Source organism: Gopherus flavomarginatus, chromosome 11, assembly GCF_025201925.1.
Source record: "Gopherus flavomarginatus isolate rGopFla2 chromosome 11, rGopFla2.mat.asm, whole genome shotgun sequence".
In the NCBI taxonomy this organism is placed as follows: Eukaryota; Metazoa; Chordata; order Testudines; family Testudinidae; genus Gopherus; species Gopherus flavomarginatus.
Window position 1 is genome coordinate 48,392,538 of NC_066627.1, and position 116,883 is coordinate 48,509,420.

Below are 116,883 nucleotides of genomic sequence, written 5' to 3' on the forward strand. Positions count from 1 at the left end.
ATTGAGCGGAGGGGAAGGCACAGCAGAATTGAGGCATCTAGGAGCTGGATCTGGGTGATGAGGCCACAAAGCGAACTGATAAGGCAGATCTGGGATGTTGGAAGAGTTGTCTGAGTCCCCTTGAGCTGGACTAACAGAGATGCTGCGTACCAGGATTGGAGTGCATTGGACGAGCCTGCATGACATATGCACACACTGTGCCCAGCACTGGGCACCAGTTCTGCCTGGACACTCATTAGCATCAAATTCATCCCCCTCCCTGGCCAAAAAACCCAGCACACTCACTTGCTCCAGTGAGCTAAAATGAAGTCTGTGCAGAGATGACCAAAGTGGTGGGCGACCTAGGGCAGTAAAAACTAGGCAGTGCCATTGTGACTCTTGGGGATTAGTTCACCCACATAAGGGCCACATAGCCCAAAAACTGGCCCTGACACAGAACACAGGAGCCAGAAAATTCCAAGTTACAGCCTGCTACCAAAGCAGGAGTGAAATCCTGAGGCGTCCTTTACTCACACCTCTGTGCTAGGGTCTTGGTCATGGCATATGATAGCTCTGCTCACCACCCTGAACTTTGCAGGATCATTCCAATTTCTCCAGCGAAGTCCCACATCCTATAAGCCCATCATGGTATGCTGGGAAAATGTTTCAGTGCAATCTTGCAATGCCACACGTTTGTCCTGATGGAAAAAGTTGAAAAAGCTGAAGCCTTGTCCTATAGCCCATGTGCTGCAGAATCTCTCGGTGCAGTGAGGGAGAGAGAGCCAGTTTCATTCTCAATGCTTGGCCTTTGGTTGGTTAAATTTCCCTGCATTTCCATTCCTTGAGTGGCACTTCTGTGCATGGCCCCAGACATGCTGCTGAAATAAAATTCACCATGGAAAAAACTTTGCATCCCCCGCTACAGTTTGGTTCATAACAAAGATTAAAAAGAAAAATAAATATTTTAAACTAGAACTGAGCCTGTACCAAAGGCCCACACCCAAGAAGTCCCAAACTCTCGGGAATTTGGGATCTGGATCCAAACTTGGTGATTTACACCAACTCTGTAAAGGACTGGATGAAAACCCTGGATCTAAGTGCCCTGAAATACTAAGAATTTTCATACCACAGCCCAAACTTTGTACCCATCATTCTATGAACCCCATTAGAGCAGGTCATAGAGTCAGCAGCATGGGAACCCTCTTCCAATTCTCCTACCACAACACAGAGAAACCCCTTGAAGAATCCCTTTTCTTTTGTCTCGCTCCAGCTTCGCTCAGTTTCCCCCTTCCCGCACTGTTTCCAAACACTTGCATTTGTTCCATTGACAACCTTTAGGAATTTCTTGTTATGTTACCAAGTGGCAGGATTTTGTATCCAAGCCGCTTCCTGGCTGCTCGGACTGGTGTCTTTTCCTTGGCTCTGTCCCGCTCAGGGATCACCTGCGGTTCGTTTGATTTATGAACGGAGAATTTTTTGAAACACCGTTTCCTTTTCATTGTTGTTTCAGTTGCTGCTTTCGCTTCCTCCTCACTTTGAATAACTCCAACCCTGCTGCAAATGATGAGAATCATTGGGAATAAACACTCACACTCCAGCAGGGGATTCTTGGCCTGCCGGCTGAGGCACTGAATAGAGAGACCACCCTGGCCCACCCGCCCCAGCCCCAAAACATCGAATCAGCCTGGCTTGACATTCAGGTGAGGAGCCTGACGGGAAGCTGCTGGGAAGAGGGCTGCCTGCACTTGTTGCTTGGTGCGTGGGCTGATCCTGGGAATGGGGTGTCCGTCAGGAGGGGAGCTAGCTCAATATCACCCCACCTGATCTGCCTCAAAGTCCTTTCAAGGCAGACCTCTGAGCTCTTCCCAGCAGCCTGTAAGGACGACCCAGTTCCTAAAAGCATCTCCCAGTTTGCACCAACGTTGCTTCTTCCTTGGGATCAGGAGTGGGTCTCCTGGCCTGTTTTGGGCTTTGTAGGAGTCAGTCACTGATGCCCCCTGGATGCAGCGAGGCTGTGTCTGTCCTGGGCAGCCCAGCCCCACCAGGTAGTCACTGTTCAGGAGAAGCACAGACTGCCCTGCATTGCTTGGACAAGATCACCGCTCAGGTCAATGCTGGAGGGCTTTGAAGAGGGGATGAGGGAAGGGGGGGAAAGACAGATACCTGGAGGCCTGGACTCTAGCTAACATACCCCAGTACAGCAGGCCATTCATTCTGACCTTTTGCAAAAGGTACCACTGGAAGCTGATATCCTCCATTTACCCCCACACACAGCCCAGGCCACAGCAAGGCAAGATTCCCCACCAGGTCGTGTCACCCTGTCTCACCCCTAACCTGAAAGGCTCCCATCTAGAGGGAGGGGCCTAGCTCATTTTTGTACTGGGAACCAGAGAAGGCTGGGAAGCCCGGAATCAGATGACCGAGCAGGCAGCATGCCCCAAGCTCTGTCTTTGGTCAGGGGCTAGCTCAGTGGTCAGAATGTGTCCCATTAGTGTCCCTCTCAGCCCCCGGCTGCAATGAAAACACAGCAGGTTCTTGGTGCAGATCTGCAGGGGCGATTGCCCTCAATACGGAGGCTCATGGAGAAAATTCAGTCCTGACAGTTAGCATTGACATTGCAGGAACTCAAATACATGATTTGTGCTCCTCCTACCTAGCTCCTCCTACTCAGCTTTGAGTGTGCAGGGGTAGGGGGAACGACCCCCTAAACTGGTTTTCTCTGTCCATCCCCAGTAGCTGCCTCAGGTCCCATGTCTGTCCATGAGCAAGTCTGATTTCCCCTGAGTTTGGTGTGGCATCAGGACCCAGGGGATGCCAGGATGAGTTCTCTAATCTCTATCTACTGATGGCAGAAAAGGAAAATGCAGGGGTAAGCAATTGCCTCTGCTTTCTTGTGGGACCTGGAACTCTGTGCTGGAACCCATCTGTTCAAAGGGACGTGCAGCTCTCTCTTGGGATTTTCTAGAGGGAGGAGGGATCTCCAGTAGGGCTCTCCCAAATCCCCCACTGTTCTTGAGACACCTTCCTAGGATATCCTCCACCAATTGCCAGGCCCTTCTGGAAGGACTTTAGTCCACTCCCCTCTCTCCCCCTCCTCTAGGCTGAGTCTGCTGGAAGGTTATAGGAACGAGGTTCAGATGCATGGTTTCTGCACCACCGCTGAGAACAGAACACAGCCAGCAAGGATCACTCTTGCCTGTCTCCAGAGAAACAACCTCTCTTCCTTCTCTCTTCAAGAGAGTGATGTTCTAGACTCTCTGGTGCAGATAGGAAACCCTGGAGAGACAATGATTAGATTTATAGCATCCCTCCCCAGGACCACCTCCTATCAGCCCTCAATCCTCCACCACTTGCTCCTCAAAATGTTTCATTCTGCCAGCCAAAGGAAGAGCTGCATAGACCCTTGATTATCCAGGGACCGTAGTCTAAAATCCACCAACCTAGGGATTCAGGCTGGCTTACATCAGCAACAGCACCACAATTACCTGGCTGTCCTGCTATAACACACCCATGACCACCAAAGGACATCCCAGCATCATTCTGCTGCACACTCATGGTGTCTCAGTAGCTGCAGAGACAGGCCCAGGATCTTCCTGCTCCGAAAGGGCAAACATCTGCCTCCAGTGCTAAAGGGAAACCTCTGATAGCATTAGAGGGCATATGGCACACAGTTGAGCAGTTCCGATTCCACCCAGTAGAGGGCAGAGGTCTCACATTCGCGGTGGTCAGTTAATTACAATGCTTTGCGCTCCCTGGGAAGTCAGAGTGGATTTGGCTCTCTGTGAAACTTGCGGCGGGCTCTCGCAGGGAAGTGCCAGCTCAAGCCAGTCTCCTCAGGTTCAAGGCTGCTTGCCTCCCCAGCTCTCACAGGGGGCAAGCCGCCCCCATTCTTCTCCACGCCCTATTGTCTTCCATCACCCATCCTCCGCCTCCCCCCCCTCCCCCCGCTCACTCCTCAAGCGAGGCTCCTTCAGGCCCCTGCTGTGGCCGCTCCGGGGGCTGGCTAGAAAACAGGAAGCTCTCCCCAGCGTGATGCAGCGGAAATGAGACAAATGAAATGCAGCGGCAGCAAGGAAGCAGGCGGAAGCTGACAGGATATTTGGAACGGCCTGTGAATTCTTGAGCTTATCTCTGTGCAGCAGAGGCCCAGAATTCCTTAAAAAACAGAGCGCAGCTGGAGGGAGGCCCGTGGCAGAGCTGGGATGTGGCAGCTCGTGGTGTGTCAGGCCAGGCTTTTCCCTCCGACAAGTCCAGGCCCCGTCGTGGTAGAGGGCTCTTGTTCCGAGATGGAATCTGGGCTCATGTTTTTGGTGAGACTCCGTGTGACTGTCAAGGCACCAGCTGGGGCTGGGATTTCTAGGGCGGGTCCTGGAGCAGCAGGTCCTGAGACTAGCTCCTTTGCCAGCATTCGAAGGGAGCATGTCCTCAAGCAACGCTCGGCCATGGCACAGGACATGATCCAATGCCCAGCAAAGTCAGTAGAGGTCTTTCCACTGGCTTCCATGGGCACAAAGTCAGGCCCAGAATGAGTTAGGGCTCCAGCCTGGTAAATCCACAAGGGGAAGTGAGTTTGAGGCTCTATCCAAATTTTCATTTGCCAACATCCCTAAATCACCAGGCAACCAGGCCTGGTCTGCTCAGAAGGCCCAGAATGGGACTGAGGCATATGTGCAGCGTGGTGCGGCCATCTTGTGCAGTGCCTGCCCACGCTCTTCCTGGATCTAGCTAGGACATTAAGTCCGTCTCTTTCGGGAGCGCTCCCTTTGCTCACACTAACCATCCAGAGCCCGCCAGCCCCTGACTCCATGGGAATCAGCAGAGAGGAGCTCTCAGGCTAGCAGGGAACTGAATCAGCACCGAGTTTAATGGAAGGGGGAAGTGGGGCCTGGTGGTTCCTTTTAGACAGTGATGAGACTTGACACAGAGGAACCTCACGAACCAAACATGGAAACTTCTGCAATTGCAAAACGAACCCCAGCGAGCACAAAGGAAATGCCAGCATTTCTATGGCAGAAACATGGCGTGCTCTGTCTATAGGTTGGGGTCACCTTGCAGGGCCGATCACGATGGTCCTTCCGGTAATTCTCCTGTATGCTGCATTGCAAGGATAGAGGAGAATGGATGACTGTCAGTGCATTTTTTTTCCTCCAAGGGGGCTGGGTTGCAACCTCTGGCAGTAGAAGACAAGGCAAAACCTGTATATAGGAAAGGGAGATGAGTCTCCTTCCTACTGCAAAGGACTTGATCTCCAGCCTGGAAGATCGGAAAAGCAGCAGCCGAGAAAGAGCTCTCTTGGCATAAGGCCACTTGCTTCTGCTATCTTATTGCTGAGGAAAGTCCTCAAGAACTTTTTCTGTCCCTCTCCCAGAGAGTGGGACAGAGACTGCCTTGTACTAGGCAATGGGAAAGACAGAGATCCCTATCATATACCATACCCATAATGTCAATCTCAACATTTCATCAGATGAGCTAGTCTTTTTGAAGGACTTCAGTTTGATTTATATCTGACATTAAGTCGGTTTGAGAGACCTCCGCCTCCTTCATTCTCTGCCCAGCCCTACTTTTATCCAAACATTTTTACTCTACTTTCTCCCTTAAAGGTCATCTTTGGTTCATGTTCTCAAAGTTCAGCTTCCACGAGATCCACCATGGGATCAAACAACAAACAACAACAACAAAGCCAAACAAACAGGAGGAAATCAGAGCCAGAGCTTCCGTCCCAGGTTCTCTTTTTCTTGATGCCACCTGTACATAGGGACAAAACAAATCAAAATCTGTCCCGGACATGCAGACATATAAATATACACAGCACAGAGGCAGTCATGGCTCTCCCAGATGCAAAGATTCCCTAAGGAATGTCTCGCAGTGCAGGTCCCAAAGCATCACCCCTCTCCCCCCCGTAGTCTAACTTACCACAGGGAGTGTAAATAAGCCTCTCTCTCCCTTTATGTTATTGACCTGAGATTTAATTAGAGTCCAACTTCCTCTCTATATGAAAAATCACTTCCTGGAGCAGGTGGCTCTGCGACTGCAGGGATTGTAGGGGGTGGGGGGTAAATTGGGGGAAGAGTTTGTTGTTTATTTTTGTATTTACAAAGCACAGCTTTTTCCTGATCCCGGGCCTGGGAAGAGTGACAGGATATGAACTCCATCCGTCTCCTCTGAAATCAGACAATACCCGCAGCACAATAATGATTTACAGTAGAGAATAAAAAATGGCCCCTCCTGAAGCGCCGGTGCAAACACCTGGTGCCCTCACACACATGTCGTTAGTGTCGCAAGCGGAGGCGGACGCGTGCATGTATTCCCCCACCCCTCCCTCGTTCCCAGCTGTGTTGTATCCTCTCTCTCTCTCTCTCACACACACACACACACACGCATACACAAAAGCAAGGTTGCAGATTTCCTCTGTACAAAACAAACTCCAAGGCAGAGAAAGACGGAGGCATTGTGGGAATGGAGGGAGGGATTTAAACAGTCTTATTTTATTCTTCGCCGTTATCTCCAGTGCCTCCAGGGGTGTCTATATGACACAGAGGGTCTCTCTAGCCCCCAAAGTTGCCCAGGTGCAAAGGTGGCCTCTCCCATTAGGCTGGGAGTTCAGTGCTGCGTTTCTTAGAGGCACAATGCAGAATCTCAGCCCCTACCCCATGAGGTAAAGAGAATCTTGCTCAGCTGTAGCAGACTGGAATTCTTGCAAGGAAAAGCCAACCGTTGAAGATTTCCAGTCCAAATGAACCTGGATCCATTGAAGGAAGGCACAAAGCTTTAACAGGAAGGGTAATTACTTACTGGCTCATTTTACCAAGGATTATGGTGGAATCGCCAACAGCTGGAGTCTCTACATCAAGACTTGTCTTGATTAGATGCCATAAGACGTCTTTCCGAAAGCTACGGTCTAGCTCAACCACAAGATATTGAGCTCAATGCAGAAGTCACCGGGTTAAATTATGGCGTGTGTTATACAGGAGGTCAGGTTAGATGGTCATAAACGGACCTTCTGGCCTTAAAATCTCTGAAATTGACAAAATGGTGCTTCTGTGGAGTAGCTGTTCTGGGAACTGTTCTTGTTTTGTTCATACTGGGAATGTGGTAAAAGGAGCAGCTGTCATTTATCTATGAATCAAAAGATAAAGTGAATTCATGCTTTTACATTATTTTAATTAAATAAAAATAAGCTTTTTTAAAACAAGCCTTCCCCAACTCACCCTAGTGCTGTCTTTTTTTTCTTGCCGTTGTGTTTGCTCAGGTTTCAATCTACTCTGTGAGTGAGGTTCTGAGTCAAAGCTATAAAACGTTAGAATGACCAGGCTTGACTTGTAACCCTGCCCTTCACTGTATGGAATCAGAATGGTTCTGCATTGTGTCATAGGCCTTATAGTGTTAGCAGATACGAAGATTCTCTTTTAGCCCAAGTGGCGAAGACTTGTGCTTCCAGAGCACTAATGTTTGAGTTCTAACCTAGTTGCCATTAATAGCTCTTGTTTGTATGCCACATGGTGATAACAGTTAAGTCCTAAGTGACTAGGAATTTGGTACAATATTTTACATTTCTAGAGAGTCTTTCATCCAGAAAGAACTTCACAAGCTTTGACTGTTGTGTGTAAAACCCAAACCATGAAAAATGCAGCTAGTTTCAGGTTTCATTGCAACCTGAAATCCCAGTGCAGATGAATCAGGAGGTTTTGCTAAGGCACCACTCAAGTAACCCCGGGCCCAATCTGGACAAGCCTGTGATGATTTATGGCTTCACTTCAGCATTAAGCAAAGCTCACACGCTGGATTGATATTCAGTTTGAGTTTCCAGGTTTTTTTCAACCCCCAAAGCAAAACTAAAGGAGTGCAGCCCCCACATGCATCATAACCAAGGAGAATGTTTGCACAGTGTTCTGCATACACCAGCTGCCTGATTTCACACAGCTCTGCAAACTCTACACATAGATCACGACAGAAATGCAGCTACCTCTGGGGTAGAGGGCAGCAGCCACCTAGTGCACAGTACTCTGCACAGCGGTGGTGAATAGAGAGTGGAAAATGTTACCAATCCCGCTGCTGTTGTGGAAAGTGAGATGGGAGTCATTAATGCCCACCCAGAGCAGACTCTGGATATTTAGATTTCATCCGCAAAGAGAATTGCAAAGCAGGGATTGGAAACAGGTTTTGGAGGGGCAGCCGTATTAGTCTGTATCAGCAAAAACAACGAGGAATCCTTGTGGCATCTTAGAGACTAACAAATTTATTTAGGCATAAGCTTTTGTGGGCTAGAACCCACTTCATCGGATGCATGGAGTGGAAAATAGAGTAGGGAGGTATAAATACACAGCACATGAAAAGATGGGAGTTGCCTTACCAAGTGGGGGTCAGTGCTAACTAGCCAATTCAATTAAGGTGGAAGTGGGCTATTCTCAACAGTTGACAAGAAGGAGTGGAAATCACTTTTGTAGTGCTAATGAGGCCAATGTAATCAAGGTGGCCCATTTCAAACAGTTGACAAGAAGGTGAGAGTATCAGCGAGGGGAATTAGTTTTTGTAGTGACCCATCCACTCCCAGTCTTTACTCAGGCCTAGAAAGTTTGTCTTTAACCTGTTGGTGTCCCCCATGTTTCAAGAGAACACGTATTGGGCTCAATCCTGCTCCCTGCTCAAGTCAGTGGCTAAACTTCCATAGGAGCAGGTGCTAGCCAGCTGCAAAACACCGTACATCTCAGGGCGACAAGGAAAACTCCCATTGACCTCCCTGGGGGTGCTGGGTGTAATGGAGAGCAACATTAGGCTGGTCCTACACAGAGGACTTGTACCCTCTCCAATTATTAATTCTTAGTAGTATTACTATAATGCATAGGAAATATAGTCATAGACTAGACCCTATTTTGCTAAGTACTGTGCAAACAAAGAACAAAAAGCTGGTTCCTCCTCTGGCTTGAGCCTTACCCCGTGTATACTCCTGGGATGAACACGGTCATTCCCTGACATGGCTCTTCATGCTCACTCACACACCCACTCACACACACACTTCTGTGTACAGTTGGTTGTAGTTACAAGCATTTGGCGTAAGTCACTTCCATTTGCATTAACAGGAGGAGAGAGAGAGAAAGAGGAAAACCCAGCTCAAGGCGATTTAATAAGTTCAGCTTTATGAGTTGGGGAATGAGTGGAACACACAAGTGGTAACACAGGATTAATCTCTGCTTTAGCCCTGGGAATTATGTGTTCATTAATCCTAATTTTTCCAGATGCTTCACTCCTTATACCACGGGCTTCAAAGCGTCTGTGGCTGCAAGTTCCAATGAAGCCATGAGAACATTTTAAGAGAAAGATTCAAAGCTTGAATTGTTTCCTTTTCTCCTCCCCTCCCCCCCCCACGGGCTGTTTGTGAGTGTGTGTGTGCGGTCCTGCTGCCTCAACATGTTGTGTTACACAATGTGCTAACAAGATGGAGTGGGGCATTTGAACTGGGGAATGAGAATGTGACGTCTTTCTTTATTTCCTCCCCCAGGTTTTACAGGGTTTTGTTGGAGGTTTGGCCACCTGCCCATAATTTGTCAGTATTTTACGACTGTAATAACTCGAGAGACAAGGTTATTTGGGTCTGAAATATCGAGTTGTTTTTAAATATGTTTATTCACCATGCTGCCATTGACCACATTACCCATGAAGCATTAAAAAAAAGACAGCAACTGATACTGTTTATGTAGGACCTACAATGTCAAGGGATTTCACAGGTTTTCAAAGACGGCTGCATCTATTCTCCTGGATCTGCCATGAGAGCTGTGGCCGCACTTTATAAAGGCAACCTGGAAAGAGTTTAGAAAAGAGCTACAAGGCTGGTTTGAAGTCTGGAAAACCTACCTTACAACGAGACGCTGAGGAAGCTCCGTCTATTCAGCTTAAATGCAGATGTGGCTGGGCCAGTCTCTCAGCATGTATCTGCGGGAGAAGATTTCTAACAGCAGAGAGTCTCTAATCTTTCCTCAGTGCTGGCTGGTGAGTCTTGCCCACATGCTCAGGGTTTAGCTGATCGCCATATTTGGGGTCGGGAAGGAATTTTCCTCTGGAGCAGATTGGCAGAAGCCCTGGAGGTTTTTCGCCTTCCTCTGCAGCATGGGGCATGGGTCACTTGCTGGTGGATTCTCTGCAGCTTGAGGTCTTCAAACCACAATTTGAAGACTTCAATAACTCGGACATAGGTTAGGGGTTTGTTATAGAAGTGGATGGGTAGGGTTCTGTGGCCTGCTTTGTGCAGGAGGTCAGACTAGATGATCATATTGGTCCTTTCTGACCCTAAAGTCTATGATTGGCAAGGCAGCATAAGAGCCAGTGGCTGGAAACTGAAGCTAGACAAATGAAGACTAGAAACAAGGTGCAAACTTCGAATGGTGAGGGTCTGTCACCACTGCAACAACTTACCTAGAGACAGAGTCCTGTGGCACCTTATAGACTAACAGACGTATCGGAGCCAAAGTTTTCGTGGGTGAATACCCACTTCGTCAGATTCTCCATCACTTGAAGTCTTCAAATCAAGCCTGAGGATGAGCTCCTTACTCCCACGCCAGCCTCTTTACAGCACATAAAAGGCATGGAGCAGCATAAAAGACCCTAAAGACTCAGGTGGGAGGAGACAGCTGCCAGGCTGCCTGCCAAGGACCCCCTTGTATGCCCAAGCAAAGGGGGCATGCTGGGGAGGGGGGTGTCTCAAGGGCGGAGTTCTCACGTAGTCAGGTATTTTGAAGGACTCTGTATACTTGTGCTTAAGCACTTGAAATAAAATGTACTTAATAAAAGTACTAACATCCCTCCCCACTGACCCAGATCCTGGGTGGCCCCCAGAACCCACTGTTCCAGCTGAAGCTTTAAGCACCACGTTCCAGCTCCCAGGGCTTTTCTCTAGCAGACCTGCTGTCGCACCGGCCAGGTGGGTGGCAGCCCTGCACCCTTCCCGTCTGATTGGTCACAGGAGTAGCAGGGAGACTTGCTCCCAGCCCAGCAGACGGGTGACTCCCTAGCCAGGGGAGACAGACCAGGCAGACACCTACTTCTCGGTGTCCTGCAGTGATGGAGCAAGCCCAGTAACTGCGTCCCCTGCAGGGTGGGGAGGAAGCACCTGCCAGCCACTGGGCACGCATGGGCCAGGGCTACGGGGCTGTGGGGGCCTAAGCAATTGCTTAGCATGCCTCTTTCCTTCCCAGCATGGATGGTGCTGAGACGGTTCCCCAGCCCTTCCATCATAAAGCAACTGCCCACTGCAGTTAAAGGGAAATGGGGGAAATTCATGTCTCTTTTGCCTTGCCCTCAGCTCTCTCCAGATGCCTCCTTCATCTGGCTGGGACATCCCCAGCCTCAGCTGCCTGGGTGCCAAAGAAACACTGCTGCTAACAACAATACAGTCAACAGAGGGGACAAAGCCACCCTCCGCTCTCACCCCTTCACACACTACAATAGGGGGTGGAGGGAACAGAGGCACACACCTCCCTTCCAAGCCCAGATCTGCTGGGGGTGGGGGACCCCCACTCCTTGGACTGGGAATGGTGTGGCCAGAACATTGCTGGTAGCTGCTTGTGCTGGGACTTCAGACTTCATAGGGACTTTAACCCTTTTATAGATGCAATAAAGATTTTTTTTTCTTAAAACAGGTGTCTTGGGTTTGATCAGTGGCTCCCCATTCCCTTCCCACCATCGTGTGGGGACTTAGCCCCAAGGAGCAGGGATCACTTGGATTTCTTTTTGAATGGCTCACACAGGGGGCTCCTCCCTCGTTACTGTTTGGGTCACCCCTCTTGTCTGAGGCCCAGCTTTATGCCACAGGTGCTTAGTGCAGACTGGATGAGGGCAGCTGGCAGCTGTTGCTGATTGAACTCAGCAGACTGATCCCTTCCTGGTGTTACTGGTGATGGTTTTAACCCTTTACAGTCAAGCTGCACTCGTCACGCAGCCGGGCACGCTAGATTCTGTACAGCTCTGATTTCTAGGCATCTGTATTGGAACTGATTCACATTGACATTATGGAGAGAGACACAGGATCTACTGGACTGACCACAGGGCAAGGAACCCGGAGCTTCTGAACTCAGATCCTGACATGCCCGTGGCTTCCAAGCCACCAGTTTACTTTTGTGTGTCTCAGTTTCCCCATCGGTAAAATGGGGATAATAAAAACCGTCCCTCCCTCCCAGGGGAATTGTTTGGAGCGCTTCCTATGGCTGATTTATTATTATTATCGTTACTAGACCTCAGTAGGAGCACTAACGTGGGAGCAGACATCTGCCTGGTGCAGGGTTCTTACGCTTTCCTCTGGAACATCTGGTACTTGCTGCTGTCACAAACAGGATACTGGGCTAGAGGACCTTGGGGCTGCTCCAGGCTGGCAGTTCCTATGCTTCTACTGTACTGAGTACATCAGAATAACATGTGCAGATTGAATAATAGTTCCATGTCAAGGAGTCTTTGGGTCCAAGGGCATGTAGATATTATGATGGGTTTGCAGTGGCTACAAGGGGGTGGTGCAGGTGCTGAAAGGGCCCCTCCCCATACCATGCTGGCTGACTCACAAATGTTTGCCATGAGTGGGCCTGATTCACCGTTGCCTCGCGCCTTGGGTAGTCACTTTCGCAGAGTGAGTGTGTCCCGAGCTGGAAGCATTTGACACCTGCTTTGCACTAGCATAAGTAACTGCACAAGGCAGTGGTGAATCCGGTGTAGCTGCCAGCCGTCCTCGTCTGGCTGGGGACGTCCTGGGTTTTACAAACCTGTCCCAAGCCAGGTCAGGTTTTCTAAACCTCAAGAAGTCATCAGTTCCAAACCCCTGCGCTGAGGCAAGACCAACTAAGCCTGGACCATCCCTGACAGGTGTGTGCCCAACCTGTTCTTAAAAACCTCCAATGATGGAGAGTCTACAACCTCCCTAGTAATTTGTCCCCGAGTTTAACCTCATAGCTAGAAAATTTTTCCTAATTTCTAACCTAAATCTCCCTCGCTGCAGATTAAGCTCATGACTTCTTGTCCTCCCTTCAGTGGAGAGGGAAAACAATTGATCACCCTCCTCTTTATTACAGCCCTCACCACATTTGAAAACTGTTATCAGGTCACCTGTCAGTCTTCTTTTCTCAGGACTAACCGTGAGCAGGTTTTTTAGCCTTTCCTCACAGTCAGAAGTTGTTGTCTCTGCTGTTCTGTGCCACCCGGGGATGTGGCAGGAGCACCCCCCAAGAGATTCCTTCTTACCAGTCCAATCTCATGTCCCTGGTAGGATCCATGTTTCTCTGGATCTTCTGGCTGATCTTTGTGGCAGTCCTTGCCCAGCCAGGGGATGCCTAGCACCAGGCTGGGCTGTACAACTTCCTCACAGTCAGAGCCAGTCATCTGATCACATTTCCAGCTTCCCGCCCTCTTAAAGCAGGACAAGTTGAGTATGTGCCACCTGCAGAATGCTACATGGGGACATGGTCATTGGGGTGTTGGCCAACATGATGATCACACCGGCTGCTACCTTCACCCTGGGCAGCATCTCCTCTTTGGCATGCATCCTGGTCTCAAGTCTGCAACTCCCTTCTAGACTGGGAAACTCCATCTCCAGCAACAGTTTTGCATCAACAACCTCCATGATCTGTGTGGCATCATTGGCATCATGGGTGGGATGGTGGCCATCTGGGTTGCTTCTGCGGAGATCTATGGCCCCCACCTCTACCAGGTCTTCCCTTGGCATGCCCAGCCAGGTGGCAATGTCAGCTTGGATGCAGCCTCATTGGGGGAGAGATGGGGACAGAGCACCTCAAAGCAGGTTCTCTACCAGGCTGAAGGTTTTGGGGCATCCTTTGCAGTGTCCCTTTTTGGAGGGTACCTCCGTGGGCTGGTTCTGAAACGCCCCTTCCTGGTCTCACCATCTGATTACCTCTGTTTTGATGATGATCTTTATTTTAAGACTGAGATCGCGGACACTGTTAACCTCCATCAGGAAGTTCACCTGCCAATGAAGGACAAGGTTTAACTATCCTCTTCTGTCAGGGCCGCAGGCCTGACTTGATCGCCTCTCCAAGCACCAGCTAGATCAAAGCCCCACATCCTCTCCCAAACAGGCATCTGTGTGTGCATGGCACTTTGAATTATTCAGTGACTGTGGTCCCTGAAGAAAGATGGGCTAGAATCTTTCACTGTGTCCACTTGGCCTCTGATATCTCCAGGCATATCTCCCGTGGCTGTATCTAAATAATGCTGTGTCCTCGCATTGTGTCCATCCTATTCCCTTGTTCTGCTTTAGGTGGGAATGACCTAAATCCACGGAAAAGGCAACTTGGCTTTTCAAATCAAAACCGTGTCACATGTGGGCCTGGATTGGATTCTGTCTCATTCTTGCTTTCCAATGGGGAGGCTTTGGGCTGGCAGATTGGGTCCCACGCTGCAGTTGGGTCTCAACCAAGCCCCTTCCCCAAGCCTTGGGGAAAGCAGCCAGGTACCCAGGCCCATCTGCACCGAGCACACAGAGGCAGTAGATTTGCCACGTCAAGGGGTGGGGAGCAAGGGAAGAAAGCCAGAGGTATTAGGGCAGACCTGGGGGAACAATGCTGCTCACTGCTTCTGCACATCCTCCTTGCTTCTAGTCATCAGGTTATGAACCAATGGCTCATGTATTCTTAGGGCTGCCAGGCGAACAATCTCTCAAATCCTCTAGCAATGAATTGGTGAGATTCGCTTGTCTTCCTCCAAAACACCTCACAGTGCCCCTGCACCATGTTTCCTTTAGATTATGAAGTCTAAGTCCTCTACTTTTCTTGCCTACCAAGCTCCCCTCTTTTCTTTATGGGGGAAAGGACCCATCTCCATTGATTCCTAGGGAGGATAATCTACAAGGTTAATGAGACTAATCTAAGGTTTGGCTCATATATGTGCAATGACTCTCCCCTACTGCAGGCTTTAAACCTGGGACATTCTGCACCAGCGCATAGACCTCTACTGCTTATGCTAAAGGAGCAACTCCACTAGCTGGCAGCAGTAGCCAACTGTTATCTCTTTGTGGTCTGGCTGCTGGAGGGAGACAGGACCCACGCTGCGCAAATGTGTTACAAATATCTCTCCTCTGCCCAGTGTTGTTTTTAAATGTCCCCAGCCATGGATCCTCCAAAGACTTCCCTTGTGGAAGGCTCTCTGCCTATGAGCTCCTGCTATCCGGAAGCTTTTGTGCTGATGGCAAACTTTCATTTTCTGTCTTTCAATTTGCTGAGTCAAAGTATATTGCCTGGTAAACTCCTGGGTGGGCTGCTGGGATTTCACTGGAATCTGAATGTGTCAGGGAGGGCACAGCAGTGGCTAGCTCTCCACTGCAGATATCAAAGAGGGGTGTAGGGACTTCTTTATAGGGGCACAGGCACAGGCCTGTCCCCCTTCTCTCTGACAGGACTCTGCTGCGCCTAAATCTCTGCACTACTGTGTGGACCCAACTGCAGCCCCTTCTCAGCAGAGAGCAAGTTTCCTTCTTTATTCTGCTGGGGCTGTGGAGCAGCAGTTCAAAGTCTGGCCCAAGACAGAAAGAGGATGATGATTGCTGGACACAAAGCTAACCCTTGGCCCCAGAGAGAGCTGGAAACAGGCCAGTATGAGGTTAAACATCCCTTAGGGCGTGCAGAGGGGATTGCCCCCTCGTTGCAAGGGGAATCCCATACCTATTACCTGCCCATGACTGTGAAAAGTTAGGGGGGAGGAGACAAAAATGTCAGAAAAAAGACACCATTGCGGCAGAGATCCGTATGAACTGCAACCCCGTGCTTGGAGCAGGAGAGCTGGGAAAGCAGCGCAAACCTGGCTGCTTCTCTGCTGCTTCCTGGTTGCTCCCGGACTGCTCCTCCCGCTGTGGTGCACTTCGGTGTGTGCTGTCTTTGACACCCTGTGCATTGCAAGGGCAGGAGCCCAGGAAGAGGGGAGCTTGGAGAGCCCAGTGAGGAAATCGCCGTCTGGACTGTACTGGACTGGAGGGAAGGGAGCGGCTGCCCATTGGAAGGCGGAGCAGTGGCTCCATGAGTGGCCAACATCCACCCCAAAGGCTCCTGGGATTCAGGGAGCACCCCTCCCCCACCTCGCCCTTGCTTTAGGAGCTTGGTCTCTGCGTGACTGGAGGTCCGGAACCCAGGCCATCCGGCTGCCGGCCTGGAGCCAGCAGAGCTCACTTGATGGATTACACGCCCCTCCTCCTGGCGCAGCATCATGGAGTGGAAGTACCCAGAGCAAGGCTCAGGAGTCAGTCCTGAAATAATCAGAAACAGGCTCGAGTGCCCTGTGTTTGTTTTGTTAATTATTAGAATAAAAGTGTTAAACTCACCCCAAGGGATTGTCCCTCCGGATCCTCTTCTCCGAGAGCATTGGGTCCCTCCAAGGGGAGGCCGCAGGGTGGAGTGACTGACCCACGGGGGCTGGGAGAGGTGTAGCTCAGAGCACTGTGGGCTCCCTGCTTCCCATGGCCTGTCAACTCCATACGAGGCCCAGTGGCGCAAGCCTTTGTGTAAACATTCAAACTGCACCAGTTTAATCTAGATCCGGTTTGTCAATCTGGTGTGGGCACCCGAATGTCAGTGCAAGCGGCTTGTTGCGGTTTAGCTTGATCTGCTCCTAAGGATACGTCAACACACACACTGACACCCGATTAGTTAAATCGATGCAAACTCCTGTGTGTTTGAAACCGGTTACCTGGGTTTCCACTTGGCCTCAAGATAAACTACTCCAAGCCAGGTTCAATCAAATTCAGTGTCCACATACAACATTACATTGGGTTCACTCAGCAGATTCAGATAGAGTGACCAGATGTCCCGATTTTATATGGGCAGTCCTGATATTTCAGGCTTTGTCTTATGTAGGCGCCTATTACCCCGCACCACGTTCCGATTTTTCACGCTTGCTGTTTAGTCACCCTAGTTTCAAATCACACCTTTAGTTAAAACACTGTCACTCTGGGTGTAGAGGAGCCTCACTGACTCCGGGTCACCATTTCAAAAGTGACCCAGGCCAATCCTCAAAGGTTTTTAGGCTCCTAACTCCCATTGGAAGATCTGGGTCTAAGTGACTTAGAAGCCTAAGTCTCATTCGCTTGCAAAGAGACTTAAGAGCTTAAGTACCTAAGTCACTTTTGAAAATTTGACCCTCGCAAGTGGAGGCGACGTTGGGGGGAGTGTGGGATCATGTCCCCCCCTCCAATTTCCTGTTTGGTTTGTACTGAGCATGCTCTCACAGACTGAGGGACTGAGCATTCCCAATAACACTGGTGAAGCCAGTTACACTCACTCTCCCCCCTGACCCCCCCACGGCAGGCACAGGTCACCACTGCTCCAGAGAAATCAATGTATGCCAGGGTTAGATGGTGTATGCCAGGGTTAGATGGCGTTCTGCATCCTCATGGCCCTTTGATGACTAGAACTGGGCAACATTTTACAATTGAAACATTTTTCTTTGAGAAATGCAGATTCGACTGCTCCAAAACTTCACAAATTTGTGTCAACTTCTCCAAATTGTTTTGGTCAGAAAAAAAAAATCAAAAGGGGATGTTTCAATCATTTCAGAACAAAATGTTTCCATTTTTTGATTCAAAACAACCTTCTGTTTAGAAATGTCCTTTAATTATTTTTTTTAATTAAAAATGTAAAAAAAATACTCAAACTCTAAATGAAATGCTTTGTTCAGCCTGCAATGATTTTTTTTCAACTTTTTGAGCCACCCAAACTTTTGAAACACTTTGTTGTTGTTGTTTTAAAATGCCACCAAACTGAAAAAGCCGTTATTGGCTCAGGTCTACTTACGACATCCATTTTCAGTGGCACCATTAATGAATGCTGTGCAGCTCTGAAGACCCAGCCACCCACTCCCCACAGAGTGACAGGAGGAGTAGCTTAGGTGTTGGAGAAATTGTTATCCAGCAGAGCATGTACCCTCTGGCTCCTCTCCCATGGTGTCTGTCTCCAGGCAACCAGGTGTCCTGGGACCAGCCCACAGAGAATTTGGTGGGGCAGGAGAGATGGGGGTTGGAGCTGCAGAGACATTGGCATCACTTGATTTCTTTAGCAGCTGCTTGGGCTGGAATCCCCTCTCTGGTGGGGTTGGGAAAGGCTGGTCCCTTGAAAGGAGCATCCCCCACTGAGGACATCCTGCTAAAGGAGTCCCAGAGCAGGCATGCCGGGGAGGCCCCCATGCTTTGTGGCACTCAATCTGCTTGGCAGATGGCAGGACTATTTGTTGTCATGCAGGAGCCTGGAAACCCGGCAGCAGGACCATAGAAAGGGGGATGTTCTCCCCCACTCAGAGAGCCTCTTTATTATTATTTAGCCTGAGGCTTTTGGTGTATTTCTTGCTCATGGGCTCAGAGCGCAGCCTAAAGCCTGGCATGGAGCTAGCAGAAAGTATGAGCGTCTCCAGGCAGCTCTGCTCAGGCACCCCCCTCCTAAGCTGCAGCCCGCACCAGAGACAGCCAGACGCCCTGACATTGCTCTGCCAAGGCACCGCCATGCGGGCCAATGGGATCCCTGCTATTCTAGTGCGGCCCGGAGCTGTGAAGAGCACATATCAGCAGGGCGGGGCTGGTGGGGATGGACATATGTCCTCCAGGGTTTATGACCTGGCCCTTTGCATTGCGGATTTCCACAATTGCATTGGATGGGGACAGTCTGTGTCTTCCCACTGTTTTCCACTCCTGGGGGTTCCTGCCCCCAGAGGAATTCCTCTCCTCTAGCTGGAGCCAGGGAGGGCCTGCAGATGGGTGCATAGCAGAGCTCTCCAAAAACAACCGCTCTCCAAAGGATCAAGCCGTAAAATATTAACCAGAGCCCCTAGCGTTTATCACACTGTAAATCTGGGCTTTCAACAACTTTATGATGCTGCGCAGAGACAGGGAGAGAACAACACACTGTTCCCATTGTCATACACAGACTTAACATGCCAGGCCAATTCCCTTCTCCCTTAGTGCCCCTCGCTCAAGCTGGCATGGGGTGGAGGGTGCAGGAGGCCATGTTCCAGGTCTGGAACACCCATAGGTGCTCTGGAACTACAGGTACAAGTGCCAGGGTCAAGTCAACCAGCCGTCCTTCGGAGGCTGACAAAAGGAGCATTGTGTGGTTTACTCCAGGGAGGTCTTTTGAGTTAGACCTTTGAAACCAAGAGTCTGCCCCGTATGCAAATGTGCCTCCAAGGGCGTTTGCGCTCAGCCAAACCTCCACCCCAGAGGCAGCTGCATTTTTGTGGGGCAGAGTCCATGGCCATTGTGAAGCCCTTGGGGTGAACAGCACTGTAGAAATGTGAAAGATGTTATTAAATCACGTACTTGGAGGAGGAAATGCTGCAGCGCCGATCCGAGGGGTCCCTAGCTTGTCACCGGACATGGGCACATACAGGATCAGCTGGTCTGGACGCCATCAGACCCCAAACCCAAACCCCACCTTTTTGGCCATTAGAAACAGTTGTCTTAACTGCTGCTGTCACTCTCCCTCCCCAGCTCCAACACCCTCATGCTTTCCAGCTCCAGGAGCCCCTGAGCTGCCCTGAGATGTCCTCGGGGTGTTTTGGAGTCTCCAGGAATGGGTCTATAACAGGATGGCCAGGTTGTGCTCTTCCTGGCCTGACTCTGGTCTAAGAGTTTTGGGGACTAGCCATGCTGCTTGGGGCATCTCTGCTGTAACTCCCTGGCAGTTTAGCCACCAACAGGGCTGGGCTATTGCCCCAGGGCTCTGCAGAAGGAACAGATCACTGGACTTCTCCATCCTGGGGCACCTCACCCACGAGCTCCCACTCAATCCAGCCAGGCCTATATTTAGCAACATGGAAAGGGTGCCCCCCTTGAATTCTGTCCCCAATCCCCTTGGGAGCTGTGACTTCCCAGGCTGAGATGCTATGACCTACTCAACCACTCCCTGAACTACCCAGTTAGGAGACAGGCTCTGGGATAAATCCCCTGGAGCATCCGCGGGGAGTAGCTACACCACACTGGTCCCATCCCGCTGTAGCTGCTTCCTGGGTGCAGCCGAAGGACAGCGTAATGAGTGATAATTACACAAGAGCCCCAGAGAAGGAAGTTTGGATTCAGAGGTTCTCAAGTGCATGGAGCACATCTGGGATGGCCTCTGCAACACACATGTACCCCCCTGCACCCCATCACTTGCCAGCAGGCACACGATGGCCACACACCTGGACACAAACACCTGCTCTTACACAGGCATGGAATAGAAAAGACAGGTACCACTGCTCACTCCTGTCTGCACACAGACAGATAGAAAAACACTCTGTGGGCAATCCCAGACATTACACACACATACACACACTCTCTCTCTCTCTCGTTCCCCCACCCATGCATTTGCTTTTCACACTCAACAGCGAGCCGGCAGAGACTGCACAATCCTCCAAAGTGCCAGTGCCCCAGAACTGAGCACCATGCTGGGTGCCAACCAACCGCCTAGCCCTGCAAGGGGGAGGGCGAGGAGCTGCGAGGAACCGTCCGGGGGGCTGGGATTGGGGCCACTTGCCAGGAGCCACAGCCGCAGGGCAGGGAGTGCGCGCCCTCACTCCTGCACTTGGCCTTGCCTGCCGGCTATTTTTATTTTCCTTTTCAGGCCAGTTTCCTTTTTCCGGCTGTTTTGCTACAATTCCACCATCGCTCCAACCTCCCTTTTCCCCTCCCTCCCTTTAGCATTTTCCTTTCTTTCCATTCACTCATCCCTCCCTGATGGTCCGTAACACTCCGCCTGCCGGTGCTGGTTCTGACCCCCTCCCCCCCGGCTTGCTTCAGGCTCCACCCAGCCCTGCGCACCCTGCTCCCAGCCGGCAGGAGATGGCGTAACCACTGCCGCATGGCTTTGGGGAGCAGCGAGAGGACCGGGCCGGACTGGAGAGGCACAGGGCTTTGGTGGGGATTATTAGCTATTCTTTCTTGCAATCGTTTTAAAGCCCTAGTCACTGGTGGTGCCATGGTCTCAGGTAGCCACTGGAAGGAGACCTGCTCCCACACACCCATGGCCAGTACGTTCCACATCTCGCTTCCCACGTCCATGTAACTGTCCTGGCCTCTGTCGCGTTCCCCCTGGATAATGCAGCCTTCTGCTGCCAGCGTGAGCTGCTGCTGCTCCCACCCTGCTTCCTGATCGGTCTGCAGCTATCCCAAGTCTCTGAGGCAGGGCCTGAGTCGTGACAGCCAAGCGACACCCACATGCCTGGATCAGAGTTCAGGCCCGTCTAGGCAAAGCAAGGTCTGGCCTGCAGCTTCCAAGCCAGGCAGCAGCCTGAGAGTTTCACGGCAGCTCCATGTTATGCGCCCTGGGCCAAGAGAATGGCCCAGTCTGCCCAGTCCTTTCTCTGGGACTGTGCTGCCAGCTCGGGGGGGACTTTGCTCCATGGCTCCTGCGAAGAACCGAGCGAGACATTCGGACATTACATGCATCTGAGGAAGTGGGTATTCACCCATGAAAGCTCATGCTCCAAAACGTCTGTTAGTCTATAAGGTGCCACAGGATTCTTTGCTGCTTTTACAGATCCAGACTAACACGGCTACCCCTCTGATACTTGACATTCGGACAATGCAAGTCACAGTCCGGGACACATCACACTGGGAGCTGGCAGATGAAGGCCCCCCGGCCGCATCTGGACTCCTCGTAGAAGGTGGCAGGCTGTGGTCCAGAGCACTAATACCTCTCAGAGACTGGTGGGATTTGTGAAAAGGGAACATGCTGCTGTCCCCTGTACGTACAACCCCTAAGCAAACACTCCCCCCGCCAGGTCCTAGGCGACTCATCTGCCCCTGCAGCCCAAATGACAGACACTCAAACCAATGGCCAGCCAGTCCTACCAGCCCAAGCAGAGTCTCAGGCCTGGCCCTGCCTGCAGGCCGAAACCCAGCTAGCTGCAGCAATGCATGGGGCAGCACTGGCAAAGCACCTTGCCTAAAAGAGCTCCTGCAGGGCAGCCTTGAGCACGTCACTGGGCTGCTACGCAATCCCTTGGCTTTTCCACTGGCCCTGCAGCAGAGACGGGGACAGCACGGGTGTCCTGGGCACACTCTGCAGCAAACCTCATCCCACCCTCAGCCGACCACTGCTGAGAACAAACAGGGGAAACGTTAGCTCTGGGGGGCCTGCGTGACTCATGCTTCCCCTGGTGCACTGCAAAGGCTGACGGCGGAGACTGGGGGCAATTAAGGAGGGGGCGTCTCTCTTCCCACCCCTACCCTGATAGTTATAAAACCTGGATGCAAATTGGCGAAATCTTTGCTATTTTGGGACTCTCAGGGGGATGGTTGCTGGAGGGAGGCGTAGCTGGTCCCCCATTTAACAATTAAAATGCTCTTCATATTTGATCTTTTGTTTAGGGAAAAAAGCCCAAACCCAAACAATGGTTTCAATGCAAAGCCCCCTGCAGAGCTGATAGAATGAGGTGCAGCAAAACAAGCTGGTGTTTGTTCTCTGCACAAGCTACTGGCTCTGGGGAGCCAAGCTGCAAACTCTGCCCATCCCTGCCGCCTCCCAGCTGACTTTGGGATGGAGGGGGGCACAGGGTGAAGCGCTGCTCCCCGCTGAGATGCCAGGCCTGTCTGGGGGCACGTACAGGAGGGAGCTGTGCTGCTGAAGGAGGCTCTAGGAGTTACAGGGAGGGGCATGGGATCCCTGCATGGGATTCGCACACCAGTGGGCACAAACTCCACCCCAGCTCCAGGGCCCGAGTCTGACATCCTTGCACAGGCTGCAGCTTCCACCAGGTGGGAACCCCCGACTCTGAGGAAAGAAAACGGACCCAGCCGCCATAGACCGGGACAGGGAAAGCACAGGCAGGCAGAAGGGGCACAGTATGAGGAGCGGGGCTGGAGACAGAGGGTCAGGTGTCAAGAGGGAGCTAGTTTGGTGAGACATCTGGGGATCAGGACCACAGACCATTCCCCAGGCTGCTGCCAGCCAGTGGTTGCTGCTGTGCCAGTAAAGATCTCTTTCCTCCAGCAATGCCGCAGCACTTCCTGCTAATGCCACTGGGCCAGGGTGGGGAAGGGGCAACTCAGCAGTGCTGCCCTCTCATGCTTTTGTCACAAGCCTGGCGCTGATTTTCCTTAAAGCCCCAACTCCTGGAGGCAGGTGATTGTGGGCGACACTCACCTGCCTCTCTCTTTTTTTTTTTTAAAAGAGTCAGTTTCTAGCCATTGCCTGCAAACATGAGCCAAGGGCGCCCTAAAGGCTCAGGAACCAGAAGGCAAGACAAAAAGAAGCCCCCCTTTTTTTTAGGTCTCATGATTTTTAAGTCTTTCTGGGGCAGGGGTCAGGCTTTCGGAAGGCTCCCATCGGCAATGCCCCTCAGATTGGCGCAGGGACACTTCCTCTCCGGTTACAACGGCGCGGCAGCCTGTAGCCAGTGAAACAAGGAAGAGCTGGGTCTTGCTGGGGACTGAGCCTCGGGCAGCGAGGGCACGACGGGCCCACAAGGACCCTCCGTCCCCATCTCTGGTGAAATCGCACTGACTTCACTCCGAGTGATTTCCCCCGACCAAGAACATAAGGGGTGGGAAGGGTAGGGGTGGCAGGCTGGGATCCTCCCCAGGAATCCGAGTTCCACCCTCCAGCAATGCTTCTGGCAGCCCCACACCGCGGTCACCAGCCACGCTGCGTGGCATAGCTAACGTGGGTCAAGCCTCAAGGTCCCTGGCCGCTGGGCTCCACAGTCTTTCCAGGATGTCTCTAGCCCAGCCTTGCTGCACAGCCCTTTCCTGCCACCTAGCGTCATGCAAACGCCCGGGCCAGGTTCTGTGCTCCACCCCCGGTGTTGTCTTACGTTTGTTCTCAGGCTGAGCCTGGCCAAGGGCCTTGGCTGGGCTCGGGTCTCAAGCCCAAGTGCCCTTTGATGGACGGGTGCGCTGCAGAGGATGCGGATGGACCACGGCCGTCCCCCGGCCGACGCAGAGCCGGACAGGCCGTGGCTCTGGATGCCAGTTTCCTGCCTTGCTCCATGCACAGGCCTGGCCCCAGTGTGACGGCTGCAGAAAGCCCCCAGTGGGTAGCGGGCCTGGGAAGGAGAGTGACCAGCAGGATTAAGAGAAGCCAGTTCTGCCCTCTCTGCCCCCACGCTAGCTCACCAGCCTCAGTGGCGCTGAACAGGTTCAGCTGGGGGCAGCGTTTGGCTCCTGGTGCTGGGAGCTGGACTCAGGCCTCGGGAGGAAAAGTCCTCTCGCAGAGGGGCTGTGAGCACTTTGCAAACAGTTAGCTGGCTCAAGAGGAAGGGGAAGCTCTCTGGGGCACGGGCCAGGTCCTTCTGTGCTTGTGCGGCACCCAGCCCACGTGGGATCCTGAGCAGGGCCTCTGGGGACTCCTTGCCCCGAGTGTTAAATAGAGAGAGATTATCCCCATTTCACAGCTAGGAAAACCCAGGCAGGGAGCGAGGCAGGAATTTGCCCAGGGTTACAAAGAGGGCCAGTGGCAGGATTGGGGGGAGATGCCTTCCGGCCCTGTTCACTGCTTTAACCACTAGCCGATGCTCTCCCTGCTTGCTGGGGGCAGGGAAAGTGCATAGGAGGGAGATCGCAGTCTCTTGAAGGGGAGGGGTCATAAGGAGGAGCCCCTTCCCCAACAATTAGTTTGGGTACTAACCTTAGCCACTGAGGCAGCCTGCGGCTCGGGAGTGGGAGAGACGTGGGGTTGCACTGTACAGAGGCAGGGCAAAAGGAGGGGGCAGGAGTGCAGAGACAGAGAGGGGTTGGGGAAGCCAAGGAACATATGAGGGTAAAGTGAAGGGACAGGGCAGGGCCTGATGGACATGGCTGCCAGCTGAGCTCCTCTCCAGCCGGCCCTACTCACCTGCTCCCTGCTGAAGCCGCTCGGTGCACTGACTGCAGGGGTCTTGGGATCAGGCTCAGAGGGGCGAGCTGGAGCCATTGCCATCATGTTATCACACATCCTCCGGTGCATTGGCAGTGACTGGGGGCAGGAGAGGGCAGAGGCCAAGCCTGCCATGCCCATTAACCCCCTAGCAGCAGGTGGGTGGGCAGGTTTACATGGGGGCCGGTGAGGAAGGGGGCTTTGCTGGGTCGATGATGAGCAGCCCCGCGGGGTCCCTCAGCTGCTCGCGGCTGTCACTCCGGTGTGGGCTGGCTCGAGAGGATAGTCACAGCCCTTGCCTGAGCCAGTCTTCCTCACTTGGGCAGGGTGGTGTCCAGGAACAAGGGAGGCTGGCTCCATTCCAAGCGGACGAGCAGCAGCATGCTGGACATGGACCACCCATCCCTGGGTGCTGCTTCTGTGACCTGCCACTTCTCCAGGAACATCACGGGGGCTCCACGTTTATTCACCTGGTCTGGCTCCTGACAGGCTGGCTCAGGATACATGCCATCCTTGCTGGAAGAAAACCAGCAGAATCATTTGCATTTCTACAGTTCCCTCTGAGGCAGTTTGGGAGAGGTTCACTAAACACTGATCAAGGGATTTATTTCACCTGGGGTATAACTAGCCTGCGGACCCCCCGCCACAAGATAGCGCTGAGGCCAGATGCCTAGCAGGGTTCAGACCAGGATCAGGCATTGATAGGGAATGGACAGTAGGACTAAAAACCACCCAGGGTTTTGAAAGGGATCTAAACCTTCCTGCTTCAGTGCATGAGTCAGTCTCTAACAAACCGGGGTTAGGAGGAAACTTGCCCCATGGGCAGGTTTTCCCATTCCTGCCTGCTGCAGTGTTCTTTGCACCTTGCTCTGAAGCATCTGGTTCTGGCCAGAGTCAGAGACAGGATACCAGCCTAGAGCGGCCCCTGCTCCAAGTTCGTATGACAAGTCCTGCGATTAGTATCATACCTGCTTTACAGCAAGAGAAACTGAGCTTGACAGGCTGGGTGACTTGCCCAAGGCCAGCCAGCTGCAGAGTCAGGAACAGAATCCGGCAGAGTGATTCCGCCTAGCCCTCTGTTCTAACCACTAAGCCAGACTGCCACAGCTGTTCTAGGAACTCCAGTGTCAGTACCCGTTGAGGCTGTGTCAGCAGGGACAGGTGTGGGAGGTGTGAGAGGCATGGGATGCGGCTTGCTGTCCCGTAGTGATGGTGGCTCTGGAGTAGGGGGCTCATGGGCCTGTGAGGCACACAGAGCGCACAGGCCACTTCTCTGAATGCAGTGCCACTCACCTCTCCCTCATCATCCAGGAGTTCAAACAAGGACCGGGAGTCAGGAGATCTGGCTTCTCTTCCTGGACCTGCTACCAACTCTGCGAGTGACCTCGGGCCTGTCACTTCGGGGACATCTCCACTGTAAGAGAAACCCTGCAGCAGCAAGTCTCCAAGCTATGGTGCTAAAAATAGCTGTGTAGATGTTCCCACTGGGGCTCTGAAACCTGGGGAGTGGGGGGCTTTCAGACCCCGAGCTCCAGCCCAAGCAGGAACACCTGCACAGCTATAGTTAGTGCCTTAGCATTGGCCTGCGTCTGTAGGCTCGGGCTCTGAGACCCACTGCTGCAGGGTTTGGTTGGGTGTTTTTTTCAGTATAAACATACCCTGGTCTCTGCGCCTCAGTTCCCCATCTGTACTCCAGGGATAACAGCACTTCTCTGCTCCCAGGGGTGTTGTGAGGGTAAACTCCCTTATGCCTGTGAGACACTGTAGTGAAGCAGAGCCAGAGCTGTACTACACAGGTCGCGGCCGAAAGTTACTCTTGCAGCAGAGGAAGCGTGCCCGCAAGCAGCACCACAGAACAACTGGGAGTTGCATGGGATGCTCCGATGAGTCTGCACCACCTCCGTCAGCCAGCAGAGGGAATTCTAGTTTAGTGATAAAATCTGGTCCCCAGACTGAAGAGCCATTGATGGTATTTTTCAGCAAGGACGGGAAAAGATGGCAGTAAGGTGTGACTGCATCTCAGATAGGCCAGACCTACACTACCTTTAATTCAACCGGCATAGCTAAAAATAGCAGCCAAGGCATCGAAGCCCGGACTTCCACTCCAGCTGTACAAACTCTAGAAGAGAGGGGGGAATTTGTATTTTCTAGATAAAATATCCAGAATCAGTAAGAGAAGAAATTTTATTGTCAAGCTTCTGAGAAGCTGCAAACAATGGGGCGTTACACCCAAGAACTGAAAGCAGGCACAATGTGTTGGTAAGAGAAAATTTGTTATTCATGAAACAAACTATCCACTCCCCGACCACGTGGGCTTTTTTAATTATCACCATTATGGCATTTCAACATTGGCTACACTGGGATTTCCAAAGCTTATGGATCTGAAGGATTTTCACCGAGGTTTTGTTTTGGTGCGTGGAAAACGTGCTCCTTTCCGATGCTGCTCCTTCGGGGAGGCTCATGTTTAAATGTCAGGCAGCCAGTAAGTAAAAGGACGTTTCTTTCCGATCTCTGCTCACCGCCTGTGACGTTCACTTGTCTGCGCTAGGCTGGCTGGGCGCTGCTCGAAGAGCTGCAGGTGCTCAGTGAATCTCAGACCAGCTCCTCCTGAACTCATACTCACCACTGCTGTAAAAGGGCCCACTGACTGCAATGGAGTGGCACTTCCTAATTCCAGGGGAGAATTTGGCCCTTGGTGTTGTGTTTCTGACCTGTAGATACCTGGACCAACAGCCCCCTGTATACGTAAGGGCTTGGTTACCACCAGTTAGGATGAAGAGTACAGCAATGGCATTATCCCATGAAGAGCAGAGAGGAGATTCATAGGCCAAAAAGAATGAACTACTGTGATCAAACACTTCTTACTCCACTGGCCATGGACACAGAGTGATTTGAACCACTGCCCTCTAGCATCACAAGCAGGAGCCAAGCCCCAGTGCCACCTCACATACATACAAGACTTTGCTCAGCAGCCACTGGCGAGGGTGTCCCTGAATGTCCTGATGCACCACTAAGCATGAATCCACAGCAAGTTGTGTCCTCTGGTGAAGCTAATGGGAGCAGCTCTGCCTCCAGGGCTGGAGCCCTACCAGTAACAACTGGTTTTCTATAACTGATTAAAGGGCGAGCTCTGGTGCCTCTCTTCTAGAAGCAGGGGATTTGTTTTGCTGGTAGGAAGAGGACAGTAGTTTCAATAGCATAAAAGATGAGCAACTGAAGGCTGGTTTTACAACTAGGCAGCACAGCCTTCCCCTTAGCACCATGAGGCAACATCAGTTCAGCCCTGACCCAGAGGGAAGAGCACCACTTGCTGAATCATCAACCCCACCTCCTACAGCACTTTGGCTTTCCCTTGTCCTCTTGCCTCTTGCAAGTGTCCATCACAAAGAATGATGGGAAAAGAAACCCGGCCCTGGGAGGAGATACAAGTGGTTCTCAATTGTCTATTTGTCCTGGTTTTTCCAGGAGATGGTAGCAGCTGTAGAAAGTCCATTTCATTCTCCACACCAGCCTGTTGAGTGCAGGTTGGAAGAAGGAGGGAGAGAGAGCTAGTTCAAACTCATGGAATGTCAGGGGGATCTAAGATTGCCTAGACTACTTGCCACTATGGCTACCATGCCCAGCCTTTCCTGAAGCACCGGCCCTTCGGGAGCTAGATGGCTTTCTCCCAGCAACTTCTGGGGTATGAAGACAATCTTGCATGTCAATGAACAGCCCCAGGAAAGCAGCAGACATCATCTCAAGTGGTGCAGTTGTAACCCACACATCTCCTGGGTGTGGTGCTCTGTCCCATCTAGTGGCACTGAGACCACTTAAAGAGAGAGAGATAAAACGAGTCTGCTCTACTGCCTCAGCTAACAGGCAATTGGCTTTTAGCTCACGCGGTAGACGCTCAAGTGGTAAGCGCCAGAAGTCCCAGGTTCAATCCCACCCACCGACGACAAGTTTGTCAGTGCTACACAGTGCAAGAGGTTTCCTAGCAGACAAGAAGCATTTTCATAATCCGGGAGCCTCCTCTTACTCTATTGCTCTTCTTTCACTGCCTGCTTACTGCCCTGTCCTTCCAAATTCCTAACATACAGACTCGCTGGAGCCAAGGCCCCCACTGTGGAAATGTCCAACAAAGTTTTATTCAAAATGAAGGAGCAAATTCTGTTGATGCCACTCAGTTGATTTCAGGGCTGAATCTGACCCTCAGTATTTGCTACCTGGAACAGTAGCAGAACAGGCCATGAACAGAAGATGTGTCCCTCTCCAATCCCAACAGAGAAGAATGGGATACAATGGAATGCCTGCTTCACCCAACGGTAGAACCAAGAAATCAGAAGGCAAGGAGTTTCCATGAAATTGGTGTTGCTTACTGGCTAGTATGGAGGTGGTGGTACAATCCCAGGTGCTCAGCACCCATGGAGAGAGCACCATGCACTGCTTCCTACTGACCCTATGTGTCCCAGTCCTTTGAGTGGAGAGAGAACAACTTCTCCCAGCAGGTGACCAAGTTTTCCACTGTTCGCGCTATCATCTTCAGCTGCTTTCTCCTGTTGCCCTGGCTTCTGTGTTGCGGTTTCTCTGTAACTGTTGACAGACTCTTCTGTTAGCATGCAAAGAAAGAAAAACAGTCACTGCAATGAAAACCATGGCCTAGATACAGATGCTGAACAGGACAGAGACCAGTTCAGGGCTGTTCGTACCCCACGAGTACGTGGGGAAAAGCAACGGGGAGGGGGATAGCACTGGAAAATGAGGGTCCCCAAGCATGCGTGTAACCCACTGGCGAGGGTGTGGGACCTGTAACACACACTTCCCAGTGGGTTGCGTGTGCTCTGCTGGATACCAGGACACTCACCCCAATGGGCACATGCACATCTGGCAGTACAGGAGAGAAACCACCTGTGAGGTTGTACCATCAAGCATCACCCTCCAGAGAGGGTGGGTGCATTCCAACTTGGTGAAACATTCCAAGGTAAAACTTCCAACGGGGGGGATAGGGCATGGAGGGGTTTCTCCTATATATCTATATCTATCTATCTATTATATATATATTTCAACAACAGCCTAGAATCCTCATAAATAATCCCAGCATTAGATATTGGCTAATTAATGCAGACCACACACATCTAGTATGGATGAAAGTCACTTGGTAAGTGGAGAAGACACAAGATCTGTTCCCCAGATGACTTGAAATGGTTCCGTCCCCCAGGTATCAGTCTCCATTCATAGGCATTCCGATCAGCTATTCAGACCAGTCAGCCACATTCCCCAATGAGACAACACTAAATAAAATAGTTTCTCTGCCAAACTGGGTGGAGGAGGGGCGGAGCCAGGGATTTCCCGAGACTGTGCCAGGTAACCTGAGCTCATCGGCAGAGTCCTGCACAAGGGCATCAAACATCCGAATAGATTCCCTCAGCTTGGGCTTTCCCCCACGACTCTCCCAGGTGAAGAGTATCCATTAATGAACCCAGCACTAGTGCCAGATAGGGAGAGGGTGGCTATCAGCTTGGGGTTTCCCCAGGGCTCTCCCACGGGATAAGGCTAAGGGAATTCATTTCAGACAACAGAATAGCTCAGTGACAGTTCAAAGGTATCATTTCTGGGGAGACCCTGGATCTTGCCCCAGGCCTGCATGTGCTGCTCAACAAAGACAAGGCGGGTGAGGTAATATCTTTGATTGGATCAACGTCTGGTGGTGAAAGACACACACCTTTGAGCTTGCACAGACCTGAAGAACAGCTCAAAAACTTGTCTCTTTCACCACCAGAAGTTAGTCCCATTAAAGATATTACCTCACCCACCTTATCTCTCTAATATCCTGGGACCAACAAGGTTACAACACTTAAACTTCTTAACGAATGGCTGCTATTTTTTGCACCATGCCAGCTGCGTGGCAGAAGAGAAAAGCAAGCCCCGACCTTGTGGATTTTCTTGCAGTTCTGTTTGGTCACAGACTCTGTGTTGCTGACCACCTGCATCACAGCCACTACTTCAGGATTCCTCCAGGGGCCTCTGACCATGTCCCTGAGAGACATGCTCATGGTGGAGATAGACAGCAGGATTTTCTGCTCCTGAACAAAGAAGGATGCAAAATCCAGATGTGCAGAACCAACTGAAGCAGAAAACACTATGATTAAGTAGAGGAGCCAGTGCTTGCTTAATACAAGCTTGAGGGCCCAGCGTCTTAGATCACTGGAGTAAATAATGCCCTAAAATATAGTCGTCGCCCAACCCTGCCAAAAAAAAAAAAATCCCCTTCTCCCACTCTATACAGTAATGCCCACTAGAATATAGCTTAGGGAAGCTGTTCTGCTGACCGCTTGGGGAACAAGGCATGAGGCTGTGGCCACAGGCAGTGTCACCATGGAAGTGATACAAGTGTTACCTGCCGCCCATCCACCTGCACTGCCACGTTAGCACTGCTGCTGCCTAGCAGGCTCCACCCCAGCTACTAAAGAGACCTGCGGCCTTTCCCTCAAAGGGCAGGTCATGGGCACCCCTTTTTTGATGATTCCCCCCCACACACACACACACTTCCCCTTGTTTGAATACAAAAGAAAAAGCCCTCAGTTATTAGCTACAACAAACAGCAAATTGAGGATTTTGCTGTTTGCTCTGTTCTGAGTTCCTGCCTCACAGCATTTGTGTAGCTAATAACCGAGGGCTTTTTAGCTACACAAAAGCTACCGGGCAGGAACTCAGAACAGAGCAAACAGCAAAATCTTCAGGTGTTAGCAATAAAACGTGTGAAAGGTAGGGTGACCAGATGTCCCTATTTTATAGGGACAGTCTCGATATTTGGGGCTTTGTCTTATATAATAGGGGGCACCTATTACCCCCAACCCCCGTCCCGATTTTTCACACTTGCTGTCTGGTCACCCTAATGAAAGGAGCACATATCACAATGAACTGGTTAGTGTGTCTGTGCTCTACTGCCTCCTCCTGGATGGAACTGTAACTGCTCCAATAGCAATTTGCAGTTCGGAGTCCCCTGCTGTAGCCACGGAGCTCTGAGGTGCCCTGGTGTATAGCACAGTGACAACACTGGCTATGGAGTTGTCACACCAGGGTCAAGTGTGAAACTGGAACTTCTGTGAGTCTCACACACTTGCGTCTGGGCTTTGTCTAGCTAGGGGAGTGTGTCGAACTGGCTTGAGAGCAAGCGTCAGTCACAATTTGGCAGCATTTCTGCTGCCACGAAATGCTGAGTGGCCATGGCATGAAGGTTAGTAACTGCTGGGCAGTTTGGGTGGCCAGTCACGCTTTCCCACAACACCTAGCTTGCCGTTAGTTCTGGAATGGCGTGGGCCCACCCCACCAGCACAACCTTGCGCAGGTGGGGCATAGGAAGTCACGCTGCAGATGCCATTTTGAAGAGTGGCCTGCTCCACCCCTGCTTGGGGGACCTTGAACTCATGGTGTGCATGAGGTCACATTGCACAGATGACACCATTTTGAAGAGCGTGCCGTTCCAGCCTTGCCAAGTGACCTTGCATGCACCGGGCATGCGAGGTCACAGCAAGAGGGGTGGAGCAGTGCACTCTCCCAAATGTCATCCCCTTTCCAATACTGGACAAAACCACCTCTAGTTTTGTCTCAGTCCCCGACAGGGAACAAACCAACCAAGACGACGACTCTGCAGCTTAAAACCAGACAAATGGCCTGCCTACATGCATTGCAGGATGTCCTGATGTGTGACCCAATATTGTACAGACTCACGTCTCAGCCATCCACTCTCTTTCTCACACACAAACACACACATTCAATGGTCAAACCTGTGTGAAAACAGGAAGAAAACTCAGGTCACCCTGTTCCACATACACAGCCAGTGCTCATAGATTCACAGACTTTGGAGGTCAGAAGGGACCATTATGATCATCTAGTCTGACCTCTTGCACAATGCAGGCCACAGAATCTCACCCATCCACTTCTGTAACAAACCCCTAACCTATGTCTGAGTTATTCAAGTCCTCAAATTGTGGTTTGAAGACCTCAAGCTGCAGAGAATCCTCCAGCAAGTGACCCATGCCCCATGCTGCAGAGGAAGGCGAAAAACCTCCAGAGCCTCTGCCAATCTGCCCTGGAGCAAAATTCCTTCCTGACCCCAAATATGGCGATCAGTTAAACCCTGAGCATGTGGTCAAGACTCACTAGCCAGCACTCAGGGAAGAATTCTCTGTAGTAATTCAGATCCCAACCCATCTAACATGCCATCACAGACCACTGGACATACTTACCTGCTGATAATCAAAGATCAATTGCTAAATTAATTGCCAAAATTAGGATATCCCATCATACCATCCCTTTGAGCTAAAGGGAAGTACTGGCTGTAAGCTAGCAGTACAGGGCTGATGACACACAGTTGAGCAGTCCTGATTTTATCTAGTACAGGATGCTGGTGTACACTCTCCACCCCCACACAAAAGCACATTGCAGAGAAACCATTTACCTTGTTAGAGAGGCAGGCTGGGCCAGCTCTCCCCCTCCTTGGGGTTTCAGCAGATCGAGTCAAGTTTTTCTGTGTAAAATAAAAGGATAACAAGCTGCTCAGCTTTGGGCCTTTCTCCTCGGCTCCCCTGAAGTTACTATCCCGCGCTCTGTGCACAGCACAAGCTCTATGCACTGGGGAGAAGAGACCCACTGAACCGAGCACAGCACTCCATGAGGCTCTATGGCTGGCTTGATGGGGGGGAGAGTGCTCCTTACAAAAGTCTCCTGGAACTTTTCATGGGGGTGGGGAGTTTGCTGTTGCCTTGGCAGCTGAATTCCAGGGGCACTCTAGGCGCATGCTTCCCATTTGCAGGGAACACTGTTATACTCCACAATGCCTAAAGGCCCAGGTGGGAATGGACGCCCTATTCTGCTGGGTGCTGTACCCACATCAGCGAAGCCACAGTCCCTGCTCCAAAAGCCCGATGCCGTCTAAGACAACCTGTGCCACATGGCCAGATAGTGACATTTTTATACCCGCCTGCCTGCTGGGGATTGTCCGCTCCACTCACCAGGTTCTGGAGCTCATCAAAGATCACGGCTTGGTATTGCCGCAGGATTTCCACAATGCTGCACTTGGCCTTGCCCTTGCTCAGCACCGATACAAGGAGCAGCAGCAGTAGAACAGCACAGCGGAGAGTCCTGGGGAGAATCTAGATGGGAAAGAACAACTCAGCTTCAGCATTGTACACTAGTGCCAGGCACTGGAGACCTGTCTGCCCTTTGCCTTGTAGGCTGAAAGGAAGCTGGTTTCGCTTGTGTGGTTTAAAAGCAGAATGGTCAGCTGTACAGGGTGGGGTCAGCATGGACCCAGACTCCAGAAGTGCATATGGGGAGCTCCTATATAAGAAGTGGAAAGTATTAAGAGTGCACTGGACTGCAGCATAAAGAAGGTATCCTTCAGGAATACATGTCCCCGGGTCAGCTAACCAGGTTGTGCAGCATTCCCGACAGATTTGGGCTTTATCAGACCAGGGAAGAGGAAATTCCAAAGCTGAGAGGCCCACCTGGAGAACACGCTGCCAGCACTTCCTCTCCTTTTAGAGCAAAGGAGCTTCAGTTTCACCCCAGCTTGCTGCTCTGGCAGCATGGGAGAAATGCAGTCTTAGGTAGGATGGTCCCAGGCCATTTCAGGGTCAAATCCAAAGACTTCATTTAGAATTAATGGCAAGAGCATCGCTGTCCTTGGAGAGGTGATTTTGTGTGTCCAAACAAAACTGGGGGCAGCTGTCACGATGGTGCATAGGGACAGAGGATGCCTGAATAGGCAGAAGAATGGCTGCTGTGTGGGAAGCCTATTTTGTCACATCTTAAAAAGATGCTGAATATAAAATACAGGAGCAATAAAATCCAGGGAGACGTGGTCTCTTGTGCAGTTGTTCTGCACTGGGTAGTTCTGCACTTGCTCCAGCTTTTCAAAAAGTTCCTTTAATCCAGGTGCTCAGTGGTCTCACACAGGAACCAAACAGATGCTCTTGATGGCTAATGGGGGATGGGGGATGGAAATAGCCTACGCAGCTCTCTGCTTGCACTGGTGCAGCACGGATCCCTAGTCAAACCTTCAGGCTTCATGCTTTCCACGCAGTACTGAAGCCAGCCACGGCATAGCCCTGAAGCCAAAGCTTTGATATCTGAGACTGTTGAGTGGATGAAGTAAATAAATTTTATCTCAGTGCTTGTCCTGTCTTTGAAAAATCAATGATCCTCAGACGCGTCAAGGGATGGTGTAGGTTTACTTCCTTCTGCCCTAGCGAAGGGAGTGGAATTTCTCTTTGGGTGTGGCAGAATCTTCTCAGAGAGGCCAGTTGCACAGCTTTGTTTTCTCTGTACATTTCTCCAAGAGAGGGGAGATATTGCTCCAGAGCAAACTTCAAAACAGCACAGAAGATATAAATAATGCTCAAAACCATTCATCAAAATGCCAGCTTTGCTGCAAACAGAATATCCCTTTCCACACCGACACCGGCCAAAGTCTAAGGGTTGCTAATCAGGAAGGCTTCCCCACAGAGGACAGAAGGCCTGGCAATTTCACTTGAGCTATTAAGTAAAGGACTCATTCCATAAATATCAAATTCCGGAACAGAGCAACACTTGCACCATTTCCAAGCAGCTGGGTTGGGTACTACATTTTCAGTCCTTAATATGTGAAGAAACACAGTCTGCCCTTAACAAGACAGGCTGGCTACACTCTCACAGGCCGTGACCCGCGATTCTCACAACTCACGTGACCAGCCTGGTGGAGGGGTGCCCGCGAGAGATACACGTTCGTGGAAGGAAGACTTGAATGAACAAATCACAAGAACTGTTTTCTCTTAGTAATTGGCACTGTTCAGAGGTGGAAAAAGTTATTATAGTTAATCCACATGCCTGGGGATTACTAACTCTCTCCAAGACAGACTGAAGGCTTTGGCCCCTGCCCCCCTTACACACAAACCAAATGTCAAAAATTGGCATCACTTAATGTTTGTTAGTAGCATCCAGGAAACGCTCATTCTGGGTTTAGAAGTCACCTCCCTCCATGGAAGGACCAGGAGTTATTTGTAAGGTTAAGAACAGGTCTGTGAACTGTACAGGCAGCTGGGTACAAAAACTCAGGGTGTTAAAATGTGCTTTGCATGTGGGGAGGCCAGGGGCTAATCTTTTCTTTCCTGGCCTTAATCCTCTAGCAAACACTGACAGATAAGGGAAATCACCAGTATTGACAGAGCACTTCCTGGTGGCACATGCTCTAAACCCAGCGCTCACCGACTGAGGCACAGAATCTGCTCCAGCAGAAACCACTTTGGTCCCCACACACAGTGTCCTGGATTGCACTGCCCCGCTAAATCTGCCGCGGGGCGTGACCCCTGTGGCTTGGGGTAGCTTGGAGGGCAGAAGGGGTCTGGCTGGCTCTGCCTTACACCTCGCAGAGGCACATGCAGAGAAGCCCGAAGGAAATGGATTTCAACACACTGCTAATTAAGGCCAGAGCTTTCCCCCTCCGCCAATGCACCGATTTGTGTGCACTGCAGGGCTAGGATTTTCTCTCCCCTGCCAACGCGTCTCTCCCTGGCTCGGCTGCCCCCGATCACACCAGCCGGCTGCTGCACAGGGCTGGACGAGCCCCCAGTGGACCCCCACCCAGTATCTACACACGCCCACGCCGGCTCCGTGCAACGAACGGGCTCCAGCTATGAGCCCGCACCAGGACCGGGTCTGTGTGTGTGGGGGGGTCCCTCCCGGGGGGTCCCTCCCCTTTCCAGAAACAAGCAGCCGCTGTTGAAAAGCGGGAACATTTACAGGAAAGCCTGGCCCGGGGCGAGCGGGGTTTCTCACAGTCCCTGGGGGCCGGTGCTGAGTGGGACTTTCCAGTTCCTTCTCTTGGATCTAGCTGGAATCGGTGCTTCTTCTCTGGGGGGGACCCCACGTGGACCCCAAATAGCCTTTCAGCCCCCTTCCCCCAGCGTAAACTTCCAGCTGTCAGCTGCCGCTGGCTGGGATCAACCCCCTCCCCGGGGACTCTCACCATTTATCGCTCGCGGTGCCGATCCCCACATCTGCAAGTGCCCGCGGAGGGAGGCGAGGCGCCCAGCTGCATGGTCCCTTGCAGACCCTCCGAGCTCCAGGATGCCCGGTGCAGGGGACCCGTCTCAACCGGCGCCCCTATCGCTCCCTCTCCTGCGCTGGGCTCCCCTGCCCCAGCTGGGTCCCAGCGTTTGAACTTGGCTCCAGGATCTAATAGTAGGAGTGGGAGGGGATAAAGCGCTCGCGGCTCTAGTCCCACCCCCCCGCCCCCAAATCCTGCCTGACTGGGTTATCCCAGCCGGAGACCTGCACCTGCCCTCCCACAGCTGGAGGAAGGGAAAGGGGGCGGGAGTGAAGCAGCCTCTTAAAGCCTTGAGAGGGGGGTAGGATTATGTCAGGAGATGATAACTTGTTTATAGAGGAGATGGAGAAGAGTCTCTCTGCCTGGGAGTGGAGAGTCAGGTCTGATTGCTCTGTTCTACAGCACAAAGTGCCTTTGGGCAGAGGGTGGGATTTTTGGGGTGCTCATGAAGTACCTGTCTGAAGAAGGTGCTTTTCGACCTGTCTATGGAGCAACAAGGGCAAGTGCCTTCTGGGTTTCAACTGAAATTTCACACCTTGTTCCATGTATGTACATTGCGGAGGCCAGGACAGGGCTACAGGTAATAAATAACCATCTCCCTTCCTAAATGTTTCAAACACCACAACCACCTCCAGAAGGTCTCCTGAAAGCCAGTCTCAAAGTGAAGCACACAGTGCCTGCTCCATCAGGCATGCACAGGTCAGGTAAGGCTTCCAAAACACTATGGAGCTACTACTGCTGAAGACAGCCTTGCCCAGGCCAAGCTGCCAGAGGTCTGAAGATGCTGAAACAAAAGCAAGAACACACACTTGGGAGTTCTGCTTTGGAAATAAGGTATTGGCTCCATCCTTCCTCTCACAGAACCACCTTTTGGGGCTGCGAATTATTGCTGTGGGGCTAACTGCTGTAAACTAGCAACATGTTTTAATTATTAGCAATTTCTGAAAGTGGATCAAAAATGGAATTAACCTACTTTAGTGCTCATAACTGCACTTTGTACTATAAAATCATGTTGCTAGACATCAATTTATAGAACTCAGTGTGAGTAGCCAGTGTGAAAGGGTTAAGACACTTGAGCACTATATACACACACAAATAAAGAGAGGTTAAAAAGGTACCTTTGGTGGTCTCAGATGAATGAGCTCAATCTTATTTGGAGTGTGATGTCAGCTAAACCTAATTTCAATTATTTCACCGTGATTTTTACAGAACAAATTCTAATCTAAAGATTTGACAGCAACCAAAAGCATGCGAGGCATCGAGGTATTAATAAGACACAGCCCATGCCCCAAGTTTACAATCTAAGTTGATACATGATGTAACAAACATTAATGGAACAACAAACAAGGAATGAGTTAACAGCAATAAAGAGTTACTTGGCAAAGGAGAGGGCACAGAACCATGAAGCAAAAATGTGTGGCTTTTAGTAGGGTACCTGAATAACCCAATTTAATTCTTAGACATCTTGGCAGAACTGAGCCTTCCAGAGGGATCTGAGAGGGGAATAGTCTGCTGGATCATTGGTTGAAGCAGGAGGAACTATGTATACTCAAGGACACCCCACTGAAGGCTGGATCCGGACATGTTTATTGTGCTCTATGTGCATATAAATAAAATTTACAGGTTCAAAAATCCATTTGCAAAATGTTAAAGATATCTAAAAACATTAAGCTGGTAAAGGGAAGGGTCCATAAAAAAAAATTATGAGATTTTGAAAGATAAGGTGAAAGGTAGAAATACTGGGTGGCAAGAGGAATTTCATGCTCTAAAGGAAACAAATCCACTTGCTGGTACATAGCCCTCACATCCTGATGCTTTCAATACCCCATTCTGTGCCTCAGAGAGTACATTTACCCTGACGGTGAATTTTTGCATTAGTATGTTGCTACATTTTAAGCTCTTTAAATAAAGTTCACTCCAATCTCATACAAAGCCTGAATGAATGGACTTTGTGTTGGGAACAAAGCAAGTGCAGGGGAGGACGGAATTCAGCCCTCAACCAATGGGCAGCATCCCAACCCTCCAAACCCCTCTCCTCTATTTTGGATTTTCCCAGGCATTGGATCCAACAGCCCTTCCTCAGCCCATTCCAAAGCAGAGTGTAAAAACCCCACTGCGTTCCGTCCAACACAGCCTCACTGCAGGACTCGAGAGCCATAGAGGGCTTTACAGGCCCTCTGTACCTAGGTGAACCATGCCCTGAGTACTATTGTATGTAGATTGTCTAGCACATTTCCAGTACTGTGGCACTTCCCAACCAAGAGGAACAGTTCCCTCTCCAAAGATCTTACAATCTAAAGAGAGAAAGGACAGATGAAAAGACAGGGAAGGGACATCACCTGTAAGCAGAGGATAGGTCAGGATAGGCTCCATAGGTACTCAATACAGTATGTAAATGCCATTTGTTAATCTATGCAGTAGCCATATTGGTCCCAGGATATTAGAGACACACGGAGGGTGAGGTAGTATCTGTTATTGCACCAACTTCTGTTGCTTTAAGCTTCTCTCTCATCAACAAAAGTTGGTCCAATAAAAGATCTCACCCACCTTGTCTCATTTGTTAACACATTTTTTCAAGCTGATCCCATGCAGAACCATTATTAGTTTGACCCAACTCTGGGAATCCTAGTTAAACTATCCCCTTATCTATATCCTCCCCACCCCAACAAACTAGAACCCCTGTCCCCTCTCAGTACGGTTAACCCAGACTCAACCCTTGCATCCCCCATGCACAGAATCTTCATTCTCCCTCTGCATCAGTCCCCATTCTCCAGCAACAGAAAGAAAGTCACTGTTAGTGATGGAGAATCTCTTGGGATAGGGGAGGTCTTCCCTCCCCATGCTGCTTGCCCTAACAGCTGCAGGCCTGAGCCTTTGAAAGCTTACAAGCCCCCAGCACACTAATGAGATATACTTTTCTTAATGAGGGTGCAACTGCACATGTTCTCACCAGCTACCTGAGAGAGAACACCTGGCTTCATTTTGCATTTATAAATCAGGAAGAAAAACTTTCATCACAAGTGGCCATTCCTTAAACAATGTGGCACTTAAAGCAAAAGAATATGAGAAAGCTTGGCAGACAAGATACATTCCTCACACGGGCATCTTTGCAAGGAGTAGCTGGCCTTTCATAAGGTACCCACCCACTAGTCAGATCCAACCACCCTGCGTTTACTCTTTGACATGCAACAGTCACTGCAATGGAGGAGATGGAGGTCAAATAGAATTCAAAGCGAAACACAAGACAGTTGTATTTTATAGCATCCCATTACATCTGTACAGTTTTCCAGACAAGTGACGGGTTTTCTTCATACATTCTATGATGATACATACTTAAAAAAAAATTACTATATCCTAGTATACAAATGCTATTAAATGAAGTTGGAGACATTTGTATCTTTCAGTTGGTGAAGAATAAAATAGATACAATCTCTCTGGAGGAGATTTCTTTTCACTCAAAGGAGGATCAAGAGAATGAAAGTCACCCCTTTGGGTCAAAAAATGGCACGGCTCATAGCTTTAGACAACTTTACTCATGAACCTAAGACAAGGGGCTGCAGACACAGAGATATGCTCCAAGATCATCCCAGCAACACACTAATTTCTCCATCTGAGTTTGGAGAAGTTTTTCATATCCATCCATCCTGGAGATCAGCTTCAGTTGTTAAAACACATGGCTTCTTAATAGTTCTAAGAATAAGGATTTTTCCTTTGAAGAGCCTCGAGTTATTTTTACCATGTTGTTCTAACACTACTGCTGTAGTATTAAAATGAAATTATTCTATTAAAATAATATGCTTATATTATACATTTTAAAATTAGAGAAAATATCACTAAAAATAGGTTCTGGTTACTGGATTTCACAAAATGCTCAATTAAGAATAGTTTTCCACAAAAATCTGACCAGGATTCTATCCCAAAAGTTGAGGAAGCAGTTCCAGTCTAGCTTTGTCACATCAAACATACAGTTTTGCCTTCCGTTTCTGCCACCACGCCCTTCCTTCCACCCCAACATTCCAGGCATGTCTTTCAGTGATAATTGTTCTTTGGTTCCTCGTTCTTTAAGCCTTTGCATGCTTAAATATCAAGGAGACAGCTTTGTTGACAAAGAGTCATCATTAAAAGGGCCAAACACCAAGAAACTGAAGGCCTGGTTGACAGGAAGAGAACTCGTGCCAGGGAAGACACCAGAGAAGCTGCAAGTCATCAGAAAGCAATCAAGTAATAATTAAAGTTTGAATTTACAGAATGGGTTCAGACATCCAAATGAGAAGGCCCATCAAACCTACGCAAAATGACTCAGCACCAACACCTGCCAGCAATGTTCACAGAAGACATTACAACACAAACGCATCTGATTATGCCACACCACAGACTGCAACGTACAGTCTCAAGCACTACTGCAGGAGTGGAAGGGACTGTCTCCTCATCATAATATTTTTTTTGGAAAACCAGTGGTCCTCATTTGTTCCACCAACTTCCTTCGTTTGCTCTAAGCAATTGCGTCGCTGGCAGGGTTGAGGGTGTTGGAAACATGTATAGCAAAGGGGCCATGTCCTGCAGGGGTGACTGATGCAGCTGAACACAGCATATTCTAGAAGGCATTTTTAATTTTGGCTGCCACAACTACTAGGATCTCTCCAATTTTTTTCTGCCAGTTCTCTATGTCCTTGGACACTTCACACCACAACTCTCCATGGCGGGGCTCAGCATTCTCACAGCGCTTCTTCACCTCTTCCTGCTGCTCCTACAGAAGAAGAAAAAACAACAGGTTGGGACTATCTTAATCCCACAATTCTTTCCCCTAGCTGAGTAAGACAGTCTTCAGATTCTACCATTCCTTCTTATGCATTGGTACATTGTGCTGAAAGTTAAGCGCTTATACAGACCATTGAAAAAAAAGAAAGAAAATAAGGTGGAAATCAGGGTTCGGAATAAATGAAGGTTAAAGCTTGGCAGCAATGGCAACTGTTCTGCTTTGCAAAGCAGCCCAATGGGCTGCCAAATTATGTTTGGTTTTCCACCATCTACCTTTCCCCACATTCTTTACATAGTTGCTCTTCAACAGAATCTAAGATTTGTTTTGAAAGAACACAGAAAAATGGACATTTTGTAGTTATGAATCTAATATGGTGCTCTATAGCCTAGTCTTAGTACATTCTAGGCTGCCAGACAATGAAACTGTTTCCCTAGTCACAGTTCAGGCAGAATCAAGGCAACTGTGGTGGAGGCTTTCCTTGTGTTGCCTAGACACATCAAGCATATCGAGGGGGACTCATCTCACTGAAGTTAAGAAGTCTCACATCATCTCAGTACCAGGCTTCTCATGAGCATTATATAGGAACTGCCACACTGGATTAGAACAATGGTCCATCGGATCCGGTATGTTATTTCCAACTGCGACTCAGATAGATAGATCAGGGAATGGGATAAAAACCCTCATAAGGGGCAATTATCTAGCAACACCTACAGGGAAACTTCTTACTAACCCCAAGCAGTTAGCGGATGGCTTACGCCTTGAAGAATGAAGATTGATTTCATACATTTTTGTATTAGCTACTGTAACTGTGGATGGCAAAGACAGGCTGCCAACTGTGTTGAGTTCCTTGTGGTGGTGGTTTTTGTGAGATTCACTCCTGGTGGACTGAGTGGAAATACCATCTTTGGAAGACCACACAGAAAAGTTAGTGTGCTTGGGGTCAGTGCTCAACAGTGCACATTTTACTGCATCTGTTATTGGGGTAGCAGTTTCTAATTTTAAAAATCCATATTATTTTTCCATGCTGTGATATCGAGTGGAATTGATTAAGGAACACCAGAGCGTGCATGTAGAGAAAAGTGCACATTCTGCCTAAATGTACCAGAGCTGTGGCAAGCGTTACATGCACTGCTAACTGATCCTGAAGAGTCCTCCATCCTCTGCTTCAAAAACGGAAACTACACACTTCAGTTTAAGAATAGACATGCAATAGCAGTGGGTGTTCAATATGGCATTTGGCTTGACAATGACCATTTCCTGCAGAACCACAGAGAGAACACAGATGGGGTACACTAGGCTGACAGTTGCTCTGATCTATAATCAAACACTAGGATTGCACACAACTGTTTCCCAGCCACACAAAGCTGTCTGCTAAGATACAGAACCTTTTTTGTTTAGAGCTTTGAGACAGCAGCTCTGAAGGGTTCTGGATTCAGAAAGTGATTAAATCATTTGTAGGTTTACATTTTCCATTCGTTAAGGCAATCAGCTGGCAATTTCTGAAGCTGAAATCTAAAAGGCAATTCCATCTATTAACAATGCTGTTTTTAAAAACACCATGTTTTAAGTCACACTGCTCATAATTATCTAGTTAGCAAAAGCAGTCAGCCTCCCACTCCTCAGGTCCAGTGTACTGCAGAGGAAACATACTCTCTGCTAGGAACAGGGTGCTCTTAATGGCTGAGAAGTGATTTCTGCTGCTGATTAATGAATGGTGGTGATGGGCTTCAAAAACAGTCCTGTTAGCCAGCGGAAGGTGGGGTGGGGATGCTGGACCACTCCCCAGGAGGTCACGGCTTCTATCTATAGAGAGAGACACACTCCGTTACCTCAGTGCCATGCTGGAGCTCAAATTTGTAGAAGAAAGCCCAAGCATCCCCCAGGTCTGAATCTATCTTCACCGTTCGATGGAACCATTCTCGGGCCTTGGTTATTTTACGCTCGCTCCAGAACAACCTGTTGCGGGAAGGAAAGGGAGAAAAGCAGAAGTGAGCAGTTGGCAGATCACTCTCTACTTGCAGAGACAACGGGTCACCTGACACTGCTTGAAAAGTTCAGCTCTTGGCTCTCCCAGCACAGAGGGGGTAACTTTGCAAAAGAGATCCTTCTGCCTGGAAAGGTGCAAGAGGGACTACAGAGGTAAATGAAACATCCACTGTTTCCTTGCCGATTGCTGACTGAGCCTAAAAGGCTAAATTAGCCCCCAACCAAGGAAGGGAGCAGGGGGGAGAGTCAGATGTTCTGAAGAAAGAATGTTATTACACCTCCACCCCGATATAACACGACCCAACATAACACGAATTCGGATAGAACGCGGTAAAGCAGCGCTCCAGGAGGGCAGGGCTGTGCACTCCAGTGGATCAAAGCAAGTTCAATATAACGCAGTCTCACCTATAACGCAGTAAGATTTTTTGGCTCCCGAGGACAGCGCTATATCAGGGTACAGGTGTACTTCTTGAAACCCAGACAGAATCTTCCCCCCTCATTTGCTTACTGTCAGTCAACCATGCTGCACCAAATTCATAAAATGAGAGGATCATGCAGGCAATCTTATGTCCCACCCCCATGTTCTTAATGTTTTAAGATCTTGTAGCTATCTAACAAGCTGTTTACAATCTTTAGATATTTGGAGCTTATTTAAGTCCTGTACCTATAGAAATGTGTCCAGATTTACAGAGGCCAGGATCTGAATCAGAACTCATCGTACTGTGTAGCAGAGCCATCACTACAAGTGCACGTATATACTGAAATACGAAAACGTACTGAAACAGATGTACATTGAAAATCTGTTTCAATGCAAAAGGGTAGGAGTGGGATTTAGATGTTTAAACCCCAACTTTTGCACTCACATTGCCTGTCGCCATTTCTAAAATTTGCTCATGAATTTCAAAACTTCTCCCCCCAAGAACTAATCAACTGTGTCACATTTTATGGGTTTGGTTTCTGTACGTCAAATACAGTTCAATTAAAACTAGCGAGGTCTTTATGAATAGGAGGCTGTGTGACTGGCTAAGCTGTTCAGTTGTATAATTTTATGGTTTGATAACACGATTGTTTTTTAAGCCTTATGATACTCTTGATTGTTCGGTGTTAGATAAACTGTGATTTAAAGAGCATGAACATTGATAGGAAACAGACAAAACACCTGCAAAGTAACAATTTGCAGTAACATTTCCTTTTAAGGAAAGCTCTTCACAATCATGTTACAGCCCAAGGTATCGGAGACACATACAGAAGACTCATTATGGGAGGCAGAAGCAACTTGCGCTGGGTTTAGTTTAGCTACTAAATAGTCTGAGGCTGTACCAGAAGGGACCTGGAACCAGTTTCCCTAAAGCGAAAGTTAAAATTCTTCTCCTTTGCTGACAAAACTGAAGAAGTCAGCTGTCATTGTCTGGCAGACCTTAGTGCCATAGTAACTGGAGTGAATCCTGTATAATTTGCTTTGGCTTACAAGAAAAGTTGTGTAAGATTTGGGCACTGTTTTACACGCTTCCTCTGTTAAACTCTTCTGGTATTTACAAAAGAAAAAACAGCTGGTTCCAATCACTATAGCACTAAAGTCAGCCCTGCACTTGAATGGAGGCCCTTAACATAAAAGAACAGGAAAAAAGCCATGAAGCACAGTGGATTTAAGTACTCGCCCTTCAACATTAGATAACTTAAAATTTGGTCTAGGCAACAAGAGAAAATGACATTTTAGTCTTGTTTCAATTCCTAAATGGACATTTGGCTGCTTCACAGAAGAAAATTCAGCATGACCGGCAACTTATACTCAGGAAATCCCCAAAATGAAACAGCATGGGATGATGGAAGCAGCAGAACTGGAAATGCAGAGTATGCCGGGTCAAGATTATGGGCCACTGGCAGAATTTGGGGACTAAGAGGAAAGAGACAGGGAATTTAAATAGCACCTGTCCACATTAAACTGGCACAGCGGCCAGCACAAGCAGCCCCACGCTTCCATGGGCATGAACAACATATCCCCAAAAGGAAAAGCAATTACAGCTTGATTTCAAGTCTGTGTCAAAGTTATGTACCAAGGGATCCCATGCTAGTGATGTTTTCAGTGTACCTAAACCTAACACTAGAACAGATCTCAGCATGAATCCACAGTGTTCCCCATTGCTCTCCTACACTTCCCAGCTGACATTAGTACTCCGAGAAAAGGTAGACAGCTTGTGTTCAATCAAGAGAAAGAAGGTGATATGCGCTGATGCTCAGAGGCAACTATACAGATGCATCAGTTGTTCCTGGATTTGAGGCATATCAGTACTGTATTGAAGCAAGACCACGTGATACTGATCTGCAGCAATGTTTTCATGGTGTATTGACCTTAATTTGTGTTCAGAGACAAAATGTCTACCTTTACTTCATTAAAAATAGGAATAGCTACTCACTTGGCTACAGCCAACAGGACGTGAGGGTCGTGCTCACACTTCTTCAGGGCATCCACACTTTTGGTCTTTCGCTGTGGTCTTGCCTCAAGGAAAATTGCTTCTGACCATAGAATTCCTGAAAACCAAATAGGAAGATTCCAATTTTTGTTAAATCAGAGATTAAAAGGCCACATTACCAAGAATAATGAGCATGGTAGGTGCTTAAATCCAGAATGGAGTGCGTCATTACTGCCTCACACGTTCTGGCCAGAAGGGACCATCATGATGATCTAGTCTGACCTCCTGCATACTGCAGGTCACAGAACCTCACCCACCCACTCCTGTAGTATGACCACAACCTCTGGCTGAGTTACTGAAGTCCTCAAATCTTGATTTAAAGACTTCAAGCTACAGAGAATCCACCACTTGTTCAGAACAGGCCAATGACCCATGCCTCACTCTGAAGAGAAAAGCAAACTCCCTCAGAGTCTATGCCAATCTGACCTGGGGAAAAATTCTTTCCTGACCTCACATATGGCACTCAATGAAACACTGAGCATGTGGGCAAGAACCACCAGCCAGACACCTGGGAAAGAATTCTTTCTAACTCAGAGCCCTCCCCCTCTAATGTCTCATCTTTGGCCAGTAGAGATATTTGCTAATAGTAATCACGGATGGGCCAGAGACCATTGCAGGCAATCATACCGTCCCCTCCATAAACTTAGCAAGTTCAGTCTTAAAATAAGTTAGGTTTTTTTGCCCCCACTATTTCCTGTGGAAGGCTGTGCCAGAACTTCACTCTTCTGATGGTTAGAAATCTTCATCTAATTTCAAGCCTGAACTTATTGATGGCCACTTTATATTCATTTGTTCTAGTGCCAACGGTGGCCCTTAACTTAAATAGTTCCTCTCCTTTCCTGGTGTTTATCCCTCTGATGTATTGATAGAGATCAATCACATCTCCCCCTTTACTTCGTTTTGTTAGATAAACAAGCCAAGCTCCTTAAGTCTCCTCTTGTAAAATAGGTTATTCATTCCTCTGATCATTTTAGCAGCCCTTTTCTGCACCTGTTTCAGTTTAAATTAGTCTCTCTTAAAGATGGGAGACCAGAACTGCACACAGTAGTCCAGAAGAGATCTCACCAGTGCCTTGTATAATGGTAATAACGCTTCCCTATTTCTATTGGAAATACCTTGCCGGATGCATCCTAGGATTGCATTATCCTCTTTCACAGTCGCATAATATTTGTGCTTCATAATCATCCTGTGATGGACCAACCTAATGCTCAAATAGCTCTCAGTAACTTTGTACTGAATGTTTCTTTGTTTTGTGCTCTGCAGTATCAGCTGCTATTTCCTGAATCCTGAAACTCCAGCTATGAGGCGCTTCTACACTTGGTCTGAGCCATTCACACTCTTAACTTTCCTTTTTTTTTTTTGGTACTTCATACACTAGGTGTGTGCCAACCCAAAGACTTTCAACCAAGACCATCACACAATGGGAACAGTGCAGTATAGAACTATCCTCAAACCTCTTCTGGAGACTCTGCATCATGTAACACAAATGACTGGTGTTATGTGGTGGCTATCAATGGATGCATCTGGAAGCAATGTTTGAACACTGTTATCCCACAAGTGCAGGTAAATGTTTTAATTGTACAGACAAATATCACACATTGCCTACATATTAATTCAGTTCATTCTTGAGAGCCACAAGATGGGGTACACTCATCAACTCTCCAGTGGTTAGCATGAAGGGATAAATGGTCTAGTGAAACTTTCCACAGTTCTCTTCATGCACCCAGTATAGTTCCCAAGATCACTGCCAACAAATTATAGAAGCAAAGCTAAAATGCCTTGGAAATATATACATTTCTAGTAGCCTGCTACAAAGGGGGCACTTAGTATGAAAATAATAGACCACCCAAGGTCATTATTGACAGATAGGCGGTACCCAAACTTGAGCCTGGTCTATACCACAAAGTTTTACCAATGTAGTTGTTGGCTAGGAGTCCGGGGGAGGGCGGAAATCACACTCAGTAGCCAACATAGTTATGCCACCAAAACCCTGGTGTAGATGCAACTATGCTGACAAAAGAAAGAGATGGTGCAGCTATGCCTGCAGAAGAACTACTGTCAGCTTATACTGCACCTGCACTACAGGGCTCTGCCAGCATAGCTACGCTATAGCTAGCAAGCCCATAGAGAACGACCAGGACCAAAAAGGTAACCAAATCTCTCAGATAGTCAGGAGTGAAATTGTTCGGTGTGTAATTTTAATTGTACGGGACACACTACATCTATCTAAGAACTATCAATTCTCATCTCTTCAGAGCGAACACGCCAGGAAACTACTCTCAAGAGGAAAAACATTAAGAAGCTGTAAAACGTACCACCTGGAAGCAGTTGGAAGAGTCTGATAAGGAACGCTGAAGTCCTCCCAATGATCCTTACTGTACCCCGCTGCCAAACAGGCCAGTCACAGGAGGCCCAGAAAAACTGCTCTAAATGCCCACAGAAGTCTAAGGTTACACGTCCCCAGATAATTTTTTTCATTGCCAAAAGGCTGAAAAGGAAATCTGCTCAAAGTAGCATGACATCTTCTGTTTCACTTGTCAGCCAGCCACACCTGTGGAACACTCTAGAGCTGTGGAAATCTTTAGCAGTCTTATATCTGCCAGGATTCCATCAGGGGGGTCAGAGCAATAGCTTCCTGTAAGCAGCAGCCATGTATGCACCATAGGTAAGGCTACGATTCTGTCATAGATATTTTTAGTAAGTCAGGGACAGGTCACGGGCAACAAACAACAATTCATGGAAGCCGTGACCTGTCTCTGACTTTTACTCAAAACATCCCTGACAAAATGGGGAGTGGGAAGGGTCCAGCACCCTGCCCCCTGCCTGGGAGCTGCAGGGGGCCCCGTCAGCAGTAGTGGCTGGGGAGCTCTGGGGTCGCCATGGTGGCTGGGAGCTGTGGGGAGTCCCACTGCTGACTGCAGAGGCTGGGCTGCTGCAGCGGGTCCCCTGCTTCTGGCAGCGGTTAATCAGCTGCAGGGCCCCCAATGTCAGAGGTGTCTGGAAGTCAGAGATTCCATGACTTCCACGACCTCCGTGACATAATTGTATCCTTAACCACGTGTGTGTGTGTGTGCACACACACTCTCTCTCTCTCTCTGTTCTGATTTCACTGATAGTTTAGAGCAAGAATTTTCCCTTTGTGTCTTTCAAGACTTCTCTTTATTTGCAGGGTATATTTGTACCAGTGTAGAAAAGTCCATGACCTGACCTGAGCATGTGTTTTATGACTATCGTGGTATTCCACAATAGGGGGAAAAAAAGATCCTTAAAATAAAAATCTTTTCTTTCTCAATATTATTTAGCTATGTAGTTGGTACAAGCCTGTTATACAATTGTGACTAGGAGGGGAACTCAGCAATCATGAATGGCAGGGAAGGAGGTTCTGGACGAAATATTTATTTGTGGCTCATGCTACAAAAAAGTTTAGAAACCCCTGACCTAGTGGGAGGGTGGGAACTGGAACACCTGCATTCTAGTCCTGGATCCAACACAGATCTGCTGTGTTATCCTGGGCAAGTCACTTGCGCACAATCAGTTTTCCCCATCTGTAAAACGGGGATAATATTTACCTATCCCATGGAAGTGTTGTCAAGGTGCCGACAAGCTCCAACATAAGGAATTCTTAAGAGTGCACATCTAGTCATGGAAGATGCAAAGAAATCTCATAATTCTTCCACTAAATCATACCGTGCTAAACAGTTCTATTTCACAAATGATCTCTGTTAACCCAGAGTGCTTTCATTCAACCCCAGAACCCATCACTTCTTTTAAATAGAAGCCGTCAGTTTAGTTCTCAGAGAAGAAAAAAAAGTCACCCATGACCCAGATACTCTCTCAGGAAACCAGGAACCACATACTAGGCACAGGCCTGATAACACAATCCAAGCAACTCTACAGGAAACCTGAACCACCTGTGAACAATCCATGCCCTTCTCTTCAGGCAAGAGTCAAGATCATCTAGGACCTCTAAGAGATCTGCAGCACTTCTTTTGCATAAGGAAATTAACACTTCCTAGACCAATGGTTCTCAAACTTCTGTACCGGTGACCCCTTTCACATAGCAAGCCTCTGAGTGTGACCCCCACCTTATAAATTAAAAACACTTTAAAATATATTTAACACCATTATAAATGCTGGAGGAAAAGCGGGGTTTGGGGTGGAGGCTGACAACTTGCGACCCCCCATGTAATAACCTCACAACACCCTGAGGGGTCCCGACCCCCAGTTTGAGAACCACTGTCCTACAGCATATCATAATCTATCCAGTACATAAGATGACGTGGCTAGCAGAAACATCTTAGAGAGATGAGGAGCCCTCTTATCCACCAAGCAAAAATAACTGCATTTCAGAAAAATCAGCTACTTCTTACCCGAGTTGGGACATTCCTGCAATGCCTTGGCCATCAGCGTATTAGCAATGTTTTTTAGTCCAGCTCTGTATTCTAATCGCACAGACTCTAACCTGGTGTGGAAAAGACACCATTGTCAACATCTCAATTCAGAAGCTAAGAAAGCAAGAAACTTGTGAGATGTTTCATTTGAAGGACATGGGACTTGTTAAGAACACAGCTACTAGTGCTATCTGCACAGCTTCCAGGAGACTAATTTTGCTCACTCTCATAAGCTCATTGGACTAAATGTGTTCAGCAGGAAATCATGGAAGAATCAATGGCTTTTATAATTTTTCCATCCCATGGGTTAAAAGACAATTGTGACCTTTATTTTGTAATAGTCATCTTAGATAAAAAAGCATTTAGAGGAGACTGAATTAACACGGAAATGGAAAGACCTGGTTTCAGAAAGGTAGTTTAGATTAATCTGCAGTTTCCATTACAAGAATATAGTTGTCAACCAACTGCATTCCCAAAACAGGTTAACATGATGGCAGCTGTGTCCTAGAAGAGCCCCCCAGGAGACTGCAGGTATTCAGAAGGGAATTGTTGTCCCCAAAGCGTGAAATACCCAGGATTTTCCTTCTGGCTATATGCGATAATAGAGAATCCATGCTCGGATGGCAGGAGGTTGGGGAAGGGTGCAAGGTAATTAGCATAAAGAATACATTGCCCTTATTGTTCATGTGTACTCAGTTCAGCTCTACACTACTCACCAAAGGTCTGGATTCTTTGGATTCTTCAAGCGAGACTTCTCCAAGATGGCTCTTGCTCTGGTCAGTTGCCCAACTTTTTCCTCCAGCCTGGACAGCAAGAGCCACAGGGGTGTGGAATGGGGGCACTTCTTCAACTGTTCAAAAGAAAGCAAACAAGCCAGGGTTTGGAGCAACAGGGAGAGATGATGACAGGGAGTTTATAGTATTGACTGCTTTTTATACCAAAGCTGCAGAGCAACTTCCAGAGAAGCTAATCCCCAATGAAACTCTATCTCTGTGGAGTGTGTGGAGAAGGGGGAAATGGGAGTCACTGATGTCACTTGATATTTTTTACACCTTTTTTGGCGAGTTTTATGATAGGAATCCCTGTGAAAAATAGTTTTGTCTTGTCTCCTGAAGTTCCAGGGGAAAAAAGCGCAATGCATTGTGTATTACTGAGCCCCTTCAGTGTTATGAGGAAACACACCTTGACTAATGGGTGTATTTAAAATCTGTGCTGCCTTGAGATGGAACATAGAGCGCTGCACCAGCAGAGGAGAACATGGCATCCAAATTTAGGTTTCCTTTGACATTAAGGGACTTTAAGCCACTTTTAGCCTCCAATTACTAAACACGTCTCCATGTCAGTTTCATGGCTAATTTTAAGAGCATTCACTCTCTTATTCCACATCACTCCCAAGACATGCCCCAAATATATTTGAAGTATATGGCAGCATGCACCTTTCTGGTGGCTAATCTATCTCTTTGGACTACATAAGCTCTCTCCTTGCACTTTGTTCCCCGTAAAACCTACCAATGGGCACTTTTTCTTCTTTGGTAGCCATTAGAATATTAAATAGAAAAAGTAAATATTTTAAAGGGGAGCTTGAATTCTCCCCCTCCCCGCCCCTCAATCAAGACAAGCATATGGCCAGTTTCCTCTTAACATTGTCAATACAACCGAAAGAATAGGTAACTCGGTTATAGCATAACCACACTCAATCTACTTGGATGTGTGGTTTGATGTTTATACTACAGAGCATGAATGTGTGACAAAGAGGAGATTAGCCTCTCATTTTACGCAGACAAATCTGAATGCACCAAATATATGTAACTTGGAATGAATGTTACTCTAGTGGAGGATAAATTCTATCCAGAGACTCTAGTTTAGATGTTCATCCTTTGTTCATCCTTACCACCTAGCCATTTCTATGTGATCATTCTACCCTTTTAGCAAGATGCCAGCATCCAGCCTACCAGTCTGCCAGGGACAGATTCCTACGAGTTATGGCTTTTGCTTTGAGGAAGACAGTTAATACACGATTTCCCTATACTGAAGGCATGAAGCAGAGATGGAATCATTCCATCCTTACCCCTTGATTATAGGCTTCCCGGGCTTTTTCTATTAGCTCATCTTGCTCCTCGATCTGCCCTTTCATCATCCACAGCTTGGGGAAGTCTTCATAGTGCTTCAGGGCTTCCTCGCAGAGCTCCTGGGCAGCAGCAATGTTCCCAAGCACCCATTCCAATTTCACAGATTTCATAAAGACCTGAGACCAGACAAGAAAGTGCTTTATCATTCGCAGTTATTGATCCAGTAACACATCAATGCAGTGGATTCCTTGTTCCACAAATATACAGCTATTACATGTGCAGACTAGGAACAGATTTCTGAAAACAAGACAATTGAGGCTAAAAAAATTCTGGGAGTCAGCAACAGCTAGAGATCGACACAAAAGTTATCCAGGAGTTGGAACAACATGATCAAACTTAACCTTTGCCCCAACTATAAGCAGAGTGCAGATAGTGATATTAAAGAAGTATTCCAGGCAAAAATATTTAGGTAGTAGAAGAGCACATGAACATGAATTTGCTCACTGGCTTTCCTACCACACCCCACTTTCCTTTTTCAGGTCTCTACTACACTTGTAAAGGTGGATCCCAGGACCTCTTTTCCTCCTTCCCCACACTCCAAAGCTCTGAACTAGAAGGCTAAGGACTACCAGATACTGCTTTCAATTCTTTCCTTTACTATTTAGAAGGGCCATTATTGAGAGATAATGTGCTTCTTGCTGGTCCAGATTGTGACAGACTAAAACCAAAAATCAAATACAGATTGCAGGATACTTAGATACTATTAGCTTCCCACATCTTTGAACACCCCCAATAGCCCATTCAAGGAGCAACAGCATCGAATCTGACATACAGAAGTGTCACAACCCTGACTGCCAGGTAGAGAGGAATGTTTAAAAGATCAAGGATGAGAGGTAAATTTTTTAAAATTAGTTTTGCTTTATTCTCCCCATTACGTAGACTAGATCTATTTTGTTTGAGGGGTAGGATGGGAGGGTGTTTTAAAATGGCCCAGCTGAAAATTGGCAAAATAACTTTTGACTATAAATAATATTGCTATCTACAGCCTACGTATTGACACACCAATGTAGTTTTATATCACAAACAAGAAGAGTCTGACCTTTGAGATAACATGCCTGTACTAGGAACTCAAAAAAATAGGCATTAGAAAGTCTTCCCTACAAATAGGATAGTTTCATTTTTAAAAGCGAGAAATTAAATGCAAGACATGCTTTATGTAACATGACTATTACATAAACTGTCAGCTGGAACTAGGAATTTCTTGACTTTTCCCATCTGTGTAACAATCTAAAGTTTTATTTGATCCTAGTCTTTTTTTCTCCATAATAATTTACTTCATGTTGCAATGCGCTGGGGAAGCACTTTAACAAATCAGCCATGACCCTGCAAAAAACAAATAGCAGGATGCCATCTGGAAAGTCTCTGGGGCCATGAAAGTGAAGGAACTCCCTCTTCTTCCCTCCCCTCTCCCCCACACCAAAAGAAGACTATCGTACCACCCATCACATGTTCTTACTCTGGCTGTGGGGGCACTGCTACGTGCTTTCGCCAGTAATCTCCTTGCTCTTTCATATTCGTTGTTTTCAGACTCCAGCTTCACAGCAGCCAGCCAGATCTCTTCACTGTTGGGGTTGGCCTAGGAGAAGAGAGTGACAAATATATACTCTGATACATCAGAAGATTTAATGCTTTGTTTGGTTCAGATTTAAACTGTAATCAGGCCCTTGTCAATCTCAGGTCAAGCTCTTCCCAATCATCCATGGCCTTTTAAGGTTACACAGAGTTCTCCCAAACAGACCCACGATCCAAGGATCTACGCCAGTTTAGGAATTGGACATTTCATTTCTAAACTGCTCAGAAGAGTTGGTCCTTGAACTCTCTTCTGAACCATCAATTCAAGTAGTGAAAAGATTATGAAGCTGAGGCAGGGACTGTTTTATTACCGTTATAGACAGTGCTTGGCAAAATGAACCCTTGATCCCCGACTGGGGTCTGTAAGTACTCCTGCAATACAAGTAACTTCAGGGCATTAATGCTGGGAAAGGTTCAGAGATCTAAGAACAATTTAAAATTCCCAGAACCTAGCTGTGGAATCAAAAATCAGTCACCTGAAGTAAGAACGAGTCTCTGCTGTCATTCAGTTTTACTACCACTCTGCTTTGGAGGCCCCACTCTCCTCATCATCAGCACTATGGAGCTCCTCACTCCTTTCAGTGTCTGGAGGATAACTTCCTTCATTTTGCAGTAGGCGGATTATACTGGTCCAGGCTACAGACAATTACAGGGGGCAAACAGGAGGGCACTGCACTATATGTGGGTGTGATCCTGGTTCTGGAATCCAAACCTTTACGTTTCAATAAATGGAGGAAGTAGACTAATTCATCCAGAGGAACCTACTGATAGAGGGGAGACTGCTAATTGGAGAAATTGGGCTGGGAGTGGCAATTCTGAAAGGGTTGCAGTCTACAGGGTTGCTTCCAGCCTGCTTCTTTATTCTATCTGGGAAACAGAACCAAAAAGGAATGGGAGTTTTGCCATTTTGAAAGGCTAACTTTGCTGCTGTGGGAGCTCAGAGCTCTCTCTAGAAAGGACCTCATCATTTGCTTTGCTTTCTTCCATCCTGGCAGTAATTAATTTATGCATCTGCCATGTACTCAAGTCTCTCAAATGACGACTACACTCACCTGGAAAGCCAGGGCCAAAATGCTTCTGGCTGCAGGCACATCTCCAGCCAGCCACTTCGATTTGGCTCCCATGAGCCACAGCACTTCTGCTTTAGGACAGTGAGCCACAGCTCTCTGCAAGAGAGCCTCCAGCGATTCCCTGAAATGAGAAAATGTGAGCTACGGTAACATGAAGGCACATCTATAAATCTGAACTGCCAGACCCTACTTCCACTATTACTCGATGTTATAAATAGTTATTGTTGCAAAGTCCAATGCTATACACTTTGATAAATCATGTCATAAGGAGATGGGGGTGGGTTCTTTTCCCATGAAGTTTCTAAAATCAACTTTTGAAAAGGGCTCTACAAAAAGTGAATCGTTGTTAAGACACCATCATGTGAAACAAGTGTTTATGGAGAGACCTCACATACAGCTTGTGTGTCTTGGAAAGTGCTGTTCAGCCGAACAATAAACCATACTAGATATGGTGGCAACTGTGGAAGTAGTCTTTTCAAGCATTATCAGCTGAAGTAGCCTGGATCACACTGATAAATCTCTCTGGAGATATTGAAGAGTAGGTTAGATAAATGTCTATCAGGGTTGGTCTAGACAGTATTTGGTCCTGCCATGAGGGCAGGGGACTGGACTCAATGACCTCTCGAGGTCCCTTCCAGTCCTAGAGTCTATGAGTCTATAAGAGTCTATGTTTTCAGTAGAGTAAAAATGTATTTTACAAGTGAAATGAGGGGCTAAAAGTCAGTCACCACCAGGAAACTTGAAAGGCTATTGACAACAGTGGAGGAAAAAAAAAAAAATCATGTTGAGAAAGTGCTCGAACATTACAAGCTAAGTCCCAGATCTCACCATCAATTACATCTGAGTAGTCTCATTGGCTTTAACAGGATTATTTGCAAGTGTGTCTGTAGGATTGCGGCCATAGGCCCTTACAAGTTTAGCCCCTCTTCCAAACTTTCTAAGGAGAATCATAGAATCATAGATTATTAGGGTTGGAAAGGACCTCAGGAGATCATGTAGTCTAGTCCAACCCCCTGCTCAAAGCAGGACCAATCCCCAAATTGCCCCCTCAAGGATTGAACTCACAACCCTGGGTTTAGCAGGCCAATGCTCAAACCACTGAGCTATCCCTCCCCCCGCCCCTAAAATATTAGATGCATGTGACACAGCACAAGCTTTAAGATACACAGTCTGCAGTTTGGCTTTTCTTTTGTTTTCAAGCTTAAGTTCAAGAGTGATCTTAATCAGAACATTTATCTGATATAAATTAGTAACATTTTTAATTAAAACCTGACTGAGGGCCTCCCTACACACACACTGGCTGACTGATGAACCAGCATACCTAGAGAAGTTTAAATGAAACCAGTGACTTACCATCCTACTTTCCCACCATTTCTCGGATGTCCCATTCCCAAGAGGTTTAACACCACCTCCATATCCCTCCCATATACCAAGTAGCCCCATTCACCAAGAGGATTTTTAATGACATCACACGAGTAGTAGGTGCTGTCTACCACCATAAGAAATTAAACTCAGCTCTGCATACAATTCCAATGGGTTTTCACCAGCTCAGAGACTTTCTAAATCCTATTATTCAATAGTTTATGGTCAATTTATTAGCTTCTCTGCCTACACCAACCCCAACCCGCACACTTTAGAACCGTAAGAACTCCCTTTTGGTAGCGTGAGAATTATGCAGCACATGTACCTGGTTCCATGGTTCTTTTCAAAGTAGGCTGCTCGCAACCAAACACTTTTCTTGCTTGGGAAAACTTGTAAGGCATAAGCATAAATTGCCCGAGCACACTCTAGGGCATTGTGAGCAACACACTAGAGAAAAATGAAAGGAGGGGAGAAAATCCAAAGGAAGTCAGTACAGGGCCTAGAGATATAAAGTGCAGGCTAGAATGATGTACGTATCAATGGTGACACAGAGCTCAAGGTTTTACAAGAATTCCGGTGAGTGGTATTTACCAAGTACATATAATAGCAACAGGACAAACATCTGAATAGCAATCACTTAGCAGAAATTAAATATATAGTGGATTCGGAATAATGTTTTACTCTAAATAAAATGCAATGGTGGGATTCTCACAAGCACCTAGGAGTCTCAGGAAAACGCATGCCATTGATTTTCAATTGGGCTTGTACTCTTAAGTCATTTAGGTGATTTTTAAAATCCAATGTTTTTAAAATTGGTCCTGTATGCTTGCATATGCATTGCTTACCTACAGAACTCACTCGTAAGCATGATTACATATGCACTTATGGTCTGCAGGCTCAATTCCAGGTCAACATATTGAAAATGTAGCTTTGGACGTTTTATAAAAGTAATACTGGTAATTTAGTTGTCAGTGCATATTCGGTCTGTTCCAGATTGACAAAGAAATCCAGTTAGATTATGTAAACATTTGAGCTAGAATTTTCAAAGGAGCCTAAGGAAGTCTGCCACCTAATTCCCTTAAGCTCCTTTGAAAATTGCCACCTTGGCCTACAATATCTACTCATATTACAAAAACAACTGCAAAATTTCTGCGCAACTAGCAGTCTCTAGAACGTCTCTAGAACAGGAAGGTTGCAGCAACTCAAAACTGAGAAGTGCTGACAGAACTCAGAGACAAGCTTGCACAGAGTCTGTTGGCATCTGGCCAGTAATATCAACCCTTTATTTTCACAAAAAACAGATCTAACTTCCCAATTGTCAGTCCCTTTCCCCTACTATAATTAAAAGAAAACAGAAGGGTCCTAATCAGACATACACTATCTGCATCTTCCATCCAGGTATGTTTCCGATCTTCCTCTTCGATCCCAATCCCAATCACGGCTCGCATAATAGCCTGACATGTAGCCACACTCCCAGCTTTATCACACTCCTCAGCATCCTAGAGACAATAAGAACAACACTAAAACAATCTGTTATTCCAGTGTGAAAAGCCAGCAAAGGAGACAGCACATTCTATTGCATCCTTTGAGCAGGAGACTGACTGACAAAGCATGACCTCTCCAGCCTGGAAGGGTCCCCTCTCTCCATTTCACTGATTCCCTTTGGACTGAGCCACCTGTGGATTTTTCCAAAATAAAATGCTGAAAACTATGAAGGGAAGTGGGGAGAGAGAGCATGAGAAGATAAGAAATGCTCCAAGACAGACTGAGCCATGAAACCTAACAAAAATCCTGTGTGTGAAAACAAATACACATATGGAGGATGGTGGCATCAATGCTCATAACCTCAAAATTACTGAACTTCCTTTATGTTTGGCTTGATTCTCAGATCTCAATATTTAAATAAAACCATCGGCCACCACCAAGTTAAGCAACATTTGGCACATTTATCAGAATACACAGGGGAAAAGGTTTGTTTTAATATACACAACTCAAAAAAGATTTTGTTGAAACCTGCAAAATAAATTCTACTTCTGACAGGATATCCAGCATGGAAAATTCCAGCACTACAGAAGTTTGAGAAAGGAGGACAGCAAGGTTTATAATGGAAGTTTAATTTCAATCCTCATTAGATTGGTTCCCATTGCTATAAATGAAGTTGTATCTGGTTTAAATGATAATGAAAATGGTAATTTTATAATTGAAAAATATAGTTTCCTAACTGATATTCTTTTGACTGGTGTGCCAATTGTGCAATGCAGATGTGAAGAAAAGCTCTGTGTAGCTCAAAAGCTTGTCTCTTTCACCAACAGAAGTTGATCCAATAAAATATATTACCTCACCCACCTTGTTTCAGTGCATATACGAGATTAACGTTAATGGGGTAGGCTCAGACACTGCCTTACTTGTATTTTAATTTGCATTCAGAACAAGAACATATGAAAATACTTTGCTGCCTTCATGCACTCCACCAAGTGCCTTAGGCCAATAAAATATTTTATACGTTATTTTAAAATTTTCTGCCTTTCAAGTCCAACTTTTTAAACAGAAGGATTAGAACATTAAGCCAAGTGAGAGGTACATTGCAGAGCCTATTGCCAATCCAGGGGCTTTGCAGGCATCGTTACCCAAAACATTCAGATGTGGACACTGCACAAAATCACTCCACTATTTTTTGCTGTCCACATGCAATCAATTACACCCATTTTTTGTAATGTGTTGTCGGAAGAGGCCTCCTTTTGGTGAGCAGATGGCTTTTAAATCAATAAATCCAGGAGTAGGTAATACCCAAAAGCACAGCTTGAGGCTTGTGCCCGTAACGCCCCCATACAGCAGCTGCTTGAAGTAGCCCAGTTTAAAAAAAAAAAAGATGTAAATCTGACTACAGTAAAGTACGTTCTCCAGCTAGATTGCAGGTTACTCCCAGACATATCACTTAATCACGGCACTAGTCTGGTTCCTTCTAGCTCACATAGTTACTGATCAGAAGTGACTCAGATATGGGAGACTGATATGGGAGGTTGATAAACAATATCAGAAATGTTAAGTTCCATATTATTTCGCATCAGTAGGCTTCGAAGCAGGAAGAGAATGAACAATCTGAAATGTATGACTGTAGTCCAATACTAGCACGCATAGAAGGGTTTTTTAAAAAGGGAACACACACGAGTACCTGGATCCACTGCTCTCTGTTGATTTCTACCCCATTTGCCCGGAGGGACGTGATAGCTCTGTCAATGATTTTCTCCACCATCTGAGTGTTTCCATTGGCTTCCTCCAGTTTGGCAGCAGTTATCCAAATGTGACGGTCTGTTGGAATGTTCTCACGGGCTTTGTTTAAGACTTTGCGAGCATTCTCATAAGTCTCCAGCCTTGCCAAAGCAAGCCATAGCTGAACAGCAACAAGTTAAATGTTAAAACAAGGAGACGACAACACTTCATACAGCAGTATCTGCCCAGTCAACAGGAGAGAGAGAAGGCTTTGCACCATGCAGATATATACTCTTTGGTAGACTCTGCCCATCTCACACTATAAGTAGGCTTCGAGATGCCAATATATAAGTAGTAAAATAATCAGTTTACCACTGGCCTTGAAAATTCAATACCTTTTATTCCAAATGTGTGAATACTTTGTCTGTTGGAATTCTGCAGTAATATTTTCTGTTGTGTTGTCAGTTGGATTTATAGCTCAATATATGGTTCAATGTTTTTAAAGTGAATAAAACAGTGGCCTAAGTAGTGTGTGTGTGTTTGTGCAATTATCATAAATGCATGTGCAAATTAAGTAACCATGCAAGCAAAGTAACTAGCCATTTATGGGTACAATTACCCAATTTAGATGTACAATTACAGTGACAAGTACACAACAAAATGACATGTAAAAACATGCTGAAAACCATCACCTGAGGCATGCAAATTAACCCAGAAAGATACTGCCAAACTGTCTTGCTGGTCAGTTAAAACGCCTGGTAAATCTGCACATAGCACTTTACTGTCAATTTTGCTTTTCAAACCTTGTAAACATCAGACCCTTTCTATAGGAATATCCTTAACCTGAAGCAGAGAGAGATTTGATAACTTACTTCCACGCTGGTTGGGCAGCATTCCACTGCTCGGCTCAGCATTATCCTAGCATCTTCAGGTTCTTCTAACTCCACTGCTGCCTTCCACAAACGTACTGAGTTCGGAACATGCTCAAGGGCTAGAAAGGTGAAATAATATGAATCTTGGTAAAGGCTTTTACAAGAGAGAGAATGCTGTACTACCAATAATCACTTCTGCAAACATCGCTATTGCTTTTCTTTCATTGAGGAAGTCTTAAAAAAAAAATCATTAAAACAGTTTTGCTCACTGAAAAATAAAAGTGAAGTTGGAGAGAGAGAAAAAGTCCTGTTTGTCCAAACCAGAAGGTCCTCTTGTTTCTCTTCAGCCAGTACACGATGGAAGAATTGAAGCAAAATAAAATTCCACAGGCTGCAAAACTCTTAAATGGTAATATCTGTGTTAACTCTTTCAGAAACTGCTTCAACGGTTGTCAGAACACAAAAATCAGGAAAGCAAAGAAGCCATAAAGCACTGTTTCCCCAATCCAAGCCAAACAAAAGTGATTTTCAGACAACTGTTGTGCAAGTTAAAGGCTTTTCCACTTAATCTTGACTGTGCCCAGTTTGAGATTTTAGAGCTGTTAGATATTACAGGTCTAAGTAGCGTTCAAATCAATTTTAGAACATTATAAATGTTTTAGCTCCTTAGGACAGGCATTTTGTTACTGCATCTTTCACTCAGGTATAAAAACAAGCATATAGGGATTAATTCTCACAAAAATGGATATGACAGAGGGTGTTCTTTTATTATTACAAGCAACACCAAAAGATTACAACAGAATATTTCTCTACTTTTCAGGTGTTCTTTACCTGATGCACTTCGTGTACATTCAGTTTCATTGTTTTGCCTATCTGGTTAGTCTGTGCTTTTATGGGAATGTTATAGCAACAGGGAAGAGAAACATTTTTAAAACAGGAAAATGTGATTGTAAAACCACAAAAAAAATGAAAGATGATTCCAAGGAAAGTGTAACATCTGAAATTACTTTTAAAACCTCAGTTTTTGAAGTTGAGCAGGTTTCAAGTTAATGGTGTCCCTTTAATTGTTCCAACAAAGGTCCAGGGAAGACAAAGATTGTTATCCTGAGCTTCTCTCAGACTCAAAACCAGAAGGAAATACATACAGAAAATTATGTTATTCTGACTAGCTGGACATTAACTGTTCTTCATTAAGTTTATAGTGGCAGGAGCTTTTCTTAAAGCGTTCTAAATGAGTAATGTCAGCCTTTGACAGCTTTAAGTGCTACTCGGCAGGAAAGAGCATGTCTTCACAGACACAGCATTAATTTCTACACCTCAGAATGGATTCCAGCACTCAGTTTGCTGCCTCACTAGAGAGGATAAAAGCATTAGAAGCACTAGAGTGTTTGCTGGGTGATAGGAGCATACAACCCACCAAAACAAAAGAGAAGCACATTACAGGATCATATTTCAGTGCTGCTACTTGGCACTTAGCCCTGATAATTTTCTGTAAATACTGGTTAAAATTGAAAGGCCTCACATGATTCCTGATCCAAATGCCTCCAGGCCTCAGTTTTGTGCTGCACCATAGGAAGCAGTAGCCTAGGAACATCATGAAGTTGATAGTAACATGTTGAAATTAGAAGTAGCATGATAAATTTATATTCTTTTCCATCAACGTAAACAGCTATACACCAAACTTTTTACCAGATAATATTCTGAACTGAAAACTGCCCACAGAACATACAATATCTCTAATAATTTAAATATCAGATGGAAAAAATAACTTTTGTACTTAACATGCTGTAAATCATCATTATAATCCAGCTACAAGTCACATCCAGAAATCTATCACTTTCTCATATGACCAACATCTGTTTTTCTATTTAATACTTATTGCAACTTTTATAGGCACACACAGTTTAACAGCAGCAGCTGTGCTTAGCATCACATTGCAGAATTCTTTTGCCGTATCTAACCCATAATTAAAAAGCCACACACAACATAAATATCTGAACTCTTGCAAGTTCCAGAACAACAACTGAAGCTGAAGCGAAATCTTTTATTCAAATGCTGACAAGTACAACACAAGCGTCATTTCATCACAGATAACCAAGCTGCAACAGTCAGATAGGAGGCAATTTACTTCCCTTGGTCCTAATCCTTGCCGTAATCATACTAAATGCTATGCAGTCATTTAATGTTGTGGATTGATGCATATTAAAGATCTTCAAAGACATTAAATCCTTATCCTTTTCCCTAGACACCTTGAAAATTACAGTAACTCCAAGTGTTTATTATAGAATTAAAATGCTAGGATTCAGCAACTTGACAAGGAGGTAGTTTTAATCTCTTCTGAAATGGGACTGGCACACTGACTTCAAGCAGCCAAAGAATTAATGTTGCGGTGCCATGGGCAAGACCTCTAATTTCAGCACACCAGGATAAATCAGTCATGAGACAGAAGTGCCAACCATGCTGTTGTGTGCTAGTTAATGAATAGGCATTATGAGTTTGAAGGAGGCAGTACACTTCAGATGGCCGAGAGCTGTGATGGCAACAGCATAAAAGATGCAAGCGTTTGAGTAAATAATGTAGAGAAAAACTATTTGTCATAGGAACATAGGAATTTCCATACTGGAGATCTATCCAATCCAATCTCTGGATCCTCTCCTTCAGAGAAAAGTACAATACCCCACCGCCTGTAAACCCCTAATACTTAGGCTAGGTCTACATGGGGGAGGAGGGGCGGTCAACCTGAGATACGCAACTTCAGCTATGCGAATAGTGTACCTCAAGTTGGCATTTCTTAGATCAATTTACCTGGCTGTGAGGACAGCAGCGAGTCGACCGCTGCCGCTCCCCCGTCGACTCCTCTTCGGCCTCTCGCCAAGCTGGAGTTCTGGAGTCAACGGCAGAGCAATCAGGGATTGATCACGACCCACCGATCCGGTGGGTAGTGTAGACGTACCCTTAGAGACTGGCTTAAGTCCTGAAGCACAAGGCTTAATATCCCTTTCAAATTTTTTGTTGTCAAAACTATAACTCTATATCCAATCCCATTTTGATCCTGTTAAGTTCTTAGCCTCAACAAGTCCCTGTAGGAATGATTTCCTCCATTTAATCACACATAGTGTGAAAGAATATGTTCTTGCTGATGACAAGAAGAACAACATTTAAAACCCCAGGCCATGCCCTAAAGAGTTTATGTTCAATTATTTTTTTAGAAGAACGCTTGCAGGAAATTGAAGGGTTAGTTGTTATAACCCTGTAGAAGGTCTCACCTTTCCTAAGGACACGTTTCTTTGCTCGTATATCCGTCTCCAGTTCTGCTGCTCTGATATAAATCCGGACAGACTGTGGAAGGTGGCGGACTGCCTGGGCCACCACAGCCTTAGCCGTATCTCCAGGCTGCAGCCGGGCAGCTTCTAACCAAACATCTTCACTCTGTGGGTCAGCAAACAGTGAAATTGACACCCTTTCCATTAGAGCAAACAGTGGCAAAAGTCCCATAACAAGCTTAAACTAGAGCTTTTGGATAAACACTGTTCCAGCTCCTCTGACATGTTACAGGAGAGGTTATACAGTATTAATCTATACGGAGAAGCTCAATGGAGGAAAATATGCTTTTAGCAAGAGAACTGGCTACATTCTTTTCACAAATTTTTGCAATAATCAACACGGAGGCAAAACAACTCTTACCTTGGGGCACATTTCTGTCCCTTTCATGATGAGGTTTCGAGCTACTTGCAGTTTGCCAGTGACCTCTTCCAGTCGGGCTGAAGCTATCCAAGCTGGTGGATGATGAGGGTTGGTCTCCCGCACAGACTTCAGAAGTAAACGAGCTTTCTTGATGTCACTGGTAAAGGTGAAAATACAAACAACAAAGCTTTTAGTAAGCTAAGGAACAGTTCTCCTTCACCAATAAGCTCCCCACACCCAGTTCCTCACAATCACACTCAGATGCACATTAACTCGGACCTCAGACATTTTTAGATAATACATTATATACTACCACTATACCACTATGGAGAATATATTTTAATGTAACTGAGGTCAATATGAAGGTTGTGTATATTTAAGTGACATTCTGAGGAGCTGCATGTGTGCATTGTGGATTGTTGCATGCTGAAAGTGAAAGCTTGTTGCGGAATTGACAAGTGTGTAAGCATTTTTGGCTAGTAAGGCTTAGGACATTTAAGGCAAAGGAGCTGAGGTTCTTGCACATGTAAATGTTGGTTTCACTTGGCAACTTCCTGGATTTTTAGTGCTGACACTCAGAAAATGGACTTATGCTACCTTAATTCTAAGTAAGTCTTTTTAAATGACTAAATACAGATGTGAGAGAGGACTGGGCTACAAGTATTTTCACAAAGTCACCAGGCCAAATCAAGGTCAGTATTGACTAAGGGCAGTCACTGATCAGTAGCATGCGTGAAATGTATTGGGTTATTTCCTAGCAGATAGTAACTGCATCACAAAGCAGTACATCTGGCATGCTTGTTGGCAATCTATACAAGAACTGAATGTGTAAAGAAACTGTACTCCCTCAGTCACAGAGACAGCTCATCCAGGCCCAGAATCTAGGTACGCTGGTGAGGGAGAACTTGCAGAACCTGGCCTATGGTACTTCAGTCTCCAATGCCATCAATCTAGCAATTTTCACAATACAACATATTAGTAAAGATGAGTGGAATCCTTCAGACATGTACGAAGGTCACCTGGAAGCCATTCTGGCCAGATACATTAGAAATATAAACTTCCATTTACATGCAGAAGGGTCAACCATTAATAAATGCCAAACCAATTCACCCCAAACTAGACTTACTTGATATCTCCTCCATGTGTAGGTATCATAGAATTCAAGTCTGTCAGATATCCCTTCGGGTCCACCACAGTCTGGCCACTCACAGAGTCAGACACCTGGGAAGGTAAATCCAAAGCTGCTGAAATTACCCATCAGAGCACTACAGTTTTGGCAATGAGAAATACATTAAGAGTGAAAACAAACAAAAACTGTTTTCTCTTAACTTACATGGTCATCTGGTATGAAAACCAAAATGGAGTAAACTGGAAAACTTTGATTATACTCACAGTTTTTTGATTGTTTTTCTAAAACAAATGACAATGCAGAGCACCTTTCCTACACAACGTATCCCAAAATGATTTACACAATTAAGCCACATTATCGGAGTTTAAGAAAACGGAGAGGGAAATTAAGAGGCTTAATCAAAAGGAGAAAAATGTTTGCAAATGAGATTAGAAATTAAAGAGAAAGTTACTGAGGTAAAAAGATCCAAAAAGTGTGTTCCAAATGGCAGCTGCAGAGGAGACAGCTTCTGTACCAACACTAGTAACTTTGTAAAGGAGCAGGGAGGGGAGGACTGAGTAGAGAAGAAAAATATCTGTGAAGCAGGATGGAGCCTGTCCACGGAGGATGCTTTTTAGCTAGACCCTGTTACAATCAGAAAATACCTCTCTACATGTGAAAAAGCAGGCAGAATTAGCCTGTACATGCTGACTTACAAAAAAATCCCATTAATTTCTTCAGTGACCTGATCACATTAGACATTAAGAACTTCAGTTTGGAGACGTTAAGGGCATCTGACATCACCTGTCCTATTGACTGGGTTTCAGGCAAGACAATTGTCAAAGACACGAGAACTTGCTGCAGGTACTAACAACGCTGACAGTCATGAACTGTCTATGAACTGTCATTTGTTAATATTACATACACTCTAATTTTATGTTTTAAAAACTTGGCAAACACATAAGAACTGTTGATTTTACAAGCAATGGCACTGGTACCAACTTGCAGTTAAAGATAACATGAAGCTGGCTTGCTTAAGGAAATCCCCGAAAGGATTAACTAAGGAATTGAGTTGAAGAGTAAAGTAACAATTAAATATTTGATTTTACTGGGGAGAAGGGACAATCAGAGAAAGAAAAAAGATTTTGTAATATTGTCTACAGAAATATCCCCATGAGTATGTCTCTAATGGGCATTTGCCTTTAATGTAGCTATTTATTCAACATTCTACGACTATGTAAAAACAAATAATCTGTGTATGTATTCAGTCATAGCTGATGTTAATGACATAGTGCATTTTTTACTTCTGTGACAGCACTGCAGAACTAACATAGATATAGGAAAGGAATACCGATTCTGTTCTCTCACCTGAATCAACAGGACTGTTAGTTAAGTTCCAAACATCTGGCCAAATTTTGCCTTTAGTTATACTGAGCAATCCCTCTCAGATAATAGGTTCGACAAGCAGAAACAAAGGGTGCAATTTAGCCTGACAAATCTTTAATATTTGCAAATATACACCACAGAGTCAAAAAGCGCACAGCTTGACTTTCAGATCCCATGGGAGAGTGTAGTGCTGCTCATCTTCTCACTTCTGAACCAGAGCCAAATTTCCTTTTGAAAACACTGAAATAAATATAGAACTCCATGATACCATTTCAGAAAAAGTGTTGTGTACTGAATGGTTCACTAATTAAGAAAAGAGGAACCACCATCACGCCAAACTAAAAACGGACTCTTTAGGTCTGATGTCCATTTCTGCCATGACTGGCAAGCTCAACTCCTCTGTGATGGTCCAAAATGCACTGACCCATCTCCCAGAGAATTCCTCTGGAACAGGCCTGTAGCTAAGAGCTGTAGGGTATTCTTTTAATTCTTACTGCCGTGCTTTTCAATGGTTTTTTCACTATTTACTATCCAAAGAGAATAAAACAATAGTTTTGCAAAACCAGGCTTCACTACAAAACAGGTACACCTCAGGTACACCTTTCAGGGTTATTGTGTTCCTGTGGTCTTACCTGGCTCAGTCTCATATCCATCAAGGTATTCCTGGCCTGCCCAATCTTCCTCATATCCAGTTCACCTGTCCCAGGTGTCATTAGCCCTGGTGTCATTCCTCCTGGATACGGAGTGTTCAAACCCCCTGGATACGGAGTGTTCAGACCACCAAATTGCTGCCAAAAAATGAGACATATTATTAAGGTTTATGCTGGGATTTTCAACAGAACTCAAGGGAGTTAGATGCTCAGTGCTTATGGAGTTTCAATAGGTGCTAGATCGGGGTGGGGAAACTACAGCCCGTGGGCCACTTCCGGCCCATCAGATATTTTTATTTGGCCCTCGAGCTCACGTTGGTGAGCAGGGTTGGGGGACTGCCTCACTCCACTGCCTGGCACCCCCCAGCCCCCGACTCACAATTCCATTGATGAGCACCATCTTCTGGCACACAGAGCCACATTGAGCAGGCGCAACTTCACTGTGCTGTTTCCAGGATTGGAAACCCATCCCTACGCAGCAGCTCCCCCCCACACCCATGCAGCAGCAAGCCTAATCCCCTCCCGGTCTCCTACGGTCCCACCCTCGAGAGCCTCGAAACTGCCCAGGGGCCGCATCTTTCCCAACTAGGGTGCCTCTGCCTGTTACCATGCCAGGTATGACAGCCTTGGTGTCACTGCCGGCAGGGCTCCTAGGAGTCCCCAGTACCACCCTGTAGAGCCCCCCTCCCCGCACATTGGTAACATCCCTTATAGAGCCCCCCCAAGTACACCCCACAGAGTCCCTCTCCCCCAACGGGCATTCATGGCCCACCATACAATTTCCATGCCCAGGTGCACCCTTCAGGCCAGAATGTTTGCCCACTCGTGCTAGATGTTTATGAGTCTGAAAATCTTCCCCAGAGTATTGCCAGTACAAGTTGAACAATTGCCTCCCAAGTCACAGTATGAACAGTGGTTCTTATACTGGGAGTTGAATAACTTCCTATGGCTCATCAAGTGGTACTATTCAACAATAAAACATGAGCATAGGTATGTTCTCAGATTTATTTCATTAAGAAGTGTCAAAAGACGATCATGACAATATTAACTGAAAGATTATTAGCAATAAAGTCATATAACCATTTGGTGTCAATTTAAGTCCAATAAGTTTTCTCTTCTATCAGCCAATCGCAGTACTCTGAGCCCTTTTAAACAATTAATAATGATCCAAAAAACTTCAACCACTGACCTGTCAACTGAAAGGGAAATGTCTTAATTCTAGAAGAAACTGAATACATCAGCCACCATGGGAAGTTAGATTCCACTTCGTGTTACATATTTGGAAAAGTTTCAGTCAATAAGAAATACGTTGGTTCATTGACCAAAATTAACTATGGACATTCCTTAGCCAAATGGGGTTTCAGAATCTTCCATTGTTAAAACAAAAGGCTGTCTGATTATTGTTGCTCAGATTCTGCTCAGTCCAGAGTTTGCTGAATAAAACGGAAGTTCCCAATAAGCCTGGGACTGCAACACACAGCAACCTCTTCTAAGGCTCTTGTACTAACGAGGTCTTTCCATATGCTATTCACTTAAGAAAGGGTTAAGCCTTGTGCCTTTGTCTTTATTTTAAATGGAACTGCAGGATATGTTCTAGGCTAAGAATAAGGCACATTTCACAGCAAATGCTTGTCTCTAGCTACTATTAATCATTTTCTCCAATTTACCATGGGTAAAGTGGTAACCTCTCCATGTTTGTTTGTTTTCATGCTCACCGTTTGCCGGGGGTCCACAGAAGTGTGATTCTCCCCAGTCTGTAAGTGTTTAGCAAAGAAACTATCAGGAACAGGAGTCAGTTTCTCATAACGTGGGTTCCTCTGACGCTTGTTCCTAGCATCACCAACTTCTGGAATACTCAGCCACTCTTCCTCTGTGACTTCCGCTAGCTTCCTCTACACAAACAAAAACTGTCATTACTGATTTTAGAAAACTTTGTTTTTAAAATTTACAATTTTTAGTGGACTATCAATCTGTTGGTTTCAGAGAATTCAGGGTCAGTTGGGTCCCATTTTGAAATAAAAGGTCAACATTAAAGAATTTCAGTACACAGGGGAGCTGTATACTTTTAATAGGAACCCTCCTTGTACAGACTGGGATCGTGACCTGATATTTTTATACTTTTGCCTTGTTAATTGGTAGCAATTGTTTTTAAATTTTAACAGGGTATTACGAATATGTAGTTTAATCTGACTAATTGCATATCAGTTATGTCAATCATGGACATTTTAAAAAAGCAGAATTGCGACACAGCTTCTCAGCTGGGTGACCAGATTAACCAACTCTCAGGGTTCAGGGCCTGTTTACACCTGTGGAGCCAAAAAGATCTGACACCAAAATGTGTGTATATTTCAATACCCTAATATGCCCATTTGGCAGAGAGGAAGAAATGGCAATGACCACATATACCTACAACTAAATGGCTGGTAAGTATTTAATCCTACCAGTCCTGAGAGTACACACACACAAACTACCAATCATACTGATTTACAGTTAACAGCATATACCAACAGTACTTTGGTTTAAATCAATACTGACCAGAAAAAAAACAACAACCAGTGTCCCCAGTCCAAAACCATTTGCTGAAAATCATACTACAATACTTAAGACATTATCAGCCCAAAATTGGTTTCTGCATCACTAGCTACTACTTTCATACCTGTTCTTGTCTATTATTCAGTGGAAATCAATTCTAGTCTGAAGGCAGGGGACATGCATAACATTCTTAAGTTCCCGTATAGAAAATACTATAGAATAGAAACTGTGCAAATAAATGCCCAAAGTCATGTCCATCTCTTCACTCTTAAAATGGGCTATTTTCTTCATGTGTAGGACAGTTATCGCCTTACTTTTAAATCTGAGAACTGCTGCTGAATTTTGGGACGTTCCATACGGTACTTTTCAATCTCCTCTTTCTCCCGCTGTTCTCTAGAAAATAAAGAGTGCTCAAGTCAAGCTCACAGAAACACTAAATCCAGTACTATTATTATAGAAGAAACCTGTTTGGTCAGAGCTCTTAAGGCATAAGCCTATATCAGAGAACAGTTACACATACTGCATATAGCAAGTTGAAGTTATTTATCTATTTACAGAAGAATATTAAATATCTAGTCAAATAAGGCATATTTCAGGATCCTCAAGCAATAATACTATAGAATAAAAATTGAATTTTGCATCCATGTTTAGTCTTAATCCCCAGTGCCCTATGGATTTGATCAAATACTCTGTTTTTAGTAATATTTGTTAACAAACATACAAAATATCCAGATTAGAAGACTTCTCTAACAATAGCTCACTTGTTGCGTGATGAATTTAAGTTCAATTATATTAGTTTTGGATTAGCATCTCTCTAAATCACCAAACCTCAGCCACTTCAACCATATGTAAGAGAAGCTAGTCAGTATTAACATCCGTTCAAGGTGTCATGCAAAAAGCCAAGCACTTCTGAAAATCAGACCCAGCATCTCTTACACTGGCTATCCAAAATCAATGCCGGTATTTGAAAATTTTGCCTTTTAGAGATTTGCCTGAGAACACAGATTGAGACAGTGGAAGAGCTGGAAACAGAAGTCACAAGTTCTGACTCCCAGACTCACCCCCCACTAAAATCAGCAATAATGCCTCTCTTGACAGTGCAATAATTATACCTTCTCTCTTTTCTCCGTTCATCCATTCTCTTATCCAAAGCTGCATAAATAGCATCAGCTTCCTCATCATCTTTTTCATATGGACCACTTGAGAACAGGCTCCCAGCATAGCCGTTAAACTGAGAATTTTTAAAACAATAACTTCAGTTTAAAGATGCTATTATATATCTAGCACAGTTATCAACATCATTTGGGATAAGGAAAAGACCTCAGCAAGCTGCTTCTAATAAGAGCATCCAACTAACAAAACCCTAAATAAAAGCAACCCTTCCCTTGCCCATACTGTATGAATTTCAACAGCAAAACCTTTTAGTAAACAAAAATTCCCATAAGGTAAAACCATTTCCTTCAACTCAAGAGACTATACAGTCCAAATAAAGACAATGACATGTCAAAGGGCAACAGAGCTTAGATTTCACTTCTGGAGGCAGATGAAAGATGCATCCCACAAAGTACTGAGACTAATGTTTTATTTAGAGATCCCTCCCAAGGTACTCAGGGCATGGTATGGACCATTAAACCATAATATACAAACATCAAAACAAAAACCAGAAAACACGCTGTGGCATCTATACAAACAAAACACAGTGTTATGTGACTCTACAAGGAACTCTGCCCTTGTCTCCTCTACTGGAGATCTGCCATGATGAAGGGGATTGGTTAGTGTAGGGGTCCCCAACACGGTGTGTAGTGGAGCATCCGCCAAAATGCAGCCGAATTTCTGCGGTGATGCCTCTCGATGACGCTGCTTGCCGCCGACAAGCGACGTCATCGAGAGGCGTCGCCTCCAAAATGCCACAGAAATTCAGCGGCATTTCGGCGGATGCACCGCCGCCGCCACGGTCCTTCATCTGGCACCCGCCAGACGAATACGTTGGGGACCACTGGGTTAGTGTGTGTCCGCAGAGGTGGAGGGTAGCAGAATTACAGACATCTCCTTCAGCCAGGAGGAAAAAGCTAACAGGAATGTTACAGCTGTATCACCTCATCATAATTGGTGTCATTCAGATCTTCATCATCATCATCAGCCTGGTTTTTCTTCATCTGGTCCCCAACAGTTCTCTTCCCTGGCGGAGCATGACGATCATCCACTGGGTCATTGGCATCTCGAGCTGGGCCAATATCAGAACGGGTGGTAAAACCCGTGGCACTATATTGAGAGACCAGTAGCCACCATTTAGCCTGTAACAACAGTGCTACAATATACAGATGTTTTAATCACCCTGAAAGTTAGGCATTACAAATCTTAGAATCATAGTACTGGAAGAGCCTCAAGAGGTCATCTAGTCCAGTTTCCCGCACTCATGGCAGGACTAAGTATTATCTAGACCATCCCTGACAGGTGTTTGTCTAACCTGCTCTTAAAAATCTCCAATGATGGAGATTCCACAACCTCCCTCAGCAATTTATTCCAGTGCTTAATTACCCTGACAGTTAGAAAGTTTTTCCTGATGTCAAACCTAAACCTCCCTTGCTGCAATTTAAGCCCATTACTTCCAGTCCTATCCTCAGAGGTTAACAACAACAATTTTTCTCTCTCCTCTTTGTAACACCCTTTTATATACTTGAAAAGTATTATCATGTCCCCTCTCTGTCTTCTCTTTTCCAGACTAAACAAACCCAATTTTTTTCAATCTTCCTTCACAGGTCATGTTTTCTAGACCTTTAATCATCTTTGTTGCTCTTCTCTGGACTTTCTTCAATTTGTCCACATTTTTCCAGAACTGTGGGACCCAGAACTGGACACAATACTCCAGCTGAGTCCTAAATGGCATGGAGTAGAGCAGAAGAATTACTTCTCATGTCTTGCTTACAACACTTGCTAATACATCCCAGAATTACGTTTGCTTTTTTTTTTTTTCTTTTTGCAACAGCATTACACTGTTGACTCATATTTAGATTGTGGTCCACTATGACCCCAGATCCCTTTCCGCTGTACTCTTTCCTAGGCTGTCATTTACTATTTTGTATGGGTGCAACTGATTGTTCCTTCCTAGCTGGGGTACTTTGCATTTGTCCTTATTGAATTTCATCCTATTGGCTTCAGACCATTTCTCCAGTTTGTCCAGATCATTTAGAACAAACTTGTAATTCACAGGTATGTTACCTGGCCCTCATAGTTAAATGATGTGATGTCATGCAGGAACAAGTGTCCTCTTAAAGAGACAATTTTATGCAGGATGGACCCAGCTTTTATACAGCCCTGCTCCGTGTTTCCCCACCAGCTATTATCCCAACACTCCCACTCCTCCAGGTCCATCTCCTTTTTAAAAATATGTAAGACCGAGGGCAAGGGAGCATGGAGAGAGAGAGAGAGCCCCCATCTTGCGTAACAGGACACCTGCAAGGGGGAGGCTGTTGGGTGCTCAGAAGCCCTAAATCCCCATGTCTCTAGCCTTTTCCCCCTCTCCCAATAAACTCTAATGCAGTTAAAGTGTCTCACACTGAGCTCCTAAGGCTTTGCCCACATGGGAAAGTTGCACCAGTTTAACCTCGGATGTGAGTTTAAACAGATTTATAACTTATCTACACTTGAAACACTGCAGTGAAGACCCTAGCTCCACTAATTTAGGTCAGTGGCCCTCAAACTTTTGTACTGTTGACCCCTTTCACATAGCAAGCCTCTGAGTGAGACCCCCCCCCCTTTATAAATTAAAATTGTTTTATATATTTAACACCATTATAAATGCTGGAGGCAAAACGGGGTTTAAGGTGGAGATTGACAGTTCGTGAGCCCCCACGTAATAACCTCAGGACCCCCAGTTTGAGAACCCCTGATTTAGGTAATCCACCTCCCCCTAAGTTGACAGAAGCGCAGCCCCACTGCCAGTTTAACTGGATCACTCAAGAGTGTGGATTTTTCAACCCCCTGAGCAAGGTAATATACCAACCATAGCGAGCCATTTCCGACAAATCCCCTCCCCGCCCCGAGCGAGGTAGTTACACCAACCTAACCCCCCGTTCAGAATGGGGGGACTTCTCCCAGCGACACAGCCACCGCCTCTGGGGCAGTGGAGCACTGACACCATTTAAACCCGTTTAACTTCACCTCAGGGGTACAAGTTCTCACATGGACAAGCCTTAAGGTGCCAGGAGAGGGGCCCTCCTTGGCCCCCCTGTGCCCCAGGCCCTGCAGCCCCAGCGCCCACAAACGGGGGGGCCCTGCACGGCCAGGAAGCGGGGCACATACACAGGAGCTGGGGGCGGGGGAAAGCGGGACACTGCGCCGGGGAGTCCCGGCTCTCCAAAGCCCGGAGAGGGGAGGGGAGGGCGCAGGCGGGGGGGGCAGGCCCCCTCTCGCTCACCCGCGGCCCAGGCCCGGCACGTAGCCCAGCGGCGCCGGCATGCCCAGGAACGGCTTCTTCTTCTTGTTCATGGTGCCCGTGATGGAGGCGGTGAGGCCCGAGGCCCCGCCGGGCCCGGCCGGGTTGGAGCCCGCGGGGGGCGCCGCGGCGGAAGCGGAGGCTGAGGCGCTGCTGGCCGCCATGTTGGGGAGCCGAGCGAGAGGGCGGCGCTACCCAGGCGAGCAGCGCGGCCGGAAGGGCCCGGTGGCGGGGGGCGGGGCGGGGCGGAGCGGGGCGGGCTTTAGGGCCCCTGAGGCGGGGAGTGTGTCACAGACCTCGGCATCCACCCAGCGTGTGTTACACACACACCCCGTGTGTTACACACACACACACACACACACACACACAGTGTGTCACAGACCTAGGCATCCGCCCAGAGTGTGTTACACACACACACACACACACACACAGTGTGTCACAGACCTAGGCATCCGCCCAGCGTGTGTTACACACACACCCCGTGTGTTACACACACACACACACACACACACACAGTGTGTCACAGACCTAGGCATCCGCCCAGAGTGTGTTACACACACACACACACACACACACAGTGTGTCACAGACCTAGGCATCCACCCAGCGTGTGTTACACACACACACACACACACACACACAGTGTGTCACAGACCTAGGCATCCGCCCAGCGTGTGTTACACACACACCCCGTGTGTTACACACACACACACACACACACACACACAGTGTGTCACAGACCTAGGCATCCGCCCAGAGTGTGTTACACACACACACACACACACACAGTGTGTCACAGACCTAGGCATCCGCCCAGAGTGTGTTACACACACACCCCGTGTGTTACACACACACACACTGTGTGTCACAGACCTAGACATCCGCCCAGAGTGTGTTACACACGCACACACACACAGTGTGTCACAGACCTAGGCATCCACCCAGCGTGTGTTACACACACACACACACACACAGTGTGTCACAGACCTAGGCATCCACCCAGCGTGTGTTACACACACACACACACACACACCCCGTGTGTTACACACACACACACAGTGTGTCACAGACCTAGGCATCCACCCAGCGTGTGTTACACACACACACACACTGTGTGTCACAGACCTAGGCATCCACCCAGACTGTTACACACACACACCCCGTGTGTTACACACACACACACACACAAACACACACAGTGTGTCACAGACCTAGGCATCCACCCAGCGTGTGTTACACACACCCCCCGCCTGTTACACACACACACACACACACACACACAGTGTGTCACAGACCTAGGCATCCACCCAGCGTGTGTTACACACACACACACACAGTGTGTCACAGACCTAGGCATCCACCCAGCGTGTGTTACACACACACACACACCCTGTGTGTTACACACACACACACACAGTGTGCCACAGACCTAGGCATCCACCCAGCGTGTGTTACACACACACACACACACCCCGTGTGTTACACACACACACACAGTGTGTCACAGACCTAGGCATCCACCCAGCGTGTGTTACACACACACACACACTGTGTGTCACAGACCTAGGCATCCACCCAGACTGTTACACACACACCCCGTGTGTTACACACACACACACACACACACACAGTGTGTCACAGACCTAGGCATCCACCCAGACTGTTACACACACACCCCATGGGTTACACACACACACACACACACAGTGTGTCACAGACCTAGACATCCACCCAGACTGTTACACACACACCCCGTGTGTTACACACACACACACAGTGTGTCACAGACCTAGGCATCCACCCAGAGTGTGTTACACACACACACACACACACACACACACAGTGTGTCACAGAACTAGGCATCCACCCAGCGTGTGTTACACACACACACACACACAGTGTGTCACAGACCTAGGCATCCACCCAGAGTGTGTTACACACACACACACAGTGTGTCACAGACCTAGGCATCCACCCAGAGTTTGTTTACACACACACACACACACACACACACAGAGTGTGTCACAGACCTAGGCATCCACCCAGAGTGTGTTTACACACACACACACACACACACACAGTGTGTCACAGACCTAGGCATCCACCCAGAGTGTGTTACACACACACACACAGTGTGTCACAGACCTAGGCATCCACCCAGAGTTTGTTTACACACACACACACACACACACACACAGAGTGTGTCACAGACCTAGGCATCCACCCAGAGTGTGTTTACACACACACACACACACACACAGTGTGTCACAGACCTAGGCATCCACCCAGCGTGTGTTACACACACACACACACACACACACAGTGTGTCACAGACCTAGGTATCCACCCAGCGTGTGTTACACACACCCCCGTGTGTTACACACACACACACACACAGTGTGTCACAGACCTAGGCATCCACCCAGCGTGTGTTACACACACACCCCGTGTGTTACACACACACACACACACAGTGTGTCACAGACCTATTCATCCACCCAGCGTGTGTTACACACCCCCCCGTGTGTTACACACACACACACACACACAGTGTGTCACAGACCTAGGCATCCGCCCAGCGTGTGTTACACACACACCCCGTGTGTTACACACACACACACACACAGTGTGTCACAGACCTAGGCATCCACCCAGCGTGTGTTACACACACACCCCGTGTGTTACACACACACACACACAGTGTGTCACAGACCTAGGCATCCACCCAGCGTGTGTTACACACACACCCTGTGTGTTACACACACACACACACACAGTGTGTCACAGACCTAGGCATCCACCCAGCGTGTGTTACACACACACACACACACAGAGTGTGTCACAGACCTAGGCATCCACCCAGCGTGTGTTACACACACACCCCGTGTGTTACACACACACACAGTGTGTCACAGACCTAGGCATCCACCCAGCGTGTGTTACACACACCCCCGTGTGTTACACACACACACACACACACACAGTGTGTCACAGACCTAGGCATCCACCCAGCGTGTGTTACACACACACCCCGTGTGTTACACACACACACACACACACACACAGTGTGTCACAGACCTAGGCATCCACCCAGCGTCTGTTACACACACACCCCGTGTGTTACACACACACACACAGAGTGTGTCACAGACCTAGGCATCCACCCAGCGTGTGTTACACACACACACACACACAGTGTGTCACAGACCTAGGCATCCACCCAGCGTGTGTTACACACACACCCCGTGTGTTACACACACACACACACAGTGTGTCACAGACCTAGGCATCCACCCAGCGTGTGTTACACACACACCCCGTGTGTTACACACACACACACACAGTGTGTCACAGACCTAGGCATCCACCCAGCGTGTGTTACACACACACCCCGTGTGTTACACACACACACACACACACAGAGTGTGTCACAGACCTAGGCATCCACCCAGCGTGTGTTACACACACACACACACACACACTGTGTGTCACAGACCTAGGCATCCACCCAGACTGTTACACACACCCCGTGTGTTACACACACACACACACAGTGTGTCACAGACCTAGGCATCCACCCAGCGTGTGTTACACACACACACACACTGTGTGTCACAGACCTAGGCATCCACCCAGACTGTTACACACACACCCCGTGTGTTACACACACACACACACACAAACAAACACACACAGTGTGTCACAGACGTAGGCATCCACCCAGACTGTTACACACACACCCCATGTATTACACACACACACACACACACACAGTGTGTCACAGACCTAGGCATCCACCCAGCGTGTGTTACACACACACACACACACAGTGTGTCACAGACCTAGGCATCCACCCAGCGTGTGTTACACACACACACACACACACCCTGTGTGTTACACACACACACACACACAGTGTGCCACAGACCTAGGCATCCACCCAGCGTGTGTTACACACACACACACACCCCGTGTGTTACACACACACACACAGTGTGTCACAGACCTAGGCATCCACCCAGCATGTGTTACACACACACACACACACTGTGTGTCACAGACCTAGGCATCCACCCAGACTGTTACACACACACCCCGTGTGTTACACACACACACACACACACACAGTGTGTCACAGACCTAGGCATCCACCCAGACTGTTACACACACACCCCGTGTGTTACACACACACACACAGTGTGTCACAGACCTAGACATCCACCCAGACTGTTACACACACACCCCGTGTGTTACACACACACACACAGTGTGTCACAGACCTAGGCATCCACCCAGAGTGTGTTACACACACACACACACACACACACACACAGTGTGTCACAGACCTAGGCATCCACCCAGCGTGTGTTACACACACACACACACACACACAGTGTGTCACAGACCTAGGCATCCACCCAGCGTGTGTTACACGTACACACACACACACTGTGTGTCACAGACCTAGGCATCCACCCAGAGTGTGTTACACACACACAGTGTGTCACAGACCTAGGCATCCACCCAGAGTGTGTTTACACACACACACACACACACACACACACACACACACACACACACACACAGTGTGTCACAGACCTAGGCATCCACCCAGAGTGTGTTTACACACACACACACACACACAGAGTGTGTCACAGACCTAGGCATCCACCCAGAGTGTGTTACACACACACACACACACACACAGTGTGTCACAGACCTAGGCATCCACCCAGCGTGTGTTACACGTACACACACACACACACACTGTGTGTCACAGACCTAGGCATCCACCCAGACTGTTACACACACCCCGTGTGTTACACACACACACACACACACACACAGTGTGTCACAGACCTAGGCATCCACCCAGCGTGTGTTTACACACACACACACACACACACACACAGTGTGTCACAGACCTAGGCATCCACCCAGAGTGTGTTTAAACACACACACACACACACACAGTGTGTCACAGACCTAGGCATCCACCCAGAGTGTGTTTACACACACACACACACACACACACACACACACACACAGTGTGTCACAGACCTAGGCATCCACCCAGAGTGTGTTGCACACACACACACTGTGTGTCACAGACCTAGGTATCCACCCAGCGTGTGTTACACACACACACACACACACACACACACACACACACACACACACTGTGTGTCACAGACCTAGGCATCCACCCAGAGTGTGTTACACACACACACTGTGTGTCACAGACCTAGGCATACACCCCGACTGTTACACACACACCCCATGTGTTACACACACACACACACACACTGTGTCACAGACCTAGGCATACACCCACAGTGTGTTACACACACATCCCGTGTGTGTCACAGACCTAGGCATACACCCAGAGTGTGTTACACACACACCCCATGTGTTACATACCTGTGACACGGTGTGTCACAGACCTAAGCATACACCCAGAGTGTGTTACACACACACACACACACACACACACAGTGTGTCACAGACCTAGGCATACACTCAGAGTGTGTTACACACACACTCCGTGTGTTACATACACACACACTGTGTGTCACAGACCTAGGCATACACCTACAGTGTGTTACACACACACACACACACACACACACTGTGTCACAGACCTAGGCATACACCCACAGTGTGTTACACACACATCCCGTGTGTGTCACAGACCTAGGCATACACCCAGAGTGTGTTACACACACACCCCATGTGTTACATACCTGTGACACTGTGTGTCACAGACCTAAGCATACACCCAGAGTGTGTTACACACACACACACACACACACAGTGTGTCACAGACCTAGGCATACACTCAGAGTGTGTTACACACACACTCCGTGTGTTACATACACACACACTGTGTGTCACAGACCTAGGCATACACCTACAGTGTGTTACACACACACACACACACACACACAGTGTGTCACATACCTAGGCATACACCCAGAATGTGTTACACACACACACACAGTGTGTGTGTCACAGACCTAGGCATACACTCAGAGTGTGTTACACACACACCGTGTGTTACATACACACACACACACTGTGTGTGTCACAGACCTAGCCATCCACCCAGAGTGTGTTACACACACACACTGTGTGTTTCACAGACCTACAGATACACCCCGTGTGTTACACACACACACTGTGTGTCACAGACCTACACATACACCCCTTGTGTTACGCACACACCCTGTGTGTTACATATATATACACACACACTGTGTGTCACAGACCTACACGTACACCCCGTGTGTTACACACACACACTGTGTGTCACAGACCTACACATACACCCCGTTTGTTACACACACCTCATGTGTTACATACACACACACTGTGTCACAGACCTACACATACACCCCATGTGTTACACACACACACAGTGTCACAGGCCTAGGCATACACCCAGAGTGTGTTACACACACACATGCACACACACACTGTGTGTCACAGACCTACACATACACTCCGTATGTTACACACACACTGTGTGTCACAGACCTACACATACACCCCGTGTGTTACACACACACCCTGTGTGTTACATATATATACACACACACTGTGTGTCACAGACCTACACGTACACCCCGTGTGTTACACACACACACTGTGTGTCACAGACCTACACATACACCCCGTTTGTTACACACACCTCATGTGTTACATACACACACACTGTGTCACAGACCTACACATACACCCCATGTGTTACACACACACACAGTGTCACAGACCTAGGCATACACCCAGAGTGTGTTACACACACACATGCACACACACACTGTGTGTCACAGACCTACACATACACCCCGTATGTTACACACACACTGTGTGTCACAGACCTGCACATACACCCTGTGTCTTACACACACACCCATGTGTTACATACACACACATACTGTGTGTCACATACCTAGACATACACCCACAGTGTGTTACACACACCCCGTGTGTTACACACACACAGTGTCACAGATCTACACACACACCCAGTGTGTTACACATACACACTCTGTGTGTGTCACATACCTAGACATACACCCACAGTGTGTTACACACCCCGTGTGTTACACACACACACTGTGTCTGTGTCACATACCTAGACATACACCCACAGTGGTTTCACACACACCCTGTGTGTCACATTCCTAGACATACACCCACAGTGTGTTACACACACACACCCCATGTGTTACATACACACATACAAAGTGTCACATTCATAGACATACATCCACAGTGTTACACATACACACACTGTGTATTACACATACACACCATGTGTTACATACACACACAGTGTGTTTCACATACAGACATACACCCACAATGTTACACAACACACACAGTGCGTTACATGCATAGATATACACCCACATTACACATACACACCGTGTGTTACATACACAGACACATGCATTGTGTTATATACACACACACTGTGTATGTCACATACATACAGAGTGTCACATACATACACACAGAGTGTCACATACATACAGTGTGTTACACAGACACATACACATAGACCCACAGGGTGTGTAACACACAGTTTTAAATGCACATAGACATGCACAGTGTTACAGACATTGTGTTACATACACAGACGCACACAATATTACATACATAGACATAGAGTATGTTGCATGCACACACGGTGTTACATACATAGACAAATACACAGTGTGTTACATATGCACAACACATTACATATGCACACAGAGTGTTACATATATACACATATATACACAGTGTGTTATGTGCATTTGCACACAGTAATTACCCATGCATGCATACAGTGATATGCACATGCACACCCAGTGGTACATACACACAGGCACACATAGTGCATTATATACATACACACACAATTCATTATTTATATACTGTTACCCCATTTTGACCTGAGTTGCTAGTCAGGACTTTGTAGGTTATTCCAGTAGGAAGCAAAAATTGACGATGGAGTTTGGTATTTTCTTTGATGCAATCCTGTTTATTTACAAGGTATGTACAATGTTCTACTTACCAGGAGGAACCAAAAACAGGGGATAGCTATTTTGCCTACAGCCCCAAACTTCATTCATCCAGCACGTGTGACCCAAAGCCTCTTTTTGGACTTCTCCCAGGGCCACATCATGCTTCAAGGCTGCTCCGTGACTTTCTTGCTCTGCCTCTCTCAGTTTCATGTCTGCACTCCATCTTCAGCTTGTCTTTTACACACACACACACACACACACACACACACACACACACACACACACACACACACACACACACTGGCCCAGTGGAGCCCTCTGCCCATGTAGTGTTAATTTCTGAGCAGACTCCATTATAGGTTGTTTTATGTAGGGCCCCTAAACTGTCTCTGACAGCTATTTTAAATGAAGAGCATGTTCACACCCCATCAGTTTCAATAAGGATTTAACCCATCTTATTACAACAGCACACTCTTTCACACACACAGCACATTACACACATACACATCCCCTCAGTATGTTTTAGAAGGGGGCAGCAGCAGTCTTTTTGGGACAGGCCGGCGAAGATCCCTGTTGCACATGCAGCATGTTTCGTCCCCAAAGGCCCCAGGAAACTTGGCAAACTGCGCAGATGCTGCATCCGCCATGACAAGGAGATGTTTTGACTGAGGAAGCCAGGATTTTGTCTACACTAGGTCTTACCTTTTTTTCTTACATTTCCCGCTGGTACTACTGTTCTTTTGGGCCGGTAACTGGGAACGCGAGCGCAGACAAAGCTCCAAGTGGCCACTAGTGTTTCAAGCATCATGGGCTTATCTACACTAGAAACTTGCATAGTGCAGCTGCACCTTATATATGTTGTTATATCAAAGTAATTCTGTAGTGTAGACCAGAGCTGTGTTGCATAGACCTATGCTGAGTGTGTGGGGTGCGGCATTATTAACAGAATTGTTTTTCAAGGGGGCTGTCTTTGGGGCCATCCACTGGTAGCACAGAGTCCAGGGAGTACTTGGGAGGCAGAGGTCTTTGGGCCCAAACCAGTAGGGATGTGGGAGAAAATAATCTGTTATGGAAGTGGAGTTGCAGCTGCACAGTTTCCTTTCTGGATCTGGCCCTCTGTTCATAAAGTACCTCTGAAGCTCAGCTGAGGTTTCCTACTTCATCAGTGCGGAGAAGGCGGGTAGTCCGGAGAGAGAAAAATGGTACATTGTAATGTTAGGACATATACCTCCTGTCATTGCCTATGCACTTCATGATGCAGCATGATAATGGGATATCTGTATGTCAGCACGCCTTTCTCATCGTCAGAACACTGCTACTTCGCTTTGCCCAGTTTCCATTCACCCAGTAAAGCTACCCAGGTTCGCTGGAATGAATCTCAGTCACGCTTCATAAAAATGTCCTTGGCAGAACTTTCAACATATTCTGGCCTGAGTGACAGATTTGTAGCAAAACCAGGAAGAATTGTTTTGAAGCTGCATTAGAAATATTACAGAGTTCTACAAAACTCCACTGCATTGTCTCAACTCTGAAGTGACTACTCTCCCACTGTGAGAGGCTTTTAAGAATTTGTTGAGGAGTAGAGACTTTTCTCTGTGAAATCATAATGGTTCCTGGTGGCCTCTGCGCTTGTGTTTACCACCAGATGGAGCACTTTGCACATGAATTTGTCCATCAGAAATCTTCTTTCAGATGCATAGTTGAAGAGGAAAAGAAAGAAGCTAAAGGTTCTTTCTGCATGTCCACCCTTAGCATTCAAACCCACCTTTCTGAATGAAAGCATATAAAATCTTCACACTGTACTTCTTACCAGAATTCATTCAAAACTCAAGGGTGAAAAGGTCTTCATAGCTTGAGTAATTTTCTATCCACTCTTCAGCCTAGTGATTACAGCCTAGTTTTGTACATCAGGTGAACTGGTGTCTCATCTAACAGACCTTTATGAGAAGATTAACTCCATATCTTAGCTCTCTGTATGAAGTTAAGTTTAATCTGTTTAAACAAACCATCTGGCCCACCAGCAGATTTCCCTGACAGGCCGTGTGCCAAAGGTTGCCAATCCCTGGCTTATAGCCTGCCCACGGGATTGGGTCCCATTCAAAATTCAAAAGCAGGTGACGGTTTTGTAATTTATAAACCCAGTGGTTAAGGCACTCACCTGGGATGTGGAGACCCAGGTTCAAGTCCCATTTCAGGCGGGGGGGAGAAATGATTTGAATAGGGGAGTCCAACACCTCTTGGGAGAGGGGGTGTTAACCACTGAGCTATTCTGGTGTAGGTCTCCCTCACGCTTTCCTATGGATGCTGCTGTATTGTGGATTAATAATTAAAGAATCACTGGAACAGTGAGACAGGAACATGGGGTCTTTCACCTCCTAGGTGGGTGCCCTAACCAGCAAGCTATAGAATCATTCTTCTGCTAGCTTGCCCAATGACTATGATTATTGTAGCACATAACATCCTTTGTGGCTCTGGACCCTTCTGAAATGTTTCCAAAGCTGTTTTGACCAGATTCCATGGTACGTTTTGCTATTACTGGTTATTCTGTGAACTGGATGTCCTGTACCTAATGCATCCTTGCATATACTTTCTTATGTTTTCCTTCTTTGCCAAAATTAGGGCAAGTACCCAGAGACAGGACAAGGCTTTATGGTTTTTTATTTCTTCCCCTTGGCGCAGAGCAACATTTTCAGTTTTGGCTCAGGGCAGCAGAAAGGACTTATCCTCCGGCAATTGTAATTCATGTTGTATATGCCTCTTAAAATATTTTTATTGTGCAGTTATTTCACTTTTACAACACGTGTGCATGACACTGTAAAAATGAAAAGTGAAGTATTGCACAGGACTAGAGTAGCTGAACTTAATCAAAAGCAACCCAAATAAGTCCTTTGACAAGGGCTTTAATATTTCTTCAGCACTATTGCTTTGTGGCACAACAGTTCTGCTCAGAAGATAGAAGGAGATCGTAATGCTGGTCACACTGTTGCATGGACAATCCCTAGAGGTATAAGTCCACCCTCCCCATCAATACTGCCCAAGGCCAGTCACGAATGGTACAAACTGCCCAATCAGGACTGCTTCCCTGTTGAGGCAAACCGTGCAATAGAGACTGAAGCAAGGTCAGTAGCATAAGACTCCCAGTGGAAACAATACCTGGACCATTTCCAGACAGTTCCAGAAAGAGCTTATGAAGGACAAATTTTAGCATCCCCAGCCATGCAATGAAGACTGCTTGATGGATGGACCTCTTTATATGTGCTAACTATGAGTTAGGCCATCCAGGTCTAAATGATAGCTCTTGTCCTCTATTTCATCCCCAAACATTCATCCCTTTGGCATATTCCAAATGTTAAGCTTTTCAGGAGCTTTAGTAAACATAAAGAAGGGGAATCCATGTTTGCCTAAATATGATTAAAAAAACCCTCTCAGTGCTGCTCACTTTGCTACATAAAAGGTGCAATAGCTGAAAATAAGTATATAGGACTAGGTCCTTACCAGGTGTAAAGCATGGAAAAAAATGGAGCTGTACCACTTTACAACAACTGAGTATCTGGCCCATAAGAAAGAGCAATTTTTCTCCTAATTTGTGTCTAATAATGAGAAAATCCTAACAGATTCATGCCATACTGAATAAAAGATATGTGCATGCATTTAAATAACTTGGATCTTTTTGCTGATTAATTACAGATTGGGTTCTTCTTCTTTTGCATTTCCAATTAAGAGTTGGAACAGATGGTGAAAGCTTAATTTAAATGTATATATCCCTTGAAATAATCAGAATCTCCCTGTGCTGGGGTTTCTGCTACATCAAGATGCTTTGAAAAGAATCAAGACTATAGGAGACGTCATCTTTTATAAGAAATTTGTGCTTGGGTAAGCTAGATGACCCAGAGGTATGCTAATGCTCTGTGTTGCCTTTTGCCTGTGTGTCACCAGTTCAAATCCATTCCAGAGCCATAGACTGAAAGTTGTTGACATCAGATGAATGGTTTCTAGGGGACAAAACCCACATGATAAAAATCTTCATCAAGATTGGCACCCTTGCAACCAGTTTTCATCTAAGCATATACACAATGTGCCTCAGGTGGCACCTGAGGGCAGCATTCGGCAGCATGCCTGCGGGAGGTTTTCTGGTCCCGCGGCTTCGGCGGCAATTCGGCAGCGGGTACGCCGAAGGCGCAAGATCGGCATATCACCCGCAGAAATGCCGCCGAAGCCGCGTGATCAGCGGACCGCCCGCAAGTGTGCTGCTGAAGGCCACCTGACTGCCGCGCTTGGGGCGGCAAAAAACATAGAACCACCCCTGCCTGTGAGAGTGCACTAGCTATAGCTCGCTGGTCACAGATTATTGTGAACAGAAAAGATCACAAGCTTAACTGGAAGCAATTAAACTGTCATGGTGGAGACTGTTGACACTTGGGGGCAATGGCTGGGTAGTGAGGTAATTAGCCCAATAAGGGGACAGTATACAATTGTCAGGAATAGTAAGTAAGGGGAGAGCTCAAAGTGAGTTGTGTGGAAGGCTGTTTCGACCTGAGTGCCATGTTCTGCACTGCTTGAAATCTAGAAATGGACTGTATGTTGTGGCCTCTGCAATTAAAAACAAAAATCAGACTTCTCCATTTCGCTGAAGAGAGTACAGCTAATGACAAGAAGTCAGTAGTGAAGTGCAGTGTGAGGAACAGAAGGCTTCACCCTGAGGAAACTATTAGGATGTGTTACAGTCCTTCCACACAGGAAACTGAAAGAAGGCTGTGGAATTCTGAGCTGGGACCGGCTCTCTCTGCTCAACAACTTGGTAAATCTTGTCAGAGAGCAGTAGCCAGAGAAGAGGTTTAAATACATAAGTAGATAAAGATTGCAGGTTAATGCTAAGCCTGCACTTTTTTTATTAAACTATATTTCCCAGTGTTTTAAATAAACAGTTTTAATGAGGTCTCTGAGAAAGGTTTACTTTTTTTTCTGAACTATTACCAAACTCCTCAGCATCCTCCTTCACTGTCCTTTAATAGTCCTGTTCTAGTCCAAAGCATATTAGATACGTGAAACGACACTTCCTTTATGCGACATTATAGCTGGCATAATGCCATTACTGCTGAATTCCTCTGGCAAATGTGTTTATGTTTAGGGGATATTTGAAAGGTTTAAAAACAACATTCTCTTGGGAGCCATATTAATCATAGTCAGCCCCATGGGCTTGATCTCCTTTCTTAACCATGAACTTTAATACAGAAACATTTTCTAGCACAGCACTTTCTGAACGGAGACTAATTAAGCCCCAAAGCAATTTTCTGTCCAGCACCAGAAGCAGCAGCAGGTTGTCATCAGATGCAAGTGGCTTTAATTTTCAGTTTTGTCTTCTCAGAGATGCAGAGGTGTCTGTAGAATGGATGGCCTGTTGAATGTGAACAGAAATGGAAAAGCAACTTGTCACAGATAGAGCTCTGCTCCTGCTTTCCAGCCGCTCAGAAACAGCTCAGCCTCCGCCACTTATATGTCCACACTGTGCAGTTTATTTCAGACCTCTTTACAGATCCATGGGGCAATACTATTTAGAGCAGTGATTCTCAAACTCTTAATGGGGTCACCAGGGCTGGCTTAGACTTGCTGGGGCCCGAGGCCGAAGCCCAAGCCCTACCACCCAAGGCCAAAGCCTGAGGGCTTCAGCCCTGCATATTGGGACTCAGGTTACAGGTCCCCCACCAGAAGCTGAAGCCCTTGGGCTTCAACTCCTCTCTGGTCAGTGGGGCTCGGGTGGGCTCAGGCTTCTTTCCCATCCTGGGGTCATGTAGTAATTTTTATTGTCAGAAGGGGTTGCGGTGCAATGAAGTTTGAGAACCCCTAATTTAGGGCCTCCCCAGGACCCAAGAGGTCTACCTCCCTTTGTGAGAGCTCTCTGAGGCTAAGTCTACACCAGTATTTTTGTCAGTAAAACTTTGATCAGTCAAGAGTGTAACTGACTGGGAGCAGGACCAGACTGGATAATTTAGATAATCACGAGAATTGGTAAAGAGCTTTCTATCCCTTATTTTAAGGTGGGGAGGGCTGGGCTTGGGCAGTCAGCCCTGCACAGCTGGGGCTCAGGCGGCTGATGATTCGGTTAATATGGAGAGCCGGATAATGAAGGCTTGGATAAACGGGGTTCTACTGTATATCAATAAAACACTGAGTTCAACTGATACCTGTATATAGTGTGGCTGGGGAAACGAAAGTTCAGCATTTCATTTTAATTATGGAAAAACATGGATTTTTTTTTTTAGCAGAGAAGTTTGGGGTTTTTATCACAGAAAACTAGGATCCCTGCCAATTAGATAATTACACTCTATTCCTCAATCAAACCTCCCCAGGGGAGCCAGTGAACACAGTTCAGACTCCCTTGCTAGCTCCCAGCACTCTGTCACACTGTCACTGAAAACAGACACAGTTCAAATGTCTTATTCTCAGGGTGACCAAATAGCAAGTATGAAAAATCAGGACACTTTGTTTTTTTCAGAGGAGGGATGGGAGGATAGTTGCCTATATAAGATAAAGCCCCTAATATCAGGACATTTGGTCACCCTACTCTCAGCTGAGGAGACAATATCAAACGTGGCTGAATTCTCTTTGGTTTACTTAGCCATTTCATGATACTTTTGCAGTGGCAAAACATTGCTCAGGTTTGCTGCCTCTCTACAAAATGCTACATTGATTCCTTCTTTTCACTGCTGCAAAATTCCTTTTGCTTACAGTGAAAATCTTGTGAAACTACACCAGCGAAAAGTGATTTGTGTTTTGCCATTTTGCAAAATTGACAAGAAGCCAAAATAAATCATTTTTTAAAATGGCTTGAAGTGGGTCATTTTTCATCTGAAAAAGAGGCTTGTGCCACCCAGAAGTGTGTGTTTTGTAATGTATATATTGGTTGAAGAAAAGGGCTCCCCTTACCCACTTTGTGTTTCTGTTCTTTTGGGGACCCGTACAGCTTGTGCTATTTGCTGTAGCTATGATTGGCTGATTACAAAAATTGCAGAGCACCAATGGTGAAGTTCACCCTGTTCAGAGGGTCGGCATTAGACTTGTATCCGCTCCAATCCCATTTTGGGCTAGGTCTACACTGGGGGGGGGGGGCGAGGTCGACCTAAGATACGCAACTTCAGCTATGCAAATAGCGTAGCTGAAGTCGGCGTATCTTAGGTTGATTTACCTGGCCATGAGGACGGCAGTGAGTTGACTGTTGCCGCTCCCCCCTCAACTCTGCTTCTGCTTCTTGCTGCGGTGGAGTTCCGGAGTCGACGGCAAAGCGATCTGGGATCAATTTTATCATGTCTACACTAGACGTGATAAATCGATCCCTGATAGATCCATCACTACCCGCCGATCTGATGGGTAGTGTAGACGTACCCTAAGATTCATAGGTTTTAAGGGGCACATTAGCCTTATGCTGGCCGCCTGCATAGGGGTGAATTTCAACCGTAATGATCAAGACAGTGCGGAAGGCCAGTCTCTGATGTTGAGGACCAGTCTTCTTTGATCTGCAGGTCCATATTTCCTGTTGAAAAACAGTCTCCAGTGCTGAAGACCTTTCCCTGATAATCTGTGGACCAGCACAGGTGTGGAAACTGCTTATACATTTTCCCAGTATTACTGCACCTCTGCTGTCTCTTGGCCTGACTCAATGCCCATTGAGGTCAATGGAAGTCCTTTCCATTGGCTCCAGTGGATTTGGGATCAGGCCCTCTGGGAAAAGGAAAAGAAAACATATTGACCAGATTAAAGTTCTTTGGAATTTAAATCTTTTGGGGATTTGACATTCTGCCAAGATCACTGAAAGCTTTTGCACAAGCAATTATAGAGTTCATTTCTAATCATGCTGGAGAGAGAAAGACCTACTGTGCCCTTGTCCTTTTGATATATGGGTTTCCTCTCCTGAGCTATCCTTCTTTTCTAAGAGGATTTTGTCCACAAATGTACTCTAGTTGAGTAGAGAAAGAGAACTTTGCTTCTGCTGTGCAGATGGAGTAGCTGTAGGGAGTAGCCAGATTCTTTCCTCCACAGCATTGGACAATGCTTCAGAATAATATCTGGAAACATAATGAATTGGGAATGAGCTGCTGGGCTGCCAACCCAGATGGCAATAATCTGGCGAGGACTCAGTGATTTAAAGATCCAAGTTAAATATTTTGCATTCATCTTCCAACCAGCAGCCTTGAGATTTGCTCAGCTGGAGCTCATATCTCCTGGATAAGTTGTTAAAATTGTCAATAAAGGACTGAAAATAGAGAAGGTTTTCAGTGCGCTGAAGGGCAGTACTTAATCTCGCCCGGTGGGGACAAAAAGGGACATTGATATAGGAGCGATTTACATTAACTAGCGAGAAAGGGCTCTGCAAAGCTCCTCGGTATATTAGAAACTTTATCTCCTTTCAGACCCTCTTGCTGCAGCTGCAATGACTGTGGTGTCACAAAACCTGAAATTATTACTTTTCTTTAGCATCAAAAACATAGACGAAGAAGAATTTCGGGTGGGGAGAAGCTCTTATTTACAAGCAAAGTGCAAAGTAAATAGTAACATCCTCTTCCCTGGGACAAATGCAATGAGCTAGACAGTCTCAGTCCAGTTCCCAGAAGACTGTACACATCACAAAATGTAACCAGCCCTCTGCTGGCTGTCTGATTAGAGCTCCAGGACTGAATGGGCATGAAGACTTTTACTCCAAGATTGAGGCAAATTGGTGGGTCCAGATGTGGACGTTTACTGTCATACATGGTTTACCTGCTTTCTAAGTCTAAGTGTCCAAAGCTGTCAGGCCAGCATCGTTCACCTGATACAGACTAACGTGGCTACCACTCTGAAACCTGTTACTAGAAGGGAGGTGATTAATGCACATGTGGTAGGTCAGTGTAAGATTGCCTAATCCCCACTTAGGGCCTGACCTAGCTGGCATGACTCATACCTAGTGTGACCAGATATCCTGTTTTTAAAGGGACAGTCCCATATTTAAGCCCTCCTGCAGGTGTTCCGAATTTTTCTTAAAAATGGGCAAATTGTCCTGTATTTTCTGTCTCCGCACGATCAGTACTGACGGGTCCTGCTGCTGGCCAGATCCCTGTTTGTCAGTCACCCACCCACTAGTGCGGGGGGGAGGGCTCCAGTGGCCAACGATGGGGGTGGATGTGCAAGGTTGGTGCAGGGCAATGATGCAGCGTGCAGGGTAAGCCTCTCTCCCTGCTGGTCTATCAGTGCAGTCCCCACTGCATGCCAACTCTTGGCCAGCAAGGCCCCACCCCCCATCCCATTTCCGGCCAGCGCTGGCTGCGCGCTGCGAGCTGTGGTGGCTAGTGAGTACAGGCAGGCGCCAGGCAGCAGCCGGTTACACGTCACCTTTGCTGCCCACCCATCGTCCCTTTATGTGCTCCTCCTCTTGCTATCCTGTCTCTGCTTTGCCCCTTCACCCCCCCAACCCCACTGCTCCTCCAGATCTCCCCCAGTGGGGCACACGTCCTGCTCCCAGCACTGGCCAGCAGGCTCCTTCCTTCCCCCACCACCTCTTGCTGGGCCAGCACCCCGGGAAAGCCCAAGACCTTCTAGCCCAGGGTGCTGCCCAGGAGGAACCGAGCCCTGCACGTGCCAATCCCCCCCCGCCCCCGACCCCGATCTGAACATTCCTGCTGTCAGCTAGGATGTTGTTCAAAATCTAGAGATAATTCTGGATTTTGCAAGAAGTTCCTATATTTCTAAGGTGATGAACCAAAACCCAACCAAAATCTGGGGTATTTCAAATCTGGATCTAAAGCTTGCAGATCAGGCAGAATTTCTATATTTTATTTTTCTGCATAGTAGCGTCAGAAACTCCCTGGATTTTAGAAGACGGGGAAAAGACCATATGGTGCATTCAGCTGTAGTCCAAGTCAGTTTGCAGACAGTCCATGGGCTAGTGCTAGCTGGCCTAGATCCTACATTTGACAGTCTCAGTTGGAGGGCAGAGAGAGAATTAAGTGCTGATGTACAGCTCTGGGAAGTACCTGCGTCTCTCATCTTCCACGTGAGAGCACTCATTTATCTCTAGAGGAAAGGGAAATGGCTCCACGGAGGCTCAGAGGCAAGAATTTATTACAGAATTCGGCTGCTACCATGTCCCTGTGACCTTTACATCACATCACACCTGTTAAAACGGCTGTGTCATCAAAGGGTGGAAGAGGTAGCCATGCAAAGGCCTAACAAAGCAAAGGCCTATCAAAGACTAAAGGCAGAGAGAAAAAAAGAACTATCTTGATTCTTTTATCTCTTTCAGTGGGCTTCTCCTGCTGTTCACCTTAGCCTGTCCCAGGGCAGCTCACCTCCTGGAGGCTTCCGTCCAGCTCCACTAATCTGCCCAGTCCTCTAATTACACATTTCATGGTTTAATGAGTTAACACATATAACTCAGGGCCTCTGAAGGAGACTGCAACAGAGGGTGCCTGAGGCAGGATTATTGTTTGTGTAATCTCTTTAAACCACTGGCAAATGCAGCGTCCTTCATTCGGCGCAATATTTGATTATAAAGTTATTCCTTCAATACAATTGGAAAGATCCCAGGTCCCAAATAAATGAGGGCATTGGTGAATTCTCAATGGCACACAGCAATCTTGCACACTGAATAATTTCTATTGTTTCCTTAAAAAAATGTTTTTTAAAAAATGTATTTTTAGGGCATTACGTCCATTTCCCTCTAGATGTAGCAGTGGCTAATAAACACACAACACAGATTTAGGCCCCAATCCTGCGGGCAACAACCTGCACTGACACGGAGCCCCGTAGAAGCGCTAGTGTTCCGTGTGGGCAGAATTGGGGCCCAAGTCCTTAGAATATACTGGAAATGCTTCTATAAAATAAAAGGCTCATCCCTCTGTGGGCGTATAAAGCATGCCGTTTTGTGCATCTCAGAGGAGTTGGAAGCACTTAGCTTTGTTGCCATTCTCACACCATAAATTGCAAAGTAACATCTCTGGTGAGCCCAGAAATGTGTGAGCTGGTGTCAGGCACATTCTTAACAATATTTTGCCCTTCTGCTGTGCCTTTCATCCCCACACCTTAAAGTGCTTTGCAAATGCTAATGAATTTAACCTTTGACACCCCCAGTAAGATAGTTCTGTATTATCCCACTTTGCAGAGGAAGAAACTGGCGCACAGCGGTGAAGTGACATGCCCAAGTCTTCATAGCAAGTCAGTGACGGTGCTGCGAATTGAACTCCCAAGCCCCGACTATCCATGCTACTTCCTGCATCACTAGATCACGCTCCCTCCTTTCTGTATCCCTTTAGCTTTGGTTTTCTAGTTGCTTTCATTTCCAAAACCCATCTCAGAAGCTGGAAATAGACATTTTTTAATCCCCTACCAATTTGTTCTTTTTCATTTGGCAGACATTGATTTCCTCCCCTCACCCCACGTTGTTTCTGATGGTGCTTGAAATGAACATACTTCTCTTTTGCTTCCTGTTTGTGCCAAAGTGAAGAGGACAAAAAGCAAGGCCTGCCACAGCGTGGCTAATCATTTTAATTTGTGGGGAGGAGGTTGTGTTTTTTTTGGGGGGGGGGTTCCATTTGAGGATTGATTTTTCTGTTCATGTGCTGGATATTCCTTTTTCCCTGTGGTAGGAATGTGCTAGCAACTGTGAGTGTGAATAGTGGTAAGTTCTAAATTGCTGTAGAATTTGAATCTCTGTTCTGTTCTATTCTATTCTATGTAGATTCTTAGAATGTGCTCATCCTCATAGTATCTGTATCCTCCAGTAGCATATTAACATGACTAACACATCTGTCATGGGTTGTTTGTTTTCTCATCCTTCTCTCCAGGGGCACAAGCATGTGCAGTCGAGTGCCTTGTTTTTGTTGGGATTTAAGAATTTGGTTTGGGTTTAAATTTGCGTATTGCTCTATATTTATGTTAGAGAAGGCAAGGCCAAAGAAATGCACATTGGAGTAGCAGGTAGTGAGGTTTTGTGATGGTCCTGAAGTTTCTCTGTTTCAGATCCTCAAAGATATTTAGGCTTCTAACTGCCACTGAAATCAACCAGAGTTAGGTGCCTAAATTCCTTTGAGGATCTGAGCCTAGTTTCCAATCCTGCAACTGCATCCATGGATAGGCTTTTAGATGCAGGTGGGCTTGGACCCACCTGTGCCCTGGGAGCTCAATAGGTTCATCCATGGGTACAGGCCTGCATGCCCATGCAACCCCCTTTGAAGTCAACAGGGCTCTGTGCAGGAGTTCCTTTGAACCTCTGGAGAGCCCATTGACTTCAGTGGGGCTCCACACGGATCCAGGGGTCCACCCACCTGGATGCCATTGCAGGATCAGGGTCCTAATGTATAAATCTTACCTTGCTGTATAAGGAACTGCCATGGGGATGCCTGGCTGCTGCTGTCTCATACAGTTGGACTAGCCTTGTTTAGGTCCCAAGTGCAGAGAATTGGCAATCTCTTGGAACTGAAGTTCAGGAAGTGCAGGAATATAGAGAGGAAACTTAGCAGCAGGGTAGATAAGGAAGCTATGAAGAGAGAGTCTAATGCCAGAGCTGGCTAGAAAACCTCATTCTACTTTTGGTATAAAGATTTTACTTATGGTAATTTTACTGATATTCTTGTCTTTGGCTCCTTTCTCTCCGCTAAAGGAGGTTAATGTATTTTATTTTACCTTGCTTGGTCTGGTGCACCCTTTCCTTCTGTGTCAAGCCCACTTTCCTCTCCCCAAGCTATCATTACTGGTACAAGGGCTGCTTGTTCTCCTATTTATCAGGAACTGAGCTAACTTCTGTTTTCTGAAACCAATTTAGATATTTAGGAGCAGTCTTACAACCCTGGATTATCACCTGGGGTCAGGAACTCTGCTCTGTTTTTACGGTGTCTAGCATGCTGGGGTCCTGTGTCCATGACTGGTGTTTGTATTAACTCCATATAGTTAATAATTCTAGTTGACTACCTAGTTTTGCTAACACTGAGGATTAAAAAAATCATGTCACGCCTCCACAAATTGAGATCTTATTTAAGACTGAGGGTTTTTTTTAAACTTGCCTGCTTGTTTATTAATCTTTTAGGGTTCATATTTTCAAACTCTTCAGGACAGGAACCTGGCTGTAAAATAACCAAAAGCAGATCTTGAGGTGTACTAGGATTTAAAAAAACCCACCATATCGTGTAAGACTCAGCTTACACTTAGGATGGTTGGCAACACAGAATGGAAAAATGCCTGTGATTCCATCTTAGTGATGTGTAATTATCTAGTTGGATTTAAAAAACAATAAAGAAGCCTCTCTGAGGCTTTAGGCACCTTAATGTAATTAATTGCCCAATAAATGCAATTACATTAACACTGAGCAGCAACGAAACTGATTCCACAAGAAGTTGGCTGATTAGCCAACTATCCTTCCATCATCAAGGAAGCATATCCTCAGCCTGCTCCAAAGACCCTATTGGACAGGTGACTTTCAGGATATGCTACAAAGCAGCAGATTTAGGGTATTTTGGACCAAGAGAGGGGATCAAACTCTTAGTGTTGGAACTCTCACAGGGAACATCCTGCTGGCCACCTCCTTGCTTTCATAACCACAGCTTTCGTGGGCTTTATGGCCAATAGTCATGGCACGGAACTGGCCTGTGCGTGCTGGATTATGTAGAGGATTCAATTCACCTTGGATTTTTTTTTCCTGGTATAAAATATACTAATCATTTCAAAGAAAATTATCCCTGTGACTATGAAGAGGTTTTTGTGCTGATTGGTTTTGATGTACTGAATAATTTCATCAGCCCCTTGTCCGTGGCTGCTGGTCTGTCTGGATTTCTTGCACTTTTAGGCCGTGTTGGATTCTAGATCCCACTCTACAGCAGGTTTAGGGGCTAAAATTCCATAGTATGTAGAGTCCAGCTAAACAAAGTAAGGGGTGGGGTGGAATCTTTCCAAGGCTTGGATTATACAACCTCCAAGTCAACCATTGAAAACACCGACTTCTCACCTCTCTTTAAACAAAACCCAAGTCCTTTACTTAACCGAGATGGAGTCAGAGTCTGCCTCCCTTACTCTGCAAATAGAAAAGAACCACTCAACGTAAGCAAGGGTGGTGGAACTTTGCCCTTGGTACGTGCCCATTGATAGGGTTTCTGCCCACACTGCTTACTATAAAAAAAACTACTCCCTCACCTCTACTACTATACAAAGCAGACAGCCATAACCACACCTTCCTTTCCCCATCCATGTTCTCAACTGTGCCAACCCACCAATTAGAAAAGTCTCCAGAGTCTAAGCCCAAGGACAAGCAAACACACAGTGTCTCATTTCTAGTGCAGCTTATTGCCCATGCAACTGGTCTCTGAACTCTCTTCATGCTTCCTCACTGCTCTGCTCTGGGCAGCTGCCAGGGTGATAGCCGTGCCAAACAGCCTATGCCAGTGAGTGAATCCACAAAGAAATGCAAGAGCTTGTAAAAGGATTCCACGCAGGGGGCTCTCTAAATAGATCAAAAGAGGCCATGTGCAACGGTGTCACTTTATATGACAGGGATAAACTGTGCGGAGGGTTGGGGGGTTGCATGCTCTCTGGGACCTTGTCTGCACTGATGCTTTGCCCCAGTTTCACCCATCAGTGGCCCAGCCATTGGCACAATCCTTAGTGTGGACAGGGTACATTTGCACTAAAGCAATTTGTGGCCAATAGCATCTTCACCTGCCTATATTAGGTTGAAGTAGGGGCAATTCATCAGTGTCGACCAGCTCTGTCAGTCTCTTTCTTTGTTTTGTGCAGAAAAGCAAACTTCCAGACTTTGTAAAAATGATTCATTTGGTGCAGCCTACACAAGCGATCCGGGAGTGATATGCGTGTTACACCTAGATACAAGGAGTCACTCGGTAGTTCAGATAATTTATCTTCCTTCAGGCTGGAGCCTGCAATGCTAGCATGAACACTTGGAACCATTTCTGGGTTATGGGGAGGTGGATGAGTGGACGTTTGGCATGGCACCCCCCAGAGTCAAATTGATCCCCATTCTGACTCCATCTTTGCCATACTGGCAGTGCATGTACTGGGGAGCTGTCTAATGGGACTGGAGTTTGAAACAATCTCTGCCAGTTAGCAGCCCATTAAGAGTAGAGGAAGTTCACCCCCACCTGATTTGCTGGGTCCATCTGTCTGAAGTTGGACTCAGAGAGGCCCTGTTTACCCTGAAAATTTGCTGCGGTGGGGTTGGGTAGATGGGGCCTGTAGCAGGGTGCTGGTGCAAAGGCACCTAATTAGCCCCTGCTCAGCCAGCCCCAATCAGGGGAAATACGTTGGGGCTGGGGAGAAGTCTGGTGCCTGGCCTTTAGAACTGGCTGCACCTGTGGGCCTGAGGGTTCAAGGGCTATAAAGGCTGGCTAGCAGCCAGAAGACAGGGGAATGGCCAGGGGAAGGTCAGTTGCCAAACTGAGGGCAGACTCTGTGTGGAAGAGGTGACTGTAAGGCCTGCAAGCTGTATCTAGTGTATTACTGGTGGTGGGAGAACATGTGTAAATAAAGCCCCTAGTGCTGCAGAAGGAGAAGCCTCTCTGTGCTTTACTGGGGCAGCCAGTGGGCCCCAGGAAGAGGGGTGGGCAGAGGACCAGTTACAGGGCCTACAACGGCAAATTGTGGATTCACATGAGGTTCTTCACAACTACAAGGAGCAGAGGCTTCTTTATTTGAATAAAAGCTCAGACGCTGAAGAATTGTGTGTGTGTGTGTGTACACACAACGGAAGACATTAGTTACACAACTCAGTAGCTTAAGCAAAGGGCTAGGCTGCAGGAACCTTTCCGTTCTAATTCCGTTTCTGACACTAATTCCTGCTGTGGTCTTGCAGTAACTCACCTAACCTCTCTGCCTCAGTTTCCCCAACTGTAAACATGAGGCTATTATTAATTTGCCTTCTCCATACAGCTGGTATCAGGATCAATTAGTTAAGATGTGGAAACTGGTTTTGAAGATGACAAGCGCTAAGTATTAATATCTTTCTACACAGATTTAACGGGCCCATGGAGTTGAGTGATCGTCATCTTAGAACACGCTGCTCTCAGCTGCTCCTCACGAAAGGTTAGGGCCTGGGCTGGGGCCACGTCCGCAGTGCTTATTAGGGAATCTGACACTGGCATCTGTTTGCAGTGCAGAGGCAGGAGGAGTAGCACGTACATCTGAATCTTAGCAGGAGAAGGGGGAGAAATAAAAGACTGTCTGAAAGACAAAGCCCAGGGAGATTTTTCTTCCAACAGGCAAGCCAAGGAGCTTGTACTGACTCTCTTACTCAGTGAGGGCAGGGAAAAGAGAGAGCCCTGTGGTTATGGAGGAAAAGATGTCGACATGTGAACCCGGCAAGCACAACCTTTGCTTTCCTCACTGTTCTAACAGCCTTCCCGCAGGACAGCTCTCCAAACCTCACTGCTCCTCTGGCCAATGGCTCCTCCTCTCTTTTGAAGTCCCTGCCAGGTTGCTGAGCTCTGGATTTTGAAGTGTAAAGCAGCTGTAGCTGGGACACATGGCTCGGTTTCACACACGCGTTTCACGTTGATTTGTCTGGTTTTCATTTTGAAATCGTTTACTTAGGTGAAAGGTTGGAGTTGCGTGAGGTTCATTAATGCAGGGCACGGAGCAGCAGGCATCTGTCCGAAAGGCTGGATCTCAGAGTTCACATGCAGTGTAGGGAACAAATTGACCCAGAACAGCCTTTCAGGTTGAGGGTTCCCAAGCAAAAGCAACAGGGCTCCACACTGCTGTAGGGAGCCAAGTGCCATGCGTTAGCTGCTGCTCCAGGCTGGCGGGGAGGAGATCAAGTCATGAGTTGCCCGTGTTCTCATTCCATCAGCGAGCCCAGAGCTGATATCAGTTGCCTCCCATTCTATTCCTGGTGCTGGAAGGAGAGAGGGCACCAAGGATTGCTAAGTCATTGCAGGATCTTCCAAAGTGCTAGCTCCCTGGGAGGTCACTTGCTTACGCTCTCAAGACCAGCCCTGGAAATGACCCTAGAGATCTGAGACTGGTCCTCAGAAAATGGCTTATCTGGCAGCCTCTCCCTAGGAAATCCCCAAGACCGATGCAGTCAGGAAAAAGCTGTTCATGGGGGATTCTTCCCTGTGTGCACCAGGCCTGGCTCCAGCCAAGGCTACTGCTGGCTGCTTTTAGAAATACAAACTTCACCTAGTTTAGAAAGAAAATAAAGAACTCTGGTTCCTGGAGGCAAACTTGCCCCAGCTCTGTGGTTCTTCCTGCCGTTAGCATAGCTGCAATAGCTGTGTAGTGGATTGGGTGCTGCTAATATTTCTTTATCCTATACCATCCTGTGCACTAGTCAATTTGCTAAAATTAGATCTTCAGAGAACACCCTCGATGCAAGCAGCAGAGAAGAAAGCAGCCCAGCCGCCCCACCCTAGCTTTGAATTGGCAGTCTGCTTAGCTTAATGTTTTCTACCTGCTCAGCTGCCATTGTCTAGACAAATATGGCAGACCAAGCTGTAACCCCTTCACTACTGCCGCAATCTGAAGTGTTCTAATAAATGGAAGAACAGGGCAAAACAGAACTCCGCACCTAAAAGGCCAGGGCTTGCTTTTACCATGATTGTAGAGGGAAATCTGGTGTTTGGCTAGGCCAGAGATAAGCAACCTATGGCACGTGAACTGATTTTCAGTGGCACTCGCTGCCTGGGTCCTGACCACCGGTCTGGGGGGCTCTGCATTTTAATGTAATTTTAAATGACGCTTCTCAAACATTTTAAAAACCTTATTTACTTTACATACAACAATAGTTTAATTAGATATTATAGACTTAGAGAAAGAGACTTGCTAAAAACAATAAAAAGTATTACTGGCACGCAAAATCTTAAATTAGAGTGAATAAATGAAGATCGGCACAGCATTTCTGAAAGATTGCCGACCCCTGGGCTAGGCAGTCAGACACGTAGGTTCCTAAACGGCTATTTGCATGCTCCATCACATGCTTTGTGAACACAAATGTAAGTGTGCAGTTGTGGGCTTGGGCCTGCAATTTTAATGTTTGACCCAAAGAAGGGAGGTTGGCCACGAGTGAGGCATTACTGCCTTTGCCACAGACTTACCTTTGTGACCTTGGACAAGTCACCTAACTTCTCCTTGCCTCTGTTTCTCCCTCCATAAGAGGGTTAATGACACTGAGCTGCCTCCCAGATAGAGTGTGAGACTTGGTTTGCTAATCTTTGAGTTCTGAGAACCGGGAGGGAAGGTGCCAGTCAAGTGCAAAGTGCCCTTGCTGCAGCTGGGCTTTTGTAAGCGTGCTCTGGCTGGATTGTTGGGGTATGAGATGAATCATCTCTTCTCCATAAGGTGTGAGGCAGGGGACATTAGAAAGTTCACTCTGCGTGTTTTGCAATCATTGCCTCAACGGCTGGGAGCCAGTGTCTAGGTCTGGCTTGCCCCACTGCAAGCACAACAGGGTTGGGTGGGGTGAGGTCTCTGTCAAATTGTGCTCTCTGTGACAGGGCTCATACTGTGTCGGGAGGTGGACTTATCATGTTGGGACCTCAAGCAAGGACTTGGGGCCAAGAGGAGGAAAGCTTAGTAGTGAAGTGCCTCCCCTCCAGCCTTGCTGCTGTGGCAGAAGATCAGGTGGTGTGTTGCCTTCCTCCTGGGAATCTGGCTGGCCCTGAACTGTGAGCCTAGTATGGTGTCCCCAGATGTACAGTGATCACTTGCATTGCTTGTGCTAGGCGGAAGTGGCATTGCAATGCTGCCAGCTATCTACCCTTCACCTACACAAGAGGCAGGTCACTTTCTGATTGGTTTCTGGGTTTTAACTGGGCAGGGAACACCTGGCTTTCCTGGGAAGGTTGGGAGGTTCCTGATATTGCAGACCAAGGGCATCATTCCTCACAGGCCTCCAGCTGAGGTCAGTTACAGTGGGTGGGAGCTGTACTTGCTGTTGGTCACGGGACCGTGGCCTGGCAAAAGGATGATGGACCATTGGATACCTGGGCTGGTTAAAAGGCAAGTCAGGAAATGCAAATGGATCAGAGAAGAGGGTGCAGAGAAAGAAGAGAGGAGAGGATGGTTGGGCGGGGACGAATGGAGAGGCACAGAAGAAGGGGGAGAAGACAGCATAGAAAAAGGAGAAAGTTGGGAGGGGTGAGAACAAAGAGGCAAGAGGTTCAGAGAGCTAAAAGAATGAAAGGAAGGGGGTGAGAAGAGAAGCTAAGGAACAAATTCATGTCCCCTCTCTCTTCCTTCCCCACAGCCAGCGTTCCTTCCCCGCTCTCTGGCATTGGAGAAGGAGAGCTTGCTGCGGTACAGCTGCAGGAGTAATGGCATAAGGGGCCGTTCAGACCAGAACCTAGAGAGGAAAGGCCAGGCCAAGAGTTGCGTGTGTCGAGGCAGGAGAGACCTTGAAGGAGCTGGCTTTGCAGCGTCCCTGGTTAATCATCAAAGAGGAGGAAGGGAAACTGAGAAAGGGATGGGAGGAATAAAACAGTGTCCCACCCTTGTTCCAGTTCCTTTCCAAAGAGGGGCTGAGCAGCAGGTTGAGGTCAGCATAAATCTGTTTTCACAGGCAGCCTGGGTGTCAGGTTAGTACTGTCAGCCAATGTCACTCCAGAAAGCACATCAAGCAGTGAGACATCAGAGGTTCCCTTTGCATAAGGCAGACAGGTACAGGCTGTGATGGGAATTGCAAAGGTGACCTTACCTGTCTTTCAGCTGGCTGTGAAGGTTGGAGGCACATTAAATCAACGGAAGGAAGAGGTGCCACTGCACATAAGTCTCTGGGTGAAATCTTAAAAGCCTTATTAAATTTCACTGATAAAATTACTTAGCCAGACCCCTCTCTCTCCTGCTCTCAGCTCCTTCCCTCCTCCTCCTGGCTGGCTACAGACACAAAGTGCTGGGCCATAGATTCAGCTGGGAGATGAGAAGATTGATCTGTTTCTCTAGGCAAATGTGATAATATCTTCATCATCGCCGGGTGCAGCAAGTGTGGACCCTTCCCAGTCACTGCATCTGTCTGCAAACAGATCTCGTGTGTGTGTGTGTGTGTGTGTGTGTGTGTGTGTGTGCGTGCACTTGCATGTGCAGTGTTCCTTTTGGTTTTTTAATTTAGAGATGTGGCTCTGAAAAGACCCTGTTGTTCTAAAATACAAAAGGTGGATTCATGTGCTAGGAGAACAAGGCTGGAATCAGCCAGCGCTCACCTCTGCACCCCTGAAGGAAAGGCGGCATATCATTTCCTGGTAGCTCTGCACACCCAGACATTCCGCAGTAGACTAAGAAGAATTTAAACTCTTCACAGAACTACTTGATTTCCATGATGTCTAATACCTGGTGTGGCAACATTGGGTGTCCTTTTCAAAGGCAAGTAAAAGGGCAGAGCCTGCAAAAAATACACATCTCCTGCACTCATAACGTTCACATGGGTGCATACAGCCAGCCACTGGTGTTAGAGTCACAGGTGGAGGAAAAACAGGGAGACAGAAGTGTCTTGCAGCTAAGGCAGGCAGACAGGAGACTGGGAGTCCATCCCCAGGTGCGCTAGCAACCTGCTGTGTGACACTGAACAAGTCACATCACCTCTTCGTGGTTCAATGCCCCCATCTGTAAAATGGGGATGATCGTACCTACCACACAAGCTGACAGGGCACATTACAGCTTGAAGGGTTTAATCCTTTGTTACTTGCCAGCTGGTCTCTTAATATTAGTTTCAGGCACCCTTTTACCACCATTGTGGAACTGCTCGGTTTTGCTCCTGATTTACAATCAGAGTGACAAGGGGCCTGAGATAATGTCATTCATTAGACCTCACCCACTTTGTCTCTCTAATATCCTGGTTACAACACCATGTCTTATTACCATCCCAGTGGCAGGCTGATGTATTCTATGCCCTTTAATATCTTTTCCCTTACAAATCTGCCTAAGCACTGATTCTGTCTTAGGTCTCAGAGTTCTGGCCCCTTGTTGTGATGGTGTATTTCCTCTGGCTTTTCTTTCGCCTTGTTGATACGTAAGTTGTGGGTTTTTGGAATGTAGACTAAAGGATTTCTCCTTTATTGTATTGGGCTGGTGCTTTGGGGGCCCAGTCACGGCTCAGAACCTGCTGTGCTGGACATGGTACAAATACAGAACGAAAAGATGGTATCTGCCTCAAAGTGCTTACAGAGCATAAAGCCTTCCCAAGAATACAGCAAGAATGACTGTGATCCAGATTCTGATCTCAGTCACCGTTATGTAAATCCAAAGTGACATGAGAATCTGACTCAAGCCACCAAGGGTTTTTTTCCCCCTTATTTCACTTGATTCATGACCCACCCCCATGGATGATCAGCTTCCCACCCCCGTCTTAGGAGTGACTCCTCCCTCTCAGCATCAAAGCAGATGGATGGGGCAGGGAGCGGGGAGGCTGATTCCCAACACTGCCCAGGATGCACCTGTTCTGTGGGTCAGTTAAGGACGTCACTCTCTGAGGCTGTCAGTCTGGCATACGTTACTAACCCTATACTTGATATTTCTTCTCCAGTCCAGAATATTTATTCTGCCCTTTCAGTTTTCCTTATGAACCTGTCCACTTTGGCCCCCACCCATAACGCATCAGTGAGACTTTGGGTGTGGGGTCAAAGACCCTGACAGAACTTAAGCTTCTGTACCCTTGAGGTGCTTATTCTGTGCTGCTCATTGTTATGGTATTTGAGCCTCCCCGAAACATCCTCAGAGAATGAGACTGAGGCATGGACTTGCCGGAAAGCACAAAGCACTTGTCCTGGTCACTGTACTGTGCAGCTATTGTCAGGGGAGTGCTTGGGGGAAAGATCTCAGCTCACCAACAAGAGTTGGGGCACGTCCACTTTCCTCTGCAGAAGTGGCCAACTGGGTAATAACTCATACATGCTGGTCAGGTTTTTGACTAGGGCAGGACAGTCCGGCTCCAGGGTCCCGGGCTGGGGAGCTGAGGGTATTTTGGCTGAAGCCTCTCTATTGTCGCTTCATGCAGTGGCTGGCAGAGCGTTCATGAACACAGCTGTGGATGTTGGTGTGAGTGCAAACTTGGAGTGCTCTGCAGCTCGTCGCAACTTCACAGTGTGAGAGGGAGCCCAGCCTGGTGAGACAGAGGGCTCAGTTGTATCCCAGTTCCTGGCTGCGTACAGCCTGAGGCACAGAGCCATCTGCCTCTCCTCCGGCTTCAGGGCCCGCTCCATCTCCCCCACCTCACTGCTGCCTCTGGAACATTGTTCTCTGTCCCCTCCCGTGCCAGGTGCACATAAGAACCACACTTCCGGGGCTGTCACAGTAACTCCCTACACACATACAACGGGTGTGTGCAGCACAAACGCAGCTAACAGCTGAACATGCCAATGGCACAGGAACCCCCGGACAGTCAGGGTGTCCAAGCTTGGCCTTAGCAAGAAGCCACGCTGGTTACTTGCCAGGAGCACAAGGGACAGTTGAAAATGGGACAGACTGTAACCTCTTTGCTACAGAGGGCACCGTCCATGAGGATTGAAGGCCCCACTTTGCAGTACTCCCCTCTTGAAAAAACCATCTGTCCTCCTCTTTAACAAAGCAGCATGGGCCACTGGGAGAGCAGGTCCCAGCAGCCCAAGCAGCCGTCTGCTTGGCCTGAGATGGGGCACCGCTTGTGTGTTGGGATCCCCAGTCTCTGCAGGCATCTGTTAGCCTGGCTCCCAGCTGCCTTCAGCGTTGTCGAACTTCGGGCATGTGACCGTGAGTCACACTCTGGCTGCTCCCACCAGACTGAAATTAACACAATGTCATTTCCAATGCTCCCTTTATCACACAAGCCCTCCTCTGAGCCTCTGAAAAATCAGATGCCACAGAGGACAGGACCAGACTGGCACAGGCCTTTCCTTTTCCATTGAGCTGGGCTATTTTCAGCATTAACAACAGAGAAGGGGCCACCAAGTCGTCCTCCTCTCCCAGGACAACAGAAATACAAGACGAGGAAGCCGGAGTGGGCTTAGCGGGGTCGCATTCATCTGGCGCTGCCCACGCTGTTCTGTTCCAGCATTTTGGGAGCCAGGGCCACTCGGCTATTCCGTCACTCCTCTGCACAATGCATGGTCTGTTTCCATCTGTGATTGATTTCTTGTTTTTTACAAATCCTCCAGTGCCGCAGGCTTGTTAGCAGGGCAAGCGGCCTGATGAGTAGCTCAGCGTCTCCGCGGAGACAGCTAGTGAGGACACCTTTCCAGGCAAAGCCAGCCTGTCCCATAGGACCTCTGTTACCCTCGGTGCTGCTATTTTCTTAACATCTTTTGCAAGATCTGTTGTAAACAGTGGATGGGTTATAAGCAGGTTCTGGGAACTCTTGGTCCTTCCCTCCAGGCTTCCAAAGCCAGCTAGGACTATATCTGACAGAGAGAAACTCAGAATTCTACATGTGCGTAGAAAGTAATGTAGCTAGAGTACCATGCACTGCAAAGCAAATGGTTAATGAGTGATTATCTCTCTCCTCCAAATCTGGGGGTTGGTCCCAGGGTAGTTACTTTAGGATCTCCTGGGTATAGCTCCAAGGGTCTGTCTGCCCACCAAAAGCTGGACATGAGCTAGCCTAGAGAGGATAACAGTAGCAGTGAGGACAATGCAGATAGAACAAGTCCAGTGTGGCCACTGGGTATATACTCAGTGCAGAGCATGCTGGTGAGCCATCTTCACTGCTGTTGTTACTCCTGCTAACTGAACCAAGCTAGCTCGGGTCGGCGAGCCCCTGCCCAGCTTTTGGGGTGTAGACATACAGACTCCTGGAGCTTGGGGGTAATTACTAAGGACCAAATCTTGCTGTTTTCTTTACATGGGCAAACTTCCAATGGCCACGCCTTGCCAATGCTGAGCACTTCTCCACTGATGTCAATGGTGATACAGAAATCAGTGGCAAGTAGCCATGGGCTCCAAGGAGAAGGTTCTCAAAGAGTGTGGCAATTACATGCTTAATTTGCATGTGTAGTTACCAAGGTTGTTCATGCAAATAACCAGCCTTGGTTATTTGCAAGTGCAATTAACTAGTGCATGTGCACAAAGTGATTTTTATGGAGTAATTAGGCCTATGGTGAAAGGTTTTAAACCCAGCCTGGGCTGCTTGACACTACAACCCTATACAAGTATAACTCTCTGTTGCTCAGGGGTGTGAAAAATCCACACTTAGAGTGACATAGTTACACCAACCTAACCCCCTGTGTAGACAGTGCTGTCAGTGGGAGAGCTTTGCCTGCCAACATAGCTACCCCCGCTCTCCTGGCGGTGTCGAGCAGCTTCATTAAAGCACTCCAGCAGCACAGCGGTGCTTCAGGTGTAGACCGGCCCTCTGTTTCTCTTGCACACACACACTATGACTTGTGCACAACATTAAAGCTGCGCCTATGCTATGAGCTGGGAGGGTGGGGGGTGGGAAGGTGACTCCCAGTTTGTGTGCTAATTCTCCCATGGAGAACTAGTGTCTTTATAAATAGCAGTCGAGCAACAAACCCACCCATTCGGCCCAACTCAGCCATGCCGCCACTTCCCATGCTACCATGGCTTTGCTACCAGAGTCTGTGAACACAAGCAGGGAATCACACCCCTAGTCTAGAGCACAGATGTAGGCTGCAGGCGGCTCCTTGGAGGTGTAAGATAGGGGCCGAGCTGCAACTCGTGAGGGAAAAAAATTACTGTGAGGTGTCTCTTGCTAACAGAGATGTCAAGTCCAAAGTCGAGAAGGTAATGCAAAGCCAAATCTGGGGAAATTGGCACCTGCACTTTGCAAATAACTAGCTCTGTTTAGGTGTTGCTGCTTTATAAGCCTCAATGTGATGATGACTTAGATTTCAGCTATGAAAGTGAGAGAAAGGGCTATAAAAAAAGACTTGGTTTTTCATCCTGTGTCTACCTCATCAACTACTAAATTAACACTTCTGGAAACTATTCTCACTTGATCAGTGCTGCCGAATTCACTGAAGACAGGATGTCCTACTTAACAAAATCAACTCTGCATTAGGTAAATATACTTCCTGAAATATTAAGTAGTCCCATGCAGCAATCCTGAGGGGCTCCCTCAGGATACAACTACCACATCTGCTTGCTTCAGGATGGGAAACAGATGCTCAAAACTTGCTGACCGTAGGGGAGACTTTCAAAGGTACAAATGGTAACTAGCTACCTAATTCCTATTAATGTTCAGAGAGAATTTGGAGCCTTTGAAAATCTCCCCCTCCGCCTAGTGGCAGAGCTAATAAGAGAGCAATGGATGATGTCCGCCACCCGCAGTGGCCTTCAGATCTATGTGTGGCTCGTTTTCAAGCATATTATGCAACTGGCAAAAGGAATTGCCTGCCGCAAAGGCTGGAAAGTGAACCTGCCCCATGCTCACCTGGCCTATGGGGCAGTGCTCTGAGCACTGCAATATGATGGAGAGGGTTGTGTGGTGCTGGGACCCCATGTGCCAGGTCCCTAAGCCACTCACTCATAGCTGGCCCAGAAATGCCTCCGTCAGAGCCTCGCCAAACCTGAATGATAATACTTAGCATGGCTACAGCACCATTCCTCCAGCGATCTCAAAGGACTTTACCAAATAAAGCCAAGATTTACACGAAAGAGACCAGTGATTTTGAGACTTGAGATACCTTAAAGATTTTCAGAAAGCACCGACTTCCTGCCCTCTGAAAGACCCTTTACGGTGTCTCTAGTTGGACATCCAAAATCACTAATCACTTCTGAAATTCCTGGCTTACCTGTGAAAGAGGAGATCTGTTATAGCCATGATTTTAGAGATAGGGGAAACTGAGGCACAGAGCAGTTAGGTGTTTTCTCAAGTCTTCCCAGCTGGGAGCAATAATACTTAACTCCTTCACATAAATTAATTATTTGTAAAGCACATGGAGCTGACAGTTGCTTTGGAATATTATTAATGGACTCAAAACAATCACTGGTTGGGAATATATAGAATGTATAAAGGACTGCTGATTGTTGCATACAGAATTATATATGGGTAGCAACAACTGAGTGAGTTTTTCAGACAATACTCTCTTTTACTCTACAGCCCTGATTCACCCACAGAGTGAGTCCAGCCTGTGCACTAAATGAAGCAGGGATCCGGTGATTAAAAACAGTATGCAACCACATAATAAAAGACTGCATCATAATGTATATGCACAAGAGGGCTGAATTAAGGTTACACGGGCAGCCTTAATTCTGGCATTCCTTAAATTTTGAGGGCTGGACTTTACAACCTCACAAATGTTCTTTCGGTGTGAGTTTTTTCGGGGTGTAATATAACTATATAGCAGGCTGATGGTTTGCGGTTCACAAGTACATACCTATCACTTATCAGATCACGTAACAACATGCAGTTATTATCAGAGCACAGCAAATTAATTCAAGCCGTCCTCTACCTTTTATAATCAAGCAGTGTAAATAATAAATCAAATGCCATATGCAATTAAGGATAGCAAGCAAGCACTCAAATCACAGTCCTGCAACAGAGTGAGAACTTCAGGTCACGTGTACCTATGTAACTACTATACTTCTCATGCCGGTCAGCAGTTAGGTGCTTAGAAACCCCTCTCAGGTAACTTCATAGGGCCTTACCTTAATAGGCACATGGCCCCATTGATCTCAGTGGGGAAGCTTGCAAAGTAAAGGATAGTCATTGAGAGTATGGCTGTCAGATTTTGGCCTCTTGTGCTTCACAGGGTTGCATACTGCCATTTCAAGGGCAAACTGTGGAGCATGTACTCACGGGAGTAGCCCCATTGCCTTCAGTGGGACTCACTTGCATAAGAGCTCACTAAAGCAAGCCCAGTGGACCAGCTGGCCCTTAGCTCGCCCGTCCAGTGAGGCTTCCAGACTTGTTGGACTCTTTACTAGGGTTACGGAGTTTGCTCTCATCCTGGTGCTGGTTCTCAGGGTCTCATCCTTGATATACGGTGGTTTGCAGCAAGACTATAATACCCAGACGCCCTGTCCCTGGGGGAGTAGGAGGTGGTCTAAGTGGCCAGGCAGGAAGTTGAAGGCCAGATTCTTCAGCCATCCAAGAGGGTCAGGTTTTCTGGTACCGCTTCCATTCTTGGCTGACGAGCCCCTGCAGGGTGCTGAGCATCCTCTACAAGGTGATGAGCTCTCCATTCACAATGAAGACAATAGGCATTGAGGGCACTTAACTTGTAAGCTGTTTTGGGTAGAGACTGTCTTTGTGTTGTGTATGTGATGAAAGCCAGGAGCACGAAGCCAGTAGTATAATTTAACTGGACTGAGATAGCATGCTGGGAGGAGAATGAAGAAGCATGAATATTGCAAGATTATAACCCCAATAAAAATAGCCTCTCTGCACATTCGTATTTGACAAAAATACCTTTTGCCCCTTTGCCAAAGCCATGGCCAACAGGGGTCACCTTCTGTAGCCTGCAGTGAAACCTGAAAGCTGATAAAATCCCTATACTGAGACCAGTAGTCATTTATAATCAATTGGATTTTTTATTATTATTTGTTTTTGCTGCCTTGACATAATCATGATTAATTTTTCATAGCCCTGTAGACTGCTACCACTACAGTTATAAGCTGGAGTTAAAGGTGAACGTTCCTCCTCCTCTAAGCATGCTGAGTATAGATTACTGTCTCTCAGGTGCCACAAGGACTCCTCATTCTTTTTGCTGATACAATCTAACATGGCTACCACTCGTAAACCTGTTTTTAAATACAGTTTTCTGACTTTTTCCATGCAGCATTCTCACTGTTGAGAATATTTGTAAAACTAAGAGAATCTTTTGGCAAGGACTAAATTCTCCAATGAGTTTAACTCCTTTTTAGGCTCATAAAATATCCATAGCTACCTACGTACCCACCAACCTGGTCATCCAGCCTTGGAATCATTCCCAATTCTATGTCCTCTCTACACTTCTGGCACCAGCAGCTGAAATCACCAGTTGCCCGCCTGGAAAATAGGTCTCGAACATCACCTTCTGGCTTCCTGGTCCCTATAGGACAGTCACCAGAGGCTGTGCAGCCTCCTACAGAGGTGAGGGCGGGTATCACAGATTAGGCAGGAGGGCACCCCATGGGGGATATGGGACCTGATCATAAGCTGGGACAGAGGACAATTTGTTGCTTCTTAGGAGACCCTTCCTCGACCACAATTCAGGGCCTACCCCGTTTAAGTATGATGGAATAAAAATGAGAGACATCTAGTGCGGCTGAATCATTAGCACTGATGGACCTTGGCATAGTATTGAACTGAATGCTGATGGTGAAGGTTAATAATTTCCTTTAGATTCTAGATATGCTTAATAGCCTTTCTGATTTATTCTCATCATGTGCTAAGATTTTTCCGGCTGATGAGAGGTTTCCATTAATGAATGTGTGAGTGAAGTAACAGTGAAATTATCCACTTCTGTTCCTGCATTTTTCTCGTTATACAAATAACTTCTGGCAGAAATCTTTTTATCTCATTTTCCTCCTTTTAAGATTGCATCAAGGGTTTAGGCTGGAGGGAGGAAAGCTAGTGCTTAATTGCTGTCTTTCTTCTATGCAAAATGAACTTGCTGATTCATACTGTTCGTGTGCCCTTCCCGGTAAGGTCTGGAATTGGTGAAGCAGTGTGGTCTAATGGTTGGAGACGGGGAAATAGGAGTTAGGATAGTCTGGGCCTTGATTTTCAGAAGTGTGCGTGCCAATTGCATATATGCTGCTCTAAAAATCAAGTCCCCCAGTTCTACTGCACAAACCAAGTCACTGTCTGACCTGGGGCGAGTCAGACCCTCTCTGTGATTCCATTTCCCCATCTTTAAAGTAGAACTAATAAATACTTACCCACCTTTAACTGAGTTCCTCTCATGAAGGTGTTTTGTGACTGCAGAGCTATTATTAAACAGACAAAAATCTGTGGAAATGGTACCGGCATGTATATATGGAGCTACGCTGGCGTCAAACTGGAGTGCCACAATTGTGAATTAGACCCTTCATATTTACCCACCTTTCTTGAACTCACAGTTCGGTCACTTTTAATAAACCTACATGAGTAAATATTATATTGCACTTCCCTAAAACAGCCTCACCAGGATCATACTCAATCCTGTGGTCAGTAGATACACTTTTAATTTAAACCAAGTAAATATGTTGTAGTCGTGTGTGATTCTCAGTCAGTTTTATCAATTTATTTGCCACTGAAGGTCTCTCTAGAGTAGCAATGGGTGAACCTCAGAGTGCTTTGGGTTTTCCAAACCTCCCAAATTATATTTGGAGTTTTCAAAAACAGGTTAAATTCACAGACCTTTTTTTCCTGTTTATTTTTCTTTAACGTGTGATTAAGTAAACAAACAGTTGCTTTTCTAGCTCAAGAGGAGTCTGTGCCATGTAGCATGGGGAGAAGACTATTATTTCCATCAGCGTATTTTGTAAACAGTACAAGGACTTGTGACATTCCCCAGAGTACACCCCGAACTACTGTGTCCCTTTAGCTCTCCAGCCTGGGATGCCTTTTACACTGCTTTGCTAGTGAACAGCCAGGCTCTGCTCACTCAGCCACCAGCATCCCAAGTCACTCCCAGCTGAGTACATGAATGCTAGACACAGCCATCCCTGAATTACACATAGTGTGACACCCGCATATCCCTCAACAGCAGCCTTGCTGCCCCAGAAATGTGCATCTTGTTCTGTTCATTAGCCCATTGAACGATACAAGCTCATACATAGTTCATCATCTCAGCAATGGGTAGTGAATATGCACCAGCCTTGTGGACGTTCTGAAACACTTCAATCAAGCACACTTGTTTTGATAAAACAATAAAACAAGTTTATTAGCTAGAGAAAGACAGATGTTAAGTGATAATGAGTGGGAAGTCAGAAATAAAAAGATAACACCACAAGCTAAATCCTAAGCTTTGCCAAGCTAAATAAAATTTGAAGCAAACACCATTCTCACCATATCAGATGCTGTAGGCAATTCTCAGTTCATAGTTCATGGGCTGGATTTCCTTTCAATGTTAGGGCATGGCTACACTTGCAGATGTAGAGTGCTTTGAGTTAAACCCGCCTTCAGAGAGCACAGTAGGGAAAGCGCTGCAGTCTGTCCACGCTGACAGCTGTTTGCGCACTGGAGTGGCCACATTTGCGGCACTTGCAGGGGCATTGGGAGCGGTGCATTATGGGCAACTATCCCAGCATGCAAGTGACTGCAATGTGCTTTTCAAATGGGGAGGCTGGGGTGGAGTGTGACAGGGACTGTGTTGTGTGTATGTGGGGGGAGAGAGAGTGAGTTTGGGGGGCTGACAGCATGTCAGCATGCTGTCTTGTAAGTTCAAACAGCAGCAGACCCACACACACCCCCGCCTCTCTCTCTCACACACAGCATTCCACAGCAATGGTTGCTTTGTCTCGGTGCAGATAAGCAGCCAGCTGTCAGAAACGGAGCTCTCAAAGGGCATATCCACATTCCTACAGCTGAGTTCAAAACACTGACAAGAGTGGCCACTTGACTTAAGGGGATTATGGGACGTTTCTGGAGGCCGATCAGAGTGCAGTAATGCAGCACCTCATTCACACTGACACCCAGGAATTGTAGCCAAAGCACAGAAAACATTATTCCACCCACTGAGGTGGAGTACCAGAATTGCTTTAGCTGCAGAGTCAGAGCACTGTACGTGCCTTGCCAGTGTGGACAGGAAGTGAGCCAGGGCGCCCGGGGCTGCTTTAATATGCTCTAACTCACAAGTGTAGTCAAGCCAATAGTCAGGTATTCATTGATGTTATGAGCAATGAGGTGTAAGATGGAGAGAAGAGGAGAGGAAAGGGTCTTGTGGATGTCACTGTCATTTATTTTTATACCCATCTCCTCTCTTGGAGGATTACCCCCTCCCCCCATCCCCATTGGAGTGTAAATAAACAGCCCCCTGTGTACAAGAGATTCCTACTATGTCTGGGAGGAAATGTAAATTTCTTGTTTTCACTTCTCCTGCTGTTGAATCTCTGATTAATCAGGTAATGGCTCTTTAGCACTTTGCTGGCATGCCAGTTTGTCTTTGTCTCTGAGGAATTGTCTTGGGGTGTTACCCAGAATTACAACATATTTCAGTAACAATCATACAGTAAAATCTTATAATTTCATATGCAGTGTTGTTACACACATTTCAGCAGGATAATACTATTCAGCAGATTATGAGTTTTCAAACAATACCTCACAAGGCATACTCCATACAAAATATATCATAACCATATAAAAGTGGTGAATATGGAGTACAGGGTGACACAGGACTCTAGCTATTTTTTCAACAGTCTCTCTCTCCTCCTCTCTGCTCCCCTTTCCGACAGTTTATCCTAGTATGATGAGAATCCAGGAATATTCAAGCCCAAATCAAACTTCTGAACCTATGAAGGTCAATTGGGATTGAAATTAGGCACAAATGTGTCGTTCCTGCTATAAATACATTGAAAAGTAGCAAATTGAATTTCCAATTTGAAAATCCCAGCATTGGTGCCTAATGTCCCAGGATCCATATGCAATAAGGAGCCACTAAGAAGCATTTGATGAACTAAGAAGTGCAATAAGCGTACAAAGAATGTTAGTTTGATACGTATGTAGGACCTTATACAGCAAATGAGATATTGTGGGCAGCTGTGCCTTTAAAAACAAGCCTTCATCTATATTTTATGTTCTCTCTTAACGTCCTTGAAACGGCGATGCTGGCCTTCCTTACACCTAGCACTGGTCTAGCCGTTTTCCACAGAAAATCCTGTTTTGTTGAAATTGAAACATTTTGTGGGAACGTGTCAATTTCAATGAAATGTTTGATGGAAAAAGTTTGAAATAAAAATGGAGTATTTCATCGCGATACATATTCTGTTCTATTAACATACATGTCAATGGTCTCTGTTGTCATGTTTTGCCATTACTGAAACAAAATGTTTCCATGTTTCCGAATCGAAATAGTCCAAGATTTCATCCCAGTTTTGGACAAAAGAAACAGCAAAACGTCAGAATTAACAGCAGAATGGAAATTCCATTTTCTGACCAGCTCCACTGACCCCATTCACTTCCCACTCCTGTCCTTGGAGCCACTATAGCTCCTCTGATAGCTCAGCTAGGGTGGACCTGCCTGGGACATCAGGGGACACCCCCGCGCTGTGCATGGGAAGGGAAGTGAGCAGTACTAGGCTCACGTATAAAGATGCACAGGTACCATACTGACCCCATCCCTGCTCGTCTCTGGCTGGTCATGACTCCTTCCAACCGGGCTGTTCTTAATTACACTCTAATGTCAACTCTGTATAGCAATTCAGAGCTGATCTTGGGGGGGCTGTCACTAAAACACGGGCGCCAAGGAATTCTGCTTGCGCCACTTGCCATTTCTCCTGCTAGAAGCCGCTGTGCTGCCTTTTAGTACTGAGACAGAGCTCCAGAAATGGCCCCTCTCTCCACGCTTGGTAGCACTCACCCTCCACTGCAGGCTGGGAAGGGATAGCTCACGGGAGTAAAGGCCAGAGGAAGTCCCCTCCCTTGCAGACTGGAGACAGGGGCAGCTGCTGGAGCCCACCAGGGAAGTGAGGAGACTGGGATCATGGGGGGGGAGGGGCATGCTCTGGGAACCTGCCAGGGGATTTGGGCTCTGGATAATTGGGTGTCTGTGTGAGCTGGCCAGGAGATTGAGATCTGCAGGAATGAGGATCTCTGGGAGCCTGCCAGAGGAAGTGAGTGGGGGTTACAGGAACCTAGTAGGGTCAGACCCAAAACCAGGATTTATTCTTTGGCCTAAAAATCAGGAGTGGTTTTTTTTTAATCTCATGATTTTAGGGGTTCTGTCTCATGACAGCAGAAATGCTGGGATTGGCAGTGCTGATTACCTTGCCCCAACAGAAGTGGCTTGGAGCTGAGACTCTGGAAGAGGAGGAAGAAAATATGAAAGCAATCATCCAAAATACCTTGATCAGCTCACTGCTTCCTTTTTAAGATGGAGGAGGGGATTTACCTAGAAACCGAGTCCTGACCATCTGCAACATTTCACTGGAGCAAACAGCCATTTGCTTTACTGGAGTGGGAGAATGTGACTGAAAATAGCAAACTTCCATTTTGAAAGATCATCTAATTTTAAAAATGTCCAGAATTATTATTAATTATTATTATTCTTTATTGGTTCTTATTTATTTCTGAATTGGCACCTGTGAGAAATGTATTTTTAGGGTCAGACCTCTGATTGCTCTCATCTCAGAGCGATTGCTTACAGTTGTGTTATGCAGCTTTATATAGGAAGTATGTAAGGGACACTTCACTACTGGCAGGCATCTGCCTACCTCTGAAAATGGAGTTAGGTTTATAATACAAGATCCCAGAGTGTATGCACGCCAAGTTCTTGTTCCAACGGTTGTTTGCTTCTCGGTGCTGCACACTGGCCCTTCGTTCCAGCAGCTTCCTAGATAAGGAACATTACGGAGAAATAAAATGAAATTACAGGTTAGTAAAATGCTGCTCTACAGAGACACAGTCCTGGATTGCAGCTGAACCTCCCACTGACGTCAAGGCATTCAAGAAAGGACCCTAGCTTTTAATTTCATAGAATGGGGTTGATGTAAAAGGCATTCCAAGCCCTGTGCCCACAAACTTGTTAGAACTTCCCCTGAGAACCCTGTTTGCTGCTAGAACAGTGCGAACAGTATGAATTCAGAACAGGGCAGCAGTTATTTTGTAATAAAGACAGTTTGGCTTGGTCTGCAAGCATTTTTCCAAAGGTGTTAGCTTCTTTCTCCCCAGATCCATTTTTTAAGCACAGTTCTCTTAAAAGACTGTGGACATGGTGTGCAGACAGAGCTTAAGCTACGAGGATTTAAAAAGTAATAGATGATAGGGTCTGAAAAACAGAGGGAGAGATATCTACAGAAAGCTTTCTTTACCCATATTCCCCAACAGCATTACCTGCGGTGGGAAAGGAACGCTGGTAGCAACCGTGCCAATGTAGATGGGATGTCAAGCAGCTCTTGGGACCTAATCTAACCTGGCAGGTGGTTAGAATGGTCTGTGCTGCTGCTCCCAGGATTGCAATCTCCAGTTCAGCTCTGTGGGTAGTAATGATGATAGGAAACTTGGGGCAAACTCCCTCCAAACCCTAGGCCCTGATCTTGCAAAGACTTATGCTCATGTTTAACTTGACATTTGCGAATAGCCCCATTGACTTCACTGGCATTACACATGAGGCTAAGCGCGTGCGTAGGCTTGGAGCCCACATGTAGATAACAGTTTCATGGTTTCTGAAAAACAAAAGAAAAGTTCAACTTCTGAACATCAGAATATTTTCGCTTGGCAAAGCTGCCGCGATGGCTCATGGAAATTGCCATTCTGGTGCCTTGTGCCTCCATTTTTCTCTATAAGCTGGGCTCCCTGGCTGGACAATGTCTGAGGTGAAGGGTGGGGCCAGTAGAGGTCCCCAAGCTAAAGTCAGGGTTGGTAGGGTTGGATACCCCAGGGCTCACTGGCC

At 46.9% G+C, this 116,883-nt stretch overlaps 2 protein-coding genes across 2 annotated transcripts; both read right to left on the reverse strand.

Annotated features, from left to right (window-relative positions):
- Positions 1 to 27,069: 27,069 nt before the first annotated feature.
- C11H20orf204 (chromosome 11 C20orf204 homolog) lies at positions 27,070 to 37,750 on the reverse strand. The gene is given in 6 exon segments (XM_050918745.1): positions 27,070 to 29,367; positions 30,689 to 30,841; positions 33,220 to 33,288; positions 33,773 to 33,913; positions 34,268 to 34,296; positions 34,299 to 37,750. Coding segments are annotated over 6 exon segments (594 nt in total). The 5' UTR covers positions 34,351 to 37,750; the 3' UTR covers positions 27,070 to 29,217.
- A 2,322-nt stretch (positions 37,751 to 40,072) lies between these two features.
- PRPF6 (pre-mRNA processing factor 6) lies at positions 40,073 to 74,605 on the reverse strand. Its single transcript, XM_050918720.1, has 21 exons — positions 74,446 to 74,605; positions 72,125 to 72,290; positions 71,141 to 71,259; positions 70,343 to 70,421; positions 69,212 to 69,388; positions 67,479 to 67,634; positions 65,479 to 65,573; positions 64,353 to 64,509; positions 63,935 to 64,097; positions 60,669 to 60,787; positions 59,759 to 59,977; positions 57,963 to 58,085; positions 56,912 to 57,033; positions 55,207 to 55,345; positions 54,039 to 54,158; positions 52,522 to 52,698; positions 51,170 to 51,303; positions 50,433 to 50,524; positions 46,006 to 46,120; positions 43,435 to 43,561; positions 40,073 to 41,593 (listed from the first exon to the last, which is right to left on the reverse strand). Exons 1-21 carry the CDS (start codon positions 74,514 to 74,516, stop codon positions 41,441 to 41,443), a joined length of 2,823 nt encoding a protein of 940 aa, XP_050774677.1. The 5' UTR covers positions 74,517 to 74,605; the 3' UTR covers positions 40,073 to 41,440.
- Between the last annotated feature and the right edge of the window lie 42,278 nt (positions 74,606 to 116,883).

Bases quoted from the DNA above. Each gene is read 5' to 3' on its own strand.
- PRPF6 (XM_050918720.1), bottom strand. From the start codon at position 74,516: ATGAACAAGAAGAAGAAGCCGTTCCTGGGCATGCCGGCGCCGCTGGGC. The intron at 64,510-65,478 runs GTAAGTCTAGTT...CACCTTTACCAG, and splicing joins ACACATGGAGGAGATATCAA to TGACATCAAGAAAGCTCGTT. The intron at 54,159-55,206 runs GTGAGTGTAGTC...CTCTTCTCCTAG, and splicing joins TTTTGGCCCTGGCTTTCCAG to GCCAACCCCAACAGTGAAGA.